Source organism: Centroberyx gerrardi, chromosome 2 (genome assembly GCF_048128805.1).
Source record: "Centroberyx gerrardi isolate f3 chromosome 2, fCenGer3.hap1.cur.20231027, whole genome shotgun sequence".
In the NCBI taxonomy this organism is placed as follows: Eukaryota; Metazoa; Chordata; class Actinopteri; order Beryciformes; family Berycidae; genus Centroberyx; species Centroberyx gerrardi.
In genome coordinates, this window is record NC_135998.1 from 16,973,519 (window position 1) to 17,106,965 (window position 133,447).

Below are 133,447 nucleotides of genomic sequence, written 5' to 3' on the forward strand. Positions count from 1 at the left end.
CTTTAGTAGGCCTATGGCTTTGAACAGCAAATAGGCCTACCTGTCCATCAACAAACTCTGAACACAAAAGTTACAAAAGTAAGCTCACATTAGATGACCAAGAGTGCTTTGCTGTGAGGTCAAAGACACAGGAAACCTATTTCAGAAAAACAGTAATTCAGCAAGATTCAGTTGGCCAGACTAGACCACATGCTATTTAAACATGTAACCAGATCCAATCCATAAAATGGAACTAGAAAAGACCACATGATAAGTCATATAACACTGTTGTACAAGACTAGAAGGCAATATCTAGACAAAGAATAAAGTGAGAGACAAGCCTTAACAAGTATGTTACTACACTCATGTAACACACGTTACTCTTGCTGTTGTGTAACCATGGAAGCCTTGAGGGTAGCAACTAAAAACACAGAGAAAACAAACATCTGATAAGATATAATATTCTAGAAACCATATGCTGAGTGAATGAATGGCCTCTCTTTGCCATACTTCACCATCCTGTCAGTGCTATTAAAGTGAGACAAAGTAATATACAGATATCCAACAGAATCAGACTTGGATCATGGTAACTGTAACTGAAAACAGCAAATATGCTACATTGGATGAAAGATCACGAAATAACATGAAAACTGCCAAAAATAAAACCCCAACATCATAACTAGTGAGCACTGCAGTTCAGCAGTATAAACAAAAAAGTTTCAAAGCTTCAGTTTAAAACCGTCTTTGTAAAAATATACAACTAGAGCCATCAACTAGTAGCCTTTTCACTCAAAGCAAGGCTTTTATAACAAGTTCAGACCTGTCTGTACTGTCAACACAACCATTGTTTTTCTAAAAATAAATAAATGAATGAATAAATATATAACTATCACAACGTTGGTCCCATATCTGCTGCTGTTTAAAGAGTTAAGTCTGTAGCAGCTGTGAAAAGTGGCCGTCCGCTTCCCGTTCTCCCCTGCCTGCTCGCCCGCCCTTAGGTTCGCCATATTGCTCAATACTCTTCAAGTCTAGGTTCCCAGTTTCTGAACACCACAAACCTGAACACTAACGTTACTCACCCAGTTTCCAAAAGAAGTGTTTGCTCACTACATAAATTCAACACCACCACCCAGTATTTTAGCTGCTCCACCCGGGGATGTGACACACCCACGTCAGCAGCGACTAACGTTAGTATAAAGATGAGCTGCAGTAGTCACACACATCAGACTTCCCTTCCTCGGTGTGTAGCTAAACGCGCTCAAAATACAACTGTCACGGTTACTTTAGCCAGCTAACGCTAGCCAGCGCTTGGGGTTTTGTGGTACTAACGACTTGGTCATCTGGTGAGCAAAAATGTCAACTGTAAATAAAACCAGCTCAACTAACCTTGAACTCTTGGTTGCAACCGGAGTCAGACAAAATGTACTCTCTACGAAAACACATAAAAGGTAGCCGTTTGCCTGCTAACGGGGACAAGGACAACTCAACCTCGAGCAATGTTTACATTTTTTTTTTTACTACGTGCACATAAGTTTTAAAGACAAAGTAGTTTGGTAGCGCGGAGTCTCACAGTGTGCCCCGTGAAACGGATCAAACCCCGCTCCCTCGGACTGCTCCGGAGAGAAGAACTAAGCTCTGAATCCACCGCGCATGCGCAGATCATGCTCATACTTCATAATGTTTCGGCGATACAGCATACGCTCTCTGAAGTGGGGCTCCCGACACAGCGTGTTGACCTCGAAAGGTATGCATTTAGATATAGTGTACTGCAGTACCTAAGAGGGAAACGATACTGCTACTCCATAACTACAGCTACAGTTATTTTAACAGTTTCTTTGGCCGGAGAGGTTCCTAGCAACAATAGCAATGACTGCATGTTGACGGGGCATGCTACGTTACCTAACGTTACCATGTCAGAGGTGGCATGTATGAAGAATCACATATTTTAACATCATCCATTTGTATTAATTACTAACCAAATACTCTCGTCTTACGAGGACAAATCTTGGGGAAGTCACTTCAAACAAGGAATCTATCCCCTTTCTACCTCTCGATTTAACGCAGTTTTCTAACCACAGAAATGCTAGTGCACATTATCGCCTACACATGAGAATATTCTTTGTAAAGTGTAATGAACCACGATTTACCATCATGAAGAGTTATATATCATGTAATACTGGTAAATTATTAATGGTTTAAATGTCCCTTTCTCTTGAAACATATATTTAGCCCATATTACAGTAATGCTGTATTATGGGCTAACCAATCACTTAACGTTAAATGACTGTTTTGAGGTAACTTCCCCTAGACTTCCCCTAGAGAGTACCAGTATCTTGCCCTGAGCCTGGGTACCAAGACATGAAAGGGGGAGGTGGCATCTTGCCTTGTTCTGCTATATATAGCAAGGTTCACATCGTCCCTCCTAAAATTGTTACAGTGTGGCACAGTAACCAGACCAGCACTACACAACACACACCACCTCTATCTGGTGTATCTCATTAAATGATAGAAAATGTTCAAAAGATGCCCATTGATATGGTCTGGGTTGGGTTTACCAACCCATGTTGCTGAAATTGTAGTAATAATCCCATTTAGTGACAAATTTATTCATAACAATAGTCCAACCCAGATTGCCCAGATTTATCTGATTATCCAAAACTGAGATATTTTGACACATTCAGGAGCAGGCCACTTAGGAATTAGGCCCCCGGTCGGTCAATCCTTCTAATATTTTCATGTGTAAGCAATAACTGAAGAGAACTAGAGCGTTTCCAATTTAAGTTGTTTCTGGCCAGAAAAATGTCCAAAATGCTTAATATTCACATTAAAAATTCTCATAAATACCAGAAACACTTAACACAACTTAAATAATGTGTGAAGTTTCACTCTGACCTCTTCCTCTCTCACACATACATACAATCTGTCCGAATCTTGGTCCCAGGCTGCAATATATATGACAACCCACATCAATAATGTATTGATTTTTATTGGCTTTTGTTTATCAAGTCAAAAGATTGTTGACTTCATGTACTGAGAAGCCAATCATAATCAATAAGCTATTGAGTTTTTATTGTAATCTCAGGTTTATATAGCAAGTATCAGGTGTACTTTTTGTTGTCACATTGGATTCACCCATCCACCTGAACTCATCCATTCAGAAATGCTCATTCACAAATTGAAATTACAAAGATTTGATCGAACAGCTAAAGGTTGTTGGCTTGTCATGCATATATGATGTGTATAATCAAAGTTTATTGAATATGTATCGCCCTCTATCAGATCTATATAACAAATATCGAAGCGACCTAGACTGCAATTTGTGTTTTAATCTGGGTACCTAGATGGCACATTGAATGGATTTTTTTTCTATTAACCCTGCAATCTGCCAAGGAGGCTCTGCGTGAACTCTCCGAAGCCATTAGTGGACTACAAACTGATCACCCTGATGCCTTTGGTATTATCGCTGGGGACTTTAATCATGCAAATCTCAAGTCTGTTCTCTCTAAATTCCACCAACATGTGAATTTTGTAACCAGAGGAGAAAACATACTGGACCGAGTCTACACAAACATCCACGATCCGGGAGACCCTAATGCCAGCATACAGTCTTCTACACAAACGTGCCAAACCGGCACTGAAGCAGATCAAAGTCCGGCCAGAGGGAGCTACCTCAACACTGCAAGACTGTTTTGACCGCACAGACTGGTTCATGTTTAATGAGGCTGCCACCTATGACCAGCACACCAACCTGGAAGAATACGCTGCATCTGTGACTGGATGCACCAGCAAGTGCATAGATGATGTCACTAACCATCACCACACATGCTAACCAGAATCTATGGATGACTACTGAGGTCCTTGAGCTGCTGAAATCCCTGAATGCTGCCTTCAAATCCGGCGATAAAGCAGCGTTTAGAACAGCGATGGCCAACCTGTCCCGTGCCATCAGGGATGCAAAGCACGTACTTGCACAGAAAAATTCAAGAACGCTTTCTGGACACCAAAGACACGCAGCACATATGGCAGGGCATCCAGCCTGTCACCGACTACAAGCCTGCTCCACGTGCCTGTGACGGTGATGCCAATCTGCAATCTATGCACGGTTTGATGCACAGAACAACGTGCCTGCGATGAAGTCCATCCCTCTCCCCGGTGAACAAGGACTCTGCCTGCCCACTGCCGACGTCAAGAATGAAGAATTCTTTCCAGCATTAATCCACGTAAAGCTGCTGGGCCTGACAACATACCCGGCCGCGTGCTCAGAGAATGCGCTGACCAGCTAACGGACGTCCTCACAGATATCTTCAACATCTCCCTGAGCCACGTGGTTGTTCCAGCCTGCTTCAAGACCACCGCCATCATCCCAGTGCCGAAGAAGTCTACAGTGTGAATGACCGGTGGCTAGTCATGAGCCAGTTGAAATCCGGACTTCCCAGCTCAATGGACCCCTACCAGTTTGCATATCGTCCAAACAGGTCCACTGACGCCTGGAACACAAAAACACCTATGTGAGAATGCTGATGACGCACGACTGTTCAACCAAGCACAACTCAAACCACATTTTCAAGTTTGCTGATGACACGATGGTTGTGGGCTGCATTTTCCAACAGTCTGCATACAGAGAGGAGGTGGAGCAGCTGGCGACCTGGTGTGTGAACAACAACCTGTCCCTCAACGTGGACAAAACCAAGGAGATAATCGTCGACTTCGGGAGAACCCGCGCTGACCGCTCCCCGCTGCTCATCGACGGCTCTGCTGTGGAGACAGTCAATAACACTCTGGTCTCACTGCTCACTCAACACCACCTCTACAGCCGAGACAGCGCAGCAGCTTCTCCACTGCCTGCAGCGCTTGAGGAAAGCAAAAATCCTCACTATGTTCTACAGAGGCACCATCGAGAGCGTCCTCACCAGCTGTGAGGTGATTAGAACTGAAACATGTCTGTCTGCCTGTCTTATTACTGCCTGATTTGGAAATTGCAACGCCTCAGACCACAAGATCCTGCAGAGGATAGTGAGAACTGCAGAAAAAATCATCGGCCGCCCTCTCCCTTCCATCCAAGACACCTACCACAATCGCTGCACAAGTAGGGCCACCAACATAATAATGACAGACCCCTCCCACCTCTCCCATGGACTGTTCACCCCGCTGCCACAGGGGAAAAAGGTTCTGCAGCATCAGATCCACAAGACTCTGCAACAGTTTTTTCCCCCAGGCAGTCAGGCTCCTCAACTCCCTACTACCCCCCCCCCCCCCATCACTTGTCACATTCTAAGAAATAAGGCCTAACCCACAGAGCAGTGGATGGTTGGTGTGTTTGATTTTCAGTTTTCTGGGCCGGTGCGTTGGCGTTGTAATGGTTAAACAGAGGCTGTTGCTCTAATCTGGGTTGTTGCACAGAGCAGTGAATGAGGAGTCCCTGCAGTCTGGACAGTCGGGGATCGGCATATCGTATGTGAGTTTGTCACTTAATGGGGTTATTCCAGACCAGGCCTAATCTATGGACATCTGTTGCACAATTTTTTATCATTTACTGAGAGACCCAGATAGGCAGGGTGGTGCGGTTCCGATGGCTTCGGTTCAGCAGTGTAAATGTTTCTCATGCTGTTCCTCCTCTCCCTCAGCAGTGTGTGTCCGCCAGCAGCACAGCAGCAGCGAGTCTCCAGACAGCCACTATGACAGGCTGTACCCCGGACACATCCGCACCAACCCCGTACAGAAAGTCTTGCTGGCTGTCGGGTCAGGCGTGGCCGCGCTGCAGAACCCCTACAGACACGGTGAGACACATCGGCACATGGCTGACATGGTCATTCTCCAGTTATTCCTGGGGCTCCTTTTAATGTTCATTATATAATACCAAAACTTTCATCGCCAACTTTATGTTTTAAGAATTACGCCCAAAATGTTGTAGGATGTGTATGAATAAAAAGATGCAACAATGTTGCAAGGTGCAACATTTTTTGGCATATTTCTGTTTTACGGCATTCAGCTGTCTTGTAGACCTATAGCCATTATTCTGATTAAAACTAAAAGTCAGGCAGTCTATAACCAATACTGTTGAAACCTGCAAGGCTTGTTATCAACAAGTCTGTAGCTGTTGGTATCCAGATTCAGTTTTCAGGAACTGGAAAGTTTCTGAATAGTTTTGCTTTACATTTCTCAGTAAATTGATACCAAGAGGGGTAGATTACCGTTTCTCTCGTACTCTTTAATTAGAAAAGCTTAGTCATTCTCAAGCTGCCGTTTTTAAAGGCTTGAAAAACTGCTTAGTATGCCTGCTACCCTGCAACTTTCAGGGGGTGGATCTGTTATTTAGTTTTTATGACTGGAGACAGCAGCTGTCTTAAAGATATACCATGACATTTTCAGCCGCTAATTTTAAAAGGGGAAAAAAGTCGGGTTGGGGAAAAAGGACAGTAGGGAAAAAACAGATCACTGATACAGGGAGTAAAATGTTTTTCCCGCACATGCAGCACAGTATCAGGCGGGTTGTACTGAAGGTTTCAGTATCCTAAAGCTTTTCATTGATTGTCCAATACTTGGCCTGCAAACCAACCAAGTTCGTTTTAGGAATTTCACAAGCTATATTCTGAGAAGGACTGCACAACTTTGACAAGTCATGAAATAAACAGTGTATAAACAGTGTGACAATTTTGACAATGTTGAAAATGGAATTTGCAATTTTTTATGAGGTAAGAAATTTTTACCGGCTTGTAGATTAAGCGGCGGCTAGAGGCCACACCTTGGCAAAACTCTTTATTATACTTTTAACACCATTTAATTCCTTGTGAATGTGTGTTCACTGTACAGACATGGTGGCTGTGCTTGGAGAGACGACAGGACACCTAGCCTTGCTAAATCTGAGGGACAGGATGAGAAACGACCCCGAGGGCTACACAATCCTAACGTTAGTCACTTTACCACTGTCACGCAAAATCTGGTGTATGTACTTTTAAATTATACTTTCATGCCTCGTTTGTGAATGGAGGTCCGGTGATTTGATTTTGCCTATTTGTTATTTACTGGTTATCACAGAGAAAGGCCCAGGATCCGGCTGTCTACTCTAGATCTGAACAGGATGGCTTCACTGCCGGATGGCTCTTTCGGGAGAGAGTACCTCCGCTTTCTGGAGGACAATGTGAGTTGGGGGTGGGGTTCGCACAACTCCATACAAAGAAAATGTTTTGGTAGTTGTTTTTCATTTGTTGGCACCAGTTTCATCAGGAAAAACAAACTCTCTGCAACTGTCCTTCTTTTTACCCGTTTATCTTTTTCTTTCATTTTCACTTTAGCGTTCACTTTCTGTTTCTTCATTATTTTTCTCTCAGCATGTGACCCCTGACTCGAGGGCAGATGTGAAGTTTGTGGACAATGAGGAGCTGGCATACGTCATGCAGAGATACAGAGAGGTCCACGACTTGTTGCACACCTTACTTGGCATGCCCACTAACATGCTCGGTGAGTCTGGCTTCACAGAATGTGATATTTGCCGTTTCAGACCATCAGTGTCCTGCAGAAACCTGCCATCTACAAAAAGTTGAATTTTCTGTTTTTTTACAGTGCTTGGCTAAGTGTAATGAAACAAGAATTAAGCATGGCAGACAAAATAACATCTGTTAACTTGAGTAAAAAAAAAAAAGGCAGAAGTGATGCCCAGAGATAGCTGAGTGGTTAAGTCTGCCACCTGTGGAGCCAGATGTTGAATCCCTCCTGAACTTACTCCACTGTCTCCTCTGCTTTTTCTCCCTCTCTGCTTTCCACCTGTCTGAAATTTGTAGATGTGAGCTTTCTGCAATACACTGACAACATTGCAGTAGCTGAACTGGTTCTCTCTCACACTGAACTGACTAAACATGAAACTCTGACGTAACAGCGGACAGAAATGGCACATATTGCTTAAGGGTTTCACTTTGAAGTATGTTTAGACAGACTTTACAGATATCTGTCTTCTTGTACATTCTGTTCTTTCGTTCTGAGTGATCTGTGTCTGTTTCTCTCGCTGTCAGGTGAGGTGGCAGTGAAGTGGTTCGAAGCCGCTCAAACCGGACTGCCCATGTGCGTTCTCGGAGCCGCCTTGGGGCCGCTTCGCCTTAATACAAGGTGCAGTACCTTTCTTGATGCGTCACCTTTTCTCACGTCACAGATGACACTTTCGCTTAGGACAGCCATTATTGATCACCTTCTTAGAGTTAATACTTGTGTAGTCAGCAAATTCATTGAGTATCCAGTTTTAAGTTGATAAAACATAATACTTTATTTTTTACAGTTTGGTTGTTGTAATAAGGATTTCAGGTTTTTGGAAAACCATAAAAAAAGCCCTGGTTCGCATAAAGGAACTAAGCTTTCCGTTTCTTCATTCTCAGTTTCTAATGTTTCACAATTGCTCCTGAATATTTTACACAAGTTACATTTTTTTATTTGGCTAGTCAAAAATCAACCAGAATAAAGTTTATCACATTTGCATTCTCTGCTCATATTTAAAACCTTTTTATGTTACCAGATTGCCTACTTGAATGTGACTACCTACCAAATTTGTTTTTAACTCTGTCCATGTACCAAACATTTTTGAGCATCTGATTGCATCTTGAATCTATATTTGCATGGCTGTTATTGGGGAAATCACTATAACAAGTAACATTTTGCTAAAATAGTGTTATACAGTAATGACTATATCTCAAAAGATTTATACCACGTCTGGAAATGTTGGCCTTAGAACAAGTTGAAATACATCTTTATTCTCGATGGTGTATCTTTAATTTTTTTTTTCTTTTTTTCTTGACATTATACTATCACAGTCATTGTTCTTGTTGCCACCTCACAACCGTCACATTTCATGGATCACCAGCTGTTGATCATCTGCCTTTTTAGTAGTGAAAATTCCCTTCGGTTAGACAGCACAGTGCACAGGTTACACATGACGGACCTTGTGATAGAACTGGTCTCCTGTGCCAAGAAGTTCCTTTATTTGAACCATCTTGAAAGCAACCACTGCCACCTTGCCAGACAAATTAAATTATGAATTACTAAGAGTTTTGTCCTTGTCACTGAAGCCTCTAAGAGCAAAAGTACACCACACAAATTAGGGTTGTATCTGGTCTTCTGATCAGGTCTCAATGGAAAATTCAAATTAGCAGGCAAATAAGGAACGGAAAAACCTTGCCATTGATTTGTGTAGTTAAAATTAATCTTTAAACGGCACTTGATATCCAGACCCATTAACACTCACGACTCGTCAGTTGAACTCTTAACTGCATGTGGTCTTTCAGTCCACTACCTGCATAATGAATAACAAAGGCGTATGACCTGGTTTCTGTTTAGATTCTGTGGGTGTATTCCCCAGATGTGAAGAAATACAGCCTCAGATGTATTTTCCCACAGTGTATGTATGTCAATGCCAGGAACTGTTTTTTGAGAACTGTGGCTGTAAATCATTAATTCTTCCTAAATCAATAACAATAAACTTGACTGTTTTTTTGAGGAACTGGGTTTTGGCCCGCTGATTTGAAACCATAAAAGACTGGTCATGTCATGTCATGACAGTTTCCTCTTCATAGTTGTGTCCTGCTGACAGCTTCCTCTTCATAGCTGTGTCCCGCTGACAGTTTCCTATCCCATATCACCTTTTTCCCAGTCGCCTGCAGTCACTGTTGACATCCCTGGGTCCCTGGGCTCTGCAGACTGGTCGCCAGGCCCGCTGCGTCCTCAACGTCTTCTACGAGAGGCGATGGGAGCAGAACCTGGAGGACCTCAGACAAGAGCTGAACATCGAGCCGCCTCCCATCGCGCTCAGTGCCACTAAGCAAAGGAACACCTGAGGAAGAGCCCAAATAAGATTCATGGCTCAGGAACGACTTGACAAAGGACTTGGAATAGCCGAGACACCAGAGATGTTTGATGTGTGATACTGTGGTGATTTTTTTTGTGTGTCAAGCTTACTCCATGAAGGAGGAGAGAAGGATTGTATTCACTGCTGAGGAAGCAGAGTGAGGGGGGGGATTTCAAAGAGAGAGAGAGAGACTGGTACTTGGTTAGTCCCTGATTGATTCCTGCTGACACCCCAAAATCCATCTCCCTTCTTGTACAAAGTTTGACTTTGAAATGCGAATCATTTTGACTTGAGTCATTTCAACCACAGAAATGTTAGGGAGTTTTTATACCACCAGAGGCCACAGAGTCTGGTAAAGTCAGGTAAAGTTTAGTCACTATCTGTTGTGGAGACATTGTAATCAGCATCACGGATAATAAAATAATAGAGTCTTATCTGTTATCTGGTTGAGGCAATGTGTAACCTTTTATTACATCCTGTGACTCACTCTTGTTATAGTAATATATTTCACGTGGAAATACAGTCAAACTCTACTCTGGATATGCTGATTACATCTCAGGTTTATGAGATGAGCAATTTCACATGAAGATCAACGCCAACATCAAACATAATGTTTTATTCATAAAAATGTATGATTGAATGTATGAGACACTGATGAAGGCCAGAGGGTCGAAAATGTTTTGTTTGTCATCATTTATTAAACTTAAAAAATGTTTGTGAGTGTTTTCCTACTTCTAAATAGTTGCGAGGGTACCGCTACCATGGAGAAGCCTTTCTCAAGAAGTATGAACAGGCCAACAGTTGTGTTTTTTCTAATAATCTGACCTAGATCTTTTTCTGTGTATTATTTATTTAACGGGTGAAAAATAAGGTTGTTAAGCCTTTCCTTTTATTGCGACAGCCATTCAAACACAGAACTGTCACATAACACATTTAGAGGAAAGTTTTTGTAAAATGCTCACTATAATCACTATTGGCTTTGGATACAATATTTCAAGATAACTTTAATCATTGTACTTATTTTGTATTATGAATGTGACAATTATATGCGAAAAATCATAGGGATATAGACATGTATTCCCAGTTTAAAGCAACAGAATTATAAAACTAAGATCAAATACGCTCATTTAAAATGTGTCAGTATTTGCTAGCCAGGTAGACATTGAGTGAGGTAAGCGAGTTCCTCTGGCTGTAAATGCCAGATTTATATTCAATATATATATTGATTATATTCAAAACAATATCTGTTCAATTCTGCTGAACATTCCATAGGTGCTGATGTGTTTTACTCCAAAAGAAAGGAATAAAAACCTCTTTTTTTAAGCATATTGTTGACCCTCACATTTGTTAATTTCCTTCTTGTGGTTATGGGATTCAGGAATTCCAGTTATTCTGTTAGTGTACTTAGTGTTATCTGCTGTGGATATGATGTCATCTAAATGCCTAAACTGTAATGTAACCTGCAGATTGTTCTTGCATGCAGTTAGGACATACTGTATTCTGTGTGCAACACCAAACGGTTTGCCCTGACAAGGAAATGCATTTCACAAAGGATTTCAACTGCTTCCTTAAAGGGAAATACACAGAATTCATACAATCCCTGTGACCTTTGACAGTTAGGTCATGATTTATAAACTTGTCACTCCTAAAGCTATTAACATGAGTTAAATCTCCCCTGATAATGTCATGGAGACAAGGCAAGGCAAGGCAGCTTTATTTGTATAGCACATTTCATACACTGAGGTAATTCAAAGTGCTTTACAGAGTAATAAAAAATACAGTAAAGGTAAAAAAATTACAATTAAAAAGTACAAAAGTACAGACAAGAGATCCACAAGATAAAAGACTTAAAAAGTAAACTAGTGAAGTTCAAATCAAGTGAAATAGAAAGATAAAAGAACACGACAAATACTCCCACTTTTAGATCCTAACAAATCCTAACAAATCCTAACAGACGCTCCAGTTACAACAAACCGGAGACAGACTGGAGCATCCTGGGTGATTCCACAGATACAGTGTATTTTATGGTTCATAGCCATTAGTGCTGAAATGATATTAAGCTTGTTTGGATGAAAAAAGCTCTATCATGAGTCAGTGAAAACTATCATGAGTCAGTGAAGTCACTATTCATTATCCATGGAGAAGCTCTTAATTTATTTATCTTCCTTGCACCTCTCTCTTAAATGATCGTCCCATGGTCACAGGATTATGTTTCTGGGTGCTGTGGCTCCTCGGCACGCCTTTCTTTTGGTTCCCTGTAAATTTGGTCATCTAGGAATTTAGGTGTATTGCACTGATTGTTAGTTGCTCTGGGTGAAGTGTATCAGCTGTGTATATTTTATCTACAGGTTCTGTCTCTTATTGATGTCGCATTTTAAAGCCTGTGTCCTTTGGCTTATAAGTGAGAGAGATATTCATGTTCACAAGCATCGGTTTAACAGCCTGTCATACATCAATTCAGTTTTAGGGTGGATTGTCACGTTGCAGCCATGAACTGTAGCTGTCCATGGTCCTGGGATGACAGTTTTATATCAGTTTAATAGACATTCTCCTAAAATTTCCTGACCTATGATGGAGTATTTAGAGTTTATAAACATAAGTTTGGTAAAATAAAGGTAAAATAAAAATAAGTTATAAACTTGCTGTGACTGTATATCATCAAATCAAGTGTATCATGTTGATAAAACATTGAACGATAACCTGCGTGTGACATCATGCTTATGATCTTGGTTGTACAGTCTTAGTTTGACATTGCTGCCCTCCAATGGTTTTCTGCCTAAACTGCTGATAGGTATCAGTGACGTTTGCTTCTCCTTTTCAGTCATAAGTCTGCTGCAGTCTACCAAGGTGGAAGCATTGTCATTTACAGTTCATATCATGACCTTCACGTCACAAACCTGACCTACTTTGTCAAATCCAAAGGTGTTTTTTTAAGGCTGACCCTCATGCCTTATACCACACAAGGACATTTCATAGTGGAAAATCTACAAAAGGAGGCAATCGTCTTATAAAGTTGAACACAATATTGTTCTGAACGTGCCCAACTATAAGAAAGACCATTATCTATTACTTTACAGTTACATTTGCTTTGTCAACATATCTTTGTCCCTACTGACCAACTGGAATTTCAACAAGGAATGTATACAAGCTGTCATGGGTACAAAAAAACCCAAAACCTTGCTGCGGTGAAAGAGAGCAAATTCAAAGCCTCTGAGCTCTGAGTAAATGTTAGTCAGGATAAAGGAAACAAACACTTTGTATAGTCATGGAAAGTTCTACTGCAGAGTCAGTTAATAAGAAGTTCACATGTTTTCACAGGTTTACTGAATATATAACATTCATACAAAGTTATCTCTCAGAAAATGTAAGTAGCACGTCTCTTTGCCACATTATAATTAAAACAGTCCTGGATCAACCAGTAGAATTCATTTTCATTCATTCACTCTGGAAATCTTCATTACATTGATCAAACTGATAACAAAAAACATTCATTCATCATATTAAAAACAAATAGCAAACTTCATAGAAACAAATCAATGCCAGTAAATGTAATTACTGTTATAACATAACTACTGTATAATTTGATCAACATAAAGAAATCTATTAAATCATTAAAAACACAGTAACAAAAAATCTAGTCCTCAAGATCAAGTATATCAAACAGAATAAATAAAAAGTTTCCTTGCCAAAACTGGAGTTTTAATTATTGCACAGATGGAGGAATTAGTCTTTGAGCTGCTGATCATATTTACAGTTTGTGTTTCCCAAAACCTCTTGTGACTTGTAGCCTCTTGTCACTCAGGGTTTCAGTCAGTCAGATAAACAGCGGCACATCAGTGCAGTATGGTGATGCTGAGGTCGGCCACGGCGTATGCCGGCAGCAGCGGGGCGTTGAAGGGATGCGTGACAGAGTGCAGCACGGCGCTCGAGTCCGGCTCGTAGAACACCAGCGTCCGGCTGGGCCAGTCGAGCAGCAGGCCGATGCTCTTGGGCCTCCTCACCACCTGGAGGGGCGTGGCCTTCCCTGCGTGGCAGAAGGAGAACTCTCTGTCGTAGTGAGACAGCACCCAGGACTGGCTGTTGTAGCCCAGCCGCGCCTCGTTCCCGAAGCCTTTGCGCTCCACGGTCGCGTAGCAAACCCCTACCTTGAAGGCCCCGCTCTGGCCCACGTCCATCACCCAGCTGTGGGTGCCGGAGGACAGAGACAGCAAACCCAGTGCGTTGGGCCAGCAGTCGAAGCGTGCCGGGTCGTAGGGCGGGGACTGGGACTGGCGGGCTTTCTTGGGGAGGAAGGTCAGAGTGCAAAGATCCTCGGAGAGGGAGAGGAGAGGGCTCACTGTGCGCTCGTCAAACTTCAAATTGGCTGAACCGTATGCTGAGGGAAGAGGGAAGAGGATGGACTGGATGTTACAAATCAAACAAATGTTGCAAATTACCATAGGCAGGCATGTTTTACAGCATCTTGAGAATTATTTAGTGTAATGCAGTCCGTTGTCTGACGTAATGTTACAGACCCCCCGCCCGTACAGGGAGGTCAGAGGTCAGCTACAGCGTACTGTATATACATATACACACTGCAGCTAAATACGGTTGTTGGGGGTGCGCCCCGGTGGCTCAACAGGCAGAGTGTGTACCATTAAAACTAAGTTCTAATCACAGTGGCACAGGTTTGAATCCCGGCCCGCTCCCTTTGCTGCATGTCATTCCCTCTCTCTGCCCGTCTTTCCTGTCTGTCTACTGAGTCTCATAAAGCAGAAAAGCCCCAAAAAAACAAAGCCGCATTCTACAACCACACTCACTACCAGAAAGATTCAGGTATTGACTCCTGAATTTGAGTATGGATTTGGTTAGTTCAAGTAGTGTGTACCGGAACGGCAATGGACAACTGGTTAAGTTTAAGACATATCATTGTTCATTTGAAAAAATGGCAGATAGTAGAGGGCTGTTGTGGCCACAGCGAGAGAAAAAAGTACTAATATTGAAGTATTTGGGCAGAGGAGGATAAAAAAACACTAAATGGTACCAAATGTTGCCGACAGCCTGTCGCTTAAAAGTGTCAGTTTCGTAAGAAGAAAGAAAATACAACATCACTATTGGTGGTGGTTTATCAAAACTTGACAGATAAAATTGATGCCTGGAAATGTCTAAACCAGCAATGGCAGCAGCCATATTAGTTTGAAGCATAAACGTTACTATGGTTACAGATATTATTTACAGCCATCGCGAGATCGAGGGAGTGAAGAGACTCCCTCTTTTTTTTGCCCGTACATACACAGTCTAGTCACTCTGCTCTAATGTGTACCTAATACATAATGACACTCACTCTCATTCATAAATGCAGTAGTGATTCCCAAAAACTGACAGTGTGTACGCGGCCTTCCTGCTGCCCTAATTATCATCAATGTACGTAACAACATTGTATGTTTTCTGTTAAAGTATTTCATGTGTGCAGAGCTAGAAAGTAACTAAGTACATATACTCAACTACTGTACTTGGGTACAATTTTGAGGTACTGGCACTTTACTTGAGTATTTCCATTTTTATACTTTTACTCCATTACATTTCAGAGGGAAATATTGTCCTTTTTACTCCACTACATTTATCTGAAGGCTGTAGTTACTAGTTACTTTGCAGAATATGGTTTTACATGCAAAATATACAATAAGCTCAAAAAATATGTTGCATTGTTAGAGTTTAACCTAGCCAACAGTATATGTAGTAATTAGACATACAACATTAAAATACTTCTTAAAGGTTAATGCATCAACAATTTAACAATCTGAAAGGGACCGTTCTTCAGAATGAGTACTTTTACTGCTAATACTTACTGTATATAGTTTTACTTAAGTAAACTTTTGAATGCAGAACTTTTACTTTTAATGAAGTATTCTTCCATTATAGTACTGCTTTTACTTAAGTAAAGGATTTGAGTACTTTTCCCCCCACTGCATGTGTGTAGGGAATACACTGACTGCAGCGAGTACCAGGATGACTTATAATTATTCAAACAAAACGAACCGTTTGGCCCCAGCAGGATGGCGCTGGCCCACAGGCCTCTCAGCAGTTTGCTGTCACTGCAGCCTGGGTTCAGGTTCAGCTGGTCTGTGTCACAGGGCTCACCCACCCCCTCCGCATCCTCCACCCTGACACACACACACACACACACACACACACACACACACACAGAGGGAGGGAGAGAGAGGGAGAGAGAAGGGAAGACAGATTACTTCTCTGGGACGTCCTGACCACGAGACTGAGCAAATAAGTTTATGATAGTCAGAAGCATGTCATATGATGAAAGATTACCTCTCAGCGATCTCCTGGACAGCAGTCTGAAAGTCGGGACAGGAAGCAAATGATTACTACCTTGGGCATTACTGCTGTTTATCATCATGACCATTATCCAAATACCGCTATTTGAGCACAGTCCCCACTATTCTCCAATTATCTTCCCACAATGATCCCCATTCATCTCTTGACCCCGCCCCCCTCGATGCCAAACATCACTGTTTCTCCCTTTCTCACCGCCAGCTGTGCGTCCGCTGTATGCGTGAGGGTGTGAACCAGGCGGGAGCGTGTTTGCGTGAGACTTGTCAAGGCCTGGCTCCAGTGGGCTCTCTGGGTGAGGAGACACTGCTCCACCCTCTCCTCCTCTGTCTGCACCTCCTCCAGGAGGCGCTGCTCCTCCTCCTCCAGGGCTTCCCGCACTGCACTGACCTGGGCGAGCACCTGCTCCCTGGCGCCGCTCGCCGTCGCCTGCACAGACGCAGAGAGGAGCGAGGTCAAGAAACACTACAGGACATGTGGTGTAGGAGCAGATGTCCACAGGAAAACTGAATGGTATTGAATTCAATGGGATAATGGGTAAATATTATATCATTATTACTATATCATTATTATTATTATGGGCAACAACATAACAGTTAAAGATAAAGTTTTCTAGATGTGAACATACTCTAGAATTTACCCCATTGAGACTGAAAATATATGATCAGACATGCTTTCAAATCTGGCATAAAAAAATGTACATTGCCATATATATATTTATATCAGGGTCAGAAATTAACAAAAATGCCCTTGTAAGTTCATAAAATGCTCATAAAGTGAAAAATTAGGGGGCAAAAATGCCCCCAATAATTAGGAGGGCAAATGCAAAAGCATTTCTCCCTGTTAACATTATTTTCATTGAGTTGTCATTTATTCACACGTGAATGAGACTACTGTCCGCTGTGGGCCACCATAGGTGTCAAGTGGGTTAATGAATACTTCACTACTGAGGACACTGAAGCATAGCAGTCTCAAATACTCAAATACTAGTTCTTTGTTTCCCTTGCTCATGCCTTTACAATTGCAAAGTGCCTCATTTTAAGGATTTTGTAGCTTCAGGTAAAAAGATTATCCATCAGTCATCTGTTACTGTAATCATTATGGTGCAAGAGAACTGTGCAAAAGACAGGTGAGTTACACCGGTTTACCAAGTTTTGTGAAACCAGCCCTTCAACAGTCACCTATGAAATTAGATACAGGCAGCATGTAGGTATGTTGATTTGTGTGGATGGATTACATTTTTTTCACGTTGTATCACATGACAGTTTTTACTTCAGATGTGGAAACTTAAATTCATAGGTGAAAGGTGAAAGGTGTTTTTTTCCACATGTGAACATTTTATTTCATGTTCTCACTGGCCATGACATATGGCATTATCTGTTTCACATATTAAAACTTAATTTCACATGCAAAGAGACAATTCACTGGTGGCAATGTCATTTTCACATGACTGTTGGGAAATTTCCTAAGTTCACATATGAAAACCAACGTGTTCAAACAGCACATGTGTTTTGAATTCACACTGCGGCTGAGTGGGAGTCGGGGGGCAACTTCTCACCTGCAGCATTCGCTCTTTGGCTGTCAGAGTCTGGTTGATAAAGCGTTCGATCCTCAGGGCCTGCAGCTGCATTTTCTCACACACATCCACCAGCTGATTCTGTTGCGGGGACACACACTGTGATTCCTGACACATCATGGCATCACAACACCACCAGCTTGAAATGCAACTTGAAAATCTTGTCTTCCCAAATGCCAAGGTGAGGAATTATCATGGAAAATCTCTGTGGTACTTGCAAAATGTGGCACACCCAAGAAAGTATTAGATATATGAAGCACACACCTAAACAAATAAGCCTTTCACACACTGGAATACGATTTCCACACATTTTCCAGGCAAATCCTGTGGTTGTCGATTTATAATTGCTACCTTGCTCAATACAATGACAGTCTCAAAATAATAAAATGCACAATTTCTTTTAAATGTTTGCATGCAAAATCTCTCTTAACAGAAACTACTAACTGCATGTGTTATAAATAGAAAGTGACAGCTGCTATGAGATGCAGTGGATGAGGTCAAATGATGATAAACTTCCCTAAAACATTGATACTCATAAAATACCTAAAGAAGAAAAGGTTCTCAGGTAGGATTCTACTTGAGTGGAAGTAACCTACCTAACTATTTCCTATTAACTATTAACTATTCCCTATAGGCTATTTCCAACCCCCCAGGTAGTCTTGAGTGAAGGGGAAGCATTATTTACCTTGCACCTGCCCAAGTAAATCCCCCAAACTTTAAAACTACCAATATTATGGCACAGCTCAGTCAAGACAGTAAAAACCACGAGACAGTTGAGGCCTTTATTATGGTGATATAAACTGAATAATTTGAGTGTAACGCAGCTAACTCACCCGGACTGCGGTGACTCTAGCGGCCAGCGGACTCACGGCGTGTCCGTGGCAGGAGCCCACGATGGCGCAGTGGGAGCAGATGAGTTTCTGCTCGGACGTGCAGAACCAGTCCAGCTCAGACTCATGCTCCACACACAGTTCAGATTCACCGGAAAATATCCCCGACTCGGTGTCGGAGGTGGCGGCCGGTGATGTGGCCCCGACAGCCGCGCCGGACCCCGCCGAGGTGTCTCCCGGCTGGGCTGCGCTCTGCTGCAAACTGCCGTTCAACACGGAGAAAATGGGTTGATCACAGTCCATGTCCCTGTTTTTCAGAGTGTTGGTGGTCTCCTCTCCGGTGTCCGGGTCGTCTGACCTGCTGCATGTTAAATCACACGTCTGTAGTTCTTCGGTCATGGCGCAGAGTCACAGTAAAGAGAGAGCGCAGTGATAAAAACGCAACAGGTGTAGCGAGAGAGCCGGAGTCGCACCTACAGCGCTGTAACACAGGTGTAACAGGTGAGCTGAACGCGGAAGTGACACGGACACTAGAGGTCAGGGCTGAAAAGCAAGATCAGCGGCTGTAACCTGCAGTGACAAAGTTTTTGGTCCACTGGCTTTCAGTTGTTTGATATGGGCGTCAGCCATAACTGCCGTGTGCTTTGAAGTCATGTCGTCGTCTGCGCTCAGTTTCAACTGTAGGTAGGCTATACAAATTATTTTTTATGATCAAAGTTTTATTGCTTTTTACACAAGTATACAAAATACAACACACAACCAATATAGCCACAATACAACCATGATTACAAAACAAATAGAGACAAACAACAACAACAAGCCAACAACACACACACAAACAAACAAAAAAGAAAAACCCGGGGGATGGGGGAGGAAAAGTGCAAAGAAGAAACCCCCACCTCAAAAAAAAAAAAGAAAAAAAAAGTAGTGCCATCCGGACAATGGGTGCTTTTAAATACTAGTTTCCAATTACATTCACTCACTCATTGATATATTGAATTACCAATAATAGGGGTTATAAAAATGACACCATAACATAGGCTATAATAAGTAAGGCCCAGTTTTCAGTTGTATTCATTCATTCATTCCAGTATACAATTTTAATAAAAGGCACAATAATAACAATAACAATAATAAAACAAAGCTATATACAGTAATTTGTCATTTTTAACTTATTTACTAACTCAATCATCAAATTTCTAGCCATGACCTAAAGTGTAGGCCTACCTGGAAATAGGAGAAATATTTAATAATATAATAAGTATTAATAATAATATATACAGTATAGAAATATATATACCTACTTTTGAATCAGGCTGTATAGAGTGCAGCAGTTAAGCGTCTTCTCCAGCTTATTTGAAGTAAAGATGAAGTCTGATCTGACATTTTTAGAAACAGCTGTACAGACTGTAGCCTCACAGAGATCAATGCATTTTAGGTACTGAGTGAAATGTTAAGAGTTAGCTCATCAACTGGTGAGCAGGACGAGCATCAGGTTAACTTTAATCAGCTTACAATATTTAGGAGAGACCTAAAGAAAGAAAGAAAGAAAGAAAGAAAGAAAGAAAGAAAGAAAGGAAGGAGTTGTACATACAACAATATCCTGTGGTTGGAATACTGAAGCTCTCTTACCATGCAAAGTATGAGTGAAACCACATTTTGCTTCACAGTGATATGAAACAGAAGATAAATTCAGGCAAGCAAACTGAAAATCTTTAGATCTGAGCTCTGCCTTCAACACTATTGATCATTCAGTTCTGATCAATAGACTGGAAAAGTGGGTTGGGATTTCTGGATATGCTGTCTTAATTATTAGTCTTTCCTAGGTGATAGACATTTTGCTATATGTACGTATATCAAGCTCTGTGTCATCTTCTGCTCCTGTTCTCCATGCACTTTCATTCTCAGCACATCCATGTGTCTGGTTTTTGACTACACATCTGTGATTTGATTACCAAATATGGTAACAGCAACTTATATTGACACATTTATTAATATTATGTTGGGATGAAAAGCAACACAAATGTGTGCTGCAAGACACACATATGTTTTGAAAATGATTTAACTTTTAAGAGTGTGGTGTACACCAGTGGTGAATTGTTATGGTAGAGGATTAAGGCCACATGTGAATAATTTGAGTTCTGAGATAACAGTCAGCATTCTGAGAATCAAGTCAGAATTCTCAGTTTAAAGTCAGAATTCAGAGTTTAAAGTTGGAATTCTGAGAATCGAGTCAGCATTCTGAGAATCAAGTCAGAATTCTCAGTTTAAAGTCAGAATTCAGAGTTTAAAGTTGGAATTCTGAGAATCGAGTCAGCATTCTGAGAATAAAGTCAGAATTCTCAGTTTAAAGTCAGAATTCAGAGTTTAAAGTCGGAATTCTGAGAATCGAGTCAGCATTCTGAGAATAAAGTCAGAATTCTGAGTTTAAAAGTCAGAAAAATGTCAGAACTCAAGTAGATTTTTCACATGTGGCCTTAATCTTCTTCTGCAAATTTTATACCTTATTCCTTTCTCAGTACGTATCTCTAAGGAGTGGCAATTAGTTGTCACAGGATCCATTTTTATTGTTGCAGATGACACCCAGCTTTATACTTGCCGATCAGCTCAAACATCAAAGCCAGTTTGGACAGTCATACGGTCATGCACATGCTTGAATGTCTGAATGTTATCCAGCTCAGTGACAATAAAGCTGAATTTCTCTTGTTTGGCTTTCATCCTGCAAAGACCTACACATGTTTTCCCCTCATCTTGTCAATTGGCAATTTCTTGTACTCATATGAGTCACAAAGCAATCTGTTGTCTTGCAACAGGAATGCAACAGGAAGGCTTTTAACCTCAACCAAGATACATTACATCACCCCAGTTTTAGCCTTTTTACAGCAACTGTCTTTTCAGAAGTCATTTTAAGGTTTCATTGATTACTTTTAGCTGGATCTAGCAGGCACATTTCTATGAGCCATTCCAAAATCTAGTTTAAAAATCAAAGCTTTTGTTTGGAATGACTAGCCCATGGAAACCAGGCTTAAATCAGAGTATTTTAAATCGCTTCTTAAAACAAACATTTGGAGACTTTCTTTCAGTTAATTGTGTTTAATTGCTGCATTTTGTTTTTATTTCCAATTATATATAGTTGTTGTACTCACGTTACTCACGTTTATATTTTATTTTTTACTTTCCTGACTGAGGCGCTTTGTAATTTTGCAATTGAAGAATGTGAAATAAAGTTTATTCATTTATTGTTTCTTGTGGTTGTTTTGTTCCCTGGGATTATGAGAAAATTGTGAAAGAGCATAGTTAGATTTTCCAGTCTGGTGAGTCTGAGAAATATTCCATTTCACCATATTAATATGCGAGGGGATCTGAGGTGGAGCCACACCCCGCAGACAGCTCAGTTTAGCAACAGTCTGACGGGTCTGGACAGAAAAGCTCTTGCCTCCAGAAGGAATCACCTCTGGACTGATATACATTACAGAAGGTGATATGGCTGAAAATAAGCCATAGTCCATAGTAATTCCGTAGGGACTGGAGAATCCTTTTAAAGTTACACTGTGACATAAAGTCTATATAAGTGTAGAAGATCTGAAAGGAAAAGCTCCATAGGATTTGAAAGCCAGACTGTATCACATTGTGAGGAAAGCTACAGGACTGGGGAATCTCTTACTCAGATAACATTAGCATAGCATCAAAATTTGGACTTAGGTGTAATACCATCCCAAAGATCACGTTCTTGGTTATAAAATGATATCAGAAGCAAACACAATAAATTAGTAAAATTACTAAATAACCCAACAATAATGTTAAATTATCAGAATTGTTTACAGTTTGACTGCTGTTACACAAAACAACTATATAACTATAGGAAAAGGAAAGTTCAGTGGCACACCAGGGCACAGAATCTATCATGTGTTGTGGGAGAAACTGGACAAAAATGATTCATAAAGAAAATTCATTTTATGTTCTGTTGCCCTTCGTGTGATGAGCTGAGCAGTCTGCTTTATAGGAAAATAGCTTCTATTCCTGCCCATTTCATCTGGTTAGATAACAAAATCGTAATAACAAAAGACTTGAGCTATAAATCTGAAAAGGTGGATTTTATGTGGCAAATATTATCTGTAAAGCCTGAGCAAAACGGCAATGTGAATGAATTGCAAGTTGCGATTCATGCAAGTTGATATCAAATGTGAAACACTACAAATTACCTGAAAAATTCAAACTTGTTTTCCCCCCCAAAGTCGTAAACATAGCAACAGCAACAATGTCAAACACAGTCAGTATCATGCAATAATCTGCTCCAACTCAAGTTACTTCTCCATTTCCTGTTGGTTTTTGAGGTTCAGTATGAATGATGTCCTTCTTTCTACCTTGTTGCACTTCATTTTGTCCGGTGGAAACAAATCTTTTAGGTTAATAGGTTCCTGGAAACTCTGGAATCTTTAAGAGGATAACTGGGAGAAATTCAAAACAATGGAGTAAATGGGTGTGATCTCTGGTAAAAAAAACAACAACAAAAAAAACAACATTTAAATATCAGGTATATTTGTTACTATTAGTAATATGCATGTGTTGTATCCTTTTCTATCCCCATCACTTTTCAGCTTGAAGTGAAATCAAAGACCATTTGTTAAATTGTATTCTTGTCCAAGGAGTAAAGTAACCTTCCCTCAGAAGCTTTCCACAGTCCTCATGTAAGTCATGTAAGTTTTCCTGCTGAGGGATCTGGAGGTCGGTGCTCCTCATGTCTTTGAAAACATCCTCACAGCTCCCTTCTCATCTCCCACTCCACCTCCAGATACCTGTGAGTATACAGCTAATCTATCTATACAGTAAATTTACAGTTCACATAAATAAAAAGCCAAAAAACACCTAAGAAACCAGTGAAAAAAAACAACAACAAAACAAAAACAACAAGACAGAATACACAACTGTACACACTGACTTGTATTCCTTCTGAAGTATCATAACTCTGGTGCAAAAAAAAAAAAAAAAAGGAAATCATGTGATTATATAATGGTTTCCAGATGCCATTTTTATTTTGGTACAGTCATTTGTGGGTAAGACATTGCAAAGTTGTACTACATGTGTTGCTGTTATATTGTTGTCTCTGGCATCTTCCAGGTTTTTTGACCCAACCTCATTCTGAGTTTCAAGACTAACCAGATGAATAAGTTTCGGATAGAAATTTACAGAACTATAATCTATACTATAAAATAATCATATTCTGCACCATACTTTCATAACATGTGGTAGTGACTATTTATATATAGTCATAAACCTTATCAAATAGCCATATGTAATTACTAGTATCATTATTATTATAATGTTTGTCAGTGCTTGCAGCGTCTGCTAAATACGACGGATGCTGAAACCTTAATACACGCTTTTGTTTCATCAAGACTCGATTATTGTAATGTCTTACTCTCTGGCCTACCTAACTGCAGTATTAAAAAACTACAACTGGTGCAAAATGCTGCTGCCAGAATACTAACCAGAACTAGAAAATTTGACCACATTACTCCAATCCTAACCTCCCTTCACTGGCTCCCAATTCAAGCCAGATCTGACTTTAAGGTGCTTCTGTTAGCTTATAAATCGTTACATGGGCTTGCACCATCGTATCTATCCGACCTCATCATCCCTTATATTCCCCCTTGTGCCCTCCGATTGCAGGACGCTGGCTACCTTATTGTCCCTAGAATCAAGAAAAAATCAGCAGGCAGTAGAGCATTCTCTTACCCAGTTCCCTATCTCTGGAACCAGCTACCTCTTACAGTCAGGGAAGCTAATTCTGTCGAAATCTTCAAATCTAGACTCAAAACCTATCTTTTCTCGCAATCATACGACCTACCTTAGCACCATTGGCCTGGCTCGACACAGTCGTTTCTCTTACCCTAGCATAGACAGTATTTATATAGAAATTGCCGTTGGGAACATAGCATAGCGCCGCCTCCTGGTTACACTGTGTCTAATCACTTTCTATCTGCTGTCTGTATGAGCGTGTCTGTGCCCAAATACGTCTGGGTTTTGTGCTGCTTCTGCACAGCTCTGTGTGTGTGTATGTGTGTGTGTGTGTGTGTGTGTGCGGCTGGTTTCTCCACCCTTTCTCAGATCCCTCAGACCCTGATGGTCTTTGGGGCTGGCCTTAGTCCCATCCCTGACGCTGCCCCCACCTGGATCTCTCTCTCTCCGTCTGTCTTCTCTCCCCTTCCCCAGACTCCGGTCCAGTGTTCCACCTGCCAGTGGACAGGTGTTGCCCCGGCCTGGCGGTTGTTGCCGCCGGCCTTGGTCCTGCTCCCACCCTACGCGTCTCCCGTGTGTTCTGTTGCTGCTGTTTTCTCCCCCTCCTCTCTCCCCTTTCAGACTTCGGTGCAGTGCAGTGGTCGTCGGCGCCGGCCTCGGTCCCGTCCCTGATGCTGCTCCCTCCCATCGTGTCTCTGACCCTGTGTGTTCTGTGTGCAGCTGTTCTCTCCCCTTCGTCTGTACGTGTGTGTGCGTCTGGGTGTGTTGTGTGTGTGTGCGTACGCTGCTTCCTCTCTCTCCTCTTCTCTGACTCCAGGTCAGTGTTATACCTGGCAGTGACGGGTGCTGCCCTGGCTCTTCACCGTCAATGCTGGCCTTGCTCTTCCTTTCCGCTGTTCCCACCTGGACGCTGAATTACGACTGCTGTCCTCGCTCCTTTAGTGCTGGCCTCAGCCCCCTCTCATCGCCGCATGCAGCTTCTCCACCCTTTTTGTCTCTCTCTGTTTTCTCCTGTCATCATTGTTGCCCATGACTCTGTCAATGTTTTGCCCGGCACCTATTGCACGCTAAGCCGTCCCGGGGGGGGATCCCTCTCTGCCTCAAGGTTTCTTCCAAGTTTTCCTAGTAAGGTTTTTTCCTGGGAGTTTTTCCTTGTGTGCATTTAGGGTCTAAGGCTGGGGTGCCGGGTAGGTTAGGCTATGTAGAATAGGTAGATTGTTTGTCTTGCTAAATCTGCTCCTGCCTACCTTGTGTTTTTCACTATGTTTGTCCTACATAATTTTGTTCATCACTGATTGTGTTTAGTTAGATCTAGCTAGACACATTCTCTGTAAAGTCCTCTGAGACATGCTTGTGATAAAGGGCTATATAAATAAACTCGACTTGACTTGACTTGACCTGTGTGTGCATCTGTGAGGATGTATGCACAGGATTAGCTCCAATGAGAACATGCGAATATGTGTAAAAAACAAACAAACCAAAAAACGCACTTGAAGAAGAGTTCTTTATTGAAACAGGAAAATTTCACAATCCCCACAAACTAAACCTATAATGAGCATCTTATTTGACAGAAATAAAGGTGCTAAACCACATCTTACTCCTGCAGAGTTTTCACAGTGTTCGGTCTGGGAAGGGAATCCATTATCAAAACACAAGGCGTGTTTCAGGAGAAGGATTAATGGAAAAGACCTTCTGTTAGTCTAAAAAAAACCAATTGTCATCAACATTGTTTGGTAAATTCTCAAAAACACAAAGTTCACAGACAAATTACAAAGTAAAGACTTATATTGTGAGCTAATGTTGACAAAAGGTAAAGCAGACAATAAAAAAAGGTCTCACTGTTTACAGAAAGCTGGATTGGACAAGATTTCAGCCAAGTTCCTCTGTTTATTCTGTTGCTCCTTCCTACTGCAGTCATCCTTGGAAGACAATGATGTTTAGATTGCACATTAGAGTTTGGAGTTACAGTGAATTTCAAAGTAGAAATTTGTATTGAGTTGGACGAGAGACATCTCCTTTCTATACTTCTTAGAAAACTGTCAAGGAAGAAAGAAAGTGTTGGCATGTCAAGACATCAGTTATCTGGTCTGCATCTTGACGTGAAGAAAACATTAGGATTGTTCTTTGACTTTGTGGCAGTCATCTTTTTTGGTAAAAGGTTGTGGAATGCTGTACTATCTGACATGAAAACACAAACAGATTTCAAAGTTTTTAATAAATGGAAGCAGGCTTGCAAACACTGACCAAGATCCTCTCTATCTAACTGGATGGATACACACACTTACCCACATGCATGCATATACACAACACACACGGATGGACATGCACACCCACTCGCACACACAAACACACACACACAAACAATTCTGTTCAATACTGTACTTGCAATTGGTTGAATTGTGTCAACTAAATTAGTAGAAAGGACAACAACATATTTTAGACGAAGGTAGTGTGACAAGAAGTGAAGTCACCTTGTTTGTTTTATATTTACCATTTCTTGGCCACAATTTCCACCCTTTCTTTACTCTTGGGTCAAATTGACCTGAACATCAGATCAAGGACATAAATGTGCAGGTGTACTCAATGAAAATGTGTTCTTTCACGTGTTCTTCACAGAAACTAAGCCAAGGCCATGGAGTTTCTGGTTAAAAAAAATAATTAATTGTATAATTGTTCTTTTAGTAAAAAATTTTAATGAGTCATTTTGACCCGAACACCACACCGAGGGTTAAGGCAACTTGCCCTCCTCCCATATTGCATTAAAAAATCTCTTCCAACACAATATCATTCAGATGTTTACAGTAAATACCTCATAATATAGACCATGTCTCCCAGGTGCAGCTTCCCTTATCCCTTAATTCATTCAAAGTGAAATATACATTCACAAGATCAATTTTCTTAACTTTCTATATGCTTTATTCCTATTTCCAAACAGTTACATCACATATTCCACCAGGGTACAATCACACAAGGACTTGTTTCTGACACTGACTTTTGAATAACTGAAATAAAGAAAATGGCAATCATCAGTGGTTGGTCAATGATGATTGTGTAAACTAACACTTGAGAAGTGGGATGCATTCATTTTTCTAAGTGGAAACCTATAACCAAACCACCCATAACTGCTTTTTTATCACCTGATAGTTTATGACTACCATTCTTTATCTGACTTTCCTCCATTCCTCCTCTTCCTCAATGAAGTAACTTGCTATTGATGAAGTGGCCCTATCATAACTGATGTAGTCCAAGCCCACAATACGCCTCATAACAATCAATGTTGTTATGCATACCCAGTGCATAATGTCATATTCATAACCCTAACCCTAACCCTTGATAACTGAAGGAAGGAACCTCAGTGACCCTGAGAACAATGTTGTTGGGAGCCTTCATCAGACCTTAGGTCATATATTCTGGACTCTCGTGAAGAGAGGGGTTGAGCTGTCAACTGATCACCATCTAGTGGTGAGTTGGATCAGATGGAGGGGGAGGCTGACAGACAGGCCTAGTAAGCCCAAACATGTAGCAAAGGTCTGCTGGGAACGCCTGGTGGAGAATGATTTCAACACCAAATGAGCTTCTCCTGTATCTGGGCGGTTGGGGACATGGAGTCAAAATAGACCCTGTTCAAAACTGTTATGACTGTTATAAACATTGGTTTTCCTCAGTTATCACAGGAAGAACATTCTTTTTAGGTATTTCCTAATTAATCAAAATATGATCTCAGTTAATTTCAGGTGTTGCTGACAGTGCATCTTAGGAACTTGAGCAACTCAGCTGAGAAGACAGTTGAGCCACTGATCTCCAGAGGGTGATGAGCCGTCCCGTTCCATCAGAAGTCATCCTGTTCTCCACACTTTCGAGTGTGTTCAGGTGAGGACTTTGCATGTGGATAGGGAGTGACTGAAGCTGCTGGTGAACCCTGGAGCAGCAGGTCAGTACATTGTCTGAGGCTCCAGATGAGACTTTTATCAGGCCCTGCCGCTTTCATGACGTTTTGCTGCTGAAAAAGTTTTTGTACTTCCTCACTGGTGATGATAACAGGTGCAGGGTTGCATGCAGTGGTCTCTTAAGACTGAAGACTGTTAGACAGGTGGGGTAGGGAGTGCTGTCTATTGGAGGGGTCTGAGGTAAGGGGTAGGACTGGAGAAGGGCAGTTTATTGCAGGGGGATTTGGAGCAGGAATTGACCAACACTGCTGTTCAAAGCAGCAGTAGAAGAAATTGAGGTCACATTCAAGTGAAGGGGAAAGGAGTTCCAGAGACGTCGCTCTTCTCAGCGTGAGTGTGACAAAACACTGACGTCATATCACCTCAATTATAGCCTCCCTGCACTGTTTGCCTGTTAGTTTTAGAATCAATTTTAAGATTTTACTGATTACTTTTAAAACACAGCATGATTTTGCCCCTCACTGCATTATAGAACTTTTAACTCCCAACAAGTCAGACAGCACCCTGAGGTGCTCGGTCAGCCCTCCTGTCTGCTCCAAGGACTGAGGACCGAGAGTTTTGCATTAGAACTTCTATACTGTGAACAACCTGCCCAGGGAGCCTAGCCTTACTAGCTAACTCTGTGCACTCATTTAAATCTCTTCTTAAAACCCATTTTATAAAATTGTTTTTTTGTAAAAACTGTTAGTTTCTTAATTCTTTGCTCTATTGTTGACTAATTTATTATTGACTGTTTTGCCTTTTTTTGCTCTGTAAAATGCTTTGTAAGCTCTGTTTCTGAAAATAAAATGTATTATTGTTATTATTTGTATTATTATTATAACCTAAATATTTATTTATTTTGGTTTGTTTTACCTGGGGACAAATTAAGTACTTTAAAGCAATATAAAGCCCTTCAAACACCAAAATCATGTTTTTTTTTTCACATTTTAGGTAAAACAATGAGACTTTATGTTGATTTGCATATTTTTCTATAGTCACACAATATGAATACTTGATGTATAAGGGGAGGGTGGATGGATTCATGTTTTATTTCAAGGGCTATTAAAATGGTCAGTTGAGAGACACCAAACAGCTGAGACCTAAACTTGGGTAACACTTTCAATTACAATATTTTTTTGTAGGCTTAAATTACTGGGGTCAATCTGACCCCAAACATAAAATGTTAATTTGAATATAACAGGAGGGTTAAATTGCTGCGGCAGCACATGTCAGATGTCATGCCATTACAGTTTTTCACAATTGCTTACACACATTTTCTGAAACTAGGGCTCATTTTCTAAAAACTCTTAACACAAAACACAAAACCACTAACACAAAATGCAAAACTCCACAAATCACTGGCAAAATGAAACACTGCATTCAAAACCATTTTATCTCTTCAAAATGCTATTTTGCAATAAAATGACACACACAACCATCAAATGAATACATCTTTCTAACAACTGACTAAACACTGATGTGCTTAACGGAAAACACTATTATGAATATCTCATCAGTAGACTTATGCCTTTTGCATGTTCAGAGGTACATTCATGCACAGTAGCATGTTGTAAAAGACTGTTACAGTATACAGTATATAAAATACTTTATTTCAATCACAAATAGCTACTTTATTTCAACACTTGAATGTGTTGGATATGTGAAGTGTTCTACATACAAAACACAATGCAGTAGGATAAAAACAGAAAAAAAAAGGTTTTCTGTAAAAAAAAAAAAAAAGCCGTGTTCACACAGACTGGTCGTCTCTCAGTTCTGCAGAAGATCTAAAAACATGATGTGATTGGTCATGGTACAAGAATATTTCTATTTTTCAATATGAAATGACACATTACTGTAACATTGGCCAACCATCACTGAGTAGCACAGGACTACTGATGTGTAGGACTACTACTACCACTACTACTACTACTACTACTACTACTACTACTACAGTATACTACAGTATAAAGAACAGTAGCATGGTGTAGACAGGAGGCTACTTGCCTGTTCTCATTTCTGAATGTCTGGATGATGAAAGCAGCAGTGAAGCTCAGGTTGGACTGGACTCTGCCCAGCCTCCCTCATGCTCAACCCATGTTGACCACATGGTGAACCAAAGTGACCCGGATCTCATCTGAGATAACTGTTCTCCTTGTCCTCTTTGTCCCTATCCTCCTCTTCCTCCTCTTACTGTCACTCCTCTTCCTCTAGCTCTCACTGCAACATTGGTTTCCATTGTTCTCAAAAACAAGAGAGCTCACCTGTGGCCTTTTTTATAGTGCTAAAGCTCTGATTTCTGAGTGAACAATTCAGATATTAGTGTTTATATGTGTGATGAGTGGATGTTGCCAATTGGTAAATGAATTTAAGCATTTGGGATGGCAGTGCTTCCAAATGAACACGTGATTTTAGTTTTTGAATGTGGTGCCTAAGGTAGAGAACGAGAGAAAACTACACATAATTGTGTGTAGTGTTTTGCAAAAAGTGTGATAGAGAATTGCAAACTGAGTGAGCAGAAAAAAAAGCAGAAAATGTGCTTGTAGTTTTGCAGACTTGGTTTAGGGATTTGATACATGATTTTCAGGTTTCAGTGATTATGTCCGAAGTTCCAGTTTTAGTGTGTAAACAATTGTGAAAAACTGTAAAACCCACTGAATTGGAGTGATTGGCACCAGAGTCAGTGGATTACGTCTGGTCTGTGTACAGTGATAATCCCGCCCAGCCATCAAACATTTCGCGCGAAAATGACTTGGACGATTACTGCGCTATACAGGAAGCAGTCACGAGGGTGTGATGGCGTAATGACTAAAATAGGCGGCCCTTAACCGAAATAGTCGTTTTCGATTGGACAATATGATCGGCCGCCCCGTATTAGAACGCATACATGTAAAACTATTTGCGGTTGGACAACACATTTTAAGAGCTTCGTTGCTATTGGTTGACAATATTTAGCTCGCTTGTCCCGCCCCCTAAATCTTGGTCGGCTTTCCTACGCCAGCGGTGTGTCACGGAGGTTTGATTGCTACTGGAGAGAACCAGAATCGGGCAAATACTGAACCTATTAACCCAAACTGGCATTACACCGGGGCTGAGGGGCCGCCCCGACGAGTTTTAAACTTGAATACCGCTTAGGTGGATCATACGTCTCGCTCTGTAACCACCCGCCCTCCCAATGTCGGATTTCAAGCTCGGGATTGTTCGACTTGGCCGTGTGGCCGGGAAGGTGAGCTGGATCCGAGGGCTGCCATGTGCGACAAGGGGAGGGCCCGCGGGGATCACAAAAGCGCCTAAAAAGGGTTCACGGAGGTAGTCGGTGGCAGCGAGGAGGGTTAATGGTTAATAGTCGCCGTTGGTGCGGTGATTGTTTAGCGCTACACATTTCTAGCTGTGTTTTAAGAGGCTAAGCGACCCGAGAGAGTGGCTCGCCGTGCTGAGTCGGACTGGTTTTCTGCACCTCCACCACACACACAGTCACATCGCCGTGAAGCTAACGCTAGCTAGTAGCAGGTTACGTTAGCGGCTAACGTTAAGCGTTGAATTAGTAACTTAACGTAACGCAAACAGCGTCCTTATATTATCGTTACCCGTGTCGGACAGTGTAGAAGTAGACAAGACAAAATAGTGCGCCGTTGCTTTGATTTTTATTTTTTTACGACGGTTGGTAACTTAACATTCGGGCACTTGGTGTAAAGTTAGCAGTGCAACGCTAGCTGTGTTGTGTAGGTACTAGACGGCTTGCTATGTGTGAAGTATCGGCTAATGAGGAAGCCATTGCCATGCTCCATCCAGAGTCTTTTGTGCAACGTGACAAAGCACTGGCATGACAGGACTGCTTGACAGCTATGGCTGAACATTTGTTCCGTCTTCTCAAACGTGATTTTGGCTAAAGTTACGTAATTGACCCCACATACAGGCCCGGCGTTACAGTATTGTTGAATGTTGTAAAAACGCTCCTGCTCATGTCACAGAGACGTGAAGACCGAGCCGTGGTGAATCAGCTGCCCACCTGCTGAGTGACACTGCTCCTGGGCAATACACAACAGACATGTAACACATGTATACCATCTCACACTGTTCCCATATGCAAACATTTGTGTTGCTGTCAAGACGAAATTCAGTGTCACATTGCTTGTTGGTATGAGCACAGCACCGCCCATGCTGTGTTGTATCATGCCAGGGTGGTTCAGGTCCTCAGAGGGCTGCTGTCTTGGTGTCAACTCATATGCATCTTTAATTCCTACCTACTGAGAGGAAACCCAGGCAGCCCATAAGATGCCACTGTTATGCATTCATATTAACTTGCAACTCAAGTCTGAATGTGGACAGTGTAAAACCGGAGATTAAATCTTGACAAGATTCTTGCTGGTCAAAAACTTCTTGTTCTGAAGCGATTTCCTTCTCATTGGTGATATGAAAATGTAACCATCCACTCAAAAGTTTGCACCTATGTTGCCTCTAGCAGACCGCATTTCAAAATAAGAGTGATGTTTGAACATACACGTTTATTGCTCATCTGAACATGCCACTGTTGGGATAATCAGTTTTGTTCAACTGCTTGAGTCTGTTCGAACCAGTTAAAATTGTGCAGAAATGTCTGAGTTGTGCACGTTCCCATGGTAAGGCAGGCTTGTGCCACAGGTTCATTTGCAGCCACACTTTTGCAGCAGGGTCAATGGTGGACTAAAAATGTAGTGTTCTGTGGTTGGGACTTGATTTTGAGGACGAAAACAAGGCTTTGGGTGACTTTTCTTCACGTTGTTTTATATCTCGAAGGAGGCTGGCATCATTTTAGAAACTGTTTTGACCAGCTGCATTTTGCCACTTGGTATGTTGTGAGGATTTAATGCTAAAGCTTTATATTGACTCCGGCGAATGCTTTATATCGTCCATGTTGGGATTACAGATTAAGTAAATACAAAGGGATCACAGTGACATCTTGAAGCTGTTTGGGCTGAGAATCAAGCTAGATTGTAAGGTTTTGATAACTTTTGTTTTTGTTCCACACATACCAAACTGGAATTGTTCTGTTTTTCTTTCCTCTTGACTTATAAACTTCAATGATATGGGTCTCCTCATGTTGATATAGCAAAGCAATAAGTGAAAAGGCAGCTGTTCTAGTAGTTGTGGTTGTTACAGTTTTAGGTATTGAAATCATGACATTAAACCTGTCCGTTTTGTTTCAGACAAAATACACACTGATCGATGAACAGGACATACCGCTGGTGGAAAACTATGCCTTTGAGGTAAACCACTATGATTCACCTGAAAAATATGTCCTTAGTATGTTTGTGTTGAGAAGAGCACAGATTTAGTACTTAGTGACATGAGAAACACGTTTATCCTGTTGATTACAAGCTTGACTGTGATCACTTTTCTGATTTACAGTACAGTGATGAGAGCTTACATTAAACAATTTCACTATTCCATTTCCAGGCGCGCATGGAGGTAGATGCAGACGGCAATGGGGCCAAGATCTTTGCCTACGCTTTCGACATTGGCAAAGGCCGCTGGGCAGGAAGGCCGTTGCATGAGCTGCTCTGGTGAGTCATTTGCTCTGTATATTGGGCGTAAGGGTGGCATGGTGAGGAAGGAGATCGCCCTTCTGTTGGAGGGACCTGGGTTCAAGCCCCCGTGTTGGCAAGCATCTGCACTGCTGAAGTGTCTTTGATAGGGAGGCACCAGTTGATCGGCAACTGATCGTAATCCGCCGATAAACGTTCTAAATAGGTCATTGGTGATCAGCCGATCACCGTTTCAAAAAAACAACAATAACAAAAAAAACCCCACAGGTTCAGTTGCTGGATCAGGAAAGCGGACATGCTGTAACCAATTTGCGCCAGTCAGCAGATCGTCAGTAACGTAGGCATGTCGTCCATCTGACACTGACAGTTCATTTCTGACTTTATTTTGAATTTCACAGCCTAGGATCATAGAATAGAACCAGTTCAATATATTGGACAGAAGGCAGAGCTTGTGCTGCTGCAATGGAAAACATTTCATGCACTACCAATGGCTGTAGGTTAGTAAGCACCTCAGTCATCGAGCACACACTAAAGCCTAGGTCAGACTAGACTATTTTAATGCTGATTCTAAGCCCGATTTGAATCGAGCCTGACAGTCAGTAATGTGAACTAGGGATGCTGCGATCAACCGTTGTCACTATTAACTGTGCTTAAAAACGCCACGGTTTTCTAACTGTAGGCATTTTGGAAGCTGCGGTATCTGTCTAAACAGTTCTGTGCTCTTGAATGCAGCCTCATGTTCGCGAGAGACTGCGCCTGTCAAAACTTCTCACCAGAGTGAATCACGTTGTTACATTAGCTAACAGAGAGAAGACAACATCCCAGCCTTATATCCACCAAAAAGCAGTGTGGGAGTAATTGGGATACCTCAAAAATGACCAGGGAGTTGATATCTAATTTGAAAACATGCTGACAAAAAGTGGCAGCCAAAGGGTCAAACACTACAGCATCTTCCAGTTCACCTTCCATCCTTGAATGATCAAGTCAAGTTAATAAAAGAAAGTTGAAACGTGTTAAGCTTGGTGACAAGATGCTTAATGAAACGTAAAGCTGGTAGGGGATAAAATATGTGTTGAGACAGTGTGCGGGCTTCTTTTTCTTTTTCTAAAGGGGATAAAATATAAAATTGTCACTTACAATCAACAAAGTAGCGTGAAAGCTGTTAAGAGCTGGGCTTTCAATTACAGAAGTCAACGTCAACAAAGCTGGAACGGGAGTATTGCAGCATTCATCAATTACTTTGCGCTTTGAAAAGCTCTCAAACGGCTGTAATCTAGTCCAAGCGAAGTTGAAATATTCCAGCGTTTCTTCTAGTCGTTGTGGGACTGAGTTGGAAGAAGTCGTTTGGTCATTTTCTCCCTGTTTGCTCATTCCCATCCATATTGATAAAATGGTTTCCAAGTATAGGCTAGATGAAAAACACTAACCTTTACACTAAGACCAAACCATTATTTTTTTGTTTTCAAAAGGCAGTTACTGTCAATTCTAAAAGGCAGAATACTTTTCCAACCATATTTAAAGTGTTTTCAACATAGTGTATGATTTGCAGGACCAAAACAATTCTTGTGCAAAGTATATTAAAAACTTTAGTTATAAAATACTTGATTTTTCCTCATCCTTAGTGCTGTAAAAATATATTGCCGTATTATAATCGTGGAACCGTGATTTTTCCTCCCACTATAATTGTACCATCAAAATCTCAAACTGTTACGTCCCTAGTGTGAACGGACTGAAGACTGCCGACTCTGGACGTTTGGCCTGACGCGATTGTTTCAAACGTTTGATTTGTTTGATCTGTAGTGTGAAGCTGTACAAGACTTACCAAAACTGAAATATGAGAGTGACACTGGCAACAGCCAATGGGAGTTAAGATACAGGGGGAAGAAAAAGAGAGTGAACCGGAAGAGAAATCAACAACAACCCACTCGCGTACATACTTCATATCAGCAAGATTCCCAACTCCACTTGCTCCACTCTTGATAAGTTGAAGGAATAAACCTTATATAAAGTGGATCAGTCCATATAAGTATGTAATTACAAATTAAGTGAAAGAAGTCTCGTCCAAAATTCCTCATCAGCATTATCCTTGTAATAATGTCACTTCAAAATACATGTGTAATATAAATGTAAACTGTAGCTTCTGAACCGTGGAGCAGGAAACAATTGAACAGCTATTTTGTGATTTTATTTACAGTGAACTGTTCTGGACGAAAGGGTAGCCTAAACGTATTTGAAAGACAGAATCGGGTAGTGTGTGATCCCTCGTCTTCATGTGTGACGCCCATCTTTGTCCCATTACGTTGTGTGAACAGTTTCCGAGCAGCGTTTAGTCTGAACTGCCCTAGTTGGGCAAGACTTGAGCAGTCTTGCAGTCTGACCTAGGCATGTAATTACTATGTTTGGATAAAGCCTATGATTTATTTACACTGGGATAGACCAGCTATGTCATGCAGCCATAAGAACAATCTGTTAAACACAGAGCTGTATGTATGCTATGTATGCTTGCTGTGCAGGTTTACATGATGTGCCGTTGTTGATAGAAAGTCTGGGTAAAATACATCACTTCAATCAGTGATCAGCCAATCACACTGTTAAAAATTAGCAAGATTCGGCTCCAGAAAACCTGATCAGTGCATCGCTAGTCCTTGAGCGACACACTGAATCCCTACCAGTGCCACAGGTGCTGCGCTGTCGCTGAGCCTGACCTCTGACCTCCCTGTGGAACATTTCCCTATAGTGATCAATAAAGCATCATATTGGTGTAGTATCATGGGGAGCTGTGGGAGTTCAGTAGACCAGTGCAGTTGGCAGTTTACCTGGCATTTTGAGAGCCCAGTATCTCATTTTTTTCAGACGCTAAAGTCTGAACTTTAACGCCAACTCTTGATTAAGATATTGTGGCTAGCATTAGCTAACTTGATACGGCAACATTAGCTGATTATTATACTCCTATCTGATTATCGCTGGTTTAAAGAAGCAAGTGCATACAGCTAATTACAAAGCGGTCCCTCAACATATCGTGTTTGCTACATTTCAAACTTTGTCTCTCTATTCAGACAGCCATGCTGTGTCATAGGTGCAATGAATTATGGTCAGTGTTGTTCATTAACACACTTTCAATGCTAGAAAACATTATTTATTTTTTAACGCCATTGACATGAAAGGCCAGGTCTGAATACCAGCTTTGCACACCAGTTTTGAATTCCAGCTTTGCACATCACAACACCCAAAATAAATCTAAAACAAAAATGTACAGGGGTGGCTGCTAATTTACTAAATATTAACATTATATAGGAAACCCGGCAGTGTGCTTGGAACCTGTCCATGTGCCTGGATTTGAACATGGCTCTCTCTTTGTCATCTGTGTCTGTTTGTTTTCTGTTTTCCTATGTTGTTTTATTTGTGAAACTAGTGATTGTGGCAGCATGGCTGACATGCAGGTGATTTGAAAACATGTGTCTTTTTATAGGGAGAAGCACAGAGGAGGCATTGCCCCCAGTTTTCAAGTCATCCACATCAACTCTGTGACAGTGGACAACCGGCTAGACAACCTGCGACTGGTGCCAGTAGGCTGGAGCCCCAAGCCGGAGGAGATTTCCAGCAAGCAGAGGTACGACTGCAGCTATACTTGAGCTACTATAATAACATCGCTAGACATCTTCTGAATTGGACGACTCTTCCTTTTTCTGCTGGCTGCTTGACTAGTGACACATGAGACAAGATTGCTGAAAGCTCTCCTGTTTGGTCAATTTGGATAGCTAGCCTCTGTAGACATTCATATCTTTTTATTATCATGTTTTAGAGGTGCATCGGCCCTATTTAGCAAGTAGATTCCTTTCCAGGGAGCCACTGTTGCTAAAGACAGTCTAGTAGATAGACTCAGCCTTGGACTGTTGTTCAGCACATTAGTGATAGCACAGACCAAACACTGATGACACCCTGTTTTTTCAAGATGTTTTTTCTTACTTGTTAAAAAAGACTTCAGACTTCTACCGAGTCTGAATCCACTTTAAGGAACTTAATGTTTTCCTTCCTCAAAGTGGATCATCGTCTGTCATTTTGAAGATACTTTGGTCTTAAACCAGATGACCACAAACAAGTACAGATTCTGTGCAGTTTACCTTTGGGTTGTAGCTGCGCACCTAAGTCATAAAGTGGTAATAAGGACCACAATAAGAGCAAGACAGTAAGAGTGGAAACCATGCGTATTAGCTGCTGCTGAAATATGTGAAATCACAATATTTAGTAAAATAATTGGGATTATAATTTTTGCCATAATCATGCACCCCTAATACAGAGTAGATTTATTTGTCCCATCATCCAGATTACATTTGGTGACGTCTTGCGACTGGCCAGGACGTTATCAGACCATAGCACTCTGAAAGACACGTCTCTGCATCAGAGAACTGTGGTCAAATAGATAGCAGAGTTTCCCACAGGTTGGCAGATTACTTTAGTGGGTGGGGGCTCAGTATCTCAAGTGGCTAAAGTCCCTCACTCTATTATAAGATAATGAGGTTAGCATTAGATAACATGCTACTGCAACATTAATTGGCTGTTATACTACCATCTGGCGACACCGAATGTGCCACTTGCTTGGCTAAAAACAAAATCTGTCGCCAGCTTGGATTTAGTGACTGTTCTGATTGTAAAATGTTGGACCTTGCATTCAGATGTTCTGGTCCAGTACATGTTTTTATTAATTCTGGAGTAATGTACTAAAAGTACTTGGTGGTTTTACACAAGTTGTCATTAAGGCTGGGAACCAACACCAGCTTCCATTGAGGAACCAGTGTTTCCAGTACCAATATGTGTGTTATCGATTTCCAGTTTTTTCCTTGCTCTTGTTAAAAGTATATAACAAAAAACATTTTTTGATGAACTATTGAATTGTTTTGTTCTCCATTCCTCCCTAGTCTTCTGTGTGTGAATTACTGTGAGGTGTAGTAAACTTGGGAAAAGCAGTCTGTTCTGTTTTCTTTATGGCACGGCAGCAGTTTCCTTGTAGCTGAAGCGCATGGCAACATAGTGAGAAAGAAGAGACTCTTTATCAAAAGTGTAGCTACACTTTTGATAAAGAGTCTAGTTTGTCCTCTGTATCATTATACTGCTATGAGCCTCAGCTACAAGGCAACTCCTCCTGTTCTGCAGAGATCTGTGCAGAACACACTCTTCTCCTTGGCGTCACTGCGTCATGTCAGTCACACACACACACACACACACACACACACACACACAGTGTAAAGTTGTGTGATGCGTTTGGAGTTAAGCATATTGTGAGTAACAAGGTAAAGTTAAGAATTAGCCTCTTGTGTTCCAAACAAGAAAATTAGGTACAACTTGAAACGCAAACATGGAAAGTTTAAAGGTTCTGGGGGGATTAAATGATTTATTTGGCAACAATGTATTGTAAATCCTATATAAATACATGTGCTTTGCCTTAACTAGTTGGAAATCCTCAGCAGAGGAAAGAAGGATTGGAGGGAGGGAGGATGGTGTGGGTTAAGGGAAGAGGAAACTTGGATCTTCAAGTCATCCTGTGACTTGTCATGTTAAGTCCAATGTACACTGCTTTTTCTCACTGCTTATACATAATGAACACAAAGCGCAAAATAAAAGCTCAAACCTGACATTTCTTGCATCTGCACAGGACTGTTGAGACGTGTTTTCACACACCCAATATTTCCTCCCATATTGCACTTCTTCTTCCAGAGAGCAGTCTCTATACTGGCTGGCCATCCAGCAGGTGCCGGCCGACCCGGTGGAGGAGCAGTATCTGGAGCTGAGCCGCACGCGCTACTACAATGCTAACGGGGAGCTGGTGGAGGAGGAGGAGTGCTCCTGCACCTACTACGAGTGTCACTACCCTCCTTGTTCACTCATTGAGAGGAGGGTATGTACTACAACTGGCATTCCTATCATTTAAATTTGTATGATTAAACTGACTCCGCCCCTGTCTAAGTGGAGATGTGTTTGCCTGTTCATTTATTTGAATTTTAAAGTGGGAGATGAAAAGCTAAGGTGTAGAGCTATGAGAGGATGAAAATGATCTTGGCTACTTCTCATTTTTACGTGCATGCTCCTCCTTTTGAAGGTGCTCAGAGCCAAAGATGATCTTGTTCCTTGTCTGTCCACAGCTGCGAGAGTTCAACATCTGCGGGCGCTGCCAGGTGGCGCGCTACTGCGGCTCCCAGTGCCAGCAGAGGGACTGGCCGGCCCACAAGAAGCAGTGTCGCGAGCGCAAGCGGGTGCTGGCCCTGGAGTCGGAGCCCGAACGATGATCTGCCCCTCATCCTCAACGGGGAGAGGAGGAGGGAGAAGGGGGGCAGGGTTAGACTTGGGGGAGGGGAGCGGGGACAAAGTGCAAAATGGAAAAATAATTGCTGACAAGAGACTAACGACAGAGGACAATGTTGGTTGCTTGATTGGTTGATGAGTGCTAGGGGTGAGGAGATGGAGGAGGGGAAGGAGAATAAAGCAAAAAGACAACTACCACTTCCCAGAACTGGTAATTCTCCATAGCTTGCTTTCCATGTGGATTTGGATGATGGGGTGGGGTGGGGTGGGCGGGGGGGTATTATTATTATTTTTTGTTTGTTTGTTTTTATTTTTCTCGAGGAGGGAGACCCTCGAGCTCCACCTGCTGCTATGGTTTTGTATGTGAGGGGGAAAAGTTGTCCCGCCGATAAACCGGACAAGCTTCTTTGGACCACAGTCGAAAACGGACAGTTGTCGTCATCCACTTTTTCCTCCACCCAGCAGCTGGGTATGATGACGTCTGTGCAAACGGGGACCCAGGGGCTACAGTACCCGTCGTTCAGCTGGTACAATGGGACATGGACCTTTTCACTGTATCGCTCCCTTTCTGACCTCTCTGGTGCACATGGCTGCCATCGTCATGGTCATCGACACCTTCGCCACCTCCCTGTCCGTCATGCTCCCCTGCAACCAACCACAACATGCATCAGATAGATTTCACTGATTGAATCACACTACCAGTATTGAGTGTGTGTGTGTGAGTGTGTGCGCGTGTGTATGCTTGTGTACGTTTGTGTATGTGCTGCCAATAAGGACTGAAGGACATTGAAATGGTCAAAGTGGATTATGGGTGTGTCTTTTCTCTTTTAAAGGGGCCATATTATATGCATTTTAAATTTCACAAATGAATAAATATTTAAATCGGGAATCAGTGGGGAGAAAAAAGATTTTCACTTGTTCTATAATAAAGTAGCTGCCAAATGAAGGCTTTAAGCTTTTTTTTTTCTAGAAGAATTTCCTTGACCCATGGTTTTGAAATCGATCTGATCAGGCTGGTTTTGACTGTTAAAGAAAAACATGGTAAAAATTTGAATTAGCCCAAGTGACTGGAGTTATTGCATTTTCAAAAATCTGTTCCTGTTTTCCATGCTGTTTCAAATACATGTCCAATTAATATATAAAAACTAACTGGACATGGTGTTGTTTGGCACTTCTCCCAACACTGGTTTAAATCCCTCCATTCGGTCACGGTTTGCTGGATTTGAATCGACACCCATCTCTCCAACAGGCTTCTGGCATTTATAGTTTTTGCGTGGGGGGGTCCGGGGTGTAGTGCTCTGTTTCTTGTGTGAGAATTTGCTCTATGGGTTATTTTTGAAGAAATTCTATGAATGGAGCTATATTTATTTAAAACACATTATTTCATTGTGAAACACATTTTTGTCCTGCGACAGTGATTTTTTTTGAAGACAAACTTATGAAAAGTGAATAATATGGGACCTTGACATCACTTTTTTGGGCTGGAGAGGGGCGGGTGTTGTGGATTTCAGCCCGGTCATTTAAGGCGTTGTTCCTTTTCCTGTGGTGAAATCTCCTGGTCTTTGAATGAATGAGTCCCCCTCTCTGTTCATCTCAGTGAGATGACTTTTGCCCTTCCAGATTTTCCAGTACAACACAGCACAACATCACTAAATGCTCCCGTGTGAGGGACGTCCTGGAGTAAAAAACTTGAAATCCCCCCATAACACAATTTTATTTAGGAGACTGTTTTTAATGAATGGCTTGGTACCAATTCCTGTTTTTGTTTTCTACTACACGGCGGTCCGTCAAGTAAAACTGTTCTGTGTCAACTTTATCCCCAATCGCCTGCCTTCTCTGTATTACCTACAATGCACACCTGCTCAATGTGTCCTCTTGTGTCTTAGGTGATGAGTCCAGACACTCACATATAAGCATGTAACTCACAGACGTACATGCGACTTGTTGATTGTTTATTTTCTATGTATGTGAACAGGTTTTCAACACTGTGCACTAAAATTTGGCTCCCATGTTAGCATCTTTGTCATAGAGGGGATGAAGGGAGAGGGTGTGATTTGGAGGGAGTGTACAGATTGTGTCCGAAATCTTTTTGTTTTGTAAGAATATAAGCATTAATCACCTAGAAATAAAGAGCTACAGTATGTGAATGGAAGTACAGTTGGGGATAACTGACCGTTTCTTTTCAATGTAAAATGATAAAATAAATAAAATGAACTTCATCTGTGGGAGTTGGGATGCTAATGTTACACCTGTGAATAGAGCATGATGGAATCTGCATATTTCATCAACTGCATATTGACTTGATTCAGAAATACTATTGAACCAATGGTTTTTCTATTTTACAGGATTATTAAGCATGTGTTTTAGGACTGCAGCGTCCTATGCCCAATCTCAAAGGCTCGCTGCATGAAAATAATGATCATGTATCTAGGCCTGTAAATAATGTTTCAGTTTCGGTGGGAAGGCCATGTGCAGGCTGTTGAGTTTGGGCTTCAGTCAAATAGGATGAATGCCAGTTAGCGAGCGTCCTGAAGTGTATCTAGGACGTTTGGGGTAGAGTAGGTTAGTGGAGTCCAGTTTTGGGCTGTCGAAGGCAGAGAGTCTGCAGGTTTTCATTCCAACAAAACACTACACCAGCTGATTTCAGTGATTAGTTCCCTCCTCTCTTGTTGTAGGTGTGCTAATTAGAGAAATCAGCTGGTTTAGTGTTTGGTTGGAGTGAAATCCTGCACTCTCGGCCCTCCGTGGCACACAGAGACCACAGGTGAGCAGGTCTGATCGGTGTTTTGGGATGAAAGACTGGATATAATAACCCCAATGACAACCTACTCTCACCCCTCTTTCCTCTTGACATCCAATACAGATTTTGACATGGCACAAAATGTGAATAGCACAAGGAATATTTGCATCCAGGGATTTAGTAAACCCAGCTAATCTCAGTTCATCCAGTGTTTTAGGCTGATGTAAATTTGAAGTTATAATGCTCAACATATAAAGTAGGATCAAACTGAGTTATACAGTTATATAACAAAAGCGTCCTTTAAGGGAAGAATGCATAAATAAGTTATTTTCAGAGAGAAGTTGGAATTTACGAGGCACACTTGAAGGCAGCATTACTTTTGTTTTTTTGTGTCAGGCTGCATTACTTGTGTTTGGATATTATTAATGTCAATTTTTACGCTGGAAATCTCTTAGTCCCTAATTGTGTTTTAAATGTGGTTCTCTGGTTCATAGTTTATAATACAGGTGCACTTAGTTTGCATTTTATGACAGGTAAAAAAAAAAAAACCCACCTCAATATAACAAAACAACAAAAAAAAAAGAAAAGTGATTAACAGAAAATAGAGATAGAAGATTTTCAGGCAATAAATCTAACAAATTGCATCTTTCTGATGCTGTTGATGTTTTTAAGAGCTTGTCTCCAGCCTAAATTAACAGAGGTATATAATTCATCTGGCTACTTGTATTTATTTTGATAATCCATATCGCTCCTGCCTTTTAATGCTGAAAAGGACCATGATGTGACGCATAACTCACCGCTCCAAACGACTGCTGCAACACTCAGATAACAATCAAATTGTTCTGAAATATGACAGATTGTCAAACAAATGACAAGAACGGAGCACAGTGGGAGCCAGGGGTTAAAATAAAGGCAAAGCCCAGGAACAACATTGTTGGCAGGTGTGATGATGAGCCGGATGAGGATTGGATTTGGGCCCTTGTAGGTGTTTGTGTGTGCATGCATGTCTGTGTGTGTATAGTGCTAGGTGTGGCTATTTGTTTATTGATAAGGATCCCCATTAGCTGCACACATGGGTGTCAGCTATTCTTCCTGGGGTCCCACTAAAACACAATATACATCCACAACATATCCACAAAGTTAGTTTAAAACCAGGATACAATCAAATCCATTCATCCATTCATGGGCCACAGCATGAAAGACAAGCAGAAATATGAATAAGATAAGCCACATTTGTACAGTAAACAATGATTCTTACATATCAAAAGGCTAAGGACAAGCCCAAACAAACAAAAGTGTGAATGAAACACATATGTATGGATATAACAGTACAAAACAAGTAGAACTAAAATCAAGCATTTGACCTTAACTCATCAAATGTCTTCTAACAAGTTTTTAAAAAATAAATTTGCTATTGGCCTTAAACTTTGCTATTGGCTGTCTTTTCAAACTGAAACCACCGTGTTATTTACCCCACCCCCCTGTCTCCTAGGTCAGTACCCCGGATGGCTCAGGTGCCTCCCTTGAAGCCGCATTGTGTTCAGCCAGGTTGTGGTCAGCTGACATGGGACAGGGGACAGGGGGCGCCGGCCAAGTTAGCCGCCCTGATTTTGGACACAGCTGTCCCGGTGTGAGGAGGCTTGCCACGGTCCGCTGCGCCACCTGTCTGCCCTCGCCGTCCCGACCAAGCTGGTGCAATGCCAGGAACACAACTGTGTAGGTCAGAGCATAGCGCAAAGCCTGAGTGACAAAACCTTGGACACACACACACACACACATTTTCACAGCAGGGAGACAGAGGTATCAGTGACATTACTTTGTTAGCTCATGTATCAAAGAGAACAGGTGTTGTTTCTTTAAAGAATACCAGTCAGCGCAGAAGAGTTAAGTGTCAAAACATGCTCTGACACGCCGTAATTGGTCTTTTTCATGTTGTGGATATAGACCCTCTCCTGAAGGCGCTGTTTGCAGTCGGCTGTCTGTGTGGGAGTGAAGGGCCCTCACTCCGCCAGTCGCCGAGACTTACCAGCTGGCGAGACGCACACAGCTCGCATTTTGTTCACAAGATGTCTAAATAACTTTCTACTGATTCCCTCTATAGATGCGAGCCTGGCTGCACCGAGCGAAAACAGCCCACAGATATCTGCTAGAATCTGCTTGATGATTTTGAACCGCCAGTCCATTCATTATGGTGTTACTGCTGAGACATTTACCAATAACACAGGCTCTGATGTCACTACTTCCCTTTTTTAGTAAACTAAGGTGAGAAATGTGGCTTTGCATGATGCATAAGGCTCATAAACTTTCAGTGTCCTGTAAACATAGCATCTCTTTATCTGCTTTATATTCTGATAAATATACTGTTTCATTGGGGATCAGCAGAAATATGTTGATGTAAATTTTGAGATAAAAAGTTTGATAATGCTGCTCCCTCCGTCCTGGATGTTTTTTCTCACCCAGTTACAAGGCAGTGAAAGTATTTTTTTATCAGCTGACCTGCTGGAGTGCTACAAGTGAGAGAGCGCAAATTCCCGGAAAGGCAATTCAAGTTTCTCGTGGCATTTCACTGAACAAATTGCATTTATAAGAACATTAGGATTGACTTGTTTTTTTCCCTCAATTTTCCTTTTTATTCCACGCTCTCTCCTGCTCTCCCGTGATTGGCTAGGAACGATGAGTCGCTCGTGCTTCCTGAGGCTTCGCTCTCGACAGTCAGACTCTGCATGGTTTCATGGGAGAAGTACACATCTGAGAATGATCTGGAAGTCCAGTACAGGTCAAATATAGCTGCAATAACACAATTTGAGTGTGCAATAATGCTGCTGTAATAACATAAAAAAATGCTTATTTTACATCTATACATGAACACAATTACTGACTTTGTAATGACTGAGAACACATTTTTATTTGCATCAGCGGCTTGAGGGCCTTTGCAACGGCCTGTTCTCTATCCATCTGAGTCACTTAAACATTAATTTCTACTCTTTCTAGTCTTCTGGACCGCAGTGCAACATGGCTTTGTCATCCTCTGTCCTGAACTCTGGACAGCAGTTGTCACTCAGTCCATTCTTCCTCCAATGGGGACACCAGTCCCAGCAACTAACTATTCTATCCTGCTGATGAAAGAATCAGAAAGGGAGAAACAAGGTCTGGTCCTCCAGAAGCTGCATGTGATTGAGGTACAACTTGAATGGGCTGCACTGTCAGGAGAAGCCCAAAGCGCACCAGCAGTCCAGAGAAGGGAGGTGGCTGGTTACTCCCACAGATATGGGGTGAGAACATTCTCTTGGAAAAGTCAGCTGAAACTTTCCATTTTTCCTCATCTAGTGGTGTGTTTATGTTGCCATTTGGTGGCAGCAGCTCCCCTCGTACAGTCCTGTCCTGAAGAACATCATGGGTGGTCTGTCCCGGCTGTCAGTGTCTGCAGTGGAGCAACCTGATCTCATGAAATTTTGTCATTTTAGTCTGAATGCAGACTACATGTTGTAGACATGAATTATTTAAACCTGTTTGTCATGTGAGATGGGTCAAACTAGCAGAGGAGAGATTCATCATTGAGCATATCAGTAATTATGCATTTCCATGTAAATAGGATTAATCATTTGTGCAAAATTGTGCAGATGTTAACAGTTACTGAGGGAACAAATAAAAAATGAAGAAAAATGAAACAACCGATTCACTTAGTATGTTTAACTCTACAGTGTTTGGTTGGTAATTCTAGACATTATGTTGTTACTTGTAGGTTAGTGTCTCCTCCTCAGCAGATCCCCCCCCTCCCTCTGAGGTCAGAGGTCAGCAGGAGGGTCACCAGGTCACGGGGTGAACCCTCCTGTCAGCCTGAAGTCCATCTGTCTGGCAGACAAAACAGACAGACAGGTTACTATGATGACTTTATGGACAGAGTTTTCACTTGTTCATTTATTTACTGGACTAATTACTTTTGTCCAGGCAACCGTGTCCTTTTCTGACAGCAACAAATGTATTTATCTGAGTTGCATCTTACACAATCATACCCAAGTCACTGAGTACACAAGTTGAACAGATGATTTCACCTTAATGTTTTTCCACTGGATGTCTTGAGTGCGCGTTTGGCCTTTTGGCACAATTGGTGCGTTTGAAAACACGCACGTCCGACGCTTCCTTTCTGGCTTTAGAACAAAAGTCAAGACGATAAGCATTTCAGAGTGAGAAACATGTGTTTACATTGAGGGTGGCGCACTGATTTCACACCTGCAGCATTAGCCCAGCAGACTCTGCCAGGCAGGAAGCTGCGACGCCACCTCCACTCCACGCGGCGTCGCCGGTGTTTCCACAAACTACTGTCGTGTTTTCTGTCAAGTTCTCTTCATGCATTTGTCGGCGTCTAACACGGAAGTTGCATAACAACAAGTTGTCTATACAAAATATAACGACCGCATGAGATGTAACGTCGTCCCGTAGCGGATACTTTAAGAGGTCATCCTCCAGCTTCACCACAGCCGACAACATGGTCAACATCGGGCTCACTAAAGTGGACGATGCGCTGGCAGCGAAACACCCGGTGGGTTTTGACTTTCACCTTCTCACACCTGGCTCTGTCTGGACCCCCTCGACTGGAGGACAGTGACTGACATATGAGCTAATGATGAAGTGCTGCAAACACTGACAGCTTTGGACTGCAGTTGAAAGTAGCGTCCAAAGTATTTAGCAGAATCTATCATGTCATGATGGCTGTTGTGTTTTTCTCTCCCAGGGTTTGGAGAGATATGCTGCTTGTCAGTCTCATGCCTTCATGAAAGGGACTGGAAGCTTTATATTTGGTAAATGATATATGATATGTTGCTCACTGCCAGGCACACACATTGGAAAATACAATTTCATAAAAACTTAATGAATAATAATGTATTGTACAGCTTGTCTCTAACCGTTCCCACAGTGATTATTGTTACCTTTATGCTAGTTATAATAATACATTGTCATATCACATTGCTGTTATAAATCTTTCAGTGTATTGTTGCCTTCCTGATGTGCCACATGTGTCCTGTGTCACCTATAGGTGCTGCTGGATTATTTGTCTTTCAAAAGGTTCTGCAGAGGAAGTTGCCTTATCCCCTTCAGTGGAACCTGCTCATTTCAATCGGTGAGAAACATAGGCTTTAAATGGTAACTAATAAACCAGTGGCAGTTATTTGCTGTATAAGATAACGGAGATGTCACTGTTTTGTCGTTACTTATAGGGATGATGGTGATGATTTGATTTCTTTTTAGTTTTCTAGTCTGTCTATATGTGTAATTTGTGCCCTGTCTGTTCTCTTGTATGTTACCAAACTTGTTTTGTGTTTAAAGTGCTCCATAAATAAAGTTGCCTTGTCTTGCCTTTTTCTCCACTCCTCTCCTCTCCTCTCCTCTCCCCTCTCCTCCTCTCTTCTCTTCTCCTCTCCTGCCAGTGGCCTCGTCAGTGGGGAGTTATGCAGTGACACGCTGGGAATCACAGAAGTGCTCAGACTTGTGGCTGCTGATAGAAACGGGCAAAGTCCCAGACAGATCGCCACCACAGGGTGAGTAGATGGCAGTGACCTTTCCTCTCAAGCTTGAAAATTAGGAAATATGGAAATTGTAATGGCAGTATTAGTTTTTCAGATCATGTTTAGGAAAGTGAAGCGACAGGGCTGCACAGTTTCAGTCCTGGGCCGTCTGTGTCGTGTGATTCTGAACAGATTTATCTGAACTGGCGCTGGTTCTTTAGATTTGCGAACTCTCTGGTGTTTTTGTTATCTTTCTCTCTGTCTATCTTTCAGTGCCCAAGCCAGAGGAACCAGTAGGACCTAAGAAGACGACATATGGCGATGTGATGGAATGACAGTGCTTTGGGACATTAAAGACACACACACACACACACACACACACACACACACACACACACACACACACAATTACAGTTCTGTAAATACGGTCATTTATTTATACAACTACACCTTTTCAGAATATGTATCTTGTTGGAAAGCATATTGCCCTGCAAAGCTAGAGAGCAGCAACTGCAGGAGAGCAAGACAAAGTGAAAGTGAGAGAAATGGCTTCATTAACTTCATCTTCATCATATCCTGTCCTGACAAAAGTATTCTTGGTACAGATTCAGAACTACATAAATTATATTGTTTTTAATTTTTGTTAAAATTAAATCTAAATCTTGACCTTTCAAAAACACACACACACACACACATACACAAAAAGCAGTTGCTGCTGTTTAGCTTTGTAGAGCAGCATAGTTTTATTTTCATCATGTCTCACTGGATGCTTTGTCACGCAGGAGATGAGATAAGCTTTTATCCAATGTGTTTGGACCGACAGTGGATCTTTTTCACATTGACTTACTTGATGAACGATGATGTTATGCATGGAGAGAGAGCTGGAGGTGAGATGTTACATAATTAATTGCATCCCAATTTTAAAGGATTGCTACTACAGAAAGTAAAAATCTTATACATACGGCCTAATTTTATTTTTTTCAGTAGGCCACATGAATGAAGTGTTAGTATTTATGAGTCTGTGGATCTTTTGGATTTCATAACAGCATTTAAGTCTGGATAAACTGACACATTTTCTCAATCGGAGGTCAGGAATTTGTTTTGGTGTTCAGGGGGAGTCGGATGTTAAGCCTGTGATCCAGCATTATTTTGATGTGTTTGTTGGCAGGACATGCTGCAGAATTTATTCTGTAATGTGAAGGTTCGCCACTAGTGGCCGCTCCATACCTCATGGGATCTGCAGAGCTGTTCATGTTCTTGTACCCTCATGGGTAGAACAAGCCAATAAAGGACCATTACATTATGTATCCGTGCATCACACAAACACTTTGTGTGTTTTGGTTTCAGAAGTGTGACTTCAGTTAGACATTCATATATTTAGTTGTGTTATGCCCTCTGTTCCAGAAATCCAATTCTTTTGGAGTGAACATGCTCTTTAATTAACATTCTTAGCCATTTAATAAAATGCTGAGTGCAGCAGTGTCATCCTCTTGAAATTATTTAACTTTTTGCCTTCAGCCACTGAATGTTTATTCACTCTGTCTTATTCAGTTCTGTAATGCTCCAGTGATCCCTGCGTTATCTAAAGATTAGCAAACATTAATCCTGTCTGGGTTTATATCACTTTTGCATCTGTGAGTGCTTTGCAAAACACAATAAATTGCATGGGATTAGATGCTAATGCTAATTTAGAAGTGTTGACGAATTGAACAAAAGCTGTAAAGATGAAAGATGGGAGGGGAAAAATAGAAGCAAATGCTAATTGAATATTTGTCTACAATTGCTCCTGAAGTTATTATTGAAGTGAGGGGGAATAAGGCAAGAATTGAGAGGGGAGAGAATGACAGAGAGGGATGAGACCAAAGTGTTTCTCTAATTCTAAAGGCCTCGCCCACAGGGTGACCTTAGATCTACCTCCATCCTGCAATACTTCAATTAATTGTTTTGCTTTGTTAAGATCTAAAAACAAACGCGACCCTATTCTGCCCGTAGGTGTAACTAAACCAGTCCAAATCCATCCGCTTGGTCCGGATCTGGCCAGTGATCTGAGAATTTGACTAAACAGAGATTGCACATGTCATATTTGTATGAATGTTGGCTATTTTTGATTAACTTGGACGACATTCAAGCTTCAAATGTATTCCTCAGTCAACCTCAAACAAATCTGAATGCTCACTAATGTCAGAGGACAGGAAGATGTTTTAGTTGACACATTCAGGCACTGTAAGTAAAAGCCTCAAAAGATTTTTGACTCATAAAACTTTGTATACCAGAATAACTTGTTTAGGGTTGTACTATATGACTCATAATCCTGTCTCTACATAGAAAAATTTGTACTTGGCTCAAAGAGAGTAGATGTGACAATTTGTCTGGGAAAAGTTTTTCTTTGCCATTCTGAAAAGATTAGATGGTACTGTTTGTGTACCACTCATAATCTTCCAACTAAATGAAACAAGTGGATGTTAGGTTTATGTTGAAGTTCTGGAGGTTCCTAAACAGACACTTGGTCTGGGCAGATTAAAAGCAGGCCGGGATGCAAACAGCTCCCAGGATTACTTGGGGGCAGACTGTCATATGTCCGCCGTGTGTTGGCAGTGTCTTTCACACTTGAGTAGGATGGTGTGGCAACGTAAAGTGATAATCCACTGGGTGCCAAGGTCTGTCGCTGCCTGGTGGACTTCCAGTCTGAGACTCCCTCTTGGCTCCATCTGCTGCGCCTCTTATGTCTAGATATAAAAGATTATTAATCCGCACAGATCTCAAATAAACAGCTCTGTTCTCTCTTTTACAAAATAGCCTTAATGCTCATCTTCCAAGAAAACTAAAAATGACAATCCATCTGCTGACCCAGAACAAGAGTCAGACACCAGGGACGATCACTATGTGCATATACAGTATATCAGTAAAGGTAAAGTTGCTCGAGGCATCGTAGAATGAACGCTGACATTTATGCCTTAAATTTGTCACAACTGGCATAGTGCGCTATCATTTACTATGAAGCTTGGCATTTATAAAAAAATAAAAAAATAAATACTCCGAGAACACTGCCCAGTTAGTTTATTATTTTATTTATACAGTTTAAAGTTACAGGGACAGTGCACATTAATAGACATTTCTGTAAATGTGCCAGTTTAGCTATCTTGGCTAATTTTCAACTGCAGTCCCTGGGCAGGTGTAATGACAGCTACAAAAGACACATGAAATACATTAACTCAGGAACAGCAATACAAAACAGATAAATTATCAACCACATGATTGACTCCATAGATATCTTAAAGGAAGATGTCAATCTCCATTTGATAACACTGTACTCTGTACACCACTACACTGTTCCCCCTACATTCATTCAGCAGCAGTGGGCCACTAGAGCAAGAGCACCGCCACCACTGCTACAGGAAATGTAAAGTTTTAATCAACTTTTAACTTAATTTCCTTCCAAAACACAACCATGTATAGAGCTCCTGTTTTGAAGTGGTGGCTTCATCATAGTAAAGCATCCAAATAATAAAGCCTGTATTGGAGCTGTCCTCTGCAGTAGAGCTGAGACTGTAGGACCAAAATAGCGATAGACGTGGAACTAAAATGAATCCCTAACCCGCACTATAAAAAATATAGAGAAACAAGGCTGCAGTCGTTTGAACAATAAAGCGCAGCAGTCACTGACAGCCTTGTTAATGTTTCTCTGGTGGTAAAACCCATGTTCAAAAAGGCAAAATGAGATTATGATTATATTGTGCTTTTTCTAAGCTACACTGTGACTGCAATTTGCATAGCTGAACTAGTTTCTCTTTCACTACTGTATAACAATGTGTTATTAACATTCTGCTCCAGTGCAGGCAGTTGAAACAATAGACTCTTTCAAGCATGGTGTAACACCTTGAGTGCACAGAACGACCAAAGTCCAGGCTGTAGATTCACGGTGAACGACCCAAAGAAAATCCACTAATAATGGGAGCTGGGAGCGCCGGCAGCAGGGGGAACATGAGCGTGCAATGCTTGAGGAAAAAAAGAAAGAAAACGTTTGAGATGGGAGATGCTCATAGTAAAGCCATTCTGAATAAGGGAAGACTTTGGCTTTGATTTAATGTTTTTTTTTCTCTCTCTCTCTCTCTCTTTACATCTCTGTGCAGTCTGAATCCACCCCCACTCTCGCTTGCTCTCGTCCTCCCACTGTAACTCAGATCTGATTTAACACCTCCAAGATTTGAAGGGTTTGAAGCCCCCCCCCCCCCTCCAAAAAAGAAAAACAAAAACCCCTAATGTATTGAATCAGCTCTCAAATCCTCCGTCACATGCACAGTGATATTGCTAAAGGGACAGACTGAGAAACAGAGCAAATAAAGAGGCAAAGGACTGTGTGTGTGTGTGTGTGTGTGTGTGTGCATGTGCATGTATATATGTGTTAAACAAGAGGATTGACATGGCCAGTGGAGTTGAGGCTCGGTATATTCCTAATAACTAAAACAAACAGAAGTGCAGACCGGTCTTTGCACACACGCATGGTTTAAAACCCTGCACAGCGTCTTCGTGCAGAGTGTGTGTGTGTGTGTGTGTGTGTCGGTTTGTGCAGCAGCAGTGTATGCGTGACAGCAAGAGACAGAGAGAGAGCGAGAGAGGAGAAGAAGAGGGGGATTGAGCGCTCAGTTGTCTGACCCTGTGAGTCTACTGATCAGACTGAGCTGAGCTCCTACTGGACAGCCTCTCTCTCTCTCTCTCACTCGTTATCTCTATCTTTATCTCTCTCTCCCCTTCTTTATTTCTGTCTTTCTTTCTCCTTGGTCTTCTTTTCCGCCACTTTGTCTCAGTGATATAACCACAGTGGCTCACAATGCATGAAATCAAAAAACACATACAGTTTCCAACATAGATAACCCAGCCCTGGTGGAAAAAACAAAGCAACTCCTGGGTTAAATCTATACTCTGACTCCATGTTATTGGGTGTTTCACTGCACCAAATCCATTGAATTATGCCCTCTGGCCCACTGTAAGTCAATTAAATTAATGTGTTATCAATAACAGCTGGTATGTGATTGATTGTTATTGGGAGGGGGAGAGAAGAGACACCCTATGTATGTTTGTCCTGTGAGGGGATTAATTGATTGTGTGGCATCTTTCTACCTCTTTTGTAATAATGTAAAAAAAATTATATAGAGCATTTGATGAATTTAAAGTGAGAATATGTGATATAATAGCCATTCTGACAGGAGAAATGACTGAATAATACCGGTTAGGCAGGCAATGAATTACAGAAAGATCTTTGTGACAGTGACACTAAATAACTTCACCATTAATCACTGATAAGGTTTCTGTGGATGGCAATGGGACGAGTATTCGAGTCTGGGCACATTAGAGAGCGTTTGAGACAAACTGGGCCGAGGAGTTGAATGTTTCTCCCTCTGGACGTGACTCACCGCAAAGGAAAGGGAAGCAGAAAAGAAAAGTGTCCCTGAAGTGCCAGAAATTGTTGTGATATTTTGACTCTGTGGAAGTTAAGATTCAAGTTGCGACTTGTGTGCAGGGGCGGAGTGGAGGGTAAAAACACCTGAACCTTTCAGCCTGACCAAATTCTTGGTATTCACTCTAGCAAGTAATATGATGAGTTTTAAAAAAACATGACACCTACTCTCCCATATTGACTGCTGGAATGAAAGTTAAACACAGTCTTTACTATTGAAGTTAGGAGTCATCATAGGAGTTAAGACAGTTGCTTATAAAATATTTCATTTTTTGAGGACATTTTTCAAATATTGCCTGATGAATTTCATGTAACATTTTTTCCCCCACCAAAATGGATAGGCTATAGTGTTCTGGAATTAAACCCTTCATATCAAACAGATTCATAAAGATAGGGGTCTTTAAAGGAAACAAAATCATAAATGAATGCTTTTCTGAAAATATCATTGCTTTTTGTTTTGTATTGGTAATGGGTTGCTTGTATTTTTCCACACCTTTCTTTACCACTACACCCTGGCTGTGTGGAGGATCTAATATCAGGCTGTATGGATCTCAGGGTGAATAACGTCTCGGCATTAGTAATAACAAAAGCACAACTCAAACTGGTGCCTTCCTCGGGCCTGCACCAATGGGCGCTCAGCTGCCGCTCGCCGCGGCCAATGGCAGGGTCCCAGGACTCACACACGCAGATATTTGAAGGGCGGTCCTGACAAAAAAAAAAGAAGAAAGTATATGGATTGCAGAGCTGCATAACTGGGTTAGAGAGTTTCGGCGAGAAAGTAGACACTGAAAACGATACAATCTACGAAAGATTTGGGGGAAATCTTCAAGTGTTTTTTCTATTCAAAAAGCAAGTATTCGTTTCGGTTATTCTGGATATTCTGTAGGTTTATGTGAACGCAGTAGCCAAGTTGTATTGGTGTGATTTAGTTTATCGCCATTCAGTGGAAATAATTGATAACTTCATGGCTTTGATAGCGACTGACCAGGGCTGCAAACTGAACGGGCCACCGGCAATTTATGGTAGAATTGGCGCAAGAAAAGAAGTCTTCCAGGGCAAAACTGTCAAAATGCAGCCCAAAGAGACGGAGTATTCAACAGATGGCTTGCCCAAAGCGTTTCTACACAGTCTGAGGACCCTCTTTGACATTTTGGATGACGGCGGACGGGGCTTCGTCCACATCTCGGAGATCGAGAGCCGCTGGCAGGGCGCAGAAACCCGGGACCTGCCCGGCGGGGTGCTGGGCTGCCTGAGGCGGGTCGCCCCGCCGCATGGCTGCCTCACTTTTGAGCGGTTTGTCGCGGGGCTGCGGTACTCGATGCTCAACCCGGAGAACAGCCATCACTTCAAGGCCCAGGCTGCCGTGCACCCGCAGCAGGCACAGCCGCACCCGAAGCAGCACCTCCCGCCGCAGAAGCCCGCCCCGCTCTCCACCTGCAGCGTCGGGACGCGGGTTGAAAACAAAGTCCGCCCGCTGGGGCCGAGCAACGTGACCAACACCGCCCAGCACCGGGCGTCCTCCCTGCAGAGCCGGGCCAGGCCCGAGGAGGGGAGCGGGTACCCCGCGTGCGGACCATCGCGATACAACGCGGGCTTCGAGAGGTCCGGACGGAGTTTGGAGAGGGTCCCCGGCGTCCCGGAGGGCGGGTGTTACCGGACAGACCCGGTCCATGTGGCCAAACAAGCCGTGCCACAGCAGAGCCGGGTGAGGACCATTGAGTCTCTGGCGCTGGAATCTCCGCAGCTCCAAAGACCGAGTAAGTCTGTCCAAAACATTAAAAAATAAAACTCATAAATATATAAAATCAAAGATATTTAGGGTAGGATTTCAGAACCTTGCTGTCCATAGGCGCAGAGTCACTAGATATATTTTGGTGTGTGTGTGTGTGTGTGTGTGTGTGTGTGTGTGTGCAGATGCAGTTCAGTGAGTTCAGGGAAGACTCATTATGTCACTCTCTGTCTCCATTAAAACGGTCAAAACTGTCAGAGCCCTGATACCACAGTGTGACCATCTCTCACCTGAGCTACTGCAAACAGACAGACAGACACACACACACACACACACACTCTCTCTCTCTCTCTCTCTCTCTCTCTCTCTCTCTCTCTCTCTCTCTCTCTCTCTCGTCAGTGCTAATGAAACAGCTGCTTCCATCCCACTTTTTTTTCCCACTTTGTTTGTGTCTCTTTGTTGATTTGCTCCTGTTGTTGTCAAAAGGCTTAAAGGATTACAAGAGAACCTGACTTGAAATAAAGAGAAACTCCTGAGTGGACACCCAAAAAGTGTATAAGATTATGAGTCAGATCAGGCCACTTGAATTTAGGAGTCTTGTCATGAAAGGCTGATTAACTCCTGCAGTCCTGTCAGATCACAAAACAGAATATACTCAGAAGTAAATCATCAAATTACATGCATATTTGTGTTGATAAATCCACTGCAATCTTGTAATTATACAATGCATTTTAAAAATACACTGTATTGCGTCAACCCATGCAGTGGCCTACACACACACGTGCTTGCTCACACACACACACAGTCTGCTGAGTGTGTCAGTATTTGTCATCTGGCAGGCGTAAAAGCGTGCGAGTGTTTGCTGTCTTGGGAAGGTAAAAACGTTAACTTTAAAGGAGAGTCCTGGCCAGAATCCCAGCAGGGGTCAAGAAGAGTCATTTGGGGGTTTCGCTAACACGCTACTCGGGTATCAGCATTATGTCACAGCTTAAACAGGCCGTTTGGATGCCTCTGCTCAAATGAGGGGCGCCTAACTGAGTAATTGCCGTTGTTATCTCTGTAGATCAGGTCAGAGATCATGTCTGAAATTCCTGGAGAGATTTTTTCCAGAGTTTTCCTTGAGGGTTCTGGTCTGTGGAGGGGTGAGGAGCCCGGCCTTCCCTGCTGTGGCTCTCTGGCTGGGGAAGGGATGACGGACAGTTTTACGAGCACCCAGGTGTTCAGTTAGAGTCGCCCTGGTGCACCTATAGGTGGGTGAAATGCCCGCGTTGCTGCTCTTTATCTCGTTCATACAGTATGTACAGGCTGTCAAACAGGCTCGCTCTCGTTCTTTCTTCCTCTCACGCAAACAATCATACACATACATTTCATTTTTCTCTCTCTCTCTCTCTCTCTCTCTCTCTCTGTCACACACACACACACACACACACACACACACACACACACACACACACAACTGTAAGAGTCTGTCAGAGTTTGCCTGATCTCTATAGCCAGGCCTGTCTGGAGCTATAAGTGTGACACATCTCTCCGTCTCTCTTCTCTCTCTCTCTCTCTCTCTCTCTGTCTCTCTCTCTCTCCCCATCTCTCTCTCTCTCAGCCCCCGGGGGCCTTGACTATACTTACATCACTTGCACTCAGGACAGAGCTGCCGTTCGTTGGGAGAGATAGATAGATAGATAGATAGATAGGCGAGCAGTGTCCGCGCTGTAATCTCTCACATGCAGCCAAACCCTGCTGGATTAGGCCAGATTACAGCAGACAGGCCCGGGCTCACTGAGGCACGACAGCGGTGAAATCCTCCTCACCCCTCTGGACATCATCACCAAGCACGGCCTCTCTTGCTCTCTTTCAATTTCTCTCTTGGTTTTTGGGAAAGGTGTTGGACTTTGATACCAGTACTACTTATTAAAGTGCATGCAGCGAGTCATGCTCTCTCTCTTATCGTTCTGTTACAGGATGCTCACAAGGATTGAATAGGAGGAACCCAGTCCTTATCAGTCTTTAATGATCAACTACATGAGATCACCTGCACATGGAGCATAGCTGTAAAAAGTAGGCAGTCTGAAGTAGTGTTTTCCAGGCCTGGAGAAGTTATGAAAAGTGATAAAAGGGAGAAATGTTTTGGAAAAGTCATGAAATTTTATTTGTGAAGTTCATGATTTTTTTTTTCTTGAATACTGTCAAATGTCACAAAAAGATGCGTCTGGCTCCGAAACAGTGAAAAACAAAGTAATGCTTAAAGTTAGTGTAATTGTTGGTTACTTTTTAATTCAGTCTCATTCAAAATTGGTCATGGATATTTGTAAAGTGTTGTAATTTCATCAGTGAAAAGGTGTGGGAACCCTGAAAAAAGGCAGTCAGAACTGTGTGGAATATTTTCTCAATACGGGCAAAAAGAGATTTAGCATTCACCAAAACACAGAATGTGATGTAACAAATCTTTGTGCCGTAATCCAGGGCGAGCATCAGTACAGTTGTTAAAAAGAATGATGCACTAACCCACAGATGGGTGCTGTAGCGGACATCAGGCCAAACCGTCACGGATCTACAGGACCTTCAGACAGGCTGCTCCATTCACTGATCAGATATCGGGAGAACCGCGGTTGCCAGGTCTATCGTCCATGTGACAGAGTCTTTTTACGTCCTGACATAGTATGGACTACGAGTAGCTATGTCTGAACATATAGGGACAGGCAGGGTGTTCATCCACCCATTGCCTGAGATTTTGGGGAAAAAGATCCTCACATCATACAGTAGGTTCCACCTGTAATGAATCCACACCCCACAACTCTCTCCAGCCAAGTTTCTTCTTCTTCACACCTTCCCAGTTCTTCCCCTGACCCTGTTTTGCCTGAGAGACGGCCTTGGCACAGCTTGATACTTCCTCCTGCTGATGGATTTGCTCCACAGCCATCTTTCTTTTCTTCTTTTCTCTCATCTTTCTTTTCTCTGAGGGAGTTGCCCTGCTCCATAAAGTCGCCCGATGTGCAGCACGAAGCCTCCCAGGCCTCCAGGAACCATATTTGGTTGCACATTAACAAGGAAGTTTTGATGAAAGCACTGACAGAAATTATTTACTAGATGATTAAAATTATTTGTTTTTTTTGGTCTCCTCTGTATTTTGAATATTACTGTTTTTACATCATTTGTCCTCATGTTTTCAGTGTGCACCATGCAATGGAAATAATCCTGCTTTGCTGATACCAGAAATATTTGCTGAATACGGCTCCCTCCTGTGGTATACATCGGCAAACCAAATGTATGCATTATCAGGTCAAAGTAATACATTGTCTCTCATTTCTGTCTCTCACTGGTGTTCTTTTTCAGTGTATGTTTACAGACATTTAGACATTTATACAAATAAAATTACATTTAGATTCGTCTTTTAAAGGCACACTATGCAGGACTTCCCCCCACGCTACATGCTGTTTTGCCTGTGTGTGTGTACAGTCAAATTGTGGCCGCCTCCGCGCACCGTCCCACCTCCTCTTCATGTGCTTTTTGTGAGCGATGTACAACAGCTATCCCATTGCTTTTGCTGCTCTGAAAGCAGCCAAACAAACGCAACGTTCTTTCAGGCGTCCATATTGTTCCTACCTCAACCACTTTAACGCTCTGAGGTGGGAAGAAGGAAATTCCAAGTGGGAAGTTTCCCAGTTGTCTTGAACGTACCACACTTGCCAGTGAGTCATGCCAGTCATGAGTATTTGTATATATTGCCAGTCTAGTGAAGTGGTAATAAAGTGTGGTCATTTAAAAATGTTTTAAGCAATAATATCCTGCATAGTATGCTAATCAACATAAATTTACCCAGTGGGCAGCTTACTTTGGGCCTAGAGGACAACTGGATGTAGACACCCGGGGGTGGGGTTTTGAAGACAGTTAGGTACGATCCCACAGAGGCTGGCTGCAGTGGAGCCTGGAAGGAAACCCAGTGTTTGTTCATAGAGGCAGCTGGAAGCAGAGCTGGAGGACAGTCTGGATGGCAGCCTGGTGTTGACCCAGAGACACAGCTTAAAGTAGAGCTGGAGGATAGTCTGATGGCAACCTGGTGTGGGTGCAAGGAGGCGTCTTGAAATGGAGAAAGGGAGGCAGGCAGCATGATGTAAGGCCTGGAGCTTGAAATGGGGTCTGGAGGATAAAAGCATGGTGTGGTCCGAGAGAGTCGGGGGGGTCGAGGTGGGGTCTGGAGGACAGTTGGGTGGAAGAGGAGCCTGGAAGACCTGACTGATGTGGTTCTGTGTGTCATTGCTGTAATTATTTATGGTGTGTTATGTGGTTAGGTTATGTTTTACAGTATGTTTGTTTTATGTTATGTAAGGTGAGGTACGGGTTAAGTTAGGTTGGGTTTTATGTGTTTTAGGTCAGGTGAGGTTGGGTTATTTTTTTTACTTCAGACGTATTTTATCATTGTCTTCTTCAGAGTTTCATCTCTTCACTGTCTAAATCCTTTCATTCTCCTTCCTCTGGGTACTCTCTCTCTCTCTCTGTTCTATTAACCACCTTTCAAATTTCTCTCTTTTCCTTTCAGCCTCCTTCAGTTGAGGCTGAAAGGTAACGGGAAAGTCTCTTTTCTCCCGCTCTATCTCAGCACATGTGGTGGAGAAAAACTCCCTCATGCACCAGCTCCTTGCCTTTGTGCATCTCCTCAAAGTGGGTCTTGGCAATTTCTTTTTCTGATGTTGCATTTTCGATTTTTCATTCATCCAGAAAATAATTCACCTACGCTTGTTCTTGTCCTTCACAGCAGCTTCCGCAAAAAGGTCGTCCTCCTTTTCATCCATTTCCCTCTGAGTCTTGTCTGTCAGTTTGAAGCACATGTTGGTCTCAGGACTGTTTTAGGGCCTTGAGGCTCGGCCCTCAGTCTGACTTTGGCTTTCTAGGGCTTGGGCCTGGGGGACCAGTTTGGGACTGGGGCTTGGTGTGGGTGACGTGAGATTGGGTCTCGGCTTGGACCGCTATGGTTTTAGTCTGGACGTTGCATTTGGCCTCCTGGGTTTGTGTCCTGGGCTTGCACATGAGGAAATGTTTCTTGTTCTAACAGTTTCCTAGTTCACCAGCTGTGCTTCTTAGAACTTCTGCTCATACTCTTTTTCCATATTGTCTTCTATTTTCTGCTCTATTTTCTTTACTGCCTCTTTGCATTTCTCGTTCATTTTCACTTTTTCCTCCTTCAACTTCTTTTCATATTCCTCTTCAGTTCTCTTCCTCACCACCTGCTCCTACACTTTGCATTTCTCCCTCATTTTTTTTTTTTTTTTATCTTCGTTCAACTCTCCTATAGGAGACAAGCATCAATCATTTCCCTCCTGTTTTACATTTCAGTTATATTGCTCCCATTATTATATTATTATTATATATTATTATATTAGGTATATCTGTTGTTCTTATGTAACCCAATCCAGTGTTGAGACTTCAGGTATGAAGGCTGGATGTAAATGAAAACTATCTAACAAAAAACACATCAAGTGTCTGAGCTTGTGAAAAACAGATGGACGTACTTACCTGGAGTATGGTGTTTACATGTCCAAACAACACCTCCAGTAATGCTACTAATGTCGCATCCACATGTCTTAATCATAACAATAATATTCAAGATATAGCTTTAATTGAGGCCACATAATTAGATGAAGGTGTTTACGTGACCCATGCCTTCATCACATCAACAACACTAAAGTTGTCAGAGCAATCAAGCTCCTCTTTTTGCCATATACAGGAAGGTTTGATGGCTTTCAGTGTCATCTGTGCTGTTCAAAAGAACATATACATATTTTTTTAATTTAAATAAAAAATATTATTAGTTTTATTGGCCAGTTTTGTAAGGACCCCATCTTCAAATGGGGGCATACACTTCACACATGGCACCCTAAGCCCAAATATGTCTGATGTAGACCACTTAATAAAAAGTGCAAATGCTTTTTGTACACCATCAGTACACACACACACATGCACACACACACACACGCGCACACACACACACACACACACACACACACACACACACACACACACACACACACTCAAAAAGTGTTTGTGGCATGCATATTTCTTCGTATGCATGCTATAACAACACTCTCCATGACCTGTTTTTATCCTATTGCTTACCAGTTGTCAAATTCAATGTTTTTCATTAACAACATTTGAGTATCTTTTAAACAAACTGACTAGAGTGATGTATTCAAAAAAGGACTGCACAATGTGCGTATTTTCCTACAATGTTAACATACGTTATTCTCAGCAGATACCCATTTAAACTTGGGATGCGTAAAACCAGTAATTACCGGCTGCATTCCTGACTCCACTGTTGTGCTGAAACTGATTTGAAATGTCTCTGCTCTCTCCTTTGTCTAGGTGTTGTGGAATCAGGTTTACCGAGATCTCAGAGTGAATCAGCTACAGGATTTACTGGCGGCTCCAGGCGGCACGGGCGGAGTCGGGATGAGCAAAGGCGGCACACCATATCCAATGGCGTGGACTACGGAATGGTTGGTACACATGTACACACACACACCACACACACACTAACATTCCTGTCTTTGTGAGAAACATGGCTATATGTCAATCACAACGTTTACATGGACGGATAATTCTGTTCTTAACCCGGTTATTCAACTAACCGGGGTCGACATTTAAACATCATAACTGTGTTAGAACAACCGGGTTCAGCTCATACTCTGATTATGAGAGAAACCTAGTTAAGATGCCTGGCTTACTCCCATATTAAACAGGTTACTGTGGCATGGAAACATCTTACTCCTTTCACTTTTCGTTTACGCTGTCTTCGCAAATTCACTCCCACAGCATTATGGGCATTTTGAACAAAAACCTGCTGACAAGCAGAACTTACTATTACTATGACTCTAACTATTGTGATCATCATTTCCTTCCCCTGTGTTGGAAGTAACCTACTGCTGAGTCAAAGAGGGTAGCTGGCAGTCGCACCTTTTTATATTGTTTTGCTGGCAGACCGTCCCGTCTGTGGATGGGACACTGCAGGTGGACAGGAATATTCTGTTAATTTGTTTATTCATGGCAACAGGGAGACTCAATCACGGTGCAATTAAACAACTATACCTGAATAAGGCTTTAAATGTAGTCAGTGTTAATGAATTCATTCTGATAACTCCCACAAGTTTGTGTTTACTGCCTTTATATGTGACCCGAGGTCATTACACTTTAGGGTGATTTTTCAATTAGTACCTTTTGTCTTTTTAGTTGTTGCTTCTTGAGTTGGGTGAGAGAGCAGAGGATCACTATTGCAGACTTTCAGACAGACAGAGGTTTTTTTAAGACTAAGACTCTGACGATCTTTAGTCTGGTTGGATATTTCAGGGCTTGTGCCTTTTCCTATCAATAAACATTTTATTTATGTAGAAAAGTAAATAATGGAAACGTGAAAATACCAAAACGATGGTCTGCTTAGTGCAGGCTGCCCTCGGTTTCACTTTCTATTGGCCCCCACATTCCCCTCCCACCCCTCCCTCTCTCTGCCCCTCCCACTCTCCAGTCCTGTGCTCATGCCTCCTTTCTCGCCCGCTCCCTCACTCTCTGTCTCTCCCCCTGCCTCACCATTTCCTATCCTCTCTGGCTTTGCCTTTTCTCTCTCTTTCTGTCCCTATTTCTGTTGCCGTCTCTGTCTTTCTTCCTTGACCTCTTTCTTTCTCTCCTCTCTCTGTTTCTTGGAGAGGCTGACTGACTGACTCCCCTCCTTCTCCCTCCCTCCCTCCCTCCCTCCCTCCCTCCCTCCCTGCCCCTCTCCTCCCCCCCTCCCCATCTGTCCCTCCCACCCCCTGGCCAACTTGGCCTGCTGCTGCCCTGATGGTAGTGAGCCGGGTTGGGCCCAGGGGCCTGGTGGAAGCAGGGGACTCGCTTGGCCGGCCCGGCCCGGCCTGGACAGCTGTCTGGGCCGCCTACACTACTGTCTTCATCCCCCTCAGCAGCAGCCTCTACAGCAGCAAGGCCCTGCAGTTTTTCCTCTGGGTGAGTAGGATAGCAAAACAGAAGAGAGCGATAGAAGGGGGAGGAGGGAGGGAGGGAGAGGGGGAGAGAGAGAGAGAGAGAGGGAGAGGGAAGAGGTGGGAGAGGATGGCATGGACATGAGATTACTGGCAGTTAGTTCAATTTGGTCTCTGAGACGGTTTGTGTTGGAGTGTGTTTGGGCAGATGTGCATCAGGTTGTTTCAGTATTTAACTTTGAGATTGAAGAGAAAAAGGTGAGATAAACACATGTCATCAAGTTCATGTTGGATGGGACACTATCCACTCTGTATCTGTGCTTGTTTTAGGGACTTAGCTCCTTGTTTGTTGGCTCTAACTTGTTGGTAACTGCTTGTGTTATTGGAGGACTTCAAGGTGCGGAGCGTGCCGTTTGGTGTTGCTTTGTAGATTAAGGTTGAAAGGCCATTATATTGGTCTTTGTGTTTTTAGCTAAGCGGTGTCATGTTATTGTGTGTTTTGTGTGTGTGTGTATTCAGGGTGTGGGTTCATTCAGCCAGCTGGGACACGGACACCGCACACGCACACATTTCCATAACTTTACTTTCCATAACTTTATCATTTACTGTTCCGTTCCCTCCCTTGTTCTCTGTGTGGATTTCCCCCCTCTGCTCCCCTTTAAAATAGCCGATTTGCCTTTGCTGCGGCCCACCACACAATCCTCCAGCCTGACACTGGGTCATGCTTCATTCTAGGCACGGACACCCCCTCCACCCCCTCCCTCTCTTCCTGTGTGCTCTCTCTCTCTTTCTCTCTCATCCCCTCTTCATTCTGTGTGTGAAAGGGCCGTAAATCTGTTAAATATGCATTAACAGTTTGAGTTTGGTTCCTGGGAGCCCTCATCCGGGATCGGTATACTTCGGTAATACACTGCCCCGTGTCATGTAACGCTTTTGGGACGTGTATCGCTGTGTTTGGCTGTGTTTTGGCGAGTTGTGGAATGTATTTAGAGGCAGGGGGAACAGGAGGATGGAGGGATGGGTGGAGAGAAAGATGACACACCAGGTGGCTGAATGCCAGCGGTGGGGCCTGGGCTGTGGCAGGGTGCCGCACGGACAGCCTGGTCAGCACAACTCAATGCGGCCTGGCTGGGATGCACACACACACGCACACACACACACGCACACACACACACGCACACTTTCTGTCACACATCTCTCTCTCTGCTTTCTCTCTCTCTCTCTCTCTCTCTCTCTTTCTCTCTCTCTCTCTCTCTCTCTTTCACATACACAGAAACAGACACACTTTCTGTCATACATTTCTCTCTCTCTCTCTCTCTCTCTCCCTCTCTCTCTCTCTTTCACACACACAGAAACACACACACTTTCTGTCATACATGTCTCTCTCTCTTCTCTCTCTCTCTCTCTCTCTCTCTTTCACACACACACACACACATAAACACACACACACACTAGGGTGGCCATGGCTGAAGTGGGTCCGCTTGTTTACCCCATTCTTAGGTTGCTGCGCGGTTGCCATGACACTGGACTGATTGCTCCTCTAAACATTGTCTCTGTTCAGGATGGGGTGAGAGTCAGGCACAATTGGTATGGCGCCATTGTCTCCACCAGCACAAAAGAGGTTGCTGCAGATGCCCATGTGAAAAGATTGGAGTTTGTCTACCATGCAAAGTACTGGCAGAACCAGAATACATGGTTTCATTTGATCTTGGCAGAGATCAGCCGGCTTTGTTAGTGATGGCATGGAAAATACGTAAATCAAGTTTGTTTTTATGATGTCTGGTGTGTAAAGTGATCATACGGGAATGGACTTCAGGCCGGTCCGTTGTGGTTGTTAATCACGTTTTTCTTTCTTGTCTTCTTTCCTCTTTCCTTCCTCTTTCCACCGTTTCTCCCTTTTCCTATCCCCCTTTTCCCTCTCCTCCCACATATTCTCCTTACTCAATTCCCTCCTTCTCAACTCACCCAGTTGAAGCAAATGAAGGAGCTGGAGCAGGAGAAGGACTCCCTGCTGGCGGGCCTGGAGGTGGTGGAGCGGGCCAGGGACTGGTACCAGGGCCAAATCCACAATGTCACGGAGAGACAGCGGCAGGTCGGCCAGAGCACCCACTGCACGGTCAGTACACTGTAGACTGGACCTGGGTGAAACTACAGGAGGATTCCACTTATAGAACCAGTGTTAACTTAATCTCCAGTCCAAAATATGAACTGTATCTGTAATTCAAAACTGTAAATGAGACATATCAATAGCAAAATCTTATGTACTACCATGTACATTTGCATAGTCACCTTATTTAGCTGTGTATTAATGTGTTTTTGTATCATGTAGTAGTATCATGGGATTTACTGAAACCACTAATTCTTGAAAGTGGATATTCATTAAGATTTTCATTGACTTTTTCTTCTGCACTGGTTTTGAACAGACAAATACTTCATTAATTGCTAATAACTGAAATCTGAACATTCTCAGTGATCTATGAATTGACTGAATATGAATATTTATGAATTTAAAAACACTTCCCAACGAAACAGCATTTAAATTTACCCCTTTTTCACCAAACCTTTCCCTGGTTTGTTGAGTCATCGCCCCTCACCTCCTTCTCATAACACTTTTCAGGTCTTGAACTACTTTCTTGAATTTCATATGTCTTTGTATCTTTCTCTCCTGCCAGGATTTCTTCACAGAAGCCAATCAGAGTCGCATGAATGTTCTAATTCCCAAACTGCAGGAAGTCAACCGCTGCCTTAATGACCTCATTTCCTGCACTGGGATGGTGAGTGTTACAGACTGTAGGCTCCACATAGGGTAGTTTTACCCGTCATGGGTCTAATAACACCTAATGGTCGAGATGATCAAACTTTGTCACGCGTTCCTCGCTGTCCAAGGATAAGAAGAGGCAATTTACAGGAAAATTTGGATTCCAGGGTTAAACAGTTTCCTTTATGGGTGAAATCCACAACGGGCAGGTTATGCTCTCATCTCAAACTACCACTGACCTATCTTTATCTTTTGAATATTGACAAGGAGATTTGTGTTTTACACAGACAGTATATTATATGCTCAAATATAATGGTTTTAAAATAAAAAATCACTTTAACACTGTTAGAATACAGCTGTTGGTGATGTCCTTTGCATTTCTGGGCCCATTTCTGGTGTATTTTTTTTATTATTGGATAACTGTCCAAACGTAGACGGCATGACGTCATTTCCAACGCAGCTACAATGGAGTGTGATAGGAGAAAAAAGTTTAGCCATTTAAAACATCAACTGTAATCGTCAGGTTTTGGTGTCAGTCCCTCAGAATCAAAGAGTGAGGTCTTCTTTCTAGAGCCGCCATTTGGCACCGACGTCCAACAGCCACACAGGGAGAAATCCATCATAGAAGAGGCAGAGAGACCAATTTCTCCACCGACAGTAACCTCAATAGACCAGAATGCAATGCAGCCACAAGACATGTTGTGTTTTGAATAAGGAGCTCTCCACCCAAACGTATAACCCACAGCTGAATGCAACGAGTCCAGGCACGTTCTCTGGGGGTGGTTGAAAGGCAATCTGGGAAATGTAGGAAATAACTAGCTGAAGTAGAAGTGGACGAGGCACGTTGAGGGAAAGTGGGTCCAGCAAAAGAGTAAAGGACAACACTTCATCACAAAATAACTCCTGGAATGTACTGAACATCACAGATTGATGATATCTAACAGTGTAAGAGTATCTGAAGGTGGACTTTTCCTTGAATGTGGTTCCTCTTCTCTCTCAGCAGTCGTTCCCTGCCTCTGGTGCTCAGACGACAGCTGTCTCCTCCAGCTCCCAGCCTCCAGCTCCGCCACAAGCCATCCAGAGACTGAAGGACCAGAACCGTCTCCTCACGCAGGTAAATCACATTCAATACAGCCAATATATAGAAGTCACTAATAGCTTACACTTCATTACTGCCATTTTAAAAAAAAGTTGCATCAAAGTACTTTTGCTTCCAGTGAACTCCACGTTTGGCAGTGTGCATTTAACCCACTCCATCTCTCCTCTCTTCTTCTTTTTCATCAAGGAGGTGACAGAGAAGAGCGAGCGGATCACGCAGCTGGAGCAAGAGAAGTCGGCCTTGATAAAACAGCTGTTTGAGGCTCGGGCCCGCAGCACGCAAGACGCCAGCACCATGGACTCCACCTTCATCTAGTCCTACTAGACACGACACCATAATGTCACCATGTTTCAGCTGTGAAATGGCCGCTATTCCACCGCAATACAACCATCACCAACAAAATGTGATACAAACATTACATCGCGATTTGACGTCGATATACAGTACCTGCGCTGGTCTCCAGCCTCATCTGGAGCAAACTTTTGATAAGACTGAAGCGATCCTGTCTGGCAAGCTCAGCGCGGCAGGACCCTTGTTTACCCGACTGACCACTTGTGGCAGTGAAGCACCTTTAGCCACTCCATCGTAAGACCCCAGACTGCAATATGTAACCACTCCACCCCGAAACAAAACATGCACCGCCTAGAAGTGAACACTCCAAGTCCGAGTCCAGCTGCCCCGGGATCCAAGATCCTGTTACTTGTTGCCTTCCCCGTTTCCTACCGATGCCGCCTACACTCCCACCAAGCTGAAAGCCTGGAACTATCACTAACACTCCTGAGAAGCTGCTGAGAAGCTGCTGAGATCCCCTCGCTTCATTACTTGCAGGATAGTGGCATCTGCTGGATCTCAAGAATGAAACCAGACTTTAACACTCCCAGAAGAGTATTTTCACTCCTGTCCCTGCACTGTGTAGGCAACAGGAAAACATGGGCTTTGACCTAGACCTTTGTCTCCCAAAAACTGTTGTACAAAGACGGTGGGTGGAGTGATTTCCATTGGAAGTATATGCCACATTCGTATTGTTGAATAAGAAAATAAATCACCAACTGCACCTGCTTGCTGTGACCTATCAATCATGTTTTTATTAAAGTCTTTATTTCAGGTGCTTTGACCCCAATCACCTACATTCAGCCCATCTCTTTCAATATTTCCCCACTTGCGTGTTTTAGAAGTAATGTAACTGATAATGATAATAATATCTGTTTTCCTGACATGGGGACACTTGGCGGTGTGTAGAGTGTGAGACAGAGGATCTAGCTATAGGGTGTCACCTGTACAAGTGAGTAGAACAGTGTTTTTATTAGTATAGCAGCACGTTTGATGTCGTAACCTTTGCCTGAACTTTGAGACAATTGTTTCAAACACTGAAAAAAAAAAACTGATGGGAGAGCAGCCTACAAGCCGACGAGATGTAGTGGAGGAGATGGATGAGAGAAGTTTGCACGTGGAAGAGACTTGAGGAGGATGGTGCACATGGTGAATGTGTTGGAGCCCAGTTGATCCCCAGCTCAGGGTCACGGCACCACTGGACCGGACCGGGCTGGGAAGGCTCAGACTGAAGTGCTGCAGGGTGGGATCTTCGGTTGGCAGACCTCTGATGTCATATCACGTCACAAAAAAACAAAACACTAGACTGGCTACCTAGTGCCACATCCCGTCTTTACAGTGGATGCTTTTTTTTTTTTTTTTTTTTTTTTTTTACTCATGAAGCCTTTGTCATAGCATGGTTCATATTTTTCAGTTCTAAATATTCGCTATTCTGAAGAGATTTCCGTTTGAAACCTGGAGATTAAACGTTAGCACAGAAGTTGATGCCCTTTGGTCCTCACAAGTGTCCCTCTAAACCAGCAACAGGCTGGAAGTGGATGGTTTCTGTACCGTATTGTAAAAACACTTAGACATCCACAAGTTTACAAGAGGAATATTTAGTTAGTGAGTGGCGGTAGAAAAGAAATATGTAGTTTTGTAATGGAACTGTTTGGTACTGCTGGGATGTCTGCACATAACGTAGCTACAGTGTATACTGTTGATGTCTGTTTCCCGCTTGTTTGATTGTATGACTCTTGCTGCTCAAACTACATTATTTGTGAGTGCAACCCTTTCCCCTCTGCTTCCTATCAAGAGTATTCCAGCTTCCAGTGAACTGTAAAATAAAAAAAAATATGACCAAATGGTGTTAAAATGGTCGTATGAGACTCCGTCTGTATTGCTCCTTTGCTGTGTGTTCTTATCTTGTGACCTTTACCATGTATTGCATTGTATCAGAACACCTATATGAGGGTAAGTAGGCTGTTTAAATTGTTTAAAGCCAAATCAATGCGTAAAGTATTAATCAAATTGACATCCCAATTTGTACATTCCATGATTTACCAAATTTTTCCTCATCCTTCCATGTGGTACCGACAGCTTCCTATTAAAAAGTGGACCAACTATTCAATCCTTCATCCTTGTTTTGTCAAAAACATGAATGATTTGAGAAAAAATAAAAAAAAACCAATAACAATAAAAAGATTTAAACACACAAGCACAAAATTAAAAAAAAACAGATTTTTCAGGCCATGTTTTATAGATGAATAATTTTGGTACAGATGTGTGATATGTCAGGTTTAAGCAAAAGAAGACTTGTGTTCAATATTATAGTAGAACAAGACAAGATGACCGACTCACACATCCACAGTTGTTTTCTTTTTCTCTTCCTTTTTTTCTGTCCCTGCTTGTTAATAGTACAACTTCACTGATAAAAAACATTCTTGGCATGGCAGCACCGAACAAGGTGATTGGTTGTGTTCGTAATTTGTTTTTTGTCGCTGTGTGTTTCTGTTAAAAAGCCGTAGAAAAAAACACCAAAGAATCCACCCAGCAGATCAGTGAATTTCCAGAATGCTGCTTCATGCTCAGTTCAGCTGTGACTCCCTGTCACAAATTAAGGAAATGTCCCCTAATAGGCCGGATGGTATGATGTAATGCAGCCAGCAGATTTACTCGTCCCCCTCAGATGTGATTAGGTCTGGTATATTTTAACAAGGACTATAATCTTACTTGGCCTGCAGCGCTCATAGAAACCCGCCTGGAGAATTGGTGCAGTGAATCACGAATGTGTGCAGCTGAAAACTCCAGAGGCAGAGATGTCATACTTAAGAATATGAACTTTCATTCTACAAATTAAATCATCAGTTGTATATTATCCTAACTCTTTACTGTGTGGCATGCTGGTAACAAGTTTTTCATCATATTATTTAACGTGAGATTTGCAATTCTATATCTTCAGCTTCAGCAGTCTTCTCTTCAAGGCTCAATTGCCCCTAATCAATAAGGTCTGCAGAGGAGGTTTTGCAAATGATGTTGAGGCAGACTGCATTTTGCATGCAGCTGCTCATCCAAACACAGTAAATCTACACAGGAACAGCAGTATCAATATAAAGGCTTACTGCCTAGTGCCTACAACATGATAGAGTTACATGAATTATCAATATAAAATCAACTTACAACATCTCTACCTATAAACCAAGTAAATAGGTATTTATTTTCAAAATACTGGAAGATTGGTGCTTTTTGTTGGGGTTTTGCGATTTTTAACAAAAGTAACAGGCCCTGATTAGCAAAGCAATATACAAAATAACGATTTGAATCTGTTCACTCCAAGTAATTTTACTTGGAGTGAACTAAATATGTACAGCAGCATTGATAGACAGTGTTCAGAGGGTCAGTAATGTGCTTGTACTGGAACCGGTTCAGTGTTTTTTATTGAGCCGTGGGACGCTGCGGAGGGGAGCAAGGTTCAGCACAGCTTTTCAACAACCTTCACTTCACTTCATTTCCTTTGTACCCATCACTATTGGATCTGTAAGCATGAGTAAAGAGTAAAGCACATCTCAACCTTGTATCTGTTGTAATTGCCACAGTATACTTATAGTGCAGTGCTGTGTTGATCTGTACAGTATATTCAACAAAACAAAATGACTAAAAAACATAATTTTATCTTGATAAATTTCCTTTTAAACATGACACGTTTCTTGTCACTGTGCCTTTCCAGCTCTTTACTGGCAGGAAAAGTGGTATGCCATTAAGGAAGACATCGTTATAGATCAATAAAAATGTAAACATTTCAAGAAGCTTGAATCGTCCCTGAACAAAAGGCCTATTAAGCTGCATGACAAAAGCAGCGGTGTGTTGTGTCAGTTGTGGTGTGTGTTGGTGCCCCTGATGCAGAATCTGGCAGACGTCTGAGAACCTTCCCTTATATGAGCGAGACGCGACTTCTGTGAATCTGACACCAGTATAAACAACTTCAGAGACAGTCACACAAAGGTAAACAAACCCGGGTCGAGTTTCAACAGATGGCTGCCAAGCTGTTCAAATAGACTGAAACAGACACGAAACAGCCCACTATAATACCACAATTAGTATTTAAACTTTGGCGCTTATAGTATACCAGTGAATAAATGAGGAGCGATGAAGACATCCCTTGGGAATGCAATCTATGTGTTGTGATAGATTGTGTCACTATGGTAAAAACCCAATAGGCCTTTACTGTTATAAGTATATATAATCTAAAATACAGTATGTACAATAGAGTCTTAACTTTATCCCAAGATGTTTTGGTCACCACACAATCTGCAGAATGAGTCTGATCTGCACAGCGGCCTTTTCTCTGAGTCTCTTAATTGTGTAATGAAACATGGCCCTTGAAAAAACAGCACAGTGTACACACACACTTCCTATCCACCTGAACATAAAGACAGCCAGGAAATACTAAAAAGTGCATAACAGTGAATCACGGCATTAAGTGGCCCATAGTGATTGGCAATAGAGACAGTAGTCTTTGCTCTGCGCACCACCGACAGGCATGACGACAGGCAAGTCGAAATGTGTCAGCCTCATGTAACAGATTACACACTGTTACACTGAATTTCAGAAGTGATTTTCTGGACTGTTGCATCAGTTGTTTACTACCGATTTTCCGTCAGGCACCAATGGTTTATTGCATCATTGCCAATCGGTGTGAATGGATAACGGCTTGCCACAACATGTCCTCCAAACAAACCCATTAGACTCCTCACTCTCCCCACTCTGTCTTCACAGTTAAACGCCTTTTCCAACTCCACTTTTACTCTTCAGTTTGCCAAATCACTCACAGTTTTGCAGTTATATTATTAATTCGTTTAAATCTGCGATGAATGCACAGTGTTATAAGTGAGGCCAAGCAAGGCATCGTGGTATCCAGGGGGAGATCTTCCAGGTTCCACACCCTTGTCTCGACATTGTGATTGGATGGAGTGGGATCCCTGAAGTGTTGGGTCATCTTTGAAGGGCTGTTTTCCATCCCTCATTTTGAGGTGAGGGCTCAGTATTTGCTCACACTGGGACAGAAGTACACAGGAGTCACAAGGATTATGCGGGGAGCAGGGACACCAGTCACTGAAACAGAAGGCGCTGCATTATCCTATTGAACAGGTGAGAGTAATTTCGCATAAAAGGGTAACTTCTGACCTCTCCATTCAAATGGAAACAGTTGTTAGGTAAATATTCTAATATCTACTCTGCACAGTGAGTTGTATTTCATTGTGGGTGGGGGAAACAGAATGGCAATGTTCCAGCACCACTGACTTTATTAGATATTGCAAACCTTCTCTACTTAGACTCTGGTTGCACATATACATATCGAGGGCTTGGAGCCAAAGGGGCGTAAGTGCGTTATAGTAGATTTTACAGGAGAGCCAAAACAAATTTTGATCAAACTTGGATCGGCTGCCACATACTAAGCACAATATTTTAACTTTTTGTGTTATCAGATTGAGCATTACTATAAAAACAATACTGCTGCAGTTTAAGTTGAATTATATTTGTTAACTTTTTTAAAAATGGCAAAAGAGTGAAATACGCCTTTTTGGCACAAACATTGTCCCAATACAGCCATGCAGAATATGGGCATATGTAGGTAAACAATTGTAAAACACATTCATTTTAAAACAAATCTAGCAATTACAATTCAATCAACACTGAAATATAAAACAAGATCAGAATGAACATCTTTATCTTGAAGTAATGCTCAGCAACTTTCACCAAGGCCTTTAAAATTGTAGGCTACATGGAACATATCAAATTGATTGATAATTTTTTTCTGTTAAAAACTTTTAATAAACCTTTTTAATAAACCTCTATAGACATAAGAAACTACGTTTGATTCTAAACTACTACTTTTTTTTCTTTTGCTAGTATAATACATTTTTGTATGTGTCCCAGGACACGTCACTTATTGATGTGTCCTGGGACACGTTCAAAGACCTGTAAAACTCCTCATAACACTGAGGGATAACTTCAGCTACCAGCAGTCTTACTATCAGAGCTCATCTTGACCAGTTCACACTCCTAACATTATAAAATAACATTTTGAATCTATAGGCCTAAGTTTTTAATGGGAATATTAACATATTTACATTCATCTAATATTGTGTGTCAAAAGTGGGGTTTTGCTTGGTGTCAAAAGGGCGTAAGTGCAGTTACGCCCTTTTGGCAGCAAACAAAACCCTACTAAGTTTTTAACAGAAAAAAATTATCAATTATCAATTATCAACCTTTTGGCACTGAAAAGATCTCACTGAGACCTTTCAATTGATATATCACCCTTGGATACAGAGAGAGTGGGATGTGCAGCTTGTTTACACGGTGGAAATATATTACAGGCACATTTGCAAACCATTCTCAGAGCCCTTTTGTAGTGTGATGTTCAGCATACAGGCACATCCTTGTGTGGCTCACACTGCTCTAGGTGTGTCTGGCAATAAATAGGATAGGTGTCTACAGTGCCAGTCTGACAGAGGTGCATTAGACAACTGAATACCGATAAAAGGTAAGATATTTCACTTAGAGTAAATAATTTGTCATTCTACATATGAATGAGTGCATTCAGAGTTTGTTTTTAGTTTTTATTTAGTTGTTTATGTATTTTAAGAAAACTTATTGTGATAGTGTGTGCATAGTGTGCCGTTCTTGTGCTGAATGAGTGAAAACACATTTTTCCTAAATATTAAAGGTTTTGTTCCATTTAGGAAACAGCAAAGTAAGCTGGTGATGCGGATCAAAATATGTTAGTTTAGTATAGTTTATTTGCTTTTTCTATTTTCTATCTTTCTATTTTCTATCTTTTTCTTATGCTATGAATTAGCCATCATTTTTCAAGAGAGTGCCTTAGACTTTTTTTTTTTTTTCTTCTCCCTCTTTGGTCTACAGTGTTTTGCAACAGCTGAGAGGATATTTATGATTCATAGAGAATTTTAGTTGACCAAATTTAATTTGGTCAACTAAATCAGTGATGTCTGACAATTCTGCTTCCTTCAACTAGCATCTTTCCATGTGAGCAGTTTGGTGTTTTATCTACCTACAGTGTGTCTCTAATAGCTGAATGTGTCGTGTACTCTATCCGGCAGATCCCTGTCGTTCAGCTGGCTGGTGTCCTCTCCTTTCCCGCCTTCATGGAGGTTTCCTACATCAACTTCTCTGTACTCCTCATCTCTCAAAGACCCATCAATAACAGCCAGGGAGACCTGACGGTGTATGAGGGCTGCAAAGACATGCCTGCTGTCATCATCTGCTACCTGTGCCTGCAGTTCATCAACATGTTCCTGGGCATCCCGGCCAACATCATGGTGCTGTGGCTCATCCATAAGAACAAGGGCGACTCTTCCACCTCAGATATCTTCATCATGCACCTGGCGGTACTAGATGTCTTTTTCTGCCTCATCCCTCCACTGGAGCTGGCCAACATCGTCTACCTGACCACCAGCAGCACCTGGTACGTCCTGCGCTTCTTCTACGGCATCAAAGACTCCTCGCCGCTCTTCCTCTCCTGCATCTGCCTGGACCGCTACATGGCCGTGCTCCACCCCATCACCTTCACCGAGCTCAAGGACCGCCGCCACCGGGCCGTCCTGGTCACCGTGGTGTGGCTGGTCACGCTGGCCTACGCCGCCGCCAAGTGCGTGGGCAACATTGCCAACTTCGAGCTGGTCTTCACGGTCATGATCCTCGCCGCATTCGCCTTCATGGTGTTCTGCAACATCGCGATCCTCTGGGCGCTCAGGCAGTCCGGCCCGGGCAGAGACGAGATGCACCCGGTGAAGAAGAGAGCCTTCAAGATGGTCCTCATCATCTTGGCCATCATAGTCTTCAACTACTTCCCACCTGTAGCACTGTTCCCCTTCCAGCACTACTTCTCTAGCGATGTGTTTCGTTGCTATATTCACTATCTTGCGTTTGGCTTGATGGACTTCAGCAGCAGCATTCAGCCTGTGCTTTACCTGTCCAAGGAGAAGCTACCAAAGAGCTTCGGCCTCTGCTGCTAGGCCGACCAAGAGTGGCACGACTCAGATGGAGCAGGGCGAAATGTTGGCTTCTTTGTTTGCTGTCTGAAGTGTGATCATATATTATTCATGTCTTGTAAAATGTATCAATTTGCATTGTTGATGTGAAATAAAGTAGAACAAATTATGTTCTTGCTAGATCAGAAGTTGACAGATGTTGATTATTAGAAAGATACAATATGAACATGCACTTATTTGCATACTGTGTGGTATCAGCTCTTCTGGGAGCCATGAATGTGTAACATTTAAAACAATGTGTATGTACTCTGTGTGTGTATTCAGTGAAAATATAAACTATTAAGAATTTTTGTTGAGCGTTTCCTTCCGTTTTCAGGTATAAATGGCAAATATAAAGAGTAAATAAGGACGTTTAAAGAAACAACTTTTGCTGATCTTTTTAATTTAGACATGAAGCACACAAAAGTAAAACTCCACGATATATTCCTAGTAGCAAATAGTCAGTTTAAAATACATTGCTAGGTAGGTATATTAATCAGTTGCCACGACAAACAGTAGCCCTATCGTCATAAACATACTCCTACGTGTGTCAGTTATACATAATTCATGGTAGAAGACGTTTCCTGGTAGTACAACACACAGTCTAAGACAAAGGCTCTAGAAGCTCAACATTCTTCAAGATCAGTATGGCTTGCAAAACAATTATTGATTTATTATTGAAAGCAGTTCAATCTGTATCGAACATGGCTGTCCCACACTCTAGCATTACTATACAAATACATTCTTGTCAGTTCAATAGATCTGCTGACTGTATAGTTAAAGCTATGTACAGCATAATATTAATGATTTGCATCTAGAATCAATGACGTAGCTCACATATTTTTAACCAGCGGCTACCAAGTGTATAAATGTGAACAGAAGCACCTTCATTTCACTAATAATGTTAAACTTGATTGAGCTCCTTGATCTCTTTTCTCTTGCCCTCCTCCACAGGGAGGTCAGAGGTCAGAGGTCAGGGAACAGCACCTCTGGAGCTGGCAGGGACTGAGTGTCTTGCTCAAGGACACTTCAGCAGGGCGGATGCTTGTTGACACAGGGGCTTGAACCCGCGTCCTCCAGTTTCAGGACATTCTCTCTAAACACTAGCCAACCTGCCAAACGGTCTCACTAACAATTCATTCATCACAAGCATTTTCTTTTCCCATACAGCACTTCCAAAACATAAAAACAGACACTTTGGTAATATATGCAACTCCAATTTGACAATAACATCACAGCTTTTGCTTGTAACTCTCACATTATTTTGAGAATTGTACAAAGTAAGGGAATGAAGTTTGAATGCAGACTACAAGGAGAATAATAACCATTTACCAATCAAAGAGAATCATTCGTCATACAGTATTGCTGAATATTATATACCTACTAAATCACAGCAAAGATTAGACAACAGTGTATTGCACTGTACCACAAATATCATATACAGCACTATTAATTCTCAGCTTTTAGATTAGTCATCTAGAATTTGGTTCTCGTGTTTATCAGTGGCTGAAGGCGGCTCAGAATCAAGCGGCTCGGCTGCGTTGGCCTGCACTTGAGCCTCGCTGGCGTTTCCCTCACTCTGAGCCTTCTGCTCCTTGGCAGCATGCATCTTTAGGTGCTTTTTAAGGGAGGACTGGTCAGTGTAGGTCTTGCCACACTGGCTGCAAAGGAAGACCTTCTCTTTGGTGTGGACGAGCTCGTGTCTCTTCAGGTGGCCTGACCTGCTGAAGCTCTTGCTGCAGTAGGAGCAGATGTATTCCTTCTCCCCTGTGTGAGTCCTCAGGTGCAGCTTTAGGCTGCTGGCCACCGTGAATTTCTTCCCACACTCGTTACAGCTGTACGGCCTTTCTCCTGTGTGCATCCGCATGTGTATGGTGAGGTGTCCGGCCTGGCTGAAGGTCTTCTTACACAGCTCGCAGCTGTAGGGCCTCTCCCCAGTGTGAATCCTATAATGTGTTTTGAGGTCGCCCAGACCGTTGAACCTTTTCCCGCACTGAGCGCAGCAGTATGGCTTCTCACCAGTATGGATCCTCTCATGTATGCGCAGGTTGCCTGCGTTGCTGAAAGTTTTACCGCACTCCTTGCAACTGTAAGGCCTCTCTCCTGTGTGAGTTCGTAAGTGGACTTTGAGCTGGTTGTGCTCGTTGAAGCGCTTCCCGCAGTAAGGGCAGGAGTAGGGCCTCTCTCCAGTGTGGACACGTTTGTGTATCCTGAGCTGACTGGGATGGGCGTACGTCTTGCTGCAGATATTGCAGCTGTAGGGCCTCTCCCCTGTGTGGGTACGCTTGTGGGACTTGAGGAGGTCGGCCCGTCCGAAGCGCTTGCCACAGTAGCTGCAGCTGTGGGCCTTCTCGCCGCTGTGGGTCTTGATGTGGATATTGAGGGAGGTTGCTCGGCTAAATGTCTTGGGACATATGGGACAGCGCAAAAAGTTGTCACGAGTCTCCAAAAAATCTGCTGGATCAGCAGCTGAATTATTTTCCCCACGCTTTACTTCTTCTGGCATGAAAACCTCTCCGCTCATTCCGGCAGGATCCATCTCTGACTCGGGGTAATAGCTCAGCAAATGCTCCTCAGAGGAGAACCCCGCCTTAGAGAAGCCGTCCTCATCGCCATACTGCAGCCTCCCATTCGGCTCCTCGTCCTCCGGTTTGACGAACTGCCTGTCCTCATCCTCGCTGGCCTCCATGTAGCTGTCAGAAACAATGGTGACTCTAACTTCGCTGTCGCTGCCTCTGGAGTCCTGCTCCGGGCCGGGAGACGGCTGCAGAGCTGTATACGCATCATGACTGTCATAACTGACTTCTGTGCTCTCAGACTTTATTGGCCTGACTGTTAGGTTGAGAAGGGACGAAGGCTTGGAGAGGTCAATAGCACAGCCGTCATCCAGGCCGGGTTCTGTCTTAATGGATAACAAGGTTTGGTTGGACACACTAGCCTCTGATGTGTTCATACACGGTTCTTCTACCATGTGACTGGCTTGCAGCAAAAAGGAAGCGGCTCCTCTGCTCTCCCTCATCTTGTCTTTATGCTTCCTCCTGGAGCTCTTCTTGTCACTGCTGCGGATGGACATTTTGAACGAGCCCTGGGCCGAGGTGACGGGAGGAAGAGTCCATTCTGAAGGCGACGACTTTTGAGCAGCATCTTGTTCACTTTTGTCTGTGGAAATGCAAGGTCAAAATTATAAACAAAATAGTTCAGACTGTGATTTATTGACATACATATCCTACACTATAATAACTCAGCTAATATACTTAATTATCTGTGAAAGACTTAACTGAATAAACAATAGATTGATCTTGTGACAGCAATAAAGCAGTTTGGACAAACTCAGTGACCCAGTTTGACACTAGGCTCGTGAAGATTTAACCTGGGGATGCTTGAAGGGGCATTAAGTAATTATAATTATTAATAATGTATGACTTTTATTGACCTATCAGCAACCAAGACATTTCAATAACACTGTCAGGTCTCTGGCACAGCTTACGGTGGAAATTTGTATTCCAAATTGACAGAAATATTAGTCACATTTTCGAGTAAACTAGCTAATTACAGCAGAAATTCATCAGAGACATCTAGTGAAGAGGTGATGTGTTACGATGCAAGATAGTACTGCTTTGTCATTTGTTGACATTTTGATTTTGACTGAGAATAAGGGGTCTGAAAGTGAGTTTTTGAAAACCAGAATATCTCAGCATTAATATTGATCAACGATCCTATCAAACCCCCCGCAGTTAACTTGTGGTCATTTTGCTCTGTGGGACAGTAAAAATCATACTTAATGCACCTTTAAGACATTAGTCTAACTAAGGGCTTGTAAACGGTTTCATGTCAGATGCCCAGATCTTTGCACTTTAGACCAGAGACCCCCTTCTTATAAAGCTTTTGTCCCAGGGAAAACCCATGTGAGGAAACTTTTGTTGTCTGCCTATACTGTAGCTGAAAAGTGATTCTTCTACATCCTCTCCTAGTGCTGACTTCTAGTTAATAAAATAAGACATTGAAATTCATTAGTTTGTGTGCAGCATTTGTCGAATTAGACTGTCCTGCCAAGTCATACAGTACTAAAGGTGGAAAACCACTGGGGTTGGGAGCTAGGTGTTTCGAAACCAAAGAGAACCTGGGTGTAAAAATTAAATCCAATGACTAACACACACACACACACACACACACACACACACACACACACACACACACACACACACTGCAGGGAGAGCTTCATAATGTAACTGTTTTCTGACAGTGCATGAACAAAAGGTCAGTGACAGTATGAAGCTACGCTGTCCAGCCAGGGTTAATAAACAGTATTCCTGCATAACAATCAGTCTGTTGGCCACCATACCTCTAACATCAGACTCCGTGCTCTTCTGTGCATACAGTATCCGTCTAAGGTCTTCGTTTTCAGACTCAATCCTCTGAATTTTGCCCTGATACTCAGACAAGGTCCGGTCCACAGAATCCAGTATGTCGTTCACGGTCGCTTTGAAAATCTCGTTCAGTGATGACTCCAAGAAGATTTTCAGATCCTTCGACTTGGCCATGTTGGACCAACCGGTAGTCGCTGAAAATAACTTACTGGGCAGTTTATACACAAATAAAACTATCTCGCAAAGTGGGTGTGTGCGGTACTGCTGCCGTGTGCGGAACAAACAAAGCGGAGCCAGTCGCAGTAAAGTGACGACGGGAAGCTGGTTTTGTTTTGCTGCCTCGAGACCTGGGCAGCATCTCTACCGCCCCCTACCGGTTTGGAGTAGATAGCTGCACCAGGCGGGTAACAGTCGAGGTAATCCATGTTAACTGACACACCACACATAAATAATGACAATGATAATGATGCTAGTGAAAATAAGGAAGACAACAAGGAAAACAGCACTGTAGTAGGCTACTACCACTACTACTAATACTACTAATGCTAGCCTACTACTATTGCTACTACTGGTACAACTACAATTAGATTACTTCTGCTACTACTACTATTACTACAGATTCTAGTACTACTACAACTACTACTACTACTACTAATGCTACTAGCTACTACTACTCCTACATCTACTGCTACTACTGGTACAACTACTGCTACCATTACTGCTACTAGCCTACTACTACTGCTATTACTACTAACGTTACTACTACTGCTACTACCGCTACCTGACCGCTGCTAACGTTACTGCTACTACCACTACTACTGCTACAATTACTACTGCAGTGCTACTGCTACAACTACTAGTACTACTACTACTACTACTACTACTACTACTGCTACTGTTACTACTACTACTACTACTACTACTACTACTAGCCTACTACTTCTACTGCTGCTACTACTACTACTACCTTTACTACTAGTACTACTACTACTACTAATAACAGTAACAAGCACACATGCAACAACAGCAATAATGCTAATAATAATAATGCTAATAATAATAATTTCTATCACTTTTTTAAAACATAATTTAAAAGTGCTTTAACAATCAAGTACAGGCAAATATCTTACTCATGAAATAATCCAAAACAATTAAATCATAAGATAAAAAATAATAAGAGGGTAACAACAGCACAATAGAAAAATAACAGGATAAAAGACATTGCATAAAAGCAAGTTTACAAACATAAGAATGTAACCTATTACTTTTAAACAAGCCTTGAGATAACATCAGCTTCATGTCTGTCTGCAACACAGATTTGTATTAACCAGGCCTTCCTGCATGATGTCAGAGACCTAGCCAGTAGGCTAACAGAAAGAGAAACACCCCATGGGCCCTTGACCCGGCCCTAGTAGAAATTGAATTAGGATGCCTTCTGGTTCTACCACATCATTCCTGGTGTCAGTTGCAGGAATGAAGTCGGGCCACTCCCCTGGCCTGACCTGTATGTGTGTGTGTGCCTGCATGCCTTCAGGACAGGGGGCGTGGCCCGGGGCCTCTCAGGTGTCTCTGAGCTCGGGAGTCGTCTGCCAATCACAATGTGCCTTTTCTTCCTCTTTGTTGCCACTTGCAGCTTTCTCCTTCTATCCCTCCTCTTAAGTTTCCTCTGGCTTCTCCAGGCATATCCGTTTAGAGGGGGAGCAGAGCAGAAGGAGTAGGCGGAAGTCTGATCGTGATCTATTCAAAATGGACAGGGGGCACAAAGGAGGAGGGCCGGGTCCCGACTAGGGCTTGTGACTTGTGACTTGTGACTTGCATGCATCTTGTGTGACACCACAGGCTAAAAGGCTGACTGACTCAAAGAGCGTGGCTGTGAGACTTGTTTATTGTGAGTGTGTGCAGCAGCCACAGAGACAATCAGCTGAGGGATAACAGTGTGTGTGTGTGTGTGTGTGTGTGCTTGTGTGGGTGTGTGTGTGTGCGTGTGAACGTCTCTGTGAGGGCTACACTCATTGACAGCGCTACAACCCTAGCATAGCAGACTGGTGTGCCTTTCCCTCCCACAAGGCTTGACTTAAAGCCTCACAAGCCGACTGATCATATGATGTTGCCTTTAAGAGCCTAGAGGGGGTAAGTCTTGCTTCAAAGTCTAAAGATTTACTCCTAATGAATATTACACTGTTGTTTGAGGTTTGATAGTAGTAATGTTTACTTCTCTACCCATGGTAATGATACTAGGCAGTGTTTATCTTCTCTTTTCAGTTATTCATGCGTATTCCATATCTTTCATCATCCCTCATATTGTCAGGCTGTGTTCCTCTCTTTATTTCGTAGTCTCTCATTGTTTTGTGTTTGTTTTTGTCATGCTGGTACTCGGCCTGACACTGAGGGATTTGTGTAATATTTTGTCACCCGTCTCTCCAGGCCTGTGATGTGCTGTGTGATGTTCCCATGCCCCACAAGTGACTTCTAGAGGCATTCTCCACTGAGAGGGCAGTCTGCGGCATATTTTCACAAGGTATTTTAATTGTAGGTATTATAATTGTTTCACACCCATGTATCAGCTGACTTCATTTATTCTCATTCTCTCTTTGATGACGTTGAAAAAGTACTGTGTTAAAAGCTGTATACATTTCTGCAGTCATATCTGAACATCTTTTCTAAAGTTTTTATCATCAACAACACTGCCAAAGATCACATCAGACACAAAAGATCGTCGGTGTTATTATGTCAAACAGTGAATTCCTCGTTTTCAAAGAGCATTGAGAGATTCCTATCAATACCGCTGAAACTGAAAATATAAACTTGGAATGGACAAAATTACACGCAGTTCCTTACTGAAACAGAAAGTTCAGTTTATTATTAAACTGACAATTTGTCATTCGTAAAAGTTCAATTGAGACTAGACTATTTTTAAAGTTAATGCATCGATTTAGTTCTGTGTTATGAAATCTCAATCACTCCACTTTGTAAGCGCGGCTCGGCAGCAGGATTAGTTTGCAGCAGGATTCGTTTGCAGGCGATGCCCTTTGTTGATCTGTGAGTCTCTTCATTGGCCTTACATGTAGCTCTTGTTGCACCCTGACAGGAACTGAGAAGTGAGCACCCACACAGGAAATGTGGTCAAGACCTGTCCCGGATGTTGGTTACGTGACGTGAACAGAATAATGAAGATAGAGACAGCGATAGAAGAGAGAGAAAAAGAGAGGAAGAGAGAGAGAGATGGATAGACGAGGGCGAGATCTTAAAGTAGGCAGAAAACGGAGGAGAATAAGAAAGAAATGTGGAAAGTGTGAAATCATTTCAACTGTGTTTAACAATACACAGTGTAGAGCTTTGAGAGCCAAGACGAGGAATCAAATATGGATGACAGTTTTGGTTGATGTTGTGTTGTCGACCTTTGTATCGCTGAGAGATGCCGTTGGTTTTGGTTGACGACTTTCAATAAATGTCATTTTTGACTCTTTCAGGGTTCAATCCATTACCCATAATAACTTGCAGTACAGTATGACGTTATGATAAGCACAGACAGTTAAACTGCTCACCAAAAACACCCCCGAACCCCACCCTCTGCCTCTCTGTTCTCTTAATCATTACCATACACCTCCTCTCTGTCTCTCTCTCTCTCTCTCTCTCTCTCTCTCTCTCTCTCTCACACACACACACACACACACTGTCTCTCTCTCACTCTCTCTCTGTCTCTCTCTCTCTCTCTCTCACTCTCTCATGCTCACTTGCTCGGCTGATTTTCTGTTTCTGTGGTCAGGAAGTACAAATGTGCTTTTGAAACATTTTGGTAAAAGTCATTGCACTGCACATCCGCAATGCCACGCCAAAAGATTTGACAAGTGAGTTGGAGCTAAAAAAAAAAAGACAGGTATTCCTCCCAAAGAATCTTAGTTGGATTATGTTGATATACAAGCGGTGAGTGTGCGTAGGATATTTGTTTTGCCAGGACGGTAAAGACTGTATTTATCTCAGTTTTAGCTTGGATAGGTATGTGTTACTTGACTGTATGATGCTCTCCTCAGTAGTTTTTGAATTTACTCTTTGTCACAGATCATAAATACATAGCCATTGCGTTGATAGTCCAAATCTGAATCAACATTTTTACTCTTCTACCAAATATAGTAGAGTTATTAGATATTATATAGTTAGAGTTTTTTGTGTATCATGCTAATCAGATGCCCCTCCATTCGGTTCCTCAAATATGTTTCTTTTTATATCAGGCATTGATGTAACTTTGGAAGCTGTTCACGAAGAACCAGTTCAGCAAAACAATATTGTTTGTTTGGTTTTACTTGACATTAATCCTTTGCAAACACATGTGTCAGACCCTGGAAGTGGAGGGAAGAATTTCTCTGGTTGCTTTAGGGTGGAGGCATGGTGAAATAATTTTGTTACTATTTAAATAGCACTGTTACTCTTTCTTTTTTTACGCTTTTTTTTTTAACATTAATGTTTTCTCTCCTCACAGATCTTTGTTTATACGTTGGGCTGCAGCTCCAGAAGCTAATGGAGGAGGAAAGCTTGTGCTTCTCTTTACCAGATATTAGAGATTCAGCCCATCAGCAGCCTCAGCGAGACTCATGGTCCTCTGCAGGCCACCAGCATCTCAATGGACAGCAGGAGGACATTGTGTGGGAGGAGACAGAGGCGCAGCGGAACGAGACACACAGGACAGAACAGCTCAGTCCTCCCCCAAAAGGACTACAGACTGCGGAGGAGGCAGAAAACCTGTGGGAGCAAATAGTACGGCCGGTGACCTGCACTGCTGCCCCCCTTTCCTGTGCCACGGTGCAGTGGGACGTGCCTGATCCCTCCTCAGAGACGCCTTCGCCCATGACTGACAGCAGCTTGGCCAATGAGCTGGACTCTGGTGGAGCCACTAGACTAGACACCAGTCACATAGACGCCGAGCTTTTCTTACAGGAGGACACGGAGAAACAAGATGGGCTTGATTCACAGATGCCTCCGATCCCGAATGTAGAGTGGAGGGGAAACGTCTCTGAGGTACGTATGTGAAGAGACACAGAACGAAGGTATGATGTTCTCAACGCTGTCATTAGCCAGGATGTGATTGTGTGTGAGATCCTGTGTTATTAACCCTTTCTCCGGTGAGTATAGCCTTGAATTTGGCCTCGCCACCTCTATGTTTATCTCTACAGCTGCATGTGTTTAGGTTTTTGTAGTAGATTGCAGAGGTGGGAGGGACATAGCAGACATAATAATGGTCAGATGAGACTTAAGAGTGTGGCTGTGAACTGATGAACCCACTGGCAATCACAAGTTTGCTCACACAACATATGTTCCTGACTGGTGGCCTGTGTTGCAATCTCCAGCCATGTGACTCTGCAGATGTGGAAGAACCGACAGCACAGGAAAAGGATGATCCAGCACAAGCGGCGTTAGAAGGCAGTAACGGTGAGTGTTACACATAGAAACCACAGACGAATACTTCAGAATTAGGTGTGCAAAAGGCAAGTGTTTGTCCATCAGCCGCCCACTGCAGCTTAGTTTATTTCTGCACATTCATCCACTTTCTGTAGGCGGTTTAACTCTAGTGGACTGTCGCAAGATGTATACTTATGGTTGCTTAGCTCCAACATCTTACTGACTCACATTTCCTTAATTTGAGCGAGTTAAAGTTCATGACTATAATGTTCACTTGTTTCCAAACTATCTTCCAGAAATCCCACTGGGGGAAGATTCAGAGGAAGAGAAGGGACAGGCAGTGACGGAAGATGCAGTTGAAGCCGTGGAGTCACTCTGTTGTCCTGAGGAGATTCAAGAAGACGGGGCGGACGGGGAGAGCGCTGTAGACTTAAGATTGGAAGAGGAACAGGAGAAGCCAGGCGTTCTGCTGACTGGACAGACAGACTCGGAGAACGAGCCTAGCTCTCCGTCAACGAATGGTGTTGAGATGGAAGAGGAGGATGAGGAAGGAAGCAAGGCAGACGAGGAGCCGACTGGGACAGATGTGTCCTGTAATGAAGAGTGCGAAGAGGCAAAAACCATTGAAATCAGTTGTCCAAGTGATATGTGAGTATGATAGATGTCACTTGAGAAATGGGAACAATTGACTTACAGCTAGAAGGAAGTAAGCTCTGCAGTAACTATAAATGATTTCATCATGTTAATTATGCCATGTTATTCATGTGTATTTTGTCATATGAACTACATTGCATATTTCATCCGTACTTTTTAGGGAGCTTGTTGGCGAGCCACTACAAAGCGACCCCACTGGACCAACAGTAAAGCCAGATCAGCTGATTAATTTACAGCAGTCAGAGCAGTTCCAGGAAAGGTGTCACTCAGAATTACTAGAACAGCTCCCCACAGAGCCAACAAGTCAGACTGAAGAGCCAACAATATGTGAAGATGCTGATGAGACGGCGCAGCCTGAACAATCAGAGGTCCCTGAACAGCCAGAAGACAACGAAGAGCCTCTGATACAAGAAGAAGAAAATGCAGAGGGGACAGAAAACTCTGAAAACAAACAAGAGCAGACAAAACAACCGTCAATGCAGCCGCTACAGTCCGAGTCAAAGCAGCTAGACGAGACTGAAAAATCAGAGCAGACCCAGCATTCACTCCAGGAAGAGATGGAACACTTTGAGGATCCCGACCGGTCAGGACAGCCACAACATCTGGACCAATCACCACACATTGAACCGACAGAACGGTCAACACAGCCAGAAAAGGCAGAGCAGCCAGCGCAGTGTACGCAGTCGGAGCAAATAGTAAGTGTTGAGGCAGAACAAACTGGAGTGGCAGAGCAGCCGCAGCAGATGGAGCCAGCAGAGCAGAATGAGCATTCATTGCAAATGACCAGCCTGTCTCCAACACCATCAGCGTGCTCTTTGCAGCCTGTGGAACCCGATCAGACAGATCAGTCAGAAATAACAGAGCAGCTGTCTCCTGGGACCGACGTCCCACAGCCGACAGCGGAGGCTGGGGTAACTCAGGTGGAGAAGCAGGCCGACAGCTCACATCAGACCGAACAGGTAGAGCGTGCAGAGGATGGATCTTTACAGACTGTGGTGGCCAATGGAGAACAGCCCGCTGAGACAACGGAGACCCATATGAACGGAGGTGGGGTGGACAGAGAGATGGCCTGTCGCTTGGCTGAAAGGCTCCATAAGTTGGACGGGATCCAACCCATAGATGTGGTCAAACACATAGACAAAGAGTAAGGACATATTTTACATAAGCCACATCTTTTTTTATCTTCCTTCATCTTTATATTTGGACGGTGATGGTGGGCACCAAACCCCCAAACTGCTCCAGTGGAGCTGCTCAGTAGAAGACAATCACTGTCTTCTACTGTTGGCAGCTCCCAGGTGCGAATGTGTGTAACTGTGTGAATGTGAGGCACGGCACTGCTGAAAAACAGCATGTGTACAGTTAAAAATGTACAGTATACTATACCATTCAGTGTACAGTTCCATAAACTCTTAGATGTAATTACTGAGAAAGATAGTCATGATAATATTGATAAAGAATGGATTTTTTTATCTATATAGTAATGACTTCAGTCGTGCAGTGGGAGAGGAATACCTCAAGTTCTTTGACTTCACTGGACAGACTCTGGATCAGGCTCTGAGGTGAGGATTACGGAGGCGGAGCGACCGATTGATTGTGTGCATCGTCATCTCTTGTGTGATGAAACTTCTCTTCATCTTTTTGTTTCCTTCTGTTTTTGCCCGAATTCAGGTCTTTCCTGAAAGTGGTGGTACTGATAGGAGAGACGCAGGAGAGAGAGCGGGTGCTGCAGCAATTCTCCTGCCGCTTCCATCAGTGCAACCCCGACTCCTTCCCCTCCGCAGGTGAGCCTTGGTCGCTCAGCTGCATTCGGAGTGTTAACTTGATACTGACTCCTGTTCAGAGATGTAGCGGTGAGCAGTCAAAGGTGACAGCTGCATGTGTGTCATTTTCCCACTTTGTGTATATATCCTCAGGGGCAGTGCTGACTCTTACATGCGCTTTGATGCTTCTCAACACGGACTTGCATGGACAGGTGGGCGCTGAGACATTTATCACTTACAAAGGGCAAAAAGTTTGGCATTTAAGCTGTGTTGTGGAAATTTGAAGTAGCGCTGTGAGCTCCGTGTGACAATCAAATATACTGTGTGGGTTCGCAGAATGTGGGAAAAGCCATGTCGACCTCCAACTTTGTGTCCAACCTGGATGGGATGAATGAAGGAGAGAACTTCAGCAAGGATCTCTTGAAAGTAATGTTTTTATTGATTATCATTCCAGAAAAAAACCATTGGTAGTTTGAGCAAAGTCGAACCCATGTTGGTGTAAATCATTTAACCTTTCCCTTTCTGTCTGCCTTTCAGAGTTTCTACACCTCCATTAAGACTGAGCCACTGGAGTGGGCTGTGTAAGTGGACCGATCTAACTGCCAGTAAACTAACACTTTCCCTATTGGGGTAGTCCCTTGAAATGACACTTTATTTGTCATCTGTTCTTCCTCAAGAATACTTCCTTGATCATATCTCTCACATACGCCGTCCTCTTTATCTGCCTTTGCATGCTTGAAGTGACGAGAAGGAACTGATGTTGCCGGAGGAAAATGGTAAAGAGGATGCGTCTCTGCGCTCCAAGAGCAACCCCTTCCAGGACGTTCCCCATGACAGGAAGGCTGTCGTCGTCAAGCAGGGATTCCTCCAGCGCAAGGTCCATGCTGACATTGACGGCAAACGCAGTGAGTGAGACACATACTGTGTGATGTTTGTTTTCTTCATAGATCATGAGAGCGTATTATATTAAATAAATGAGATGGATGGATGACCTGACCTGTTGTTTTTTACTTGCTTTTGAAGCTATTGGTGGATTGGGTTTTCCTGATGTCTGATGTTTACCTTTATTACATTTCCTATCATGCAAGATATTCATTTTAGCAGTAGGCAGTTAGGAATGGCTAGAGGAGAGAATTATATCAGAAAATATCGAGGGCTTGGAGCCAAAGGTGCCTTAAGTGCATTATAGTAGATTTTACAGGAGAGCCAAAACAAATTTTGATCAAACTTGGATCAGCTGCCGTTACCACATACTAAGCACAATATTTTAAGTTTTTGTGTTATCAGATTGAGCATTACTATAAAAACAATACTGCTACAGTTTAAGTTGAATTATATTTGTTAACTTTTTACATTTACTTTTGTACTTTTACATTGTCCCAATACAGCCATGCAGAATATGGGCGTATGTAAGTAAACAATTGTAAAACACATTCATTTTAAAACAAATCTAGCAATTACAATTCAATCAACACTGAAATATAAAAAACAAAATCAGAATGAATATCTTTATCTTGAAGTAATGCTCAGCAACTTTCACCAAGGCCTTTAAAATTGTAGGCTACATGGAACATATCAAATTGATTGATACATTTTTTCTGTTAAAAACTTTTAATAAACCTTTTTAATAAACCTCTATAGACATAAGAAACTACTTTTGATTCTAAACTACTACTTTTTTTTTCTTTTGCTAGTATAATACATTTTTGTATGTGTCCCAGGACACATCACTTATTGATGTGTCCTGGGACACATTCAAAGACCTGTAAAACTCCTCATAACACTGAGGGAGAACTTCAGCTACCAGCAGTCTTACTATCAGAGCTCATCTTGACCAGTTCACACTCCTAACATTATAAAATAACATTTTGAATCTATAGGCCTAAGTTTTTAATGGGAATATTAACATATTTACATTCATCTAGTATTGACCTAGAATATTAATTAGGATATGAATAGGATACTAAAAATGATGTGATCATGCTGCCATGCTAGCATTACTTTTTCAGTTGACCTAAGTGCTGTTAGAATCCTCTACCCACAATGCTTGTTCAGTGTCAAAAGTGGGGTTTTGCATGGTGTCAAAAGGGCATAAGTGCAGTTACGCCCTTTTGGCAGCAAACAAAACCCTACTTTTACTGTTACGGCTTTCAGTTTTTGTTTAATTAAAACTTATGGGTCATGATTTCAGTTGTGTCCTTTTGGCACTGAAAAGATCTCACTGAGACCTTTCAATTGATATATAATATTCGTATATCGCACTTACGCCCCTTTGGCTCCAAGCCCTCGATATCAAGTTTGTAGCCTCAACAACATTGTGATTTTACCCAAAGATTCATTTTAAAAGGGAAAAGTCATTAACTTAATTTTCTTGCGGAAGATATTTCATAAACATTTGGCCATTTACAGAGAATCCCTGCTGTCATGTCCAATATTGACTCCCCAGTTGACCACAGTTTGGCAAAATAAGAATACAAGACAGGTGGGGCAGGTAATCAGGTATCGAGATATTCCACCATTTAATGGTTTGAATATATTGTTTGGTGTGAAGGAAAGGGATGACAGGGTTTCAGAGATGTGCTGGCACAGCTACTAGGGGGTTGACACAATTATACGTTTACTGTAGTTGATAGAGATTTTGGTTAGCTGTTAGCTGTTATATTGAATATGAGCACACATTCTCCTGTAAAGTGTTTGTTAGGTAACATGGTTGATAATATTCACTCTCATAAGAACTACACACTTTTTTATATTATTATTGCACTAGTTATCCTGTCCCTATCAGTTAATTAGATAATAATGATGAAATGGAAATTGCATAAACTTTTCAACTTCAATAAATGATTGAGATTCTTTATGGATATATTGTCAATGGAGGAGGCAGCTTCAGCTTATTTATTTCATTTTAATCATATATTGCTTGAATAGTAATGATTTTTGGTTATATCAGGACTAAGTAGCCTTTATCTTGGAGGACTTTCATGCCACTGCTGTTATTCTCTAACCTTCATACACCTGCTTAATGTACCTGTGCGGCAGCTCCTTGGGGGAAGAGGAGCTGGAAGACTTTCTATGGAGTGCTGCGGGGAATGGTGCTCTACTTACAGAAGGTCAGTAACTTTTTTGTAGTATTCTCAACATTATTCAACATCATTTTTCTTAATCTTTCTCCCTTTTATATAAATACCAATTTGTATGCCTTCCAAATAGATACATTTCAACACTTCCCCCTCTTCTGTGTGTGTGTGTGTCAGGATGACTATAGGAAGGAGTGTCAGAGCACAGAGGAGGTGGTGAGCGTGCACCACTCCTTGGCCGAGGAGGCGGCAGACTACACCAAGAAACCACATGTCTTCCGTTTGCAGACTGCCGACTGGAGAGTCTTCCTCTTTCAGGCCTCGTAAGTCACACCTCAGCTGGAATGTGTGTGCGCTGTGGAGTCCCAACAAGTAAAAAAAAAAAGATATATACAAGAGATATACAAGTTGTTCAGAGCTCCGTTTGCTCTCCCCTCAGGTCCAAACTAGAGATGTGTTCATGGATCGACCGTATCAACCTGGTTTCGGCTCTTCACTCCTCGCCTCCCTTCCCGGCTGCTGTCGGCTCCCAGAGGAGGTTCTTCAGACCAATTCTCCCCGCCTCGCAGTCTGCACACACACTGGTACACACTCCTATACTTCGTTCTTGGTTGCACTTATTACAATTACAACTACTTTTTTTGTTTTTCTTTATTTAGTCATTTTTAGAATTTGTCTAGCTCATCACAAACCTGATAATTTGATAGTGTAAGCCAATTTAGACTTTGAGTGAATGTATTTTTCATATTTTGGATGTTTTGGCCCAGTGCTTCAATGCATTACCATCAGTTGAAAATTTCACTAGCTGGAAGCACATCCATTCCCAGGGGATTTTATCAAACCAAGTCATACAGTACACCGCAAACTTTCTGATGGATTTATTTCATTTATGTATAGCTACTATTTTATTGCTACATTTTCTGTGGCATGAACCTCAGCTTTTGTCAGGATACTTGTCTGTACTGTAAACCAAAATATTTATCATCAATACATCCATCGAGTCCTATGTGTCCATATATGCTTCTCCCTGTCCAGGAGCGTCAGCTGCAGTCCCATGCAGGCATGCTGGAGTCCTTCCAGGCGGACCTGGCCTACCTGCATGAGAGTCTGCCAGAGGGCCGACGGGCCAAGGCCAAGGAGCTGGAGGAGCACCGGGTCAGAGCAGAGTACCTGCAGCACGAGGTAGCGAGGTGTCGTGGCTTAGAGTGTGTGTGTGTGTGTGTGTGTGTGTGTAGGAGAGAGAGAGGTGTTGAAGGAGCGATCTAACTAGTCTAAGTTGTTCATAAGTTGTGTTTCTCCTGTCCAAACCCTACAGACGTGTCGCTATGAAGTCTACATCCGGGTGCTGGAGGCCTGGAAGAGTTTAAACAAGACAGCTGACACCGTGTTGGATGCCGCTGAGCTGGACCTGTTTGACAAAGCCATGCATACAGACTCTGTGGACGAGATGGGAGAGGAAGGAGGGGTGCTGCAGAAGTCCCACTCCAGCCCTTCTCTGGAGCTGGAGATGGCTCCTCCAACTGTGATCAAAGTCAGACGCAATATCTCTGAAAGACGGACTTATCGCAGGACCATCATTCCTCGATGGAATAAAGAAATCTGAAAGGTGATTTAGTGATAATATGACCGGGGAAATAGAGGTCGGCACGTTTCTGCTGTGCACTATGGGAACTGCAGTCTTCAGTCGTTTTAGTTTTTACAGCTCTGATGAATATGAACTGAAATAATTAGGGGATTCATTGAGGGGAGGGAGAAACACCAACTTCACATTTTAAATCTGCCTCGGCAAGTTTGCTGTTATTATTTCTTTTAGAGTCAGCTTTTCTGCATTTTCGTCATTTGCACTTTTACAAAAAACAACCTCAAGGAATCCCTAACCCTAACTCTCTCAGGATAAGTCAGAAACTGATTCATATTCTGTGTTGAGTGACTCAAAATATCTGGACCTAAATTGTCTTGCTTTGTTTTGATAACTTGGCTCTGCAGTAGTACTAGGAATAGTATAAATTTGCTTTTATTTGCTTGTGTTGGCCTTTGGGCAAAAATACGCCTTGTCAGATTTCAACCACAAGAGGGTGCTGTAGTACAGGACAACTCTGAGTGAACGGATGGTACAAGATGCACTATCAGACATTTGCTGTTGCATTTTAAATAATCTTAATTGCACTTTTGTTCTTTTATGAATAGTGTATAAAATGATTTGATTTATGTGAGCATCTGTGATGTTAATGCCACCGTTACAGCTATATTTTACATATGAAGGGTTCATTTTCAAAATGCTATATATCTGTTTTGGAAAAAAAAAAATATTGTCTAGGTTCATCATTCAATATAGGGGAGACTGGGGATGGTTGTAACACGTTTTGGTTCAGCATCTATAACTCAGCAGTTGTTTATACTAGATCTCTCAAACTTTGATGCAAGCTACCCCTATTTGTCAACTGCAAATAATAGACATCTGCGACACAATCACAGGTTATGTGAAATAATGTCAAATACAAAGAGTTCAACTGTAACAACCTACGCCGTTCCTGGGGTGAGATGTGTCACAGTAACCGGCAGTGGATGTAAAGAAAATTTGCTGAATTAAGGCCCAAGCTGTGAAATTTGTACAAGAATTTTAATGAAGAATGTTTAAATAAATGCAATTTTTCAAGAAAATAAATTAAAGTTGATTTTTTTCTTGAACTTTAAACTTAAAATGGACCTTGTGTAACATTTTTTATATTTCTGCTCTAAATCAGTTTTGTAAACATAGGCCTAAATATCACATTTTCTAACTTTTAAACCTAAACTCTTTTCTGTTACATTTTCAACACAAATCGAAAATCTCTTCTGTTAACATCTCAACATAGTAAAACACTGTTTGTGTGTGTGTGTGTGCGTGCGTGTGTGTGTGTGTGAATAATAGTTGACTGTGTTGAAAACACTCTGAGGAAAGTGTTACTACTATCATCATCCCTAACAGCCATTACATAGCTAACTGTTTTAGCATGTTTAAGTTTGAAGGAATGTAAACCCACAGGAATTTAAGTATTAATCAAAATCTAAACTTTATCAGAAATTTTACTTTCTCCTCCCAAAATCATTTTCTTTGCTGTAAAATCCTCAGTGTTGCACACAGAGCCATGAAACGCCTCCTGTGAGCTCAAGAAGGAAGTGAGTGTACAATGATCACAACACCGTCGTCGAACATCCCATCTCCCCTAGAAGATCCAGTCTGTAACAGTGTTTCATCATTTTGTTAACCATACACTACTCTCCTTTAAAAAGTAGCAATTTGTTAGTGTTTTTCCCAAATACTGCACGTCTAAATTTTAGAATGAAACTCTTCACATATTATAGTTAAACTGCCACTTCAATTACGAAACCGAATAATGTTGAATCTTCATTACGTATGTTATGGCGGCTGTAAAATGATAAGCCTCAGTGCTTTAGGTGGACCAGACCAGGAGGACCGCGTGTGTGTGTGTGTGTGTGTGTGCGTGTGTGTGTGATCTCTCCCAGTGGCACGGGCCCCATTTTGTTCTCTTTCAGCCTGACATGTTGAGCAGCGGTCGGCCTGGGGTGGTTGACAATAAGAGCAGGATGTCTGGAATTAAGCGACCCCCCCCCAAACACACACACGCACGCGCGCACACACACACGCAGAAACACACACATTCCTCCTTAATGTCCCTGTCCGGCATTACACGCAGGAATCTGATGTGACAATAGGAAACGCAATGAAGGGCACAGACAATACAGACGGGGTCACACCATCCCGTCTGGGTGGCTGTGTGTCTGCGTGGGATCAAGGCAGTGGACAAGAGGAGATTTCTTAAGACCTGCAGTTCCCTCTCTGGCTTATAGATTCTCTAAGACTTGGGTACACATCGGGAAAAACTCCCGGGCCGATGTGATGTGATGATGCTTATTTTCTTGTACTTTGAATGGAAGCAGTCTCCATTCATTCAGCGGAATAACAGCAGCTCATTAAGATAAAGTCAGATCCTGTAGATGGGGCTGACTGATGGGCCACATGAGTGACAGGCGCCCCGGGGCGTTGCAGCACCTTGGGTGGGGCAGGCTGACACGTTGGAGGGTGACGCCATCTCGGCTAACCTAAATGTTCTCGGGTCTGTGACTAAACGGTACAGTAGAGACATCGGCGCCTCTTGTTTTTCGGATTGAGATTAAATGTTTTAATAATACGTCTCTTACTGGGCCGCTTTGTTTTCTTCTCATCGACGTGTTAAAGGCACAAATGGCCGTTGATGCCGGTCTGGTGCTGGCGTCACAGGAGAGCTCTTGACCAAAGCTCTTCTCACATGGCCTGTGGACCATGACATCAGTGGTGGTGGCCTTGTTTTGGAGTGCCACCCCTCTCCTCCACTCCAACACAATGACCGGCTGTAGCAGCAGGGGCTGCATTAGCTACCAGGTTCAGAGGGCATCCTTCCCAAGGAATTGGCCTGTTTTTGTTCCAGCCGCGCCACTCCATTCTGGGGGCTGGAGAGCTTTGTGCAACTCAGTCAGGCCTGGTTGGGTAATTAAAAAGGCAAGAGCTCGAGTTGTGATCATTAGGGGCTTGTCCAGCGTGCTTTTTTTTTTTTTTTTTAGCTTTGCCTTCACCCGGGCAGCCGGCCTCCGAACAAGACCCCGACACATAAGGTCACCGCTGCCCAGCTCTCTTCTTTTTCTCCTTTCTCCTCCCTTCACACTGTGATACTCGCACACAAGCATTACGTTGTTTTGAACACTGCTCAACACTCACAGCGGTTCTAATAAAGATCTGTACACATAAGCCACAAACACATGCAAACAACTGCTAATAAACATAAACTCTACTGTAGACGCGTGCGCACATTAGCCCCTGCGGTTTCTTTTTCCTGTCTGTCTGCCTCTGCCCTGAATGTCCCTCCTGACACACATTCTCCATCTGCTGCCGACGCCTCGCACGCTCTACTTGTTACTTTTTATCTCTTATCTGCACTAACACTTGATTTCTCCCTCTCTCTCCATTCAATAAGCTTTTTTTTTTTTTTCCTCCTCTCCCTCTGGTTTACTCCCCCTCCTCTTTTTTTTTTTTTTTTTTTCTCTTTCTCTGTCCTCTGTCAGTGGCTTTGCTCTTGACTGCTGGTGTTGTGATGTGGCTTTCTCTGTCCAGAGCCCTTGAAATCTCTCGGCAATCCTTTCAGGAGTTTTCTTTTCCACTCGCACTCTGTTCCCCTCTTTGTGTCCACTCTCTCTTACTCTCTCCCTCTCTTTCTCTGTGTCCACTTGTGCCGGAGAGAGAGAGTCTCCAGCCTACTTTCTTACCCTTCAACTGCAAAACTAACACCGTAACAGCAAGGAACCAAAGACAGTCAACATATTTGGTTTCCATATCACTGTTACGCTGCTTTTCAATCTAGGGACGAGATAGTCTTTTACTGCTCTAACCCCGTACGAAACAAACAAGAAAAACAATGAAATTGAGATGTGCATAGCCTTCCCTCCCTTTAGATTGCACTCATTAGTGTTGCTTTTCTCATGGCCAGACTTCAAACCCAGACATGTTCATTTTACTTGCCAAGCAGACCCAGTCCAAACATGAATAACTCTTTAGATTTCATAGCCGTCCCTTAATACCCTTTACAAATGTCGGCTTTTGTACCAAAGGAGCCTCTCGTCGGAAGAGTTAAGGCAAGTGCCTTGCTTAAGGGCATTTCAACGCATGACCTAACTTTGCCCTCTCCCCGTAGCTTCCACACACTCCCAGCTCCGACAACACTCCCCAGGCAGGGACGCTGTGGCTTTTAAGATGCAGGACTTATAGACAAACATAATGATACTGGACCAGACCGTAAAGGCAGCGCACCATGGGTTAATGCAATGCAATGGTCTTTCAGGCCGAGCATAGCAAGAATGTTTGTGAAGTAATCTCTTTCATCTTATCTTTTTAATCTTAAACCGCGCTTTGAACTGCCATTGGAATCAGAGTTTTAACTCCAATCCAAATGTCCAGTTGTTAATCTAACTGTATGTATTCTGTCAGTAATCAGTAATCTTCAGTCTACAGTATGTAACTCAGGGATAAAACAGTATTATAGAAACAGTTTATTTGATGGTGAATGACCTGTTTGTCAGCTGTGAGTTTGACTCCCTCTGTCACCGGCCTCTAGAGGTCAACCCTCTCCCTCAGGGCAGTACCTGATACCAGGCAGATTTTATCCATGTTGGTGTATATAGTGGTGTGTGTGTGTGTGTGTGTGTGTGTGTGTGTGTGTATGTCCGGAAGTTGTGTGCTTTGAAAGGTGCGTTTTTCTTGATGTCTCCCAGTCAATAGTGGCTTCCTGCCTCCAGGGCCTGTGTGTTGTTTAATAGGCCGGCCGACACAGGCACCTGTGTTCCCCCCTGTTTCTACACAGAAACACTCTCTGTTTGACCACTTTGCTCTGTTTGACTGGCACATTTGTTTCAGGTCCATTATGGTTAAAGGTGGGGAGATTAAGATAGCTTCTTGAAATTTGAGGAAGGTGTTGTCATTCTGAAGTCCACTCAAGTGTTCCCAGGCGTTTGCGACCGCAGCGGAGCGTCTCACATAAGAACGTTTAATCAGACTCAAAGCTCATGGGGAGAACGACAGGCTCGTAACGACATGGACTCCATTGTACAGGATCGCTGTGAAAATGTTGTGGCAGAAAAAGGGGACGGCTTTATGTAAAAAGACCAAACAGGGTTCAAAATAATCACCCATGCCTCTTCCAAAACAATTAATGAACAAGGTGCTGTGTTCACTCACACAATCTGGGTTGAGTGCTTTTCTCCCGGGCCACAAAAGCCTGAACTTGCTTAAGTGCCAGGGCAGACATGGGAGCCTCGGCGCAACCTCGCAGCGCTGCCATTCACAATTTAAAACAACAGCATTCTGAGGCTCATTTGGACAGACAAATTCTGTCAGCCCGCACAATACTTATTTGCCGGGCTGAATTGGTTGGCCGATGTCTCGGGCCCAGAGATAAGTGGAGAACTTTCCAGATGACTGGCGTAGGACAACCCCGACCCGTCATTCCACTGATTGCCACACACTCCTCTACTGCCTTTTTGGCAGCAATTTCTCCAGGGGCCCCCATTCTGTCTTTGAGTTTGTCCCCATAATGGTAATGGGACACATGCCCCTCTTCCAAAGGCACACACACACACACACACACACACACACACACAGACAGACAGACAGACAGACAGACCGACTTCCTCTCTCTTTCACTCTTTTCTCATCCACACACACACAAACAAACACACAACAATACACGCACATCTTTGACTTACACGTTACACACAGGTCAAAAACATACCAGACGCACCTGTATATATGTCCATGCACACAGACACACACACACACACACACACACACACAGGCGCAGTGTTAGTATGTGTATGTGTTAAATGTAGTAACTCCAAGTCCTCTTTGCGCCTCTCCCCATCCTGCTGGCTTTGTCTCCCCTCAGCTGTTCCAGCCGGGTGCCTGTATTGTGCTGTCGGGCTCATTACTAGGAGCGCTGTGGCCCAAAACCTCCTCGCTAATAGGCCCACAGTTGCCCAGAGCGAGGCGAGAGAGAGAGGGAGAGGGAGAGAGAGAGAGAGAGAGAGAGAGAGAGAGAGAGAGAAGGAATTATTCCTGTTGTGGCTGTTTGTAGCAGTATAATGTTGTTGTTTTTTATTCTTTTGGCAGTGGGACTGTTAATGTTTAACAGTTGCTGCCATTATTTCTCTGGCTGGCCATCAGCTGGCTGAGGAATTTGAATTTGATGTGTAGAAAGGACTGCCTCATCTTGCCTCTGTTAAAAAAACACAACACAGGGCGTGTCAACTTAAAAGCTCCTCTGTGGATACGTTTATATGAATGTATACGGATGTGTGTTTCTGCATGCCTGAGCAGGGAAGTGGAAAAAAATGAGTGTCCAGTCAGTTGATGGGCTGTCTGGAGCGGGCCAATCCACTTGAACTACAATGGAGCAAAGTGCAGCTATTGTTTAAAGTTTACGGGGCTAAACTACACAATGCATACAGTAGAGCGAGTAGAGCTGCGAGAGAGGGCACTGGATACAAAGGTGTTTGTGAAAAAGAGGGGTGGGAAGAGGTGAGACAGTGAAATGTGAGGGGGTGAAGGCTCGGAGGGATGGAGAGAAAGAAAGAGAGTGCTACTGTAAACAGAGAGATGTCACGACTAATCTTCATCAGCTCTGATTGCATCCTATCACTGATATAGAGGACTTTAAGTGATTTTCTCAGAAGTCAGACAATAGCCTTCGTGTCATTTGATTCAAGAATTATGTGATTAGGTTTGAAGGTTTCTTTAGTAATGAATTAGGCCATGAACCACACAGAACTTTGCTAACTGAAAATTACTACGGCGGTTACAGTGGTCTAATGAGACGAAAACCAATCTCCACATGGAGAATGAAACTCACCAAAAATTCAAGTGCACACACAGTGATGTTGGACTCAAAAGTTGTTCTCTTTTCATGTCTACATGGGTAAATGGGTACATTTCAAAAAATGTTAAAAAAGTAAAAAAAAAAAAAAATCTTATACAAAAAAGAAACATGTTGGATGTTTAACAATTTCGAAATGGACTAGCCAGTGAAAAAAAGCTTTTTATTTTTATTTTTTTATCACAAAGAAAAGTTGCCTTGGTACCTTTCTTGAATATCCAATAGGCTATGGCTATTTACCTATATGTAACTATATCGCTATATATAGGCCTACAATGTGAAGCTATATTTATGTAGCCATATAAAACTATATATGATATAACAAATATAACAATAAAGATATATGCTATATAATAATGTAAATATATAATAGCCTAATACACACACTATATTACTGCGACCATTAGGCCTACTGCTATATTAGTTAATAGCCATAAGTAGGCCTATAGACCACAGTGATCAGTGTGTAGCCCAGCTGATGTGTAAAGCCTCAGTGCTACAGCCGGTTTCATGCTGCAGGTTTCCGAGGCGCTGAGTCGGTCACGAGCGCCCGGCCTATCCATCACGGCTCCCCTGCTCGGTGGGACCAGGTGGGCCGTGGCACCGCCGAACCGTGGCCTCGTTAACGCGGTATAATAATGAGGCCGCAAAGAGGGGCGAAATAATTGCAAATAAAACTACATGATGCAGAAAATAAAAAAAGAAATTAAACAGATGCGCGTGTTTTCAGGATCATTGCTTTCGTCCTCTTAAATTGCTGAGTTGCACAAAATATGCAACATTACATGTTTACGCAGCTGACTGCAAGAATATAGTCTAATAATAATAATAATAATAATAATAATAATAACAATAATAATAACATACATACACTTTAGTCTGGCCAACCGGGCCATTTGAAAGATGTAGGCCTATCTGTCACGCACGTGGGAAATAGCGCAATTTGTTGAAACAGAAACTGCAGAAATTAATACAAATTTCAGACAATTAGGGAGAATTTGAGAGAAGAAAGGATACTCAAAATTTCAGATTAGCAAGCCACTTCAACTTGCGTGGGATGTTTCATATTATCAATCGTGCTTTTCTGCTCATATTAACATGTCAAAATATATGTTGCCTATCACACATCTATTGATATAGGAATTAATTACAATTCACACTATTCGTTTATTATCAGGCTAGTTAATGGCTCAGTTTATGAAACCCTTTAAATTAGGAGGCATCCTTAAAAAAAAAGACAACAATGAAAACAATAATAAATTTGTCATGCTTTAATTAAAATAATTCTTTAGAAATTCATTATTTACATCTGCAATAATATTAATAACAGTATAAGAAAAAATAGTCACAGTTCTTACCAAACATCAGAACATCAGCATGACAACAAACTCTAAATTTATTTGAAGCAGAACAAATGTCTTTCAAGCCTTGTTGTTGTTTTCAGGAGCCAAATCACCTTCCCCCTCCCTCAGTCATTCTGAGAATAAAATTGCATCACTTCCCCATGAGTAATTCATCATTTACAATATATACATATTGCTAGACAGATACATTAATTGTCTTTGAGGGGTGTATGTGGCCATTTTGTTGTAACTGTGATTTGATGTGTCACACTTAACTACAGTTGTCAGTCAGTGGATTTTCTATGCTCACTACAGTAAAAGCTTTTAAACTGTCATCTGAATTTATACAGTGAAAACAAGACACAAAAATTAATTTGCAAGCAGACATAGATTAAGAAAAGGAAGGGGTTTTTGTGATGGTGGGACAGAATTAATAATAATAATATTTAAAATAAAAAAGAGCATTGTAAACAAAAGCAGGCATAGTTCAATATAAAGAAGTTGCATATCACCAGTCAGTTCACATTGGACCAGTAGTGTCAGGTTGCAGATGTGCCAGAAAGAAAAGTCTTTGGCAGAACAGCAGAACAGCTACACTGACAATATGCACTGTGTGAGACCTCAGGCGTTGTCTCTGGAAACAGCCCCTGGGATGAGTTCACTGTTAGCAATGTGTAAACGTGCATGAGTCAGAGTTTCCCTGGGCAATGGCATCAGTAATGACAAATAAATAACATGTTAGTTAAGGAGGTGTGGGGGTCCATGAGGAGATGCAAACGTGTTGCTGGTTCATCGCCAGAGTCTCAAGTATAGGCTACATCCAATTTCGACTGTCATGCCTTGGTCCATAGTCGGAAGCGACAACTGGTGCATTGTTCTGGAGTCCCTGCTTCGTCTCTTGGTCCGGGTCGGAGCAGCGTGTCCCCGCAGCCGGGACTAGAGGTGGTCGTAGGCAGCAGCGGAGGGGGGAGCCGTGCGGGAGGCTGAGCCGTAGTAATAGGGCGAACCTGCAGGGGGAGACACAGAGGAGAGCCTTCGTCACTGGGGGGGGGTCCGAAGGTGTTGATGGTGGATGAGACCTGCTTCATCCATCTTACACCATGTGACAGCAGATGGTGGAGCTGGAAATCTGAACAGCTTAGATTGTTTGTCCTGTGAATGGACTGATACTCTTAAACCCCCTAACACGACTTCTACATGTGGAAGAAATAATAATAAGAATACAGGACTTTACTATCCTGACCACATCAACCTAAACTCAGTTTACTCACCTTTTTATTTGGGAAATGGAGCTTAGCTGCCTTTTAGGCTAATATACATCATTCTAATGTAGATTCATAGTTTACATTATAAGAACAAAGAGTTATACCACTTTGTCTAAATATAAGAGTTTTTCAAAAAGCCTAGCCTTTTTGTTAAATACTGATGGCTGTTTGAATTATGGAGCTCATAGTTTACACATTTTTAATTTTACCACTACATCACTGTTAGTTTAAAAAAAAAAATCAACTCCCTGAAGCTGACACACTTCTGACTAACTTGTGCCCTGTCCATCTGATGTATTCTTCTTCGGTCATTTAAATTCTTGTCACAACAACAATACTTTTTGTAGAAAGGTCGGTAGAAAAGACTATTCTGAATTCTCAAGTTCATGCAGATACTCCCAAAAATCTTCATTTTGGTATGTCAGTCTAAGCCATTTGTCTTTTATTGTGCAGGTCACACTACAATAATAAAAGCTCAATGAATAGAGAGGCATGGTGTCGACTTCATAAGGTGTAAGCAGTGAACAAACACCAGCCACACGCCTCTGCTGCCACTGTGTCAGCCTGCCTTACTCACCCAGTATGCTGGAGTTGGTGAACCTCCAGGCTTCACTGTAGGAGGTGTAGGGGGAATGAGTGTAGGACTGACCGGAGTAGTCTGCACCTGCACCACAAACAAAACACTTCATCACACATCAAGCCAACACCGAGACGCACATCTTGAAACACGGCGATACGACAAAGACAGCGTTTGTTATGAAGACATAGCCGTTGTCCAGGAAGTCTTTGGAGTTTGGTTGTTTGTTGCTCCGTCTTAGCTCATAATTCACCAACAGTTAGTGCAGCCTGTAAACCATTAATCTGCGGTGCAGGTGGATGGCTGAGGGTGAAATCCCCCGGCCCAGCGGTGCGTGCCTGCGGCCGGCCTCTTCGTCCTCTCTTCGGCCCCTCGGATCTTTTAGTTTCTCTCCTCTCCTCTCCTCTCCTCTCCTCCATCCCGCACTTCCTGCTTTAGCCTTTCTGGCACTCTTCTTTCTTCTTTTTTCTTTTTTTTTTTAACATTCCAATATCTAATTGGTAATTATGTTGGCTGGAATGAATCCCTGGGCTCCCCCTGTCCTAACCCCCCTTTCACTGAGTAATTGTGTATCAACGCTTCCTCACAGCGAGCCCACCAGAAAAATAATAAATCAGACCCTCTCATTTCGCGCTTCGAAGGGCAGACTTCAAATAAAAAAGGCGCATCACACCACACACACACACACACACACACACACACACACACACACACACACACACTCCTACAGTATGCAGGCATGCTGACATAGACACTCAAGCAGGAGGCACACACTGAGACCCACACAGGTGTGCACAGTGTGCATGCACATACACACACATACACACACTCACCACAAAGACCTCCTCTCCTCCCTTCATACCCAGGCCTTAACCCCCCCCTACCCCCCACCCCTCTACCCCTCGTGCCCCCCCCTCATCTCTCTCGTGGGCCCCCCGGTTCCCATGGCAATGTGTGGTCAGAGGTGTCTGCGTGGGGGTGTGGGCAGCAGGGCGGAACCCCCAGCCTGTTCCCTGTACCCCCTGGGCCCATGTGCACACGCACACGCGCGCACACACACACACACACACACACAGTTCACCACCCTAGCAAGGCTACTCATTAACTCAGCCTGTCTCCCTGTTAATCTACAAACCTCTATCCCAGCCCTCTCTCCCTCTCTCCCTCTCTCTCTCTCTCTCTCTCTCCCTCTCTCTCCCTCTGTCACTCCCTTCATCTCTCCCTCTTCTGGTCTTACTCATTCCTTTTTGGGCTCTGTTGTTGCCTGATTTTATCCATCATTCTCCATTCAACATGATGTACTGTGGGGTCGTATTTGGGTGAAAATAAACTGAAAAGTGTCTTTTTACCTGCTACCATGCCAGTGATGGCAGAGGAGGAGTAGCTGGTCTGGCCAGTGGAGGGGATGTGAGGCGGGTAGCCTGGCAGAGTGGAGCTCACCATGTCACGCCCTAAACCACACACACACACACATAGACATTTTCAATGCCAGCAGGATGGAAGGTTAACTTTCTATTCTACATTGTCACAGCTATAAAATTTTCTGATTTCAGGTTTAATTGTGCAGGAGGGAAAAGACATTGGCAAGAGGCAAGAGAATGTCTCATGCTGAAATAAGCTGAAACTCTGAAACTCAAATTCTCCTTAAAGCAAACATTCTGTGTATCTGAAGCAAATACACTAGTTTGAATGTGCTATAAATGTGAATGGTGGAGTGATTTGCAATATATGTCAGAAACCCTTGACTCCCACATGTGGGCATGTTAGTGAATGAGTGAGATGGATGCCTCCATTACCTGAGATGAGAGACTGACTGCTGAACTGGCCATACACTGGTGCATGATGGGAGAATGAGTTGAAGGCATTGGGGAAATGGTTGGAGCTGTTGCAGCTACTACTGACAGAAACGGGTCTCTGCAGCGCCTGCAGCTCCACAAAGGCCAAGTTGGACGCGGCCATGCTTGGGGAGGGGCTTGTGCTGGTCACTTCTGGGGACATTTCCTGTTTTAGACAGAGCGGTAGGGGCTCTGGCCAATAGGAAGGGGCGGGCAGGTGAGGAAATGAAAAGAAATGGGATTTAACTGATGAAACACATGACAAAAAAAAAGACTCAACGCTGATTGAATGTCAAAAACAAAATGAAGAGTGAATGGGCAGTAGACCGGCTTCAGGACGCGGTTCACAGTTACGCAACAGTCCAGAAGATGCTGATGGAAAAGAGTCAGCATGTTGTTGAGCTGCTGTCCACTTCAACTTTGGGCTCTGGTGGGGGTCAGAGGGCACCAATTTAACATTAAGAGACTTACCAGCCACCATGGTGTAGCCCTGGTGCGCCGTCAGATTCCGTCCAATGGCTGAGCCGGATGTTGAGAGGCTGGTCTTGGCCTCCTCTAGGCTGCCATTGATGAGCGACAGCGGGTACAAAGTCTGTGGGACGATGCACAGGGATTAGCTATTTGCGGATTTGTCTGTAAAGAGGGCGTGTGTGAGAGAAGGAGCAAATGTGTGTGTGTGTGTGTGTGTGTGTCAATCTATTTTCCATCTTCTGTGATAAAATCTATGTTTGATCTATGCAGTGGTGATTCTGACATATTTCCCCACATAACTAATACACCAGATGTTCTTGCTGTTAATGAAGAGAAGAAAGAAATGTGTGTTTTGGAGGTTGGTTGTACTTTTGACTACAGTTTAGAGTACCGGCCTCTTGCGGCCTCGGTCTCACAGCTTGGGTACAGTTGTCAGCTATTAGTGTTCATATTCGGTACAGGGGGTCCAGCAGGGCAAAGCAGTTGGCGAGGTTTTGTTCTCTGTCAGCAATTACTGGCAGTTGGCGTATATGGAAAAGTCGCTGTTTTTTGTACCCTTAACGCCGTTTGTTTTCTTGTTGTGTGACGTTGCTAGGTTTTTCCACGTTGAGGTCCAGGCGTTGTTCCGTGTCCTTATTATAATTATTACATCTCTGGAAAGCTACTGTTTCCGCGTGGAACTAAATAAAAGATTTGAATGTGTGTGTGTGTGTGTGTATGTGTGTGTGTGTGTGTGTGTGTGTGTGTGTGTGTGTGTGTGCGTAACACAGTTCAACGAACAAAGGGAGAATGTTAGTTTCCTCATTATGTGTTTCTTTACAGATTTAAATGAGAAAGAAATCTGAAATTACAAGAGAACAAGAAAACAAGACCAAGTAATGAAGATCCAGAAATGATTATGTCCTCATTAGAGCAGTTTTTAAGTATTTATGCCGTATGGAGACTGCTTGTGTGTGGAAAAACTGTGCATTAAACGATAGATACTTATTTTTCCTCACACAAACCAATGTAGGGAGCCTGTACCACCTTGCAGGGATTATGTTTTTCCCTTGTCACTGGGCTGTGTGAGCTCCTACCTGCTCAGTCTTGCTGCTGGAGGCTGAGCTGAAGGAGTCGGGGGGGTAGTGGTGACGGTCAAAACCACAGTCCAAGTGCTGGGCGCCTGCGGGGAAGTGATCCACTCTCATCTGCTTCCTCGGGACGCCCCCGCTGCCCTGGGAGTCCACGCTGTGCCGACAACTCTCCTGGTCACCTGAGAGACGGAGAGGAGGAGGATATATAGATATATATCAGAGGGGCTTGGCTCCCTGCACCACAATGAAAAAAACAAAGTTGTGTGTATCTGCCGTGGCTCATTCAGTTGATCTAATTCTTACTGTCATCGTGGCTCCTCTTGCCCTCGGCGCTGGGCTGGGGGATCCCCAGCAAGCCACTGATGGAGTAGGTGGAGCCCAGAGAGTCCGACTGGGGCGACTCAGGAGGGGTGACTGCCGAACTGGGGACTGAGGGAGAGAGAGAGGGAGGGAGAGAGGGAGAGAGAGAGAGAGAGAGAGAGAGAGAAGCGGAGAGTGGAAACGTTACCATTACATCCCAGTATTATTGTTACCATGTTACCATAAAGCCACATGCTTAATCTTATGAGACACTGAGCGTAGTCTGTAACCTTAATCCTTCATCATCAGATGATAATGCTGGGTGATATGGAGGGTGGGTGTGTATGTGTGTGTGTATGTGTGTGTGTGTGTGTATGAATGGTAGAGACTTACTGAGAGTGTGTCCTGGACTCAGGCCTTTTCCATCCAGAGGCAGATTGAATGGCTGCTGGACCTTGGTTCGAATTATTCTGAAACCAGGAGAACAAGGCTGTGTGAATAATAATTAAGCACTTGGCTTGATTATTTTAAATGTAATTATTGCTGCTGACATTGATAACAAGGCCAGATATCATTAGGTGAGATGCTGTGGGATGAGTGAAAGCCCAAGTGTTGCTGCAATATCAGCATAGATGAGCAGAGCCTATCAGTGTTGAGAGAAGGTGTGGAGAGGGGGGTTCTGGGATACCAGAAGTTAGTGTTGAGCCCTCTGGGAGTGTTGTGGGCCAAATTCAATTAAACAGTTTTGATGGGAACGTGCAGCTTTGATAACCACTCTGACATACCCTCCTTCATTCTTCCCCCTTTCCTCTAACATCCAAAAAGCCAGATATCTACATAAGCGCTCACCCTAAACAGCACAAGGAATCATTACATCAGATCTGTGTTGGTAAATTGGATAACTGATAAGCAAAAAGTCTTATATAACTTACATAAAGAATGGTTTGTCCATTGTGAAAATTAAACTCAATATTTGAGACTGCTAAACCACAGCGGCATATGTATACTTCTCATAGGATTCTTCACCATCTTGGAGATTTAGTTACATAAATATAATATGCTTGTTATTAATGATGCTGAAATCCAGTTCCCAACCTATCACCAACTACATCCCTTTATTCTGTATTAAAAAAAAAACACACAAACTCCAAAGCGACAGCCACTTTTTGTTACCTGTTGATGGAGCTGACACTGGGGACGGTGTCGCTGTCGCAGACTCCCTCTGCCAGCAGCCGGTCCCTGATTTCCCAGGCGAACATGGTGGGGTTCTGCCTCTTGTACTCTGCTATCTTCTCCACCACCTTCGGGGTGGCCACCTTGGGCTTGGAGCCCCCGATCACACCAGGCTTGATGCTGCCCGTCTCGTAGTAGCTGGGGACAGAAGAGGGGAGGGAAGGTGTGACGTGATCGCCAACGAGGGAGGAGTTGCCTGATTTGTTTTATTGTGATAAGAGAAAGTATGATTGTGTGTTGTTGATTTGAGGGAACTAGCCAAGTGGGTTTGGTGTCTCAGACTAAGATCAAGTATCCTAATATCCAATGAGGGTTTCGACAAGGTTCATATGCGTTGCCGGCACCTTGAATACAGTGAATACAGTCAACGGTCATCAGACAAAGGCCCTACACTGCGTCATCAAAGAGTTCCTGATAAGTAAACAGGCCTTCAGAGTTCAAATAAAGTGCTGGAAGTTCATTAACAGTAAGAGGAAGTTGTGAAAGGAGCTTGTGGGTGCGCTTACCGTCCCAGGATCTTGCTGACGCAGCCGTGGCTGACGCGGAGCTGCCGGGAGATGTCACAGGGCCGGACCCCCTGGTGGGCCATGTCCACGATGCGCTGCCGGATCACCTCCGGGAGTGGACGGCCATTAACAAACATTCCACCTAGTTGGTTAAGACCCCCATGACCTGGGGGAGGAGGGGGGATGAACACACATAAATGTCATGGAACCGGAGCCCCATGCCATACCAGCCTCACCGCACCACCAATATACAGTACACACACACACACAGGCTACACACACATACACACACATACACACATGCACACATTGGCAGTGGGTAAGCATGCACACACAGATTATACACACAGATACACACACACAACACATTCGCAGATGTGTGGACACACACTCACAAACACATAATTTTTGTCCATGTAAAACATATATCTTAGTTGCTAACTGACATATGACAAAATAATTTAACACAATAAAATATAATTGATAATAAAAGGGGAACTAGCAAATAACTTTGGAAAATGATACAGAGTGTTACATATAGTAGCCTAAAACATTTTTCCTCCTTGCAAAAACAAACAAAAAGAAAAGACATTACTGGATCAGTGTGAGTGTATTGAGGCTATCTGTTTTATTTTCCCTAAAAGTATGTAGGCTGCCTGAATATCTGCAACATTTATCTCTAATACTGTAATTGCCTGAAGGTTATGTTGTGTATTTTTCCTGACCTCTATAATATTTAAGAAAAACCTCAAGACACAGCAGAAGGATAATTGAAACACGTTGAGAAATAGGCCTTGACTGCAATGACCAGGCTGGCAGGTTGTATAGGAAACAGAAACGACTGACTGTCACATGCATATTTCAGTGTAGATACTGTATATATATTTTTAAAGAGAGATAAAGGGGAACTGACCAATTAAGTTGGATCTAGCTAGAGTTTTGACAGCGTCTGGTCTAGACAGCTCAGCGTAAATCTTCCACATTTAGTACATCACTCCTTCCTGGTTTCCTATGGGACACAGAAGGCAGTCATTCCTCGCATAGTTAAAACTTTCATACTTTTTTTTTTATTTGGGCCTGGACTTTTCAATGCATTCGAATATTATAGAAATGATTCGGATTTCACAAATATTCGGCATTTGAGTGGTCGGTAGAAAGGGCCTGCTATCGGTTTACCATGCGCCTATATGGCTTTGCTTAAACACCAAAAAAATATATTTTTAATTAGTGATTTGATAAATTATGTTTTTGTTGGCTTATAAAGGACAGAGGCTAATTATTGTGGTATTCCTACAGGCTTATTCTCGCTCTAAAAGAAAGTTTGCACAGTTATAAATGTGGCACAGTGGGCTGCAGTGAAACTGAAGGTGTGACTAACATGATCTTCTTCTCAGAAAGTAGGCCTATAGTGAACATGTCATTTGGCAAATGGGTCTGTTTCGCTCTCTCAACAAGTCTGAACTGACGAAAGAGGCTGTTTTTTTTAAATTATAGGCCTATACACTGTAGTAGGCCTACTTCTCGATTTTTGCACATTGGAAGCGGAGAAGCTATTTAGACATTAACCTAAATCAAGTCCTGTCAGATCTCTCACAGTCGGTTCCTGCAATAGGCCTTTAATTATACTAACACAATCAAAAACCGACGTAAACATTTTGGACATAGCCTCCAACTGGGAGGGGGGTCACTGCATTTTGTCAGGAGGCTCCGCTGTCTTTTCTCCGGGCTGCACCAGTGACTCTGCAAGAATACTACTGCTTTTAATTTAACCCATTGAGTCTCTTTTCTCAGCCCTTTCCCAGCTTTCATTTCCACATCAAACGGCGGCCGGACGGGGCCGGGGAGGGGAGCCGCTATTAACGCTGCCAGCGGAGTGTGTAAAAAAATCTCCCCGCCAAGCTTCATCAACCTGCAGGATATTAAAGCGGAGCAACCCCAGGGGGATGAACACGCACACGCACACGCGCACACAGAAAAGCAACGCTTTAATGCACTACGCGACAAACACACACACACACACACACACACACACACACCATATATATATATATAGATAGATAGATAGATATAGGCTATTTATATCAGAGAAGGCCCAAAATTTCTATTCATCTGTGAGATTCTATTTTCTCCAAATATTAAAAAAAGATTTCATAGTTCAGTAAAATAGTCCATTTTACTTTGGCAGCATTACCAATTCAACAGACCAAAGCACTTACTAAATTAAAGAACATCGTGTCTCAACAGAGTTAAGTTCAAAAAGAAGATCAATCTCCTTTGGTTTTTGTCTATAATAGGCATTGAGAAAATTATAGGCAGGAGTAGTAATCCATATGAAATTAGGCTATCAGTCCGTCAATAATTCGTATCTTTTGACATCATTTAAGAAACTATTACTTAAGTAACCGTTATTTAACTATTCTAAATGTGCCTAGAAGTGAATTTGAACTCGAATAATATGTAGCCTAGGCCAAAGGCCACCACGTAGTTTCTTGTAAAGTGAGAGGCTATCTATCTAAAAGCCAGTTTTAACTAAGGCGTCCAGTGAGCAGCCAACATACAAAAAAAAAAAACAAAAACAAAAACAAATGACGGAGCAGAGGCGAAGTGAGGGAGTCATAATTCATGACCATCTGAAACATAAACAAGCCAAACCGCTCAGCCCCCTGCCGCTCCATCATTGACCCGACTGAAGCGGCAGTGACCAAGGATCGCTCCAAATTTATATCTGACAGCCTGAAGTGCCGTCCAATTAACTTCCCCGATATCCTGCACAAGAGGGGAAAAACAACTCCTCCTTCAGAAATTACAGACGAGACGCGCCACACTGCATTGCACTTCCCACACTACAGGTAAAGCTTCCCAACGTTACACACCTGTGTTTTAGTATTTGGCTCAAACGTTTAGTATTAAGGCAGATCATAATCCTGGCTCGTCTAGTTACATTTGAGTAGGGGCGAGAAACGTGCAGAGATCTCAAAAAAAACACCTGTAGTCTAAATAGCCTAGACAACCTACTTAACCCTCCACAGGCAAATGCTGAATATTTTAAGGTCAGTGACAGATGAATTGTTTAGTCAGCACACGTTTCTCTCTCTCCAGTCTATAAAGGACAAGCAACAGTCCCGTTTATTTACCTCTTCCCGTACTGTTGGACATTTCCCTGAGGTTTTGGTCCTGGGTCTGCCGGCCAAATGTACGCGGGTCCTCCACGCTGTCCCCAGTTAAAGTGTTTTTACTCCACGTCCTGCCTCGTCTGGCATGAGTGTGTTCCTGAGTGCACCGCCGGTTAAACGCTGCAAGAGTTACATTATGATTACAATGTTGATATGAGAGCGGTTGGCTGTCATACTGCATGTGGAGCGTCTGAGCCGTGCGGCATGGAGAGAGAGAGAGAGAGAGAGTCTGAGAGAGTCTCCATGCCGCTCCACTGAGAGATGCAGTGATGAATCTGAGATATATGATGAGGATGATAACCTCGTGATGGCACTGATTTGTCTCTGAGTGTCGTTTTGCCCTTATAGCCGCTGCTATGTGACAGGCAGCAGTCACCGGGAGGCCGCGGCGGGACAGACTGATGAAGATGTTCTGGGACATTAACAGTAAAACTGGGTCCTGCATGCTCCTCTGTGAAACTGCACGGGCGACTACATGCAAATACTGCCCATGTGTGATTTGCTGGAGTAAAAATAGCCAACTACAATTTAATAATTAACGTTATTCAGCCTATTGGACATGTCCAGGCCTGCTTTTTGTCTGTAGGGCAGAGTGTGAATGATCTTGCTCTCCAGTGAAATTCCCCTCCATCGACGCAAATTTTAAACCCGTCCAGCTAATTAGGACTGACTGGTCTCATTAATCATCTTCCAGTTTTCAACCGGTTAGTCTAATTTATTTTGGCTATTGAACAGCGAAAATGGAGGAGAATGTTGTCCTATGATGTGAAGTAGCTTTGGTGTAAATGATGAAGAGTGCCTGAAGTTGGGCTGGGAGCTTGCTGTTCACTGTTAATTATTACTGATTGATTCACCTGTAGTGCAGTTAAGATAAGATGGAACTTTAAATGTACAAGCTAAATGTAGGCTAGATATCAAATATCCTTCATGAGAGCAACCAACGTCAGTTCAAGGCACTACGGAGAGGAATAGAGGATCTATTTTTAAAGAAACCGTCATTGTCAGAATAAAGATATCAAGTCACTGCCAGCTATAGCCTACATTACATTTGTTGAATAGATTACACATTAGAAAAACTGTGATGGACTTTAGACATATGACAAATAATAAGGATGTTAACTCTTAAATAAAACACGCCAAGTGACAGTAAATGTGGTAATTGTCAGTTGCCCATATGTATATGCCTTGTTGACAGGCTCCAGCTGCTCTGCCCTGCACACCTCTTCACTCTCTGGGATGAAATGTTTCACTGCTGTCAGCTGCATGAGGCCCACACTACCAGCAAGAGCTTTTCAGTCCAGAATAAAGAAAATAAGAGAAATAAAGAGAAATAACATAGAAAAACATATAGGCTACTTTTCTATATAGTGCCAGCATCAGAGTAATTACTGAAGTCTGACTGACAGGCCCCAAGGTGGAAAACACGCGTGTTAAGGATATTATCGCTACTTCAGCTACTTTTCTTTCTGGAACTGTTTTGTTAAACTGCAAACTGTCTTTTCTAAAACATGTCAGGTTTCGTTGTTGAACTTGTTGATGTGACTAAATTTACTGCTAGATGGCACTTTAGACTTAACCAAATAATTAGTGGACTTTACTTTAAAAAGAATTTAATCCTGTCCTGTCGCAGCATTAGATGACTGCAGACAAGATGCTTTAACAAGATAAGTGCACTAGGTGCAGTTTTGGTGGGTTGACCCCAGCTCACCTTTCACAGACTTAGGTCTGGTTCAGATACAGCTAATGAGAATTAAACTGTTCAGATTCTGTGTTGCCAAATAATTCAGAGAGTGAGGAAATTTAAATAATAAAGCACCCTGTGCATTGCCAACTTTATTAACTTTAAACTGACTTTTGTAAATTAACATAAAGTGTTTGAATTCACTTAATTGACACTGTTTCATTTTCCAACACGAGTACATTTGAAAAGGTGGGAAGTTATTTAAAGTTGTAACCTCAGATGTGATTTGAACTCTTTAATGCGATTTTTTTTTCATATCATGACGGTCAGTTTGCAATTGCAAATTGTTGCAAAGTTCTGCTAACGCCTAAATGTTGAAAGTTCAAACTTTTAAGAGACTTCTAAATCACTGCTTATATAACCTACATAAATGAAAACAGCCATAGTGCGCAAAAAAATGTAAAATTCTTTATCTTTAAGTGTGAGATAGAATGATTGTGGTTGCAACCCCCAAAATGTGTAGCATATAATCTAAAGTATTATAGATTTCCAACTAATTTGGAACAAATCAGTAATGTTGGAAATTCCTTTGTCGTCTGATTTTAGGAGACTTACTTGAAAACAATGCCTACATAACTACATCATTTTAGTCTGTAGGCTATTTTTTTTTATGATAATGTTTAGTGTGTGTGTGTCTCACCTCCGAAGAAGGGAGAGGTTTTACTGTAGTAGTATTATAACTATTATTAATTGTACCTGTTATTAATGCTTATTAATTGTACCTTCTTTACGGGTTATAATGAAAATATTTTTGATTACCAGGATTTTTTATTTTATTTATTAATGCAGGATTTAGACCTTTACAGTTCTTGGTCAGCAGTGAGCCTCAGGATAGCTGCAGACACACAGCACCATTCCTGTCTACAGACTGAGATTCTTTAATGAGGATTTCACTCGTTAACTTTGAATATAAACAAGCAACTTTCACATTTACAGTCTTACAGTTTCTTTTTGTAGGTGGCTTTTGTAATTTCAGGTTCCTGCTCAGGTTGCTTGAACTATTTAGCTATTCTGTTTCGTCTTAGTTCTGTTTTATTCTAAATGTGCATGTAGGCTAATAAATGCTGTTCTATAATATTGATAATGTATTGATACAGTTATAGGCTACTGGACACTCGCACAGTGTCTATGCAAAAGGGATGAGAAAAGGTTTAGACATGGTGATAACCTTTTAGTGAGACTGTAAATCAGTTCTGGATTATCTATATCTCTTTGTATATCGGTTTGTCTCTAATCAATGTTATTTCACAGAGTGTAATCACAGAAAGGCAGATAAAGAAGATTGGTAAAGATGTTTAGAAACATTTAACAGAAAGACTGTGGCCTACAAACTTCTCCATGAAACCGCGGGCCCAAGCACCTCGCGTTCATTTTCTTTCTTGTGTTGCACTGCACGGAAAGCTATAGTAAGCTATGGAAATTAAAATAGTCCATCCTTATTATTTATCTGTACCCTCCGATTCACTCATGCAAATTCAACATAACTTATTAATCAATGTTAGTTCAGACTATATGACGTGCAGCATTTTATAGTCAAGAAGGAGATTCTGGATGATTATTCTTGTTCTTCAAAAAACTTTTCCTTCATCTGGAAATGAAATCTGGGCCTTTATACCATCCTGGTTATTACAATTAACTAGTCTTATTCAAATCCCACCTTTCAGTAGATTACCAAAGCAAAACAACAAGTTGTATTAAGTCTATACTGTCTCGTGGCCCCTGCAGAGTGGCTGTCGATCATTTAGGACCACCCTCTGCTCTCACATTTTGCACTTCGCTATGATGAAAGGATTGTGGATCAGTAATGCTCAAGATATTTGCCAGTTTCGCTAAATGCTATCCCGCGAGTAGATTCAATTTCAGATTTCGGAACAGTCGCTCGCATTTGCCAGCAGCCAGGCTTCACGCTTCCCGTTCAAATCGGAGGCTATCTTACAAACATGAGCGGAATGAATCGGGCCTACCTTTTAATGATGAAGGAAAACGTCCCAGGCTGATATATTCTGATATTATCCAAAGGGAAGGAGCACTACTGGGGATAATGTCGTCTGTGTCCAGGCTGTGTGTGATGAGGCTGGGCTGGTGTTGTTTCGGCACAGGCAGGAGGAGATGTATAGTACCCGCTGCCAATACCGAGCCAGGTTTTATCCAACTGAGGCTGCGGAGCGGGCCGTGCGCTGCAGCCATTGGCCGAGCAGCCGGAGGAGGACGCAGGGAAATGAAGGGCGAGGCGTGGCTTCCTGCAAAAGAGGGTGTCACCCATCTTCCCCCCCAAAAACCACATGGATGACTGATCCTGTGTTTTGATGGCATTGCACCCACCGACTGTATGGAAACACTTGTCAAGGAGATGGCTTGTTTCCATTCACCTCCAGCGACAGCTCCACTTTGATTAGATTGTGTACAAGTTGTGACACCGTTTCCGACGGGCCGAGGGTCGGTTCATTTGGAGCGCGCCGTTTTCACACGCAATTTAGTGCTTGATTTGTTGCGATCCGTCACAGTTTCTCCCTGACAGGTGTTGCCTACCTTATTGAGGGACAGACCCGCAATTTGAATTGGAAGGTGAATTAGCCTACTGACCCGCATTTCACAACTTTTATTGAAATCACTTTCTAAACTGGCGAGAAACATTTTTGCGCAAGTAGAACGAGAAGGAAAAAAAGTAGACAACCAAAGGTTCAAAATAGGCCAAATGTTTCAGTCTGGGGCTTGGCCAGCCTAGTTTGTTAAACTGATGCATTTTTGTTTTAGTGGCTCGTTAATAGCCAATAGGCCTATAGCTTATAAAATAGGCTATTGTGACATATTTGCAGTACTTAATAGCCTAGCTAAAAAAAAGCTTATAATAACTATGCTATGACATCTGACATTCAGGTGATAGTGATCCATGGTGAATATTCTCCACTTCAATATTTCTTATCTCCAAATGATTGTTGTTGCTGCAGTGAAGCTCAGACAGTTACGTGAATTTTCCAGCTACAGCAGTGTGTCCTGTCCCGCTGTAGTTACAGTCAAGCGTCTGAAGCTGGAGGTAATCTTATAGGCTAATGGCGTATTCCTCCACCAGTAGCCCTCACTACTTTTCACTAATTCCTCACTTACGAGTAAAGCCACTTTGACCAGAGTCATTGTTGGACCTCATTGTCCTGCACAGTCCAAGCGGTCCTGCCTATTTTCTCATATCCCGTAATTTCCCAGCCGTTATATTGTTTCCACAGCCTGGGCCTGTGTCCCCATCCGTCGTCCTACAGCTGAATACTTTCTACATCCCCCCCCTCTAATGGCACATCATCATCTCTCATTTGCAATAATAAGATTGTCTCTCCCTCCTCTCACATCATAAAGTGAATGAAAACCTTTTGAATCATGAATGTATTGAACTGTCTTAAATTACAGCGTTTGGTGAGTCAAGACAGACTCTGTTCCCATCCATCCTTCTCCACAGAGCTGCTGGTGAACCAGAGAGGCCGCTTGGTGTTCTGATATTGATATTCCGATTTGGCATCTAATAGCCTATATTAATAATAATAGGTTGATCATAATGACCTTTTCGGCGGATCACTTTCGCAGTGTGGGGCTATTTAATGTCTGTGCTCAAATGTATCGCTCTCCTCTCGATATTCAACGTGGAAATGTATTTAATTTCGAGTGCAGGCAGGCACAATATGGCTTTCTGAGTTTACCTTTCTTCCTCTGTTTGGCTCTGTGAAATAAACAAAAAAAAAATCTTCTGACGCCCACAGCATGTAGGTAAAGATGTTGGGGGGTAGGCCTGGACCTAAATAAAAAGGTATGACATAGTCAACCATCAAAATAAACAGAAATCAGTTATATTTTTTAGAAAATCGTTGATTTATGCCTTTTCCCTTATCCTCTTATAAATCAAATCACTGTTATTGTCACATTCTCAGCCTAAAAAGGTGGATGAACTGAGTTAAAGTGATTTGGATGTCGGCCTAGATGAAGTTAATGTGTTAGAGAGGATGTGTGTACTACGCTTGACTAATTTTTGATGCATGAATGAAAAAGTCCTTGAGACTTCTGGGAATTGCGTAATTCCTAAATTGCCAGAGAGTTAATTTTACTTTCAGCACCTCATCCAGGCGGGCAGACTGCTCCGTGAAATACGGGCGTGAGGTCGCACCAGGGTGTCAGGATCCCCCTGAGTTTTAACATTGTTAATGTTGTTCTCACGAGCCTGTAAAGCAAACATAGCACCTCTAATGACAGTCATTCATGGCACCGTGTCGCCTTTTTTCGGCCCCATCGTCGCCTGTCTGGTAGAAAGTAGGTTTATCCAGCCATATGGACTTCTTCTGAGGGAAATGGGTCTGTTTGGCAGAAGGGCAAAAAAGACAACTTTCAAACAATCCACGTTGCTTAGTATGGCGATAGATCTGCGTGGATAAATGAATCATTTTATGCTGCTTTATTCCGTTTCACGACCAATTTACATAGAGAAAAGGGAGCTCAAATGCGCCCTTAAAACACATCACATCAATGGTCAATGCAGCTCCAATCCTTATCTCGTTAGTTTGCAATTGAAGTCCTTCATTCTTCATCTTCCACCGTCATCTAAATAGGCCTGCCATTACATCAGTGGGGCTGCGGGACAATAGGGCGAGTGTTTTGAAATAAATAAAACTGTCAAGAGACTAAAGGGAATCATAACATTAGATGGAAACAGAGGATTCCTCTGTAAAGTGGGCAGAGCGGCGGAGAAAATGACAGCTGCCTGGGGGAAGATGGGGGAGACGGGGAGAAGAGAGGGGTTACCAAGAGTTTAACAAGGGATTAAAACTCCCAGATTGGTATCTATCACAATGATACTGTGAAATAAAATAGTGCTTAATTATATGGGTCCATTTGCCATGGGGCAGAAATTCATACACGCCCTAAATCCGGGCTCTCATAACGCAGGCCTATCTAGCCCAAAATTCACAGCAATATACTCTAATTTTACTCAGTCAGTTACAGGCAGCTTCACGTCTTCACCAGGCTTTAGTGCTGAACTAAAACGCAGGGGTTCCCTAACTTTCCCCCCCAAAATACATGCGCCTAGACCCCCATTTTATGAGATTTTGTCCCAGTGACCCCAATCTGACAAAATGCTGTTAGATTTCATTTAATTTAGAGTTGCATAACTGTTTCTATTGTAGGTGTGCACTTACAACATTTTCTTATCATTCTAACTTATAGTGAATGAAACAGTCAAAATAAGATATTCCTCATTTTGCTGGGGACTCCATCAAACCCTCTCAAGGACCCCTGGCGGTCCCCGGTCCTCACTTGGGGAAAACTGGACCAAGGCACCGATGATTCCAGTGGAGGAAGAAGAAGAAACTGTTGATCATATTCTAAATGACATCCCCAGATTTCAGAAGTCGTCCCTAAAAAGAAAAAAAAAAAAATCAAATAGGACGCATGCAACAGCAGCTGTAATTTTGTTCCACTTATTATAGGCTACAAATTGTAATCATTTTCACACATAAAAATAAACATTTGGGTGTATTGTGAAGTCTCATAAAATTTCAGTTACAGTTTCCAAAATATCCATAAAGCTGTTGCGTCGATTTTTGCACGGGAGATCATTTGGCTGAACGCCATAGTTTCAAACTCACTCGCTCAAAATAAAATCTGGTATGATGTGAAGAAATTAAGATTACTGACAAAACAGAATTGCAGCTTTACAGTTTGAATTTGCTCTATTTATCACAGAAAGTGTTGTTTTCAGCAATTTTACAAAAACAAGTGACGTTTTGAATATGTTTTTACAGCTAGACCTGCTAAGATGTTTCTCCAACCTTTAATTCACTGAAGAACTTAATGAACGAGTTGAGAGGACACAAATATTTTCCCACAAACATCCTTAAAACCCTTCACTGGTCAGAATAAACGCAACAGAAAGCAGAATAAAAGAGAGATGGAAAACGCCTTGATAAAAGAGAAGAATATCTCGCATGTAGGCTGACGCACATCACTTTCGATTTTGAAAACGCTCAAATGAGGGCTATAATCCAAAAATATTCAACAACAAAATCTCGTTAGGCACGAGACATTATAGGTCATCAGATTCTTTCCACATCATCCTCCATGAAATTACATTACACAATGGAGTCTGCATTTCTCTACACAACGTATGGTCATGATGCTTGTAAATAACTCATTGGGGTAGGCTAATATCTTCAGTATTCAAAGAATAAAAATGTCAAAATAAACAATAGTAGTCGTTATCAGGCTAAATTATTTCTGAGAATGTAGTTTCATCAAACAGGCTTTGCCAGATTTGATAGCCTTGAACCTTGAACACACTCCGTAGCTCCTTATAGACTAGAATGGGTCTCTCAAACATGTTCATGTCTCGGACCCCCAGACAGACCCACATTAGGCCATGGACCCCCATTTATCTATATAAGAAGATTATTGTTGTTGTTGATTTAGTGTTGAATTATATAACACTTTACCTGGGGCGATAGTCGTGGTGCGAGTGAAACTAATGATTACAGTAATAATCATTCTTATACATTCTCTTATTGGGATATTTTGGATGGAATAATAGTGAAATTACACTATTCTCGTTTTGCTGCATGGGAGCCCCTGGACCCTATAGGGTCCCCCTACCTCACTTTGAGGACCACTGAGCCTGTCTCTTCAATCTAGTCTGTTTAGGAATGGATGTAAGCCTCTATAGTGATGTATTTAACCAAAAGATAAAAGTTTTACTTTAAAGAAAGAAAGAAAAAAAATCCATATCAAAATATCTATCATGTTTCTTCCCTTTTTGCTTCGGGTGTGTCCTGTTGACGTAAACCTCCGGATTTACGTCCCCAGGCAAAGTTGTGTCGCTACAAAAGCGTCGTGACCCGAGGCGACAAGTGCCAACAAGGCGAGGGGAAAAGGTCAGACAGACAAACCGCTTCCGACGACAATGATAAGGAAAACACGCAGAACTGTTTGGGCAAACTGGAGTTGGCCTCTGGATATTCAAAGGCCGTCTGAAAGATACTGTAGATGTCAAGGACGATCATAACTAAATACAATAAGGCTGGCTTCACCGAGGCAGACTTTACCAATGGTTTCTTCAGTCCGGTAGTCGTCCTATAATAGGCTAACTTCATTTTAATCTATTTTCGCCAACTTTATAGACGAAAAACGAAAAAGAACTATAATAAGAAGAACTATGGTAATCCTATAATAAATTTTAGAAGGGCGCATATCAAAGCAAAACTTTACAACTACTAGTATAGGCTACCACAGAAAACCCAATAGTAATAAGCATAAGAAAAAATAATAGGCTACCATAAACTCACTATTGAGTGCCACAGTCACACTATAAGACCTTATAGGAATATTAGAGGAATAGCCTGTTATAGTGATGCCATAGAGATAAAAAACAACAACTTCAAGCACCATAAGGTCGCTATAAACTCACTTGTACCACAGCCACACTATAAGATCACTATATTCCCCATAGGAATACTATAAGAATATGGTTTTTCCTCAAGGTTGTATTCCTATATCAACAGCTGGCCAATAGCCTCACTTCCCTCTCTCATCTGTGTCTTTCCCCACAAACCAAGCAACTGCAGAGGTGTGTGTTATCTGGCAGGGGAAGTGAGCTCTGCGCGGGACGTGCTGCTGATCACTCGCAGCGCGCGCTCCCGGAGTGATGCATTGCCTCTCCTCTCGCTCCACACGCTCCGTTAAGACGAATGGTTCCCGGGGAAAAGCCCACTTAATGACAACTTTTATAAATCTAGCCGAGCGCATGTCTCTTTGTGGTCAGCGAGTCGAGATGAGCCAGATAATTAGATCATAATAGCTCGAGAAACACCTCAGTATTGATGTTTCCATTAGGACACCTCTTCCTTGGCGGGTTTTCTGTCATGTCTTGGTTTAGAGGTTTTTCCACACTTGACATTCATTTGGAATAAAATAATTTTGTTTTCTTGCAAAAATAAGGATGTTGCATGCCATGATTTATGTTAACTCACTTAAAATTGCCAATTTCTTAATACCTCGTTTCTTAGGAATTGATTAAATTAATTGACTTGGGCTACTTAGAAAATAAGGGACATTTAGTTGGGGACCTTCTCGGGCCCAGTGGCGTCCCAGAACTTGACTATGAGAACTGCTGACATAGCATATCACCCTTACCAGTATCAGTAGAAACATGGCTGACATGAGGAATCCACTGATCGACTGTAACCAAGACAGTTTGCCGGATCTATCACATCTGAATGCATGTGTTGTTTTTTTTCCTATAACAGCAGCCTACAGTGGCCCGTCCGTTGCCATATGGGATTCATTCACGTTCAGATGTTCACCCTCTGTCTAACTGTTACTGTCATGATGCATGTGCTGCTAGCTTTTCAGCTTTCCCCCCTCATTCTTCGGCGCCTCCCCTTTCTCTCCCACCAGCCTTTACCATCTGTTTTGGCACCCCTCTATTCTGCCCCCTCATCTTTTTCTCCTCATCTTCCTGTGTTTTGTGCACTGTCCACCCTCCCTCCAGCTTTGTCTGTCCTGGTCCAGCCCCATCCATTGTTCCCCCTCTGCCTCCCATTTCCGCTTTGGTTTTGCCCTCTGACCCCACACCCTGTTCTCCCCCCACCTCCCTCCTGCTGGCACCCCCCGGAACCCCAAATCTTCTTGTTCTTCTCTTGACTGCTCCCCCTGAAGTTTTTTTGGGGCTAATAACTGTTGCCAGCAAGCTCCTCACAAAATCCCAGCGTGATGGCCATTGTGTGGCCTACAATGGCATACAGGCAGTAATGGCCATTAGCAACGGAGGGGCTTGTCCCGCAAACAGAGTTTAGGAGTGTTTGGCCCTGCCTGCAATTTGGACTCACAGTCAGATGTGGACTCTGCTCTGCTTCAGCTCCTCTATAATGATAGTCTCTCTCTCTCTCTCTCTCTCTCTCTCTCTATCTATCTATCTATCTATCTATCTATGTTTCCCTCTCCCCTTATTCATTTCTGATTCAACCAGCCTGAGTTAGTGGAAAAGTGAAGCATTTTTCAAGAAAGTACAGTCATTATCTTAATGATTAACATTTATGAATTCAATGTGGGTGATGGGCCAGGGTGGTACAGATACAGGCCACAAATACGCACACACACACACACACACGCACACACACACACACACACACACACACACACACACACACACACGCACGCGTGCGCACGCACACACACACACACACACACACACACACACACACACACACACACACACACACACAAGAGAAAAGCAGTTGCAGGAGACTTTGATGATCAGAGAGACTGGTGGACCTTGTCTTCATGCCTGTCAGTCGGCGCTGGTCTCCACGGAGACCGGCATCACATGGAGCGGCCAGTTGGCTGTACAGTGAGGGGGTGTGGAGCAGAGCTGCATCATGGGAACTCAGGTGCTTCGCTCATTCTGGACCAGTGGAGAGATAGGCAACAGAGTTCATCAAATGGATGGTAAAAAAACTTCATTCACAACCAATCTCATTCTGTTGAGCTGTAAAGAGTCAGTGGGGAAACCAAAACACTTTAACTTCTATTGCGCTAGATGGATAATTTTACAACTGGAAACAAGGAGAATCAGTCTTTCAGTTTCACTCCAAATTTGATATATTGAAACTGGATTGAAAGACAGATTCAGCCTGTTTACATAAGAATATCAGTAAGAATATCTCTCCTCAAACCTTGATATGAAAAGACCACATTTTTCACCTAGGTAGCATACAGTTAAAAAGACAACATCTTGGATTATAACATAAATATTATGCCCTGCATAATAAGTGTGTGTTGTACACCAGATCAGAGTTCAGATCAGTAATACCCTGCATACAATCTGACATATGAAGGACAAACAAAATGTAGAAAGTAAATGCGTGTCCTTTCAAGGGTGGAATCTCAATAGTCAGGTAAACTCAGTAGAATGGGGTTACCTCCTAATGTGGGCAGTTTATGGTAAAAGAGACTAAATGCTTGAAATGTTGGCACCATGAAATAGATTGTTTTGGACAAGATAGTTAATGGTATGACATGCAATGAGCTCAATGTCCTACAGATAGCAACGTATCTGACAGCTGCTAAACCTGTAAACCACAGCCTTTTTCATAAAGCCAAAATAAGACCTTAAGCAATTTAGTGGTGTTGGTTATGGAGGCGGATGGTGTTGTGCTGTTGATGGAGACGTCATGTGTGACACCAGGGGCAAAGGGATCAGGTAAGAGGGATGCAGCAGGGTGTTGTGGGACGTCCAAACCCTTCTTAGACCGGGCTGAGTGGGGTGTCCCTCTCTGTACCCTCTAGTCCTGTAGTAGACCGCCTCCGGGAAACAAACACAAAAGAGCCAAAAGCATCGCAGCACCCTCTTGTTTTGAGTGACACTTTTTTGTGTGTCTGTATGCTATAGATACACATGGGGAAGTGGGGAAGAACAAAAGAAATTAAAACAGGAAAAAACACAATATATAACAAGGTATACACTTATCCACTGCTCGTAGTTTCTCTACCAAGCTGCATTTGTCAATTTTCTATTTGTTGCCCTTCCATAATGTTAGCCGTACTGACTTCCACATATTTGATCGTATCCGTTGTCAGCAGACAGTAAAATGGAGAGAATTGTTAACACTGTAATGCTAACAGGCACAAAGAGAGATAGTGAGAAAATGCTCTCACAGTGCTCATGGAGTGGCCCCCCTGCAAATTTACTGCCGTGATGTCCCACGGACGCGTCGTTTGACGATTATGGATAGCCCAGGGTAATAGCAATGTAATTAGGCCTTTACTGTCGTGTAATTCTCCGTCAAGCACATTGTCAATATCTTGGTTGATGAGGTTGAAAGTGAGATTGGAATCCAGTGACCCAGGCCAGCCTCGGTAATAATGGCACACACACACAGCGTGCACTCGCAGGCGCACACACACACACGCACACACACACACACACACACCATGGACCCAGGCATACACACGTGCATGTGAACACACACACACATATAGGCCTATATACACACACATAATGCTTGTAATGCAGTGTTGATGTTGTGATATTTGCTTTTGTCCCAGCGTTGATCTAAGCTGACATTATGCTGCATGGCTCTGATCGCTGTTTGTCTGAGTGTTACATTTGTCATTTGGGAGGGGAAATGTGGGATCAGGAGGGTTGAAGAGCAAAGTGAACGAGGGATGGCCTGGCAGGTGAAGGAGGGGGGAAGGTAGAGAGAGAGAGAGAGAGGCAGAGAGAGAGAGAGAGAGAGAGAGAGAGAGAGAGAGAGAGAGGTGTCTGCTCCTCTCTTGTGTGTCAGTTGCAGATCTGCTGGTGCGGAAGCAGATCTTTTCCCTCAGTGACTCTATTAATTTACCTCATTTATCTTAAACCCCCCCCCTCCCCCTCCCCCAATAAATACTGGAGACCTCAGTCCGTGTGTTTGTTAGTGTGTGTGTGTGTGTGCGTGCACGTGAAGAACCATACATCTGTATGTGTGGATGTGTCTGTGTATATATATTGTGTGTGTGTGTGTTTGTGTGTGTGTGCGTGTGTGTGTGTGCGTGTGTGTGTGTGTGCGTGCGTGTGTGTGTGTGTGTGTGATGGAATAAAAACACAGCAGCTCCCCTTTCCATTCCCAGAGGACAAATCCGTGGCGGAAAAACTCATTTTCCTGCAAATAGTTTGTCAGCCAAGCTAGGAGGAGTGATAAATTATCACAGACGTTAGGTGAGGGAGGGTGAACGGAAGAGGAGGGAAGCCCTCTCTCCCTCTCTCGCTGCTTTCTCTCACCCTCACTCAGTCCCCTCTTTTCTAAACTATTCCTCACTCTATTTCCTCCTATCATTTCTATTTACCTCTGTTTGTCTCCTCTGATTTCTCTCATCCTGTCTCTCTGAGCACGGCTAGCTCTGATGGCAACATACATGCAATTCACATGTAGGCTTGCCACAGACACACACACACACACACACACACACACACATACACATACACACCAGACACACATGTACACATACACACCAGACACACAGATATACACACAGGCACACCAGACACATGAAGCACACAAACAGAGACACACACACACACACACACACACACACACACGTACACATACACACCAGACACACAGATATACACACAGGCACACCAGACACATGAAGCACACAAACAGAGACACACACACACACACACACACACACACACACACACGTACACATACACACCAGACACACAGATATACACACAGGCACACCAGACACATGAAGCACACAAACAGAGACACACACACACACACACACACACACACACACACACACACACACACACACACACAGTACCCAGTGCAGTTGGAATTGGGAAAATGTGGTTGCCCCTACAACTCAAGTGTGACTCCCCATTCCAAATGATAAATTGATGGGCAGCAAAATGGATTTGTTTTCAACTAGTAACACATCAAAGAAATAATAATTCTGTGCGGGGGAGAGTGGCGGAATGATGAATGGGGTGGACAGCTGGATCACAACGGAGCAATGGAGTGAGTGAGTGAGAGAGACAGAGAGAAAGAGAGACGGAGGAGGAGGAGGAGGAGGGAGACAAGAGTAGGATGTGAGAGAGAAACTGTAAAATCAACAAGCAAACAAAACAGTGTCAGTCACTGAAATGGCTTTGCATCCTTTTTAACAGACCAGCCCCGGGCTGACATGTCTGACCCCAATCAAACCTGCAGGCAAACCATACTGGGCTGCGTTAGACATACAAAATAAACGCACATTTAAACTATGTTTATTAAAAGCAAAGTAAATTTCATCATTAGTTTGGCGTTTATTAGGATTTATAACCGCAACTCTAATCTTATTTCTATAGAAATGTTTTTATGAAAATGGCTATAAGATAAAGCTGAAAGTTGAATCCAGGCATCATCCAGACAATATTTCTGGTTGGTAAAAGACCCTTTGAAATAGAATAACTGCATCTTTCAGCTGCATATTAAGTTAAATATGAGTTGAATTGAATATGAGTTTTCACACCAATCTTCTCAGTCCGTTTAGGATAACTATGGTAAGTATTTTGAATTATTGTTGACTTCTTCTGTGGTCCTGACTGACACAAGAGCTTTGTCCAATTCATGAAATCTGGTAATATTTCCTCCCTAATTTTCTCACTTAAAAAATGTTGTCTCTGCAGATCAAGCAGAAAGCAACTGTTTTTTTTAATCATCACTTTTGTATGGCTTTCCAAGGGTTTTTGCAACATGAAACGTAACAAAACAAAACATCCAGTGGATAGCAGCAGTAGTGTTGTGAGTGAGATGGACACCAGGTGAGAGCAACAGTCCAGCAGGTGTCCCTATAGCTGAATATTGGCAGCTCTGTTGGAAAATAATCAAATTCATTGCTTCATTTAGCTTCATCTATACAGTTTTGTTTTTTAACCGTAGTGATTTCTGATTTAAACACATGCAGTTTGAGCAATATTTTGACAGCCATGTCAAGAAAAAGTCTTCAGAATAGTTCTTTGGAACTAGAAGAGAATTTAATGCCATCATTAAATTGTTTTTACTTTGAGAAATATGAATTTACTTTTACTTTAGCTGAAATGACCAAATTATTGGCTGTCTCAAAGTTCTCAGTATTACGCATATACGTGAAAATGGTTAAATTAAACTTAATGCAACACTATTACAGCAACCATTACAGTTTAAATTTATTTTTAAGAACTCTACTTGTAGGTACAGCCTATTTATCTTGAAGAAAGTTTGTTAGATGATTGTTTTTGTCCACTGTGTGGTTCAATCGGTTTAAATGTACCTTTTGATAAGCCGTCACATTTCTCACTCCTCATTTCACTCTCTTTCCTCAGTCTATCAGTGTTGTCCATATATTCATTCAACACAGCGGGAAGAGAACTGCCACCACTACTGGAGAAAATATTAAATCCATTACACATAATTTAACCCAATTACCTCCCAAACACAAAGTACACAGCCATTGTCTACAATTACCAGTTGTATCATAATAAATTATCCAAACAAGGACAGCTTTGGCACTGCAACACCCATGAAACTAAAACAGTAACAGACACAGACCCAAAACCTAAAACGTGCCCAAACACCACTGATGGGAAACACTACTGTACAATACTGGAAAAATACTAAAATAAAATACTGAAGAGTGAACTGCAAACACAAACATTCTGCTGCCTGCTTGAAAACATAAAATCAAAAATCTATATTCACTATTGTCTGTTGGTTAAACTGGTAGAGCAATAGACTGCTGTCCAATCCACTGTCTGACTACCACTGACCCTGTTTTCTACATACATATTTGGACTGCTGGAATACTTTAAAAGAAGACAATCATCAGGACTTTTGCATTTCTAAATAGCTGTAAAATGGACTAGAGACATAATTTATCAAAAGCGAATGAAATACTCCCAGCCTTGCTTTTACTGTCACAGATGTCAGCTCATATATTTACACATAAACCCACACAAATAATAGCTTTGAAATATATTTTACAGACCTTAAAACTTTTGTTGGTATCATGGCAGTATATCATCAAGCAGCAGGCAGTTGTTGATATGCTTCGACTGTGTATAAACGGTGTCAAGGGCATTCACAGAAGACATTGCCATTCACTGTCACCATTGGTTTGTTTTTGTTTTTATAAAAGGAAAAAACGTGAAAATAGAATTAACAAAAGAATGCCTTCATAAGAAAACAAACATAATATTTTAACATTTCTCAAAGCAAGACACAAATCAATAATTCCGAGACACTTAAACAGACACATAGATGTCAGTGAAAAGGAGACAACAGGTGAATTTCAGTCATAGCCATGATTTATCTATTTTTTCCCATTTTCTAATGTTGATGAATTAGGCGAATAATTTCCCTATTATCCCGGAAATCATCTTTAATGCCACATCTTGTAACTCATCCACAACTACAATCCTCCCACTCAGCTATCACCCCCCTCGGTTAATCATCTCACATAGGTAATAACCATAACACCATACAATTAACATAAGCACTATAATCACATCATCATAATCATCATCATTATCATCGTCCCTAGCCCCACCGCGATTATGATCATAGTCGGGGCCAGAAATAGCACGATTGCATCCATATATTCACACAGTATTCAAGCAATATTAGAAAAACCACAGCTATTTGGATTGCTACCATGCACAGTGGATCATTAATTATAAGAGGTGTTCATCATCCCACTCATTTGCTTTCTTCCCTCCCCGTTTCAACAATTTATCCCGCACTATGTCTATACACAATGTGTGTTTTCATTCCGCTCATTTTTTACCATATCTCTTTTTATTCTTTTTATCACTCCCTCCACACTCTCCCTCTCTCCCTTCGTGGTGATTGATGGAGTTAGGCAACAGAGCACAGAGCAACGTGTGGCCAACAGTCCAAGACAGCCTGCATCGGAGGGAGGGGGAGGTGGAGGTGGAGGGGGAGGTGGAGGGGGAGGGGGGGTGAAGGGGGGGCGGCGGGGGGGCGGCGGGGGGATTAAACGGAGAGAGAGGTAAAAGGTAGGAAAGGAGAGAGATAGGAATAGGGAGGGAGTCAGAGAGAGAGAGGGAAAGAGAGAGAGAGAGTGTGTGTGTGTGTGTGTGTGAAAGAGAGAAGGGGAGGGAGGAAGTGGGAGAGGAGTGTATGAGAGAGAGGGGAGCTCAGCTGAAAGCCACAGACTTAATTCTATGCATCATTAAGCAGTCTCACTCAATGCAACATCCCCTATACATCATCCACGCTCAGTAAACACAACGATGACATTACATTAGCAACTGCAAATGAATTTTCTTTTTAGAAGGAAATTGAGAATACTCTCTTTCTCTCCCTCTCTTTTACCCTCTCTCACGCGTACAGGCACTTGCAGAGCTCAAACGCGGGCCATAAAAGGCAGGGAGATATAAACAAAATAAAAAAACAAACAATATTTCCCTTTCTCCACTGCCTCTGCCTCTCTTGCCCACTCTCTCTCAATTTCTCACACAGAACAATACAGAGTGGCATGCACAAACACACACCACTTTTACACATTCTGCTGAAATATATTTATAATGTGAAACCAACATCATTAAGGTGAATATTTTATTCATATTGCTGTAGGAAATATCCATTATTTTTATTTAAAGGAAAGGTACCCTTGGTACTTGGAGGCGCTAGCGGTGTTTATGTTGTTTATTGAGATATCTCTCATTTACAAAACATCATCAATAATTTGTTCCTGGTTTGTTAAGTTTGCCCATTTGTCATTTTTTACAACTTTTTGTTTACCTTCCTTCTCTGTAGAGTTGTATTAAAACACCCAGATACACACACACACACGCACATACACACACACGTGCGCATATACACACACACACACACACACACACACACACACATTCTAGTTGTAATGCCTAAGAAAATGCGAGTAACATAAATTATCAAGCTAGTCAAATGAATAATTATGTTTTTATTGCACAAATTATGCCCTTTCCCCCAAAGTAGCCAGGCTTTGAAGCCTGGGAAATCTATTAAGGCCATGCTATAGATCATCCCATCTGCTGTGGCGTGTATATAGATCGGCTGGCTCATTTGAGGAATATTGAATCGGTTACAGTAAAGTAAGCCCCTGGATTGAGTCAAATGTAAAAATCCATGCATGTGTGAGGAGCTGTCAGTGTGTGCTGTAATGACGGATGACGCCGGCTCTCTCTTTCAGCAAGAGGTGATAAAAAGTCAAATTATGAGTGCTGGGGAGGGACAAGTGTGGGGGGAGGGAAGGGGGGTCAGACAAAGAGAAAGGGAATTGGACCAGATCCGTCAAAAGATAAGGGCAATCAGTCAATGGGGAAAGGTAATCTCTGAACATGTTGAACGATGGGAAGTGTTATTTCTTCCCCAGTTTCCCCCTGTGACACCAGTGCAGTTTGGAGTCAAGGGTCGGTGAGGGGTCAAGAGTACGGCCTCTGACCCGGCGCTAGTGAAGACAGCGGCACCAGACAGCCAGTTATAGATCCGCAGTCCTCACAGTTTACCCACTCGTGTTATTATCTGATGGTCATGATTGATTTCCAATCACATTGATTTGAAAGACAGAGAGTAGAGTAAAAGTGCACTTTAACACATGAAGATGACAGTGACCTTATTAATGCTGGCTATGAAAACTGAAAAATCGTAGAAATAATTTCTCTACAAAATCCCAGTAAACTTCCATTTCTCAATCCATTGCACAGGCATATACTAATTTCTTGGACATGTAGCTTTATGCCAAACCACACCAGACCAGTGACTTTGGTACCAAAACATTTGCAGTTCTTTGTACTTCTTGCTGACATGAGTGTTGAAACACTGCCATATATCTGTCAGATTTATTTACTAAACCAACTTTTCATAGAGTTCTGAGCAGAATAACTTTGAGAACTTGAATATGACTTTTCATACCCATCTTCTAGTTTTCTAGCTTTCATACCAATCTTGTTTAGGATAACTATGGCAAATATATTTCACATTTTTCAGAAGATGACAATAACCTTAATAATCCTGGCAAAGAAAACTGAAAAATCAAGGAAAATAATTTATCTACAAAATCCCAGTAAATTTCCATTTCTCCATCCATTGCACAGGCATTGCACTCAAGATATTTCTCTTTTCAGGGAAAAAAACAACTTAAAAAGGAGAGTGAAGGGGAGAGAAAACTCATTTGTAGTGATTGTCTATTCTTTATTTAGACAGTGGGAAAGTGGAGACCAAGTAGAGGAAACACATTCGACTCTCTCTGGACACACACCCTCACACACTTTAACCGCAAACCCCAAATCTCCCTCTTATCTCAAGAATCCGGTAGCATCCCATGGTATTACAGCCTCCTGGTTCATCCTGACACCATCTCTCCTTCTCTGCTATCTGTCCCACTAGCATCAAACAGAGCTGGGGACCCCCTAGCGAGCCGACCTGCAGGCCGACCCCCTCCGCGCTCTGGGACTGACCCACTCCAAGGTGTGAACTTCTGTCCCCGGCCTGCTGCACCCCAACTGATGGAGCCTCCCAATCATTTTTATAGTCCTCATCCCTCGCCGTTTATGGCTCCAGAGTTTGATTATAGTAAAGGGGCCTTGGAGAAGTGAGAGCCCTGGAGAGACACACACATCAAAGTGGCTATGAGAGGAATGTGGACATTTGTTGTTTGTTTTGTCATCCAGTACCAGCACTTATCTGCTTAATCATAAAGGATTGGCCTGGGAATGAGGCAGGAGGGACACTGCGCTGGCCAAGACCAAATATCCCCACCACTGTAATTGTGTCTGCTGGAGGGGGACGCATTCATCTCTGGGATATAGGAGTTTCATTTGGAGAGAGAGAGAAAGAAAAAACTGTGAGAGGCCACAGTTTTTCCCTAATCTAAAGGCCTGGCAAGGGACGGGCTGGAGCAGTTGTGGTGTAGTTGCACATGGGACATTCAACTACAGCTAGCGTGCGCTAATGACTGTGCCAGTCTCTCTTTACGCTTGTTGGCATAGTTTAGATCATTCTTACCATTTTGCATTCTGTTGACAGTAGAGAGCGCCAAATCTACAACATTACTGTGGTTAACATTATATGATAGGCTACCAAAAGTGTAAAATATATGTTCAGGTTTGGCTCACCAATAATGTAAAAAGATGTGGTTTCAATGTGAATCTACAAGCAGGGGATGAGTGTGTACCCTACTAGGGTGGTTTTGCACTATTTTCAGGTTTGGCCGGGCCTCTCCGTGTGCGTTTTCCCTTGTCAGATAATATGAACATGCAAAATACCTGGCTCCCAAAATGCTTTACATGCCTACTTGACTTTAGCTTGCCAAGGAACACATGCCATCCGACAGGTTTCTTTCAGTTATTTCTGTGTGTATCTCACCTCCCATTCGGTATGTTTTGTATTAAATGTTTAATCAATTAATGTTTCTTAAGATCTGGGTGGTGTTGGTATTTTGACATACACAAGATGTATCCCACACCACTGCTGTCCCACCCAAGCGACTTGACTTGTACTTACAGTGTGTGAGATACGCAACTCTTTAATTAAGTCACAGGATCTCTCTCCCTCTTTCTCTCTCTGGCGCTGCGAGTCAATCAGTCTCTCTGTCCTTCGTTTTCCCTGTGTGGGAGGCCGGTGTGCTGGGCTGAGTTGCTGGGAAAGTCCCATGATTTATGGCCCGTTGCAGGCCTGACTGCCTCTCACCTCACGGAGGATAGCGCCAGAGGTAACAAGGGCTGATTGCTTCACTCCACTCTTTTATTTGGTAAATCCTATTTTATTCATTGGGGTTTAAAAGCACTTCACATCCTTCCCACTTTGCCGTCTGATTAACATCCTATTGGTAGATGTTAAGAAGGAAAAGATTTATCAGGTACTTCTATATGTAATTGGGTATATTTTTTTACTGGTTGGATGATTATCCCATGGATTAGATGTTAATGATTAAGCAATGCAAAGGGAGAGGGAGAGGGCATTTTATTACCTGTCTCACATGGTAGACTTTCATTTCCTTATTCATTACTTTTTTCTCTATTGATGTATGCTCCACAGATCCTTGTAAAAGTGTTAGATGAATTTGCACATGTGAGAGAATTGAAAGCAGTCATTCCAATGAGCAAGTTTTCACTGAATAATTTGAGCGGGTCTTCTTTTCAATTTGTCCAAGAAGATCGGTTGTGGCTAAACATTTACCTGGTGACTCCTTGCCCAGGTCAAGCAGCTCACAGTGCTGTATCAACAACATTCAAATATTCTGTAGCAAAAACACACTATCTACATAAGATTGAAGGTGTATTTTTAAAAAAGTGCCTATTCTCTGTGCTGACGGCTGAATCACTATGAGGTCCATTTTGAGGCTTTCTGCACTCGTTTCAGCCTCCATCGGAGGATCAAGCAGCTCTGACATATTAAAATCAGCCAACCTTACATAGGGAGAGGGACACACACACACATGCACACACACTAGCAGCAGCAGAGCAGTGACTCAAGGCCAAAGGAGGAGGTTTGTTTTTATCATGGGCAAAGGCGCCAAATCATGTTGGTATGAAGAGGGCTATATAAATGCAAATTGTATTGGAGAGCTATTAGAGTCCTGGAAAAGGTTTGTATGTAAATGCCCTATAAGACCACAGTGGAGCACTTGGCCCATTCAGATTAGTGACGTTTGTTGCAAATGTGCAGCAAAAGACAAAATAGAAATAGAGGGGAAAATGCAATTGCCTGGTGGTAAATCATGGTGAACAAGGTGAGAACTTCTGTAATTGAATGGCCAAGGTATTTCTGTGTAATTTATTGTATATGCAAGAGAGATGTATTGAGGGCCGTTTTCTGTAAACGTGTGCGGGTATTCACAAAGGCTGCCGGGATCACTTCATGGTATTTTCTTTTCTAAGGGAAGAACTCTGATGCATAAAATGTGATTTAATTCAAGTTCTGCAGGTGTGAAATTCACAGATTATTGAACCAGTGTTTTCATGGGTCATTTTCTTCATGGTACAGGGCTTTTCTGTACCAGTGCAGAACGCAGATCCTGTGGCCATAGGCAGCTCTGCCAGACAGGAAAGTGTG

At 42.5% G+C, this 133,447-nt stretch overlaps 11 protein-coding genes and 1 long non-coding RNA gene across 22 annotated transcripts in view; 8 read left to right on the forward strand and 4 right to left on the reverse strand.

Moving 5' to 3' along the window:
• Window positions 1-2,145, reverse strand: part of traf2b (Tnf receptor-associated factor 2b) — a 20,605-nt gene extending 18,460 nt beyond the window's left edge. For 2 of the 4 annotated variants that reach the window (XR_013507223.1, XM_071905964.2), the window contains exon 1: window positions 1,366-1,463. The gene's annotated coding sequence lies outside the window, so the exon portion shown is untranslated. Of the gene's footprint in view, window positions 1-1,058; window positions 1,088-1,365; window positions 1,464-2,126 lie in introns of those variants that run through there. The other 2 variants (XM_071905965.2, XM_078288830.1) reach the window with 2 other exon arrangements.
• The window catches only part of ermp1 (endoplasmic reticulum metallopeptidase 1), a 133,434-nt gene extending 130,351 nt beyond the window's left edge, over window positions 1-3,083 (forward strand). Inside the window, exon 16 of the mRNA XM_078288845.1 lies at window positions 3,072-3,083. The gene's annotated coding sequence lies outside the window, so the exon portion shown is untranslated. The remainder of the gene's footprint in view (window positions 1-3,071) is intronic.
• On the forward strand, window positions 1,202-10,520 carry coq4 (coenzyme Q4 homolog (S. cerevisiae)). Of its 4 annotated transcripts, none has more exons than XM_071905968.2 (7): window positions 1,202-1,322; window positions 5,604-5,756; window positions 6,790-6,886; window positions 7,015-7,117; window positions 7,308-7,437; window positions 7,986-8,079; window positions 9,611-10,520. In XM_071905968.2, exons 3-7 carry the CDS (start codon window positions 6,792-6,794, stop codon window positions 9,792-9,794), a joined length of 606 nt encoding a protein of 201 aa, XP_071762069.1. In that variant the 5' UTR covers window positions 1,202-1,322; window positions 5,604-5,756; window positions 6,790-6,791; the 3' UTR covers window positions 9,795-10,520. The 4 variants fall into 4 exon arrangements, with proteins under 4 accessions (XP_071762069.1, XP_078144970.1, XP_071762067.2 ...); XM_078288844.1 differs by having other exon boundaries at window positions 5,607-5,756; XM_071905966.2 differs by lacking the exon at window positions 1,202-1,322 and adding an exon at window positions 1,350-1,723.
• Window positions 10,521-13,116: 2,596 nt separating this feature from the next.
• bspry (B-box and SPRY domain containing) lies at window positions 13,117-19,025 on the reverse strand. Its single transcript, XM_071905978.2, has 6 exons — window positions 18,542-19,025; window positions 17,691-17,789; window positions 16,331-16,561; window positions 16,112-16,137; window positions 15,824-15,948; window positions 13,117-14,180 (listed from the first exon to the last, which is right to left on the reverse strand). The coding sequence occupies exons 1-6, from the start codon at window positions 18,935-18,937 to the stop codon at window positions 13,639-13,641; spliced, it is 1,419 nt and encodes a 472-aa protein (XP_071762079.1). The 5' UTR covers window positions 18,938-19,025; the 3' UTR covers window positions 13,117-13,638.
• A 12,187-nt stretch (window positions 19,026-31,212) lies between these two features.
• On the forward strand, window positions 31,213-40,261 carry zmynd19 (zinc finger, MYND-type containing 19). Of its 2 annotated transcripts, none has more exons than XM_071905981.2 (6): window positions 31,213-31,429; window positions 33,390-33,449; window positions 33,640-33,746; window positions 37,198-37,338; window positions 39,441-39,621; window positions 39,866-40,261. In XM_071905981.2, exons 1-6 carry the CDS (start codon window positions 31,379-31,381, stop codon window positions 40,007-40,009), a joined length of 684 nt encoding a protein of 227 aa, XP_071762082.1. In that variant the 5' UTR covers window positions 31,213-31,378; the 3' UTR covers window positions 40,010-40,261. The 2 variants fall into 2 exon arrangements, with proteins under 2 accessions (XP_071762082.1, XP_071762083.1); XM_071905982.2 differs by lacking the exon at window positions 31,213-31,429 and adding an exon at window positions 32,976-33,031.
• A 6,890-nt stretch (window positions 40,262-47,151) lies between these two features.
• tmem141 (transmembrane protein 141) lies at window positions 47,152-49,747 on the forward strand. Its single transcript, XM_078287991.1, has 6 exons — window positions 47,152-47,305; window positions 47,498-47,564; window positions 47,801-47,884; window positions 48,192-48,302; window positions 48,543-48,625; window positions 48,660-49,747. Exons 1-5 carry the CDS (start codon window positions 47,252-47,254, stop codon window positions 48,602-48,604), a joined length of 378 nt encoding a protein of 125 aa, XP_078144117.1. The 5' UTR covers window positions 47,152-47,251; the 3' UTR covers window positions 48,605-48,625; window positions 48,660-49,747.
• A 4,842-nt stretch (window positions 49,748-54,589) lies between these two features.
• On the forward strand, window positions 54,590-69,530 carry sapcd2 (suppressor APC domain containing 2). 2 transcript variants are annotated; one of them, XM_071905974.2, is made up of 6 exons: window positions 54,590-55,481; window positions 61,808-61,941; window positions 65,381-65,527; window positions 66,084-66,185; window positions 67,170-67,283; window positions 67,455-69,530. In XM_071905974.2, the coding sequence occupies exons 1-6, from the start codon at window positions 54,689-54,691 to the stop codon at window positions 67,581-67,583; spliced, it is 1,419 nt and encodes a 472-aa protein (XP_071762075.2). In that variant the 5' UTR covers window positions 54,590-54,688; the 3' UTR covers window positions 67,584-69,530. The 2 variants fall into 2 exon arrangements, with proteins under 2 accessions (XP_071762075.2, XP_071762077.2); XM_071905976.2 differs by having other exon boundaries at window positions 67,173-67,283.
• A 5,213-nt stretch (window positions 69,531-74,743) lies between these two features.
• hcar2 (hydroxycarboxylic acid receptor 2-) lies at window positions 74,744-75,631 on the forward strand. Its single transcript, XM_071905983.1, has one exon. It carries the CDS (start codon window positions 74,744-74,746, stop codon window positions 75,611-75,613), a length of 870 nt encoding a protein of 289 aa, XP_071762084.1. The 3' UTR covers window positions 75,614-75,631.
• Window positions 75,632-76,030: 399 nt separating this feature from the next.
• On the reverse strand, window positions 76,031-80,229 carry LOC139916954 (uncharacterized). The gene is made up of 2 exons (XM_071905962.2): window positions 79,971-80,229; window positions 76,031-78,787 (listed from the first exon to the last, which is right to left on the reverse strand). Exons 1-2 carry the CDS (start codon window positions 80,167-80,169, stop codon window positions 77,097-77,099), a joined length of 1,890 nt encoding a protein of 629 aa, XP_071762063.2. The 5' UTR covers window positions 80,170-80,229; the 3' UTR covers window positions 76,031-77,096.
• Window positions 80,230-81,708: 1,479 nt separating this feature from the next.
• On the forward strand, window positions 81,709-83,180 carry LOC139916955 (uncharacterized). The gene is made up of 3 exons (XR_011784890.2): window positions 81,709-82,125; window positions 82,420-82,524; window positions 83,084-83,180. It is a non-coding gene; the product is annotated as an uncharacterized LOC139916955 (long non-coding RNA).
• Window positions 83,181-84,508: 1,328 nt separating this feature from the next.
• LOC139916953 (uncharacterized) lies at window positions 84,509-93,544 on the forward strand. The gene is made up of 15 exons (XM_071905961.2): window positions 84,509-85,008; window positions 85,338-85,419; window positions 85,686-86,037; window positions 86,204-87,187; window positions 87,522-87,602; window positions 87,712-87,824; window positions 87,957-88,015; window positions 88,140-88,229; window positions 88,341-88,384; window positions 88,545-88,708; window positions 90,843-90,913; window positions 91,058-91,203; window positions 91,320-91,464; window positions 91,916-92,062; window positions 92,196-93,544. The coding sequence occupies exons 1-15, from the start codon at window positions 84,511-84,513 to the stop codon at window positions 92,481-92,483; spliced, it is 3,264 nt and encodes a 1,087-aa protein (XP_071762062.2). The 5' UTR covers window positions 84,509-84,510; the 3' UTR covers window positions 92,484-93,544.
• An 8,074-nt stretch (window positions 93,545-101,618) lies between these two features.
• On the reverse strand, window positions 101,619-111,098 carry pax8 (paired box 8). Of its 3 annotated transcripts, XM_071905960.2 has the most exons (12): window positions 111,077-111,098; window positions 107,943-108,108; window positions 107,377-107,574; window positions 106,597-106,673; window positions 106,207-106,332; window positions 105,907-106,082; window positions 105,854-105,856; window positions 104,831-104,951; window positions 104,321-104,551; window positions 103,874-103,975; window positions 102,525-102,611; window positions 101,619-101,689 (listed from the first exon to the last, which is right to left on the reverse strand). In XM_071905960.2, the coding sequence occupies exons 1-12, from the start codon at window positions 111,096-111,098 to the stop codon at window positions 101,619-101,621; spliced, it is 1,380 nt and encodes a 459-aa protein (XP_071762061.1). The 3 variants fall into 3 exon arrangements, with proteins under 3 accessions (XP_071762061.1, XP_071762060.1, XP_071762059.1); XM_071905959.2 differs by lacking the exon at window positions 105,854-105,856 and having other exon boundaries at window positions 104,321-104,549; window positions 104,817-104,951; XM_071905958.2 differs by lacking the exons at window positions 105,854-105,856; window positions 111,077-111,098 and adding an exon at window positions 108,856-108,925 and having other exon boundaries at window positions 104,321-104,549; window positions 104,817-104,951.
• Between the last annotated feature and the right edge of the window lie 22,349 nt (window positions 111,099-133,447).

Coding starts and splice junctions, on each gene's coding strand:
- coq4 (XM_071905966.2), top strand. CDS start 1,630: ATGCGCAGATCATGCTCATACTTCATAATGTTTCGGCGATACAGCATA. Junction 6,887..7,014: donor GAGGGCTACACAATCCTAAC/GTTAGTCACTTT, acceptor TGGTTATCACAG/AGAAAGGCCCAGGATCCGGC. Junction 8,080..9,610: donor CCGCTTCGCCTTAATACAAG/GTGCAGTACCTT, acceptor CCTTTTTCCCAG/TCGCCTGCAGTCACTGTTGA.
- bspry (XM_071905978.2), bottom strand. CDS start 18,937: ATGACCGAAGAACTACAGACGTGTGATTTAACATGCAGCAGGTCAGAC. Junction 17,790..18,541: donor CTAGAGTCACCGCAGTCCGG/GTGAGTTAGCTG, acceptor TCCCCGCAACAG/AATCAGCTGGTGGATGTGTG. Junction 15,949..16,111: donor GTCCAGGAGATCGCTGAGAG/GTAATCTTTCAT, acceptor TGTGTGTGTCAG/GGTGGAGGATGCGGAGGGGG.
- zmynd19 (XM_071905981.2), top strand. CDS start 31,379: ATGTCGGATTTCAAGCTCGGGATTGTTCGACTTGGCCGTGTGGCCGGG. Junction 31,430..33,389: donor TTGGCCGTGTGGCCGGGAAG/GTGAGCTGGATC, acceptor GTTTTGTTTCAG/ACAAAATACACACTGATCGA. Junction 39,622..39,865: donor GTTCACTCATTGAGAGGAGG/GTATGTACTACA, acceptor GTCTGTCCACAG/CTGCGAGAGTTCAACATCTG.
- tmem141 (XM_078287991.1), top strand. CDS start 47,252: ATGGTCAACATCGGGCTCACTAAAGTGGACGATGCGCTGGCAGCGAAA. Junction 47,306..47,497: donor CGCTGGCAGCGAAACACCCG/GTGGGTTTTGAC, acceptor TTTCTCTCCCAG/GGTTTGGAGAGATATGCTGC. Junction 47,565..47,800: donor GACTGGAAGCTTTATATTTG/GTAAATGATATA, acceptor TGTCACCTATAG/GTGCTGCTGGATTATTTGTC.
- sapcd2 (XM_071905974.2), top strand. CDS start 54,689: ATGGCTTTGATAGCGACTGACCAGGGCTGCAAACTGAACGGGCCACCG. Junction 61,942..65,380: donor ATGGCGTGGACTACGGAATG/GTTGGTACACAT, acceptor CAACTCACCCAG/TTGAAGCAAATGAAGGAGCT. Junction 66,186..67,169: donor TCATTTCCTGCACTGGGATG/GTGAGTGTTACA, acceptor CTTCTCTCTCAG/CAGTCGTTCCCTGCCTCTGG.
- hcar2 (XM_071905983.1), top strand. CDS start 74,744: ATGGAGGTTTCCTACATCAACTTCTCTGTACTCCTCATCTCTCAAAGA.
- LOC139916954 (XM_071905962.2), bottom strand. CDS start 80,169: ATGGCCAAGTCGAAGGATCTGAAAATCTTCTTGGAGTCATCACTGAAC. Junction 78,788..79,970: donor CACGGAGTCTGATGTTAGAG/GTATGGTGGCCA, acceptor GCATTTCCACAG/ACAAAAGTGAACAAGATGCT.
- LOC139916953 (XM_071905961.2), top strand. CDS start 84,511: ATGGAGGAGGAAAGCTTGTGCTTCTCTTTACCAGATATTAGAGATTCA. Junction 85,420..85,685: donor GGCGTTAGAAGGCAGTAACG/GTGAGTGTTACA, acceptor ACTATCTTCCAG/AAATCCCACTGGGGGAAGAT. Junction 88,709..90,842: donor TGACATTGACGGCAAACGCA/GTGAGTGAGACA, acceptor CCTGTGCGGCAG/CTCCTTGGGGGAAGAGGAGC.
- pax8 (XM_071905958.2), bottom strand. CDS start 108,925: ATGTGGAAGATTTACGCTGAGCTGTCTAGACCAGACGCTGTCAAAACT. Junction 108,109..108,855: donor AGCTAGATCCAACTTAATTG/GTCAGTTCCCCT, acceptor CTCCTCCCCCAG/GTCATGGGGGTCTTAACCAA. Junction 106,083..106,206: donor CAAGAGGAGCCACGATGACA/GTAAGAATTAGA, acceptor TCCGTCTCTCAG/GTGACCAGGAGAGTTGTCGG.